The sequence below is a fragment of the Lepidochelys kempii genome, chromosome 3, assembly GCF_965140265.1.
Source record: "Lepidochelys kempii isolate rLepKem1 chromosome 3, rLepKem1.hap2, whole genome shotgun sequence".
In the NCBI taxonomy this organism is placed as follows: Eukaryota; Metazoa; Chordata; order Testudines; family Cheloniidae; genus Lepidochelys; species Lepidochelys kempii.
Window position 1 is genome coordinate 187,504,333 of NC_133258.1, and position 144,179 is coordinate 187,648,511.

General features: G+C 41.2%; 1 long non-coding RNA gene and 1 pseudogene across 1 annotated transcript; one reads left to right on the forward strand and one right to left on the reverse strand.

Annotated features, from left to right (window-relative positions):
• Positions 1 to 13,989: 13,989 nt before the first annotated feature.
• On the reverse strand, positions 13,990 to 99,639 carry LOC140908337 (uncharacterized). Its single transcript, XR_012157839.1, has 3 exons — positions 99,533 to 99,639; positions 83,907 to 83,991; positions 13,990 to 14,322 (listed from the first exon to the last, which is right to left on the reverse strand). It is a non-coding gene; the product is annotated as an uncharacterized lncRNA (long non-coding RNA).
• Positions 99,640 to 126,565: 26,926 nt separating this feature from the next.
• LOC140908847 (large ribosomal subunit protein bL21m pseudogene) lies at positions 126,566 to 141,615 on the forward strand (annotated as a pseudogene).
• The last annotated feature ends 2,564 nt before the right edge of the window (positions 141,616 to 144,179 follow it).

Consider the following 144,179-nt stretch of genomic DNA (forward strand, 5'->3'; position numbering starts at 1 on the left):
CTTTTTCTTTATAATAAAGTTCTGCTTTCAAGAACCTGATTGGGGTTTTTAGTGTCCTAAAAACCCCAGGGACTGGTCTGTGCTCACCTTGTTTACTCTCAAGCCTCCCCAGGAAAGGGGGTGAAGGGCTTTGGGGGATATTTTGGGGAAACAGGAACTCCAAGTGGTCCTTTTCCTAAATCTTTGTCTAACTCACTTGGTGGTGGCAGCGATACTGTTCCAAGGGCAAGGGAGAATTTGTGCCTTGGGGAAGTTTTTAGCCTAAGCTGGTAAAGATAAGCTTAGGGGGTCATTTCATGTGGGTCCCCACATCTGTACCCTAGAGTTCAGAGTGGGGAGGTAACCCTGACAGACTTTAATACTAAAAATTAATCTTATAGGACACAAAATACTAGCATTAAAAACTACACTTTACTGGTAATTAGAGATGGGGTAGAATCCATTGCTCTGTGGATTTCCCTTACCAGTATTGATAAGCAGATAAGTAATCTAATTTACATAATGCCCTAAAAATAGAACAGATTAGTGCCTGGTAGATTTGCAGCTGACCTGAAAATGAGTAGCAGAGAATGGAGCACAAGTATTATATCATCACCACTGTCAAAATATGCATTAAAATATTATGCTGTGCCACATTATTAATTATTAGGAAAACAAACAAATAAGTGTGTGTGAAAATATATACTCCTTTCTATAAAGGAGTTATCTGCATGCTATTTAAGATGTAGAAAGGAGTTCCATCATTGCAAAGGACCTACTGAAAGTTAGACATGTTTATTATTCCACCAATAGTGGTTATGAAATGCTAGTTTGAGCAGGAAAGGATTCTGCACGGTCTAAATAGAAATCAAACAACTTTAATCTATCATTATTGTAAAACAGAAAAGTAAACATAATGAATGCCCTACCCCTTCAAAGACCAAACTAGTTCTTCAGGGCTTCCCTGAGGAAAAGTCCAAAAGAAAGGAAGAAGATATAGCTCAGTTCAGCCAAATTTCTGAGAATGGAGGAGGGAAGACAAAGCCCCTTCTAAGCCCTTCTCATTTGTTGGTAGGTCAGTGATGGTGCTGAGGTGGAAAAATAATAATATGCATCCTACCCATTGACCACGTTTGGAACTACCTGAATTGTATTATTGTATGGAACACCCTCATTCAACTATTTTTACCATCATGTATTAGACATGTTAGGGCCAATTTCATCCTTCATTTAATCAGATGTGGGAGATAAATTTGACCCTTGGGCTCACATATGCAAGATTTCAAAGTCAGAGGACATGTAAAAATAGTGTGATGACCCATCTTAAATACATGTTAGAAGTCATACATCTCCATGTGTATTCCCCTTGACCTAAGGGCAAGCACAAAGAGTCAAAGCTGATGTTCAAATAGGTTTTCTTAAATGTAGTTATAAATGAAGAAAGCAGGAATCATTAAACATAAATAGAATGCACAATTATTCATATTAGTAAAAAAAGTATAAAGATTTATACATGTATCAGATACTGCCTAAAGATTCTCTGAACAATATATCTAATTTGACTCGTTCACTATGAATATAGACTTATTTGAATGAACAATAGTAAATGAAAGATCCTTTACCTAATGCATCATTTAGGTGTACTTTCCAAAAAATCTACTGCTAATATTTTACTAATATTGGCCATGTCAATGTAAAGACATAAACAAGAATATGGTGCGCAGCTTGGTATTATAATTATGTGCTATACATTACCAATTAAATGTCATAATAATGGAAATAGACTCTTAAAGGTTACATTGTGCCGATGGCTTTGTGAATGATCACTCCTATGTATATTATCTTTCCTATGCTGTAGAATGTGCTACTTTAATTTATTGTACATTCTCTTGGTCTCATTTTTGCACTGAGCCTCAGGAAAATACACTTATCCAAGCTGAAACCCACTTTCTAGTCCTGAACTGATCTCTAGATTTAGTAAGCCTGATCTGTGTAAAACAGTCCATTGGCATCAGCAGATTTATGCTGATTTACACCAGCTGAGGATCTATAGTAAATTGACCAGCTGTGGAGCATGAATTATGATAAAATGAATGGTTTCAGAGTAACATCCGTGTTAGTCTGTTACGGCAAAAAGAACAGCAGTACTTGTGGCACCTTAGAGACTAACAAATTTATTAGAGCATAAGCTTTCATGGGCAACAGATAATGTCACGGCAAACCTGGTGGCTGACCTTTGTGACTTTGTTCTCACCCACAACTATTTCACATTTGGGGACAATATATACCTTCAAGTCAGCGGCACTGCTATGAGTACTCACATGGCCCCACAGTATGCTAACATTTTTATGGCTGACTTAGAACAACGCTTCCTCAGCTCTTGTCCCCTAATGCCCCTACTCTACTTGCACTACATTGGTGACATCTTCATCATCTGGACCCATGGAAAAGAAGCCCTTGAGGAATTCCACCATGATTTCAACAATTTCCATCCTACCATCAACCTCACCCTAGACCAATCCACACAAGCGGTCCATTTCCTGGACACTACTGTGCTAATAAGCGATGGTCACATAAACACCACCCTATACCAGAAACCTACTGACCGCGATACTTACCTACATGCCTCCAGCTTCCATCCAGGACACACCACACGATCTATTGTCTCCAGCCAAGCTGTAAGATACAACCACAGTTGCTCCAATCCCTCAGACAGAGGCAAACACCTACAAGATCTCTATCAAGCATTCTTAAAACTACAATACCCACCTTCTGAAGTGAAAAAAACAGATTGACGGAGCCAGAAGAGTACCCAGAATTCACCTACTACACAACAGGCCCAACAAAGAAAATAACAGAACATCACTAGCTGTCACCTTCAGCCCCCAACTAAAACCTCTCCAGCGCATCATCAAAGATTTACAACCTAACCTGAAAAATGATCCCTCACTCTCACAGATCTTGGGAGACAGACCAGTCCTCGCTTACTGACAGCCCCCCAACCTGAAGGAAATACTCTCCAGCAACGACACACCAAAAACACTAACCCAAGAACCTATCCTTGCAACAAAGCCCAATGCCAACTCTGTCCACATATATATTCAAGTGACACCATCATAGGACCTAATCACATTAGCCATGCCATCAGGGGCTCGTTCACCTGCACATCTACCAGTGTGATATATGCCATCATGTGCCAGCAGTGGCCCTCTGCCATGTACATTGGCCAAACAGGACAGTCTTTATGCAAAAAAATAAATGGACACAAATCTGACATCAGGAATCATAACATTCAAAAACCGGTAGGAGAACACTTCAACCTCTCTGGCCACTCAGTAAAAGACTTAAGCGTGGCAATTTTGCAACAGAAAAGCTTCAAAAACAGATTCCAATGAGAAACTACTGAGCTTGAATTAATATGCAAACTAGATACCATTAACTTGGGTTTGAATAGAGACTGGGAATGGCTGGGTCATTACACATATTGAATCTATTTCCCTAAGTTAAGTATCCTCACATCTTCTTGTCAACTGTCTAAATGGGCCATCTTGATTATCACTACAAACATTTTTTTCTCCTGCTGATAATAGCTCATCTTAACTAATTAGCCTCTTATAGTTTGTATGGCAACTTCTACCTTCTGTGTGTGTGTGTGTCATATATATATTCTTACTATATGTTCCATTCTGTGCATCTGATGAAGTGGGCTGTAGCCCACGAAAGCTTATGCTCTAATAAATGTGTTAGTCTCTAAGGTGCCACAAGTACTCCTTTTTTTTTTTGATAAAATGAATGGGCAAGGAAGAGAACTGAGTGGCCAGGGAAAGATGCAAAAAAGATTAATGAAAGTGCCTAGTAGTAGAGCTGTGTGGTAGTTTAATAACACAATCTACAATCAGGTGAACAGCACTTGGTTTAATTTTTCATTACAAACCCAAAGCTCAGAGCAACTTTGCTAAGGTTCACAAACCTTGTATTCAGCTTATGATCTGGGTTGGAAAACGGTATATGAAACTTGGTGGTTTGCTAGGGTAATCGTAGCGGGTAGAAACTAAAATGGAAGAAGATTAAATTTCTGTAAAACAGAATTACAAAGAGATAGGAGATACTTGGAACAGCTTGCAAGGCACAAATGTGAGGAGCACAGAATTCAAAGCAACTGGAGAAGCCTGGAGTGGGTGAAGCTAAGGCATTCTCATGACACCTATGTCATTATATGTGTAAATAGTTCTTAATAATAGGGAAGAAGTTTCAAACTTCCCAAGGCTAGACCTTTGGCATGAAGGTATGCAGACAAATAGCAGGATTGTTTTCTTTTATAGAGGGTGAGTCTGAGCCCTAAATTTAGGTCAATATTGTGATTTATTGACATAACTGTGACCGTATAGATCATTGTTGCAACCAAGGTCCTATAGTTGCACCAAATCTTTACAAAGGAGGTCAAGTAAGGTGTCTATATAAAAGCTGTAATTTGCTTGTTATGATTATTCTGTCTGTATGCGTGTATCATTTTTGTATTTGAAGTTATGAATATTGAATATATGAATATTAATCTTCTTGTATCTCAGTGTGTTTAATTCTAAGTAGCCTCAATGAAGCATTTGGTCAGCTTCTTGAGAAAGGACTACTCTCAGTAAGTGCTCAATCAAGAAACACTTAGCTAACAATGGACTTTGGGAGATGCCAATCCACATCTGACCTTTCCTAGGAATGGTTAAACTAACATGTAAACAATGGCATCGGTTTGCAAAAAGCTGAATCATTCATGGACATGTGACTTGCCGAGGTGGCTACAAACTCCATCTTGTTGCTGTGATTTTTCACAGAAGAACCATGGGGTTTCTGCCCACAAGAGAGAGAATATAAAGGCCCTGGAAGCCCCTGCATTTTGTCTTCAGCTGGCTCAAGAGATGGCCTCTCCACCCCAAAGAGATGCCTGAAAGAAACTGGAACAAAGGACAGTAACTACTGGGATGTGAGTGATTGCTGGACCTAGGCCATAAACTACAATGTTGGTCTGAAAAGGATTGAGCCCAGACTAAGAAGGAGTCTAGTCTTTGAAAGAAGCTTATTGGGACATCTCTGAGGGTGAGATTTATCTGTATTCAGTTTCCTACTGTATTAGGCTTAGCCTGGCGTGTTTTATTTTATTTTGCTTGGTAACTTACTTTGTTTTGTCTGTTATTACTTGGGAGCACTTAAATCCTACTTTTTATACTTAATAAAATCACTTTTTGCTTATTAATTAACCCAGAGTAAGTAATGAATACCTAGGGAGCAAACAGCTATGCGGATCTCTCTATCAATGTTACAGAGGACGGACAATTTATGAGTTTACCCTGTGTAAGCTTTATATAGAGTACAATGGATTTATTTGGGGTTTGGATCCCACAGCGGGCAGGGTGTCTGGCTGCTAGAGACAGGAGCACTTGTTAAGCCGTTTTTAGTAAAATCTGCAGTTTTGGGGGTGTGGGTCAGACCCTAGGTCTGTGTTGCAGCAGATTAGCATATCTGGCTCATCAAGACAGGATTCTGGAGGCCCAAACTGGCACAGAAAATGGGCTCAGAGGTAGTCTCAGCACATCCAGTGACAGTCCCAAGGGGGGTCTCTGTGACCGAACCCATCACAGATATACTGACCTACTCTAAACCATATCATAGCTGCGGGCTAGTAAAACTATTATCACTAGCTTCCATATCTGTGGCATTGAGTGGGGATCTTGAAGAGCAGAGAAACAGAGGCAAAGATCTGGAACTTGAAGGGCTTACGGCAACCCTGTGTGAGGAAGGACTTAAGTAAAAACAACACCTCTTCAGGAGGTAAAGAAATTAAATGAGACTGGGGAAAAATGGAGTACATCAGCAGTGGTTATAGGAGACAAGGTAATATGTATATTAGCAAAAGGGTAGATAGATAACTGGGGCCATCTCTCCTGGTCCTCTTTTATATATGTCCATATTAGGGTAGTACTGGATTTCAGAACCTTAAAATGGTATTAGGAAATAATTATGCTTAAATGTCTAATCTGATCTGAGATCACCTAGAATGAGAGTGAAGAGAGGTCCAGAGATTAAACTAAATGACAAATTTCAACTTCATACTTAGTATTATTTAACCTGCAGCCTGAAGCCCAACTAAAATGGCTCCTTATTTTCATCAGTTCAGGGAAAGCAACAGAGGGCTAGTTACAAAGTGCTAACAAGTCATCCTCATAGAATTCCTCTCTTCCCACTGCTGTTCCCTTGACCTCCTGAGAAGTGTATAGAATCACAGACAAATGTTGAATAGGTAGTTCAAGAAAAGCAGACATGACCCTGGGTAGCATATGATGAGTCAGTTAAGAAGTCTAAGATCGTGTACCAATTAACACTACCACTGCCCTATGGATGCTTTTAAAGCAGTGGGAGGATGGGCTTGTAGTTGAAGCATTGGCTTAGAAGTCAGGAAATCTGGGTTCAATTCCCAAATCTACCTGGAATTTCTTATGTGACAATCTCTCTATGCCTAAGGTCTGTTAATGGGGTAATGGTGTTTCCCTAACTCACAGGGAGTGTTGTGAGAACAAATTCATTGATGTTTGTGAGTGGCTCAGATACTATGTTAATGAGGGCCATATAAATGTCTAGATATAGACAAATCTTCCTCAAATCTAAATATTTAAACAATTTAGAAGAGACCTTTCATCAAAATAGAAATGAAACATGTACCAATAGTATATATTTTTTTAGGATTGACCCAAATTAACCACCTGAGATTCCAGGGAGGGCATTTAATGTTAATATCCTTCAAACATGGATTTTAGTCCAAACTCTCTCTTTTATTTTAAGAGGGGCAATGAGGTTCTTAGCTTATGTATGAAGTTCCAATGAGCTGGCCATTTATCTCATCAGCACTATTCCTTTAATGGAAAAAAAGTTAATCGCTTTGAATTAGTTCAGGCCAATAAAATGTTTAACAAATGGGTTCCTTCAAGTCCAATTTAAACATACATCAATTTTCAGAAAGGCCATCATTAGTCAGTCACTCTGGTTTGTTCTAGCATTAACCAAATTACCTTCTCCATAGGCCACAGGGATAATTCCCAAACAGGCTTATAACTCCAGCTGGGTATCCATGTCAAAATGATTTCTCAAGGAGAACATCCCTCTCCTAGCCATGCTGCTTGATTTTAAGAAGAAAATACAGAATTATAATCTGTTCCAGTTGAACCTTCTCAGTTTCCACATTAACCCCTCCCTTGGTGTTTGTGCATGTGGAGTATAGAAACCCCATTACATTCATTCTTGTTCCTAGAATCAACAAATGCAATGACACCTATTTCATTTGTAAATTCCAGTCCAGGAAGCTTCAGTGAAACTCAAACTTTAAGATCCATTTGCCTCTTTGGTAACTTTAGATACCATTATTGATTTTTTTTTAAACAATACACTGCACAAAAGGCTGCCTGTTCCAAGAAATTCTAGGAACAAGAGCTAAGTGTCCCTATCTGACAAATGTCCTGCCTTTCAACTACAAAACAAGCTGAGTCTTGCATTATTCAATTAATGCACAAACATGACAAAGAACATACTTCAGTAATCTAGAAACAAAATAATTGTTCTTTTCTTTTATTATGCCATTATATATGCTGGATGATCATTTCAAGTACAATGCTTTGTTAATCAAAGATGAGGCAGTTTCCTTTCTCAAGGTCATTAAAGTTTAATGCATCCAACTGCTGAACAGGTAGCACTATCTCTTTGATGTTTTGCATTTTTTCCTTATATTTGACAATTCATCAGCCATTTGTTTATGTTGTTTCTCCCAGTAAGTCACTGAATAAGTTTCAAAGTAACTTAATATGTGTAACCATACACATGAAGAAATTCCTTGCATTATTAATTTTTTTTTAAAAAAAATCTCATTGACCAGTGATCTTCCTTTGATGGATATGTTAAATAAGGATCTTTTTACAGCTGCTGTTCAGAAGAGTTGTGAGCGCCTGAGTTTCTCAAGGATCATAAATACATTGTTATTAATTTGGTAAGCTTGTTACTCTGAGCTAATATGTACTTTAAACTCACTATTATACATACACAACTGGTCAGTAATATTCTTCCTCAATGGACAAAGCAGTTCAAAATACTCAAAAGCTTAGTTTAGAGAGACAGGATTTTCCTAGATTTGGAGGAGAAATCCCCTCTCTCCCTAACTCAAAACATGATTTAAAAATAAATCTAAGTGTGCATACCTCAAACTGTGCATTACTTACACCAAAGTGCAGTTCTACTTTGACAAGTGTTTATGTAAAAAAATGACAGGTTTCAGAGTAACAGCCGTGTTAGTCTGTATTCGCAAAAAGAAAAGGAGTACTTGTGGCACCTTAGAGACTAACCAATTTATTTGAGCATAAATAAACACTAGCACCCAATTTATCGGCCTGAGTGCCGAAAACCAAAAAGTGTATGGATACAGGGTATTTCCCAAAGGACATCACACTGCAATATACAAATCAACATTTCTAATTCCAGATTGCTTTCTGGACTTTCAGAATGAACCCTTTTCTTCTCTTCTGCTTTTCTTTGGAGAGTTTGGAGAATTCTCACAGGCATCACAATCAAAGCACTAAGCTAATAATGTTAGGTATATTTCCTTCCCCTTTTCCTGCACCTCAGTTTAGCTCTCTGTTAGGGTATAGACTAGAGTTTAATCTTCTCAGGTCTTTGATCTCTCTCCATATCATAAGAGTTAAATCTCTGAAAGAACAAAAGCGACACAATGTCTAAAAGCAAAAACATTACTAAATCTATCTGTGTGTATATAAAAACAAAACAGTTTATTTCTAGTCCATGAAATGATTGTGAATATTGTCAACAACAACTGTTGTAATACTTCTAGGCGTTTTCCTCACGTTTTAGTTCTGGTTACTACCACAAATTCAAAATATATGTATGCACATGCACATACATAAATTCTCTTAGGCCCTTCTCTTGGAAGGTTTTCCCTTCTTATCTGTGTAGAATGGTGCCCAAATCCTCTGACGGGCATGCCAGTGCCTTTAATTTGGGGAACGTGACAATCCCAGAGTCTCCTTAAAACTTCCATTTTGTCTCTGCAATGTCAGGTTGCAGTTTAAACAGCCTGCAGCAATTCTAGTCATCTCCTTCTTTCAGTGGGATGAGGGAGCCTGCAGTCTAAATCCAACATAACTGGTAAAGTCCCTGGATCACAACTGTTTACAGCAAATCCTTCTGATTCTTGCACTGCTCCCTTGAGTTTCCAGTTTGACGCCCACTCCTCCTATTTATAAACTTTCTCCCTCTCCTTGAGTTCCTATTGATTTCATTCTCAGAGAGTGACTGTGGCTTTCCTGCCAGGTAGCTTGCCCACAACAGAAATCACTTACATGGCTTCAAACAGCTAATGAGCATGCCTCGTGCCAATCACACCCAATTTCTGGATGGTTATGGTCCATCCAGCAGTAAGCCCACCCAACTCTGGCAATTCTGAAGGCACACAGTGCCCCACCCCCTGAGAAAAAGGTCTGAACCAGGCCAGAGAGGCTGTGCAGACCAGCAGCCAATCAGAGAAAGCCTGGGGAGAGCCAATAAGAGCAGAGACAGAGGCAGCCAATCAGGGCCAGGCTAGGTCCTATATAAAGTCTGCCTAGCAGAGGCGAAGGCAGTTATGTCCTGACTAGCAAGGGAGAAGGACTGGCTCCTGAGCTAAGGAGCAATACCTTGGACAGAGCAGTGTTGGGCAGGCTTGAGGCAGTAGAGCAGGACTTTGGCTCAGATACCTGCCGGGCTGTGGCTCTTGCTAAGAGGGGTCGAGAAGGTGCATGAGAGCTAAAAGGGAAGTGGCCCAGGGAAATAGGTAGGCAACAGGGGAGAGAAGAAGGGCAGAAGGAGGCTGATGCTAGAGGGTCCCTGAGTCCCAGAGTAGCGGGTGGGCCTGGGTCCCCCTGCCCATTCCCCCATTGTACTGGCCATGGAGGAGAGAGGCTGAGACAGACTGTGACCTGCCCCTGAGACAAAGGGCTAGGGTTGTGGTTAGCCACTGAGGCAGGGATAAATGGAAGAACTGCTGTTAACAATGCCCCATGCCACCCCTGGAAGGGGTTGAGACCAGAGTATCCTGCAGAAGTGGATGCAAGGTGTCCTACAGAGGATGCTGCTGAGCAGGGAGCAACGCAGGTCCCAGGACGGTGGAGCAGAGACAATGGGTGAGCTACCATGTGTCGAGGATGCCCCGCAGAGCTAATTCCTGGAGTGACCAGCGGGAGGTGCTGAGTCTTGGCCCTTTCACATGCCCCAAAAAAAAACAGGAAACTATGTATCCTACCCACTGTTTATTAGCTTATTTATACCACTACATACAATAGAAACTCAGAGTTATGAACAGCAGAGTTATAAACTGACCCATCAAACCACACACCTCATTTGGAACCGGAAGTATGCAATCAGGCAGCAGCAGAGACAAAAAAAAAAAAAAGCCAGTACAGTAGTGTGTTAAACATACCCTACTAAAAAAATAAAGGGTAAGTTTAATAAAAAAGATTTGACAAGGTAAGGAAACTATTTCTGTGCTTGTTTCATTTAAATGATGGTTAAAAGCAGCATTTTTCTTCTGCATAGTCAAGTTTCAAAGCTGTATTATGTCAGTGTTCAGCTGAAAACTTTTGAAACAACATTTTGTTCAGAGTTATGAATGTTTCAGAGATACGAACAACCTCCATTCCTATAACTTTGAAGTTCTACTTTACTGCAGTGAAAGAATATGGGTTATGCCAACCTTGAACTGCAAGGGCAGCAGATTCCTGGGTATGGCAGAAAATCCTCAGGGTGTCTGTATGCTGGAGGAACTCAAGAAATGACATGTGTTTTACTGTACCTGGCTATGATCCCAGCCTGTTCCCTGCCACTGCTCCCCTTTAGCTCAAGGGGGATTCCACAGTGCAGTGCCATGTCCACAAAAAGTTTGTATTTTGACAAGCAATACCTATGTAGACTGGGACAATATGGCCTTTTTAGAGAGATAAGGTTTGAGAGAATGATTGAGTTTTAGCACTGTGTTATATGTAACACTCTTTGCGGGAATTTAGCCTCTTAGTTGTGTATACAGATTCATCTTGGCATGTCAAGACTCACTATCATACAAGTTCCTAGGAAAAAAAGAAAGGAAAACACAAATGTGTTTTCCAAGTGCTTTAGTTCCTTCATATCTCCAATTTAAAATGCACAAAAGAAATATAGTGAATTTAAATCATAATCATTTAAATGTTAATATTGTTAACTCTTTCACTGCTCATGAAAGCATGCATCAAACAAGCCAAATACAAAACATGAATGAAGCCAGGTTGTGCCTGACTTTTGGTTGAAACAATGTGGAGGAGTAAATGCTAAGCATTTGTTTAGTTCTTCACATGGAATTTATGAGGAGAACTGAAAAGTCAGCCCTAGTTCAGCTGAATAGTCTGTGGACCTTTGCCCTGAAGAGCTTACAAGCTGAATAGACAAGACAGAGAAAGGCTAGGAGGGAGAAAAGAGGCACTGAGACATGCAATGTCTTGCCCAAGATCACAGAAGAGGTAAGTGGCAGAACAAAGCTTAGATCCCAGCTGAATTGTCTCCTAGCACAGTGCCCTTGCCACTAAATCAATCATTCACAGTGCCAGCCATGTTTGCCACAATCACTTGAAGGACACAATCGTTCACAGCTCCCATTCAGTGTTAGTTCATCTTCTTAATCAGTGATAACACTCACATACCAATGCCTGGGAACCCACAGGGAGTTGCCTTTTCAAAATCTTTATAAAACAGACCATAGGGTAACTCCTGATTTCCTGTAAAGCTGCTGTTTTACTTAATCCCTGATGGAGCAAGTGGTAGCGGTATAAGTGTCTAAAAAACACTTAATTTAGATTTAACAGGTCAGTTAAAATATCACTGGGCTCAAAAAGAACACTTACTGTAGTTTAATGAGTACATGGGGTACATCTAGCTGAGAAGTCTGCTAGCCACACAACATACTGCCCCCTTTTCAGAATTTGTTATCTTTAGGAACTGTATTTGGGTTTACCTTTGTGATTAAATTTGCAATATAAATTGCACTGGAACTTTGGATTTGTTACTTCCAAAGCAGGTGACTTGTACTCATTGTGATGGCTTAAGGCAAATAAGGCTGTAGGGGATCATGCAGCTGCAGGATATTGCCTCTCATTTACCAGTTTTATTTACTGTAGTTACCCCACAAAGGATTCATTTTAATCTCCAATGCAGCCCTGCAAGTCTTGCCAGTATCTTACCTGCCCCTCTCCACATTACTCTAATATTCCTCCCACCTGGCCATCTCCACTGTAATCTTCCATATAGTCTATTCCTGGATTTTTTTTTTTCATGCTTCTTAGTGCTTTCCAGTCTCTGCTTTTTAGTGCTGGTTACTAATTTTGGTCCCAATCCTGTGACTGCTCTGCACACAGAGCTTCTGCAGAATTAGCCCTGTTACTTCCCGTTGTGCTGGGCAAAGTAGGACTGGAGCAAAGCTTTTGTTAGCTGCTCAAACCAAATGACAAAAGCACTTTGTCCAGCTTTGTCTACAGCTTGGACACGCAGGAAAGAGAACAGGTGGAAAAATCAGAAAAGTTATTGTAATAGTATTATATTAATCTATTGTCAAATGACTCACAGTTTATCAGTAGTAACTGCCAGAAGAGTAGTATTCATTTGGAGCCAAATTCTGCCATCCTCACTCACACTGAGTAGTGCCCTACTTCACGAGGAGGCCCACCGATTATTATTCAATAGTTGTAAGGAAAGCAGAGCCTGGCTCTAACTATATAATCAGCCCCTTTGCTGGGACACTGCCTGGTGGAACACCTAAGAAGTGGTTTGCAAAAAGAAAAGGAGGACTTGTGGCACTTTAGAGACTAATCAATTTATTTGAGCATGAGCTTTCGTGCAGCTCACGAAAGCTTATGCTCAAATAAATTGATTAGTCTCTAAAGTGCCACAAGTCCTCCTTTTCTTTTTGCGAATACAGACTAACACGGCTGTTACTCTGAAAGAAGTGGTTGTGATTACTCTGAGATGTAACAGTTTGATAGACGCAGAATGCTATTTCACCGAACTGGCAAAATGAGCTAAGTAGGGCTCTGGAAGAGTCAGTGACCATGTTAACATGAACAACAACTTTGTACTCTCTGTTGTAGAGGGACTGAGGTTTTTATTACAGCACTCTCCTCTGCTAGTATAGAGGTACATTATTTAAGTGAGGTTTGTCAGTGGCTAGTTTGATGTTGCTCTGTTGTGAATGACATTTGTCTAGCTTGGTTTGTTCTGCAAATATTAGTATGGCAATTTGGGCATCACAGACTGCAACTTAGGGCACAATCCATAGGAAGCAGCAGTGTGTTGCTACCCCAGGGGCATTCAGGGAGGAATTGTGGCCCATGGACATTTTTCTCAATATGATGTCCTGAAAATCATCATTAGGATTTACCACAAACACCTCTGAATATCTTGTCTTAGATGACAAAAAGGGTCACATTTTCAAAAGTGCTCAGGACCCAATAGCTCCCTTTGTGATGCCTACCACCAATGTGTTGAATTCTTTGGACAATCTGGCCACTTATTTTGTTGCCTGAATAGAATCTGAGCTCTTAAATCTGGTTTAAATTGTGGACGCTGAGCACTTTTGAAAACTCAGGCCTTCCAGACTAATTTGCCAGTCACTTACGCTGGAGTAATTCCCCAGAAGACAATGACACTTTATACTGGTATAGAACTGGTATAAATGAGAGTGGAATCAGACCTCTCCCCCACCCCATTTCTGTGATTCAGTTTCCTTATCTGTAAAATGGGATTAACAGCACCTAACTCAGACAGGTATTGAGAAGCTATATGTGTTAATATATATTCAGCACTTTCAGGTGCTTAGATGGATAGCACCATGTGTGCACAGCAATCTTATGAATGTTGCTGTTTTGCACTAACATTTAATGCTTCCCCCTGCTTCTCCGATCTCTATTTTTGTTTTGTTTTCAAACAAATGATAATTGGATGAAACCTCAGGAAATAAAATGCTTGAGTAACCTTGGAGATGAAGATTCTTTATAATAGAGTACATTTATTTCCGGGGCTAGTACATGCAAACTAGCAGAAAATGGGGAAAAAAATAGTATGTCTACTAAATAATTGTTTCTTGCAGAAACAGGAACAATAAATATTTAATAAAAATGCAAATATAAAGCCATCTGAGGTGCAACTCCTGCTATAATTTTACAGTGAAAGACCAAGTGCAGCTGTGTTAATATTCTAAACTTACTTCAAGTACTAGTCCTTCCGCAATTCATTTCCCATCACCTAGAAAGGAGAGACAAAGATCAAACTGAATTATTTATGTTTTAGAATTCACTGGCATTCTGTATTCAGCACTCTGACAGAATATATACAGTTGCAGTGTATTGTTCTAGCTGATGTTTCTGAGCAATCTGTCACCCACACAATGGAACAATAGGATGAAGCTTACTTTTACTTTGCTTATCACTTTTCTTTCAGCTTATTCAAGTATGAACTTACTTCCATACAGGATTAGTTCAAGTGACTGAATCTGTGCGAGAACAAAGCCTGAAGGAAAGGAACAAAATCAGAATAAGGGGAATAACTGGTCTGATGCTTACTATCTGAGGAGCAACTGTTGAGGAGTTATGCTCAGAAATGTACAGAGGGACCTGAAGACCTTTAGTGGTATGTTTTTGGTGCTCTCTTTTTGGGTCAAATGAAGGTGTTTTCTGAAGAAATTAAATAGCAAAATCTACAAATGTGGTCACACCTGCAAGCAGCTAACTGAAATAATGTGTTATGTTACCTTTTTATTAATGAAAAACCATTTGTTGCTTAGTTTCTCTAGGCAGCTAAGTTAGAACAAGCTTGTATGTACAAATGGACTTAATTTGCATTGTACATGTGAAGGATGTTTTATCTTTCAGGGCACAGGTATTACCCTTATCATTTAGCAATGATGACTAACAGTTCTAAATGTGGGAGGCAGATCCAGAGCCATTAACTTACAATCAGAGCTCCTCATGAGGAATGCAGAATGATTTGCACACACACTTTCAGTCACCCAGTTTGAAACATTCAGGGCTAATTGTGTAAGATACTGAATAACTTCTTCAGCTGATCCTGCTGCCTGGGGAATGAAGGTGTGCAAAACATCAAGCATGGCACAATTCACATACAAAGCTGCTGCACTGTGCATTAAATTCAGGAAAGCCTGGAAACTCTGTTAAAGCTGAAACTCAAAAATGAGCTGCACCACATCTATGTCAAAATACTGTACTACATACAGCATTGCATGAAGTACAGTAAAGTTCTCAAAATATTATGTCATGACTAATACAGCATAGTAGCCTCTGTAATAAACTAGGCAGAAAGGGAAGGACTTGCTGTGAGAGCTTGAAGTCACTTAATCCCTCTGTGCCTCATTTTCCCCATCTGTTTAAAAAAAAAGATACTCACTTTTGTAAAACATGGGTGAGGCCCTCAGAAAGAAGGCAATATATAAATGCTTCATTATTGTCATTCCTATTTAGGCATTTCAGGTCAAATTCTCAGCTGGTGTAAATCAGCATAGTTCCACTGAAGTCAATGGACCTACCTTGATTTACATTAGCTAAGGATCTGGCCCTTGGAGTGCAAAACAGATACTTTTCAAAGAAGAACTAACCCCATGAAGAGTAGCTCTCTAAAAATTGCATTTTGTAGTTCATGTTCTCTCTCTGAGCTCTTCTAAAGAAAAGGATGATTTTGTAACTGCCACTTCTGCAAACTCAGCCTGACATCTGAAAGCAAAGCTGTGATATTTCTCGCTTATATGTTATTGCCAGCAACAAAGGCTGCATTTGAGACATAGTTAACTATTCTGTTGATCATGTGCAAGCCAGAAGAGACCCCAGCTCACTCTTCCAGAGCTGCATTGGCTCTGCAGGAATAAAAGAATAAATGATGGTAAAATCTTATTGGTGTCAACAATAATAATTACACATAAAAGATTACAATGAACAAATGAACATTCTTGTAGTGTGAGGTCATAGGCACAAGGAGCCTGCTTTAAGCAGCTGCTAAAGAACTCCCTAAGTGGGAAGTTCCCCTTTTATTAAGCTCCCTGCTGCAACACATCCTGGTCTTCTCTGGTAACTGTGGAGGACCAGGAGCTCTATAACCCCTCCACAGGGGTGTGTGTGTACACACAAACACACACATACACAAGTTCAACATAAACTAGAAATTCCATAAAACTGTTTACACTTCTGTCTCCTTATCCACTGAATTTAAATAGTCCTAGGCAGTATTTAAGAGATAAAGTATTTTGAGGGGGGTCTCATCAGTCTTCCAGACAGTGTTCTTACTACTGTTGAATTTCCCTGTGGAGAGGCTTCACTTCCTGACAGAGTACCCATAGGTCCTGGATCCTCTCTTCATTGTGTTGGGAAATGTTGAAGATGAAACTGATTCCTCCAGGAAAAAGTCCTTTTGGGTCTCCACTAGGTAGAATCTGAGAGTTTTCTGCCAAGTTCTGAATAGCTTCACATGTTTGGGAGATTTTGAGACAAAACTTTTTCCCTGGTCTCAATTCAGGCAGTGCTTTTGCTCTGTACCAAATATTGATTTTTTTAAAAAAACTCTTTTTTTTTTTAATTTTAGTATTCCGTTTTTGAAATTCCTTCAGGTCAGGCTGTGCTTCAAACTGTATTGGTGCCACAAGTAAAGGCATATTAGTTGTCTTCCCACCAGAAGAACTGCTGGAGATAAGCCAGATATAAGCAGTGCTTTATGAGTCCACAGGTTTTTGGAGAAGTCTTTTCAAAGACTTTACTGCTCACTCCACTTCCCCGTTCCTCTGGTAATGTGGACTACTAGTAAGATATCCAATATCAAAGTCCTGTACAAATGTTGGGAATGAGGTAAATTGAGGCCCATTACCAGATATGAGGACTTTAGCTGTGCACTGTTCTTATGTTGTAAATTTGTCTGACTACTCCTGCCACATTTGTCTTTTCTCTTTACTGTGTCAGTATTGTCTCACTATGTGGCTAAGTCACATTGCTGTTTCTTCATTGTTTCTTACATTCTCACTTTTGCTTCAGCTTTTGCTAGTATGAGATCTGGGTCTAACTGAAGTTGTGCTTATAAACTGGTGTTTCTCCAACCAACAACTATACTGTCTCATTAGTTCTTCTTCTTTTAATGATCTGCAACACTAAGAATTGCAGTAATGCAAGTCTCAGCTGTTCCCCTTTGTTCCTGGCACCTCCTATTAAATTTGGCTCTTTCATATATAATACTCTGTCTGCCTATGAAATAGGCATCACAAGTTTCTTTCACATTGGAATATTCATAACTGTACAACCATTCCTCCATTAGTGAAATTGCAAAGTAATAGGACTGGTCGATAGTACGTGATTATTTCGGAATTAGCCGAGTTAATTTGAAATAAAACTGATTCCGTCCACATGACCAAACTGTTTTTTTCAATGTAAAGGGCTCTTTAACCAGATTTCTGTACTCCACCTCAGCAAGTGGAATAGTGCTAAAATCGAGATTGCAGTTACAGGTACTGTGGACGCAATTCAACATTATTGGCCTCCGGGAGCTATCCCAGAATGCTCCCTTGTGACCACTCTGGACAACACTCTCAACTCCGATGCACTAGCCAGGTAGGCAGTAAAAGCCCCAGGAACTTTTGAATTTCATTTCCTGTTTGGTCACCATTATCACAGGTGACCATCAGCACAGGCGACCATGCAGAGTCCACCATCACAAGAGACCATGCAGTCCCGGATTCGCAGACAAGCTCCAGCATGGTTCAAACGGGAGGTACTGGATCTCATCGCATGTTGGGACACCTGCAAGGGGGGAGTTGCACGGAGCGAGGAAGATGAGTTATTGGAGGATGAAGAGGAGGACAGTGCACAGGCAGTAAGTGGGGAATCCATTTTTCCCTCAGCCAGGAACTAGTCTTAATGCTGGAGCCAATAACCTCCCCCCACTCCCAAGGTGGGCTCCTGGACCATGACCCTGGAGAAGGCACTTCTGGTGAGTGAGAGCCTGATCGGAGCCTCATGGTGGGGGGAAACCCAGCAGCGCTAGGCTGTTCGTGTTTAGTTTAAAGGGCTCATCCCTGCTCAGAGCCTCATCGGAGCCACGGGGTGGGGGGGCAGGGTGTTGTGTGAAGTGATCATCCCAGAGAGCCTGCAGGCCCTCCTTTTATACGGCAAACCCACCAGGGATCGCTTGCTATGGGAAAGGGGGCCCGGGCAGTTTGAAAGCATTGAAATGAATGCGGAAGAAGCAGAACCCCACGTGCCCCTAGGGCTTATCATGGCTGTCTGCAAGCTGAATTCTGTTGCCTGGCCACGTGTGATGGCTTACTCACATCAAAGTGGCAGGCACTTCAGTATAAGGCAAAATGTGACCTTGTACAGAAAGAACATGTGCTGCGTACTATGAATTGCCTGTTTCACTGAGAAAAAGTGTCCCCTTTGTTCTCTATCTTTTTAAAATATTACCCTCCCTTTTCCTCCTCCAGCAGGTGCAAATGTTTCAATGTGGCCCCTATCTACTCCATCCCAGAGATTGGTCCAGATTAGAAGGTGGAAAAAACAAACTCGGGATGACATGTTCGCCAAGCTCATGCAGTCCTCCAACAATGATAGGGCCAAGCTGAATGTGTGGAGGCAAACAATTGTGGAGTCCCATAAAGTGTTTAATGAATATGAAGAGAGGAGGGACGCATGCGATGAGAGCAGGCAGGATGCTATGGTCAAGCTCATGGGGGAGCAAACTGACATGCTCTGCTGTATGGTGGATCTAATGCGGGAAAGGCAGCAAGACCACAGACCGCCGCTGCAACCCCTGTATAACTGCCCTCCCTCCTCCCCAAGTTCTGTAGCGTCCTCACTCAGATGTCCAAGAACATGGGCGGGTGGAGGCTACGGGGACCCACACACCCAACCCCAGAGGATTGCACAAGCAGCAGAAAGCTAGCATATCCAAAATTTTTATTTGGTTTCTGGACTTGTCGTTCCACCCCCCGAACCCAATACCCTCCCCTTCCCCAGTCTACCTTCTAATTTCTCTCAATGTGTTGTGCAAAAAATAATAAAGAATGGTTTTTAAACAATTGTGAGTTCATTTCCTTTCATATATATATATGGGGCCAGTAACTTCAAGAGAAACAAACACAACTGTCACACCGTACCCTGGCCAGTCATGAAACTGGCTTTCAAAGCTTTTCTGATGCGCAGCACACCCTGCTGCGCTCTTCTAATCACCCTGTTGTCTGGCTGTGCGAAACTGGCAGCCAGGCAAGTTGCCTCAACCTCCCACCACACCATAAATGTCTTTTCCCCTTACTCTCACAGATATTATGGACCACACAACAAGCAGCAATTACAATTGGAATATTGGTTGTGCTGAGATCTAACAGAGTCAGTAAACTGCGCCAACACACTTTCCAACGTCCAAAAGCACATTCTACCATCATTCTGCACTTGCTCAGCCTATAGTTGAACTGCTCTTTACTACTGTCTAGGGTGCCTGTGTACCCCTTTGTGAGCCATGGCATTAAGGGGTGGGCTGGGTCCCTAAGGATGACTATAGGCATTTCAATACCCCCAACAATAATTTTCTGGTCTGGGAAGTTAGTCCCTTCCTGCAGCTTTTCAAACAGACCAGAGTTCCTGAAGATGTGAGCGTCATGCACCTTTCCCGGCCACCCCAAGTTGATGTCAGTGAAATGTCTCTTGTGATTCACCAGTGTTTGCAGCACCATGGAAAAGTACCCCTTGCAGTTTACGTACTGGCCGCCCCGGTGTTCTGGGGCCAAGATAGGGATATGTGTTCTATCTATTGCTTCGCCGCAGTTAAGGAACCCCAGCACTTTAAAGCCATCCACAATGGTCTGCACATTTCCCAAAGTCACTACCCTTGATGGCAGCTGGTCAATGATTGCATTGGCTACCTGCAGCACAGCAGCCCCCCACAGTAGATTTGCGCACTCCAAACTGATTCCCGACTGACCAGTAGCTGTCAGGCATTGCAAGCTTTCACAGGGCTATGGCCACTCACTTCTCATGTGTGAGGGCTGCTCTCATTTTGGTGTCTTTGCACTTCAGGGCAGGGGACGGCAAGTCACAAAATTCCATGAAAGTGGCCCTATGCATACGAAAGTTTTGCAGCCACTGGGAATCATCCCATACCCACAACATTATGCGGTCCAACCAGTCTGTGTTTGTTTCCTGGGCCCAGAATTGGTGTTCCATGGCATAAACCTGGCCCAATGCCACCATGATCTCCCAATCCCACATGCCGTGCTTCTAGGAACATCTGTGTCCATGTCCTCATCAGTATAGTAATTGTGCTGTTGTTGCTTCTTTGGCCGGTTTTGCAGGTACTGCACATACTGCTTGACAATGCACAAGATATTTACAATGGTCCAAACTGCAGCAGAGATCTGAGCGGGCTCCATGCTTGCCGCACTATGGCGCCTGCATGGGTAATCCTGGAAAAAGGGCGTGAAACATAGGAGACCGGAGTGGCAGTGGAAGAGGTGCTGTTTGGTTCATGGTAGCCGAAAAAAGGCGGGAAATGGTTGTCTACTGTAGCTTTCACGGAGGCGGGAGCCCAGGACAGACAACTTGGAGAAACTCGGGAGAGCGGGAGAGCAGAGTTGGCGGCAGAAGCTGTGCTGCTCAGTTCATGATGGCCGAGCAGAGTTGTCAGCAGAAGCGGTCGATGAGGAAGAGAAAGAGTAGATACTTATAGAGATTACATAGAAAGACGAGAGGAAATATGAGGTGGATTCATAGTACCAGGAGAGAAGCAGTGCACCGTCTGCTGAAAGCAGCATGGCGTCAGCATGCCAAAAAGGTGCGAAACGATTGTCTGCCGTAGCTTTCACAGAGGGAGGAGCGACTGATGACACACACCCAGAAACACCCACGAGAATGTTTTTGCCCCATCATGCACTGGGAGCTTAACTCAGAATTCCAATGGGTGGCGGGGACTACGGGAACTGTGGGATAGGTACTCACAGTGCACCGGTCTGACATTCGATGCTAGCCTCAGCGCTGTGGATGCACTCCGCCGAATTCACGTGCTTTAGTGGAGATACACAAGATCGAATGTATAAAATTGTTTCAAAAAATTCAAATAGAATAATTTCAAAATAATTTTGTACTGTAGATGTACCCAGACACGCAGAAGGTAGGACATGCCAGAATTAAGATTGCCTGTGCAACTTTACAACACCCCTGAGAGATTAAGGGATATTGTTATCCCCAGTTTACAGATGGGGAATTGAAGCACAGAATGTTTGAGGTCAAAAGTATCCACTCATTTTGGGTGCCTAATTTGAGATGCTTAGGGCCTGTTTTTTTTAAGTGTACTTAGCTTGATAGAGCACTTTATATGTCAAAGCACAGCTTCCTTTGACTTCAGTTGCAGTACTGTGAGTACTCTCCAAATGACATCCCAGAGCCTCCTTGCCCTGCCATTTCCAGTTCCCAGTTCATATAGAATCATAGAATATCAGGGTTGGAAGGGACTCCAGAAGGTCATCTAATCCAACCCCCTGCTTGAAGCAGGACCAATTCCCAGTTAAATCATCCCAGCCAGGGCTTTGTCAAGCCTGACCTTAAAAACCTCTAAGGAAGGAGATTCTACCACCTCCCTAGGTAACGCATTCCAGTGTTTCACCACCCTCTTAGTGAAAAAGTTTTTCCTAATATCCAATCTAAACCTCCCCCACTGCAACTTGAGACCATTACTCCTCGTTCTGTCATCTGCTATCATTGAGAACAGTCTAGAGCCATCCTCTTTGGAACCCCCTTTCAGGTAGTTGAAAGCAGCTATCAAATCCCCCCTCATTCTTCTCTTCTGCAGGCTGCAGTTCTCCCCACCCTCCAGCTCCTTGTATCAGTAAACCTAAGTTCTCCCCCTATACCCTGGCTTCTCATTAGATCTGTCTCTCCTCCACCCCCACCTCTTTCCTCCAGCCCCACTGATTCTCAGTTCCAGTCTACGTACCCAGCCAATCCCAGTAATTTTTCAATTTAATGAAATGATAGCACCAGAAGAGGTCAAATATTTGTATTTTATGCTTCCTCTATTAACTACACTGCTTGAATAGCCTGCATACTGAAGTTTAAATGGCATGTCAATTATACTAGGTAACTTCTCTTATATTTTCGACTCTATCACTCACTATTATACACACTCAAAAGTATTTTGTTTTCATTGATTTATTTTTAAACTTTCTTTTTCTATTCTGATTTGAAAACTCACATGGGGAAGTGATTTGTCATTGTTTGTCTCCCACATGGCCAATGTCTTCTGTTGTGAGACACATTTACTTAATATTAGAACAGGGTTGATTGATTCACAACCAATTATTTATTCAAAGGAACTTCTTCTTGTGTTTGCAACCAGATGACAAAATTCTCAGATCTATTTGTCATTCAAAATTATTCATGGGTTTCCTCAGTGACAGATACTTGCTCTACCGGATGCACTTTTCACAAGTTTTTGCTTTCAGAAAGCTTGAGCACTCAAACACTTCAAAATATGACAACTTAGGTGATGAGAGACATAGTATTGGACTGGTAATTTGTGACCAAGAGGGTAAAGAGACCCAGGAGGCAGTCAATCTGTCTAGAAATAGCAAATTATTATCAGGTACTCCTTGAGTCAACTGCTGAGCAACCTGTCTCCAGAGGAATGGAACAGAAAACTACAGGGGACATACCTGATAGGCATTCTTGCAAACAATCACCCTTGGTGACCCCATGCTAAGAAGAGCGGGCAGAGAATTCAGCAAGGGACACAAGGGCAACAGGACAGTGTGGTCTCGTGCCAGTATTTAGCCTAGATGGAGTTTGCCACCAGTTAACTTAACTAACTCTCAGTTCAAGAGGTGAAACCGTTAAGAGGTGCCCACGGACGGTGTGAGGCGTGTTGGCCTCCGGCGCACCGGGACCGGGTCTTCTTGGAATCGGGTTGCTTGGGAATGCAGCCCAAAGCTGGTGGTAGGACAGCATGGTGACTCCCTGGAGTAAAATATGAGGTGTATCCCAAAGATTGTATGGGATTCTGAATTCATCTGGCAACTCTTCACTGGTGAAGATACACCTTGGAATCAATGACATACATCACCTGGAATTACACAGATTATAGAAGACTAATTGGGAGAGGTACTATTCTTTACTAGACCAACTTTCTGGTTTACACAGAGCTCTTCTTCAGGTCTGGACCTGAAGATTATAGAAGGCTGCAGGGACTATGGAAAAGAGCTGAAGAATAGAGAAGTCCAAATGACATTTTTGAGATCCTTCTGGTCCCACATGTGAGAGAAGAGAGAAGGCAGAAAACGCTGGAGGTGAACCATTCACATTATGGTGTGAAGTTGAAGGGTTTAGTTTTGTGAAGCATGGAGCCACATTCTAGTGGCAGAGAGTGATTTATGAATGGGACATCTTATATTTCACAGGTAGGGGAACGGAGCTTCTTGGCCAGAAACTAGCTGAAGCAGCCAGAAGGATGTTAAACTAATAATACAAGAGCAGGTTGCTAAGAAGATAAATGTGGTTCAAACTCAAATTCAGGGTGTTGCAAACAAATTGAACCAACATGACACAGAATGTGAAGAGAATTTTTTTTCAATTCTTTATGTAACAATAATAGTACTCTGGAAAACAAGCAAGAGGAATTGGAAATCCTTATTGATGAGAAGGAATTTTATATAATTATATTACTCAAATGTGGTGGGATGATTCATTTGATTGAAATGTTTATAACTGGTTATAACCTATTCAGAAAGGATAGTTCAGATAAAAGAGACATGGGTAGTGGCACTCTATTTAACACACCTGTTTTAGAGAAGTGTGTCTCAATCTTTCCAGACTATTGTACCCCTTTCAGGAGCCTAATTTGTCTTCCATATCCCCAAGTTTCATCTCACTTAAAAACTACTTGCTTACAAAATCAGACATAAAATACAAAAGTGTCACAGCACATTATTACTGAAAAATTGCTTACTTTCTCATTTTTACCATATAATTATAAAATAAATTAATTGGAATATAAGTATTGTACTTACATTTTAGTGTATATTAAATAAAGCAGTATAAACAAGTCATTGTCTGTATGAAACTTTAGTTTCTCTAGTGTTTTTTATGTAGCCTGTTGTAAAACTAGGCAAATATCTAGATGAGTTGATTTACCTCCTGGAAAACTGCTGTGTACCCCCCAGGGTATGCCTACCCCCGCTTGAGTACCACTGTTTTTAGAGTATGGATCAATGTATTAACCAACAAAGTTCAGAAGGGGATACTGATGGGAGTTAGGAATATAATTAATGGAGTTTTCTCCCAGGTCAGACTAACAGAGTCCCTGGGGGGGTTTCACAGCATGGTGACAGATTACTTGTAGTGTAAATGGCAAATTCTCTGTAACTTGAAATCCTGATTTGAGGACTTCAGTAACTCAGCCAGATGTTATGGGCCTATTACAGAACTAGGTGGGTGAAGTTCTGTGGCCTGCAATGTGCAGGATGTCAGACTAGATGATCATGATGGTCCCTTCTGACCTTTAAGTCTATGAGTCTATATTGCCAGTCAGAATGGCTTTATAGAAAGCAGGTCTTGTCAAACAAACCTGATTTAATTTTTTGATGAGATTACAAGTTTGGTTGATAAAGATAACTGTACAATATGCACAGCATTCCAATTTTAAAAATAGCACTATACAATGTCAACAGATCACATATTAAATGGATTATCTCAAAAAGCAGTTATCAAAATGGAATCATCATTGAATGGGGATGTTTCGAAGTGGATTCTGCAGGGCCTGATACTAGATCTGATTTTATTCAACATTTTCATCAATGATCTGTAAGTAAATATAAAATCACTGCTGATAAAATTTGCAGATGACACAGAGTGGCAGAGTGGCAAATAGTGTTGAGGACAATCATTCAGAGTAATCTGGATCACTTAGTCAAATGGGCCCATTCAAACAAAATGCAGTCAAATGTCATGGAATTATAGAGTTTAAGGACAGAAGGGACCACCATATTATCCAGTCTGACCTCGGGCATATCATGGGCCACCAACACCACCTAGCACCTGCGCACTAAACCCAACAACTGAAATTAGACCAAAGTATTACAGCTGACGGGAGATTAGACTACTATGTGCCACAGGCAGAGAATAGGGGAGCTGAGGTGAACCAGTGCCTAAGGCTCACACGATGGCAGGGAAATGATTGACTGAGATATAACTAGATAATCCTAGAAAGTGATTTCTCCCACATGAGCATGTGATCAAAACCCAGCCAGCCAAGCGCCTGAGACAGGGAAGCTTGGTTCCACTTCAGAGCCCTGGTCCACCTGCCCAATGTCCCATCTCCAGTTATATACACCTAGATGCAGGTCATACTTACAGAATGGGGGACTGCATTCTGGAAAGCAGTGACTCTGAAAAGAATTTTAAGGGGCCCTAGTAGACAAATTTCAGAGTAACAGCCAATTTATTTGAGCATGAGCTTTCGTGAGCTACAGCTAAGTGAGCTGTAGCTCACGAAAGCTCATGCTCAAATAAATTGGTTAGTCTCTAAGGTGCCACAAGTACTCCTTTTCTTTTTGCGAATACAGACTAACACGGCTGTTACTCTGAAAAGAGTAACAGCCGTTACTCTGAAATAAATTGGTTAGTCTCTAAGGTGCCACAAGTACTCCTTTTCTTTTTGCTAGTAGACAAAGCAGCCCAACATAATCTCTCAGTGTGAAGAGTGGCAAAAAGAGCCAATGTAATCTTTGGCTGTACCAACAGGGAAGTAGTGAGTAGGAGTAAAGAAGAGATTTGACCTCTATATATAGCATTGGTGGGACTGATGCTAGACTACTGCATCCAACTCTGGTGTCCACATTTTAAAGAGGATTTTGAACAACTGGAGGGAATGGAGAAAAAAAGCCCCAAGAGTCTTGGGGTCTCTAAGCATTCTTGAGGTACACCCCCTCCTGAGAACGACCACCATATGGGTCAGCTGCATAGCCTCTGAAACCAGGGTTGACTCCTCAAACTCCTCAGATGCTCCCAGAATCCTGTGAAAGATATGAGCCTTCTGGGTTACAGTTTAACTCTCTCAGGGGACACATAGTACGTGTAGCACAGACACGTTGCACAGAGGTCTACAACACTGTGGCTGTATAACAACATGGGAATTACACAGATCCATAGAAAAATAATAAACTTTATAATAAAATAATAAAATAGTAAAAGCTCATCCTTCCCTTGAGGGGACCATGTGTTCAGGTGGGTAGATAGAGAGGGTTGCCTCCTCCTTCCACTGGCTTCTGAAGCAGTTTCTTTAATCTTAACAGAGATAAAAAGGTTAATCTCCTTCCCTTTATAACCTCCAGTCCCACTATCAGGTGACAAGTCATGCCTGACCAACCTGATTGAATTCTATGAGGAGATAACTGGCTCTGTGAATATGGGGAAAGCAGTGGACATGATATATCTTGACTTTAGCAAACCTTTGATACAGTCTCCCACAGTATTCTTTCCAGCAAGCTAAAAGAGTACGGATTGGATGAATGGACTATAAGGTGAATAGGAAGCTGGCTAGATTGTCGGGCTCAACAGGTAGTGATCAACGGCTCAATGTCTAGTTGGCAACCAGTATCAAGCAGAGTGCCCCAGGGGTCAGTCCCGGGGCCAGTTTTGTTCAACATCTTTATTAATGATCTGGACAGTGGGATAGATTTCACCATCAGCAAGTTGGCAGATGACACTAAGCTGGGGGGGGGGAGAGGTAGAGACGCTGGAGGGTAGGAATAGAGTCCAGAGTGACCTAGACAAATTGGAGGATTGGGCCAAAAGAAATCTGATGAGGTTCTACAAGGACAAGTGCAGAGTCCTGCACTTAGGATGGAAGAATCCCATGCACCACTACAGGCTGGGACCAACTGGCTAAGCGGCAGTTCTGCAGAAAAGGACCTGGGGATTACAGTGGATGAGAAGCTGGATATGAGTCAGTAGTGTGTCCTTATTGCCAAGAAGGCTCACGGCACATTGGGCTGTGTTAGTAGGAGCACTGCCAGCAGATAGAGGGAAGTGATTATTCCCCTCTATTCGGCACTGGTGAGGCCACATCTGGAGTACTGTGTCCAGTTTTCAGGCCCCCACTACAGAAAGGATGTGGACAAATTGGAGAGAGTCCAGTGGAGGGCAATGAAAATGATCAGGGGGCTGGGGCACATGACTCATAGAATAGAATATCAGGGTTGGAAGGGACCTCAGGAGGTCATCTAGTCCAACCCCCTGCTCAAAGCAGGACCAATCCCCCATAGTTACCCCAGATCCCTAAATGGCCCCCTCAAGGATTGAACTCACAACCCTGGGTTTAGCAGGCCAATGCTCAAACCAGTGAGCTATCCCTCCCACCCTCCTTATCCCTCCTTATGAGGAGAGGCCGAGGGAACTGGGCTTGTTTAGTCTGCGGAAGAGAAGCATGAGGGGGGATTTGATAGCAGCCTTCAAATACCTGAAGGGAGGTTCCAAAGGAGATGGAGCTTGGCTGTTCTCAGTGGTGCCATATGACAGAACAAGGAGCAATGGTCTCAAGTTGCAGTGGGGGAGGTCTAGGTTGGATATTAGGAAACACTATTTCACGAGGAGGGTGGTTAAGCACTGGAATGGGTTACCTAGGGAGGTGGTGGAATCTCCATCCTTAGAAGTTTTGAAGGCCCAGCTTGACAAAGCCCTGTCTGGGATGATTTAGTTGGGGTTGGTCCTGCTTTGAGCAGGGGGTTGGACTAGATGACCTCCTGAGGTCTCTTCAAACCCTAATCTTCTATGACTCCTGGATCAGTTCCCAAGGGGCTCCCAGAACCTTACCAGGTGACTTTGTTGCTAGTTGACCTGTCCCCTGATAAACCAGTTCTCCTGGCTGGGTTGGGAGCCAGTCTTTTGTCTAGTGCTATTGCATTTCAATTGTCAGGCACTTAAGTCAACAAAACCCTCTTTTTTTACCCCTTTGCCACCAGCCTTTGTATTTCTAGTTCAACATGGAGGTAACGGGACAAAGAAAGTAAAGAACCCTGTAACCAAAATGGATTCTGCAGTCTGGTAAGATACATACAGAGAGTTCATAATGTCACACAGAATTCATAAACTGTACATAGAGATTCCCCAAAACATCACACATTTGTGTTAGTAATTTTGATCTGAAATGCTCATAGGCTATGGTCTTAGGTAGACTCTAGCCCTACTGATTACTGGTCATAGTCCTTTCAGTCTGGAGTTAGTTATTTCCTTCTATGGGAAGCTTTCTGATATCACACTAACCTCGCCCCCTCCACACCCCCATCTTCTATAACTCAGTGTGATTTTTTTCTTCAGCTGTTTGACTAATCTTTTACCATAACAGTCAAGTGCTTATTGACTCACATTTGCTGCTGCCTGCAGCACTCTATCAACCTCTCTAATTTTCTTCCTATAAATTATAGGTTATAATAATATTAACCCAGTAACTGTATATTAACATTCATCTTATGTTCGTTCTATAGAATTCCAGTGCTGATCTGGGATCTGTTCTATTTCAGGTTGAGATTTTCAAAGGCACTATGTGTTGGCCTAACTCTTCTCCTACTGAAAATTACTTCACTGAGAGCAGAAGTAGGCCAATGCTGATCACTTTTGAATATCCCAACCCAAGTCCTTATCAACTTTGTTAGTTAAGGCCCGGGCTACACTGGGGAGAGGGGGATTTCAAACTAAGATATGCAACTTCAGCTACGCTATTCATGTAGCTGAAGTCAAAGTACCTTAGCTCGACTTACCTGGTCGTCCTCACAGCAGCGAGTCGACTGTGGCGGCTCCCCCGTTGACTCCGCTTACTCTTCCTACCGAGGTGGACTACAGGTGTCAATTTGGGGAATCAATTTATTGCGTCTAGATGAAACGCGATAAATCAATCCCCGATAGATCGATCACTACCCGCCGATCCAGGTAAGACAAAAACTACAAATCAGATGGATTTCCAAATATCCTGATTATTTGAACCCTGAGAATGAAAAAAGACCATTTGTAGAACAACCACCATTTATGTCACTGCTTATTTGGGATACATTTTTTTAAAAGTTCTAAGTGATTTAGGAGTCTAAGCCCCATTTTCAAAAGTGACTTAGGCAATTAGGGCCAGATTTTTAAAGGTAGTTAGTGGAATTTTCAAACACACCTAGGTGCCCAACTCTCATTGATTTCAATAGCAATTAAGCACCTAAGGACTTCAAAAAATCTGACTATGTGTCTATCTAATCAGAAGGTGCCAAGATACCTTGAAAAATATGGCCTCAGTATCTTTTGAAAATGGGGCTTAGGCGCTTTTGAAAATGTTTCTTCCCTCCTCCTCTTTAACCTACTGGGATGGTAAATAGTATATGTTCTATTATCTTAAATGCACCTTCAAGTGGTGATAATGCTACTTTACTTTTTATGTCACACAAATGGTGCATAACAAAAGGAACCAGCATAGCTGCCCCCTGAATGCTACACATCTCCTCCTCTTCTTCTTAAATCACATGTTCTTCCCTGGCATCTTATCCACTGCCTTCTGTTTTCTCTTTACCTTACATTCCCATCCACACCTCATTCATTTGCTTTCTTTTCTGCTTCCCTTTCCCTTTCCCTCCCCTCTGTAATGTCCCTTTCTTTTCCTTTTCTCAACATGCAACAGGAACAGTGGCAGAAGTTACTTTAGCAACAGTCCATGGGTGCAATTGCACACTCCAAAATGAGGCCTGGATTAAACAATGTGCTCTGGGTGCTTTTGGACAGGGGCCCCATGTCAGGTTTGGCCCATTCACCCCTCTGTCATTATGGAGGGGCAGTGGGGCCAAATTTGAGTGAGTGGTGCTGTGATTTGGTGCAAAGGGTCATTCAGGTTGGTGCCTGACATCAATTGCTCCCCGCACTATCACCTGCCTCAGGTGAGCCCAGATCACTGTTGTCACAACTGGCATCATTTGCCAGGCCTGAGGTGACCTACCAGGCCAAGAGCCCAGATACAGAAGCAGGGTTGGGGGTCAAAGATACTGTTTTCACTGGCAGCAGGACAGGAGCTTAAGAAGAGGTGGACTAGGAGTGCCTCCCCAGCTACACGGAGGGCTGAGCCTCCTCCCCCATCCTCATAGACAGGGCAGTGACACCACAGACCTGGGCTCTCTCTGGCCTCTCAGCCCTCCAGGTTGGGCAGTGACCCCAAAAGTCTGGGCCGCATCTGACCCTCCCATCCCATCACCTATTGAATCAGGATTCTACACTTGCCCTGGAGTGTCAGTCCAAACGGTAACCTCTTCCCTTTGTGAAGAGTAGGTTTAATGAATCAAAGGAATCACTGGAATAGATTAGTGATATCTAGAATATATCACGCTGCCAAATTTGGATGGTCTAGTATTTGAACTGTTAATCTAGTTCTATATTTTAAAAAAAAATCTGTTGTTTTCTTTAATGCTGCCAACTCTTGTGGATATTAATTAGTTAATGAAGATTGTCAGGCATTTGAATATTCATGGATTAAAATGTGATATGCAGACAAAGTAAATTATTGTTCTCTACCCCCAAATAGGACCATATACCGGATTAAGAGATAAAGAAATCCAACATTCTTTACCTACCAGCTCTGACTAGTTCCAAAACTGAAGACAACCAAACTACAGTGATTAGAAACTGAGCCCAAAGAGCCAAGGGAATGTGCAATGTCCTACCACTTGGAAGGCTAATGTTCAGCAGTAACTTCAGCAATCTCACTCTTCAGATCTGCTGGCTGGGAGCTTCTTTGCAGTGATGATCTGTGCCAACATGTCATATGCATACAGCTTTTGCTCCCCCCGCTTCCCCCCAGTGGGCTGGATACATATCAATACTGCATTTGCTGGGAGCTGGTACTATATACTGGAGATAGAAAATGGCAAAAGTCCTTTGAAAATATTTTAAGAGATTCTTTTATCCTACACATGTATGTAATTAGGGCTCCGTCTATAGGCTTGATGCTGATCACAAATATAGTACACACTCAAACACATTATGATATTACAAAACCTTTTGCTCAGCCCACAGTGATGCCTGCCTATTTATAGTAATAGAGAGCGGAAAAGGATACTAAACTGCCATTTGCATGTTCTCCCCTCCTGCTGATGTGTTGGCATTTAACAAAAGGTGCTGAATTTGTTCCACATCATGCTACATAACAGTGAAAGGTGATGTGTGGTGATCATAGTCCATACTAGAAAGGCTGATTAGAGTTTAAAGATTTTTGGAATGGAGAAATATATCTGACATTCCTTTTCTTTCTTCCCCTCTCCCTCCCCACCCCCCAAAGAGAAGGTGCATCGATGCAGAAAGGATTTGACTCTTTCTGAAGGTGACATTTAAGAAGAGAAATATTATACATGGCTCAAAGGCAACCCCAGGAGTCCACCATTCAGTAAAGGATCGTTGGTAAGTACAAACTGTACAGAAAAGAAAAATAGTGTTAAAGTGCAGGGGGGTGGAGGGTAGGATATTAGTGATGGGGTGACTTTAAGAGGTTCAGAAGTTCCTTTCATAGTTGCCCACACGTCTACAGGAACAACTAGCCCTGGATGCTAATCCAAAATCATTCCAAATGTTCCCCAAACTCTCTGGTCCGGTGAGTGAGTAGGAAAATCTCCCAGGAACAGTGACCTGAGTTTGGCAAGATTTCTAGGACTGCCAAGCTTCCTGGCCAAAGGGTGTTTCTCACAACAATATTTATGCTGCCTGTCCAAGCCAACAACAGGAGATGTGAGAAAATGTATTTGTTTTAACCAAAAGCTGATTTTTGAACAATAAAAAGAGTTAAGATCCACAAACCAAAGTTACAGAGTCAGTGGGAAGTTTCAATTCTTTTATCTAAACCAAAGGGCTCATGCCTAGAAAATTGTTCAGAACAAAAAAAAAAAAAAAAAGAAAAAAACAGTAGAAAACCTGAGAGCTGTAGCAGTAGCCAATAGATACTGTCTGCTGGCATGTCAAAGGCCTGTAGTGAGCCCAACCAGATCAGAAAGAAGTAATAAAAGTTAAAATGGGAGATCTGGGGTTCATCCCCAAGCAAATTGTGAAGTACTAGACCAGGTGCAACTGCCTGCACTTCTGAAGTTTTTGGACAAAGAAAAGAAAAAAGGAAAGAGAAGGCTACTTGTTATTTGGAATATTAGCATGAATTGCCTTTGGCAAATAAAATACTGTTGCTTCTTTTATTGATACTAGTGCTCCAATCTGACACTGGTATACTCTGGTAAGTGAATTCTGGGGCCTCCCAAGTTGGCTTTCCAGTGGGGGAGTAGTCAATGATGTGGAATCTGGTTATCTTGTCAATGTAATTTGCTTTACTGACACACATTCCAGTCCTGGAACAGGGATGATCACAAACAGCATGTAGGCAATCCCCTCACATACCAATGCTTGATTCTCAGAAAACTACTCTGGCCCCAAAAAAGACTCCAAACATAAATGATAAAGCATAATGCAAACTGTCTGCTATCTGTTACAGCTTCTCTCACACAACTACTGTAAAAACAATACAGCATGTCTTCAAATACTAACAACTTGCTCACATGCTAAGAAAAATAACTTTTAAGACTATGTGTAACAGGGCCATCTGGTGACTTCTACCATAACAATACTAATGAATGTGCACCAAAAATCCTGAGTTTCTGAAGCATTTGTGCAGTCCCCATCAGGCACAGAAAAAAAAGTAATAAAAGATTTTCTAAAAGCGGTTTCAGAGTGGGTTTTATATGTCTTGGTTTCAAACAGTGTAGTTTCTTCACTTTCCCACCCCCACTGAATGGCAATTAGGGGCTTCCATGACTATCACAGACCGGCGGGTCACCTTCATCCTACACCAACAGGTGCTATCTTCAACTTGATATTATTTATTCCCAAACTTTCTGTTACACAGGTAAAAACAAATTTAGAACATAGTGCACAAAAGCCTGGCCCCAATGAAGTCAATGGGAGTTTTACATTAACTCTAATGGAGGAGGGATTTCACCCATTAGGTATCTCTTGTTTTTTATTCTTCCTCTTTCTGTTTCTCCACTCAGCTTTCCTTCCTCTTAGCCTTCTCTTTTCTCTGTGTCCATTGTCCTGTTTTTCCTTTTTTTTTCATTTAAAATAAAATTATGTGAAATTATAGAATCACAATTTGAGATTGTCACGCACTCTGGTCCATTTTAGCTGCCCCCAAATTTTGAGGCACCACTATATGGCCTGGATGCTTCCTTTTCTACAGAGACTATAGTGAGAACTGCAGGGAATACTTTGCATCAAATTCCTAGCTTGGGCAAGCGATATCTAGCAAAGCTTTCAATAAAAAATAAGCACGAGGAATACGTGCAGCACCATGTGTAGGAATCTTCAAGGCTTGTGGGTCTCTTTTCTTACCGAAACAGAGTGAGTTGAGGAAAGCCTGAGACCTGTGTTGAAATATCAGTCTTTATATTCCATGTAGATACAGTTCACCCTTGGGAATAATGGGAGAAACAGTAGTTTTTCCATTGGTACTGTTGAGCAGCATCATTGTACCTCCTTCTTCTTCCTCCTCCTCCTCCACTAGGGAAACAGGAATTTGTGAGTGAAATTGGGTGATTGCTTGTCTAGATGCCTGTTTTATCCATCCCAGTGCAGATTTGTATGTGCAAATAAGTGCATACATAACATCTGTGGACCAGATCATGGCCCCTTTATCGCTCCTTTGTGTTGCTCTGGGGATAAAAAACAGGTCATACAACTACCCTATCTGTATGGAGGAATCCCTAAATTATGTAGCTAGCTCTACACCACAACCCTGAGCCTCACCCACCAAGATACATAGCTTATCACGGGCTTCTCCAGTAGATGGACCAGGTCTGGAGAGCTGCAGTGCTCCAGCAATTCCCTGCTGTGATAACACTCAGTTTGGGAGCCATTATCAGCCATCTTTCAGAGTAGCAGCCATGTTAGTCTGTATCCGCAAAAAGAAAAGGAGTACTTTTGGCACCTTAGAGACTAACAAATGTATTTGAGCACAAGCTTTTGAAGTGAGCTGTAGCTCACTAAAGCTTATGCTCAAATAAATTTGTTAGTCTCTAAGGTGCCACAAGTACTCCTTTTCTTATTATCAGCCATCATAAGTTATATGAACCCTGAGGCTGCTCTAATTTATCCTAGGGGCTAAATCACCCTTGACAACTCCAGGACATAATGGAGCATAAAGGTGGCATACAGTCTTTGTTACATTGGCCTAGTGCTATTTTCACATGGCATTAACTAGCTTCAGTTTAATACATGCCTAACTTCACTTCTGACTAAATAATGCTCTTTGGCTTCCTCTGGGCTATTTTCAATTATATAATTCTTTATCAGTATTAAAAATATGTAATTCTTCCTCCTTTTTTCCACAGTGATTAATACATTTCTTTAAAACACAAAAGGGGAAATACGGACACGTGTATGATGTTTTTTAAATGTCTCCATTACTATTTTTGATGATAAAGTGTAGTGAATCATTGTACAATGCTATTATAGTGCAACAGCAAGAAACTCCCTTCTTTAGTTCCTAGTTTTCAAAAGAACAACATTTAGTTACCTCTATCATAGTGATTTTTTTGTGTGTAAAACCTAAGAACAAATGTTCTTGATAATCAAGTTTTACAGCTCAAGCCAAGATGAGTATATATAATGGATATGTGGAATTATTTCTTTGCTGACACTGGAAAATATGTACATAAGCCACCTTGCATTCCTTGTACCATCTAAGAACAAGCACTATTATCCTTTGCCTCACACCAAATGATCTCATAAGTTAGACATTATGAGTCTAACATAGATCTAGTTCTCAATTATCGTGGGACAGCTGAATTTCTCAGTCTCATTAGCTCTAACAGTGGGAAGAACATAAAAAATGGAACACATTAGAGAGAGTGAAAAAAGTAATGTTATATATGTAACATCAATATTTTGAATGCCGATCTTGTTATAGATCAACGTCAGTGTAACTTGTAGAACTAGCCTCTTAAAATAAGTTGCTTTACTTATTCCTCATTCATTAGAGCTCAGTAGTTTGAACAGTTCGCTGCTCCTCTGGAGAAGATACCTTGGCAAAGCAGCAATCTAATTGTGTGAAAATGTTCTATTTCTGTAATGAGATTTAATCAGCATCAGTACATTTCTTATTCACCGAAAAGGCATTAGTCATGTCAAAGACATTAGGTATTAATATGGATACAATGTGTGTAATTCCATCAGAAATGCATTGTAATTTACCATTCATTATAATACAGGTAAAGGCTATCAGATGTCCATTCCAAATGAGCCTATATCTTCTAGAGGTTTCTAATTGACCCACAAACATTTGCTCTGTGCTTTACCTAAGAAGATTTAAATATGAGCACAAGCCTAGTTTTTTATCATTTTTGCACATTGCCACCACCTATGTATTTTTAACCAGCTATTTTCCATCCGCATGGGTCAATAAATATATCTACTCTTTTCTGCCATCATTCCTCCAAAGCTGAGCTGGACTAGAGCAAGCAATCTACAGTGGGTTTAGCAACAGGCTGACCACGATCTGCAATGATAAAGAACTTGCTAAGGCAAAAATGTTCAGATTTCAGTGGTTCATTGACTGTTCTGAAATTGTATGTTAAATGATCTCTGAGGATCTTAGTTATTTATTTGATGTAAGAACATGCTGTTCATGATCTTACGTGCTCCTGTTTCAGCTTTGTGCAGTTAAAGTTATCACATAGTTATCACTGAACTGCAGTGTGCCATATCCTGAGCTGATGTAGACCGATGTAGCTATATTGACTTCAACTGAGAATCTGGCTGTAGGGGAGAGACCTCAATATTGGTGCAAAAATCATTATTAATAAAGTTCTTATAATTTATTCTTACAGTTTTACATTAGTAAAAACTTCCCTGTGCCTTTTACTGGATTTTAAGTGAGTTATTATCATAAACATGAAGCTTGGAGAAGATGATAACTCAACTACTTATGTTTGTACTTGTTTATTTAATTAGGTTAAATGTTCAAGCTAATTAAGGAGATTCCTAGGAAATCTCTGCTTTCTGTCAGCCAGTGACAGGCATCAAGCATCAAGGGGGAGGATATCTCCATAGCCATAAAACCATATTTATTACCTCCATACAGACTCTGGAATGCAAAATAGCTTCTATTTTGCTTTAATAGACTATACTATTTTGAAAAAAATGTAAGAGTTATTGTGATTCGTGCTTTGTACAGAATATTTGACAGGAGTCTTTAATTTCACATTGTAAACGTATTGCAAATTGTAGGTTATAAATCTAGGAACTATTTGGTCAAAAAGGCAAACAAAACAAGAAGAGAGTCTTCTCAAAGAGCAAGACACCTTGTGAAAAACACCAGTTTGGTATAGAGATGACCTTTATCTCAAGAAAACAGACTTAGGTGATTTGTATTTTAGAAAGAGACCTAGTGGTATAAAAGAACATGACCAAGTTCATCATTCCGGATATTCCAAAGAAGCTTGATGTTGGTGATGTGTTATCAGAGCTATAAGTTAAGTCATAAAGTGGGTTTATTCACCCCTACTCTTTGTAAAAAGAAAAACCACTACTTTTAAACCCATGCAAAGAATTCTAGAGCCATTCTTACTGAAATTGATGTTTTTTATAAACGCTCTAAAGTTTTAATTCTCCAAAAGTTAAGAAAACTTATGTCTGGGAAATGTTTTACAGATGGTATTTGTTACTTCTAACTCATGTTTCCACTTAAAGGTGATAGCTTTTGTTGTCCCTTGAATGTTTAATGTGGTAAAAGTTTCTTTTGAGATGTATATTTGCAAATACATTGTATCTAAAGGCAAGCCTCCATATAATAATTGCCAGATATCATTGTTATCTGTATAGTAAGATGGTTTATGTACAAATATAGCAAGGTCATTTGATGCTATAACTGGTTACAAATGAAATATTTATATTAATTTGGGAATTAATTAGTTATCTGGCAATGCTTAAGCAACTCCCCACCAAACTGAGAAAGACAAGAAGAACCACTTTTCCAAGGACTAGTAAGAAGAAAGAACAATACCTTCGTAAGGGATCATTTAAGTTTGAAGACTTTCTTTAAAAATCATTTCAGTTTAAAGAAGACTATTCCAAGAGGTGAAAACTTGTACATCATAAATAGCAATGTTTGGACTCAAGAACTTCAACTCCTATTAAACCCTGATGAAACAAATGACATATTTCAGAAAATGAACTGAATAAAAGAGAATTAAAACTCTAACAAATATTTTCTTGTGATTTCTTATCACAAAGACAAAGAAAAAAGAAATATAACCACAAAGTTGAAGAACAAAAGTCCTACTGCTTATGTATTAGCAGATTGGTTATTCAGGAGCTGAAGATATTATCAAGACCATCCCATTAAGTTGTTGAGTCAATGAAAGGTGACAGGTTTCAGAGTAGCAGCCGTGTTAGTCTGTATCTGCAAAAAGAAAAGGAGTACTTGTGGCACCTTAGAGACTAACAAATTTATTTGAGCATAAGCTTTCGTGAGCTACAGCTCACTTCCTCAGATGCATTCAGTGGTTTAGCTTATGCTCAAATAAATTTGTTAGTCTCTAAGGTCCCACAAGTCCTCCTTTTTTTTTTGAAAGGTGACAGTGGCTGATATTAGAATCCAGCCAAGCCCCTGAAAGAGGTGCATCTTTCACCTTCAGTGAAACTATGGAGTTAGACGTATAAATTCCTCTGAACTGAGAGTTTCACTCTCATGTTCATTCTGACACACTGCTATACACACTTACTCCACTCTTACTCCTATACACTTTTACACTCACTCTCTTTATATACTCTTACGCTCTCAGCTCAGCCTGTTCATCTCAGCTCTACAAGCTAGCAAACAGCAGCAGCAACAAGATAGCTAGGAAGACCAAAGAAGCCACAACACAGCATCAAGAAGAAGCAAGCTTCCAGCTCAGCACTGTTTCTGAAACATGGCATCACTGGCTGATGCGATGGAGTTTGCAAAAGCACTACCTACCACAAGTTGAGATTTCCATTTCCTTGTAATAAATGTCATGGGATATTGAAATGTTGTAATTTAAGGTACTAACAGCTTCCCCTGTTTAACACCAGATTGTTCGGGGTATACAGCAGAACAACTGAAGCACTGCAGCTATGCCACTGAAATGCTGTTGTGTACACATTTACTACAGTAAGGGTTCCTTCCCCCTCCCCATCATTCTAGGAATTCCACCCCCTCTGTTAACCTAGCTGCATCTACAGTGGAGGAAATGTTGACCACAACATGAAATTTTTCACAGCCTTGAGTGATGTAGGTAGATCAACCTAAGTTTTAGGTGTAGATCAGGTCTTACGCTGTGTGTTCACAAAAATGAGACACAAGTTAAACTTTCTAAACAGACAGAAATAGTGGCATTTAATATTAATTCATTTGTCTGTTTGAGGACCACATTTTGAATGGCTTCTTTTCAGTAACTGGAAAAAAACATTCTTTGGTTTCATGGATCTAGCACATGGCTACACTGAAATTGGGAGGTGTGACTGCGGCATGTGTAGACTACCTGAGCTAGCTATGATTTAGCTAGATCAAATCTGGATCAAGTAACAATAGCAGTGAAAGCTCTGACAGCATGGATGGTAGCATCGGCTAGCCCTGCTCATTCAGGACCCTGTGCTGTTGCTCATGCTGTCACGGCTTTCGCTATTATTGTTACCTGAGCTATCTTTGATCTAGCTAGATTAAAGACAATTTGGGTATGTTTACAAGTGCTGCAATCATACCTCCTGATTGCAGTGTAGACATACCCTTAGTTCAGATCACTTACTTCTGTCCTTTTATAAACTGTGTATGTTATCCAGGATGAATCAAACAGAATTCACCTACCCTTAAACAAAACACTTTTGCCAATCTAAAGCTGTTTTAGTTGTCTTTGATAGACTAAGACAGGACTGACTACTGATTTTGGGAATAATATACTTATCTAGAAAAGAGTGTCCCTACCAGAGATGGATCCACTGTTAAAATGCAATCTCTGTGGCAATCTCTCCACAGAGGCGTGCAGAAGAAATTGCACCTGAAGTAACAATTGTTTACTACTAGTGTTTTGTTGTGTCTTTTTCCCTGCCCCCCATCCATTCTTTTCCTACCCTTGATAATAAAATAGGCATCGTTAATAGCTGCAAGTATTTTGCTGGTCTTTAATTGTGGTGTGCCCTAAAGCATGGAAAGAATCCCATGGGACTAAAAGAGTGGGAGACACATTCCTGAATTGGCAATAAAGAGAGATTTCAGAGTAGCAGCCGTGTTAGTCTGTATCCGCAAAAAGAAAAGGAGGACTTGTGGCACCTTAGAGACAAACCAATTTATTTGAGCATAAGCTTTCGTGAGCTACAGCTCACTTCATCGGATGCATTCAACGGAAAATACAGTGGGGAGATTTTATATACACAGAGAACATGAAACAATGGGTGTTACCATACACACTGTAACAAGAGTGATCAGGTAAGGTGAGCTATTACCAGCAGGAGAGCGGGGGGTGGGGGGGCAACCTTTTGTAGTGATAATCAAGGTGGGCCATTTCTAGCAGTTGACAAGAACGTCTGAGGAACAGCGGGGGGTGGGGGGAATAAACATGGGGAAATAGTTTTACTTTGTGTAATGACACATCCACTCCCAGTCTTTATTCAAGCCTAAGTTAATTGTGTCCAGTTTGCAAATTAATTCCAATTCAGCAGTCTCTCATTGGAGTCTGTTTTTGAAGTCTTTTTCTTGAAGAATTGCCACTTTTAGGTCTGTAATCAAGTGACCAAAGTGATTGAAGTGTTCTCCGACTGGTTTTTGAATGTTATAATTCTTGACATCTGATTAGAGAGACAGTTATTAAGATTTGGTGCCTGCTTCTTGTTTCTCTAGACTACAATTTTTTAGTAATTTTTTGGATAAAATTACCTGTCACTCAGAACTTTAACCCCCACCCCATTACCGCATGTGGGCCAATATCATTAAGTAGATAATGACACAGCTTTCTCTCATTTCCACAGCTACAGTAGCTTCTGGTGCCCCAAATGAAGCGAGATTCTGAATCCCTATTTGAAATCAAAATGGCAGAGATGTTACAACCAACCACATGCTTCAATCTAAATGTCAAAGACCAGATTCTTCCCACTTGCCTTTGAGTGGGCTCAAAAGTGGTTGAGAGTGTATAAGAAAACCCTCACATTAGCTCTCTCCCTGCTGTATTCTAGCATTTCAGTTACCACCAGTTAAGAACTGGTGAGTTATTACACATCATTGCCATTGGTGTCATTACAGAGTCAGTGAAGCAAGTAACCATTGGTAAATTATTGGCTATTGTTGAAAAATACCCCTCCAGAAAAATAAGAAAATACGATTTACAAATAAACCGGTTTTTTTTAGATGATCAGTGTCCCGACTTTCCTTTTATGATTCTTCTTGTACAAAGTCCATGATCATTCAGCTCTGCTAGTATTTAGAAAGAAAGCAACTTCTACTTATTTCAACCTGTCTATACCACAATAGGAATATATCCAAACTTGCTTGCCCTGATACAACTCAGAAGATTGAAAGGGTTGAACTTACCTAATTGAACAAATCATTTTACTTGAGGAAATAGCAATATTTCTGTGCCATAAATTTTAATAGTTACAAAAACTAGGCTTTGGCCCTCTAAGCTACGAGACAACTTCGAGTGATATGCAAGGTGATATAAGCTAGACTCCCTTCAAACTAACTTATACTAGGACCCCTCCAGCCCTACATTTCTATGTTTATTGTATGCAACCAGTGATTACATTGAGTGTAAAAAAATAATGATGAGGGAATTCCAATAAAGAAAAACAAAAATGATATTGAGTTATCACCTAGCATCATACAAACTCAAAGCATTATTGAAAAGGAGTACTTGTGGCACCTTAGAGACTAACAACTTTATTTGAGCATAAGCTTTCGTGTTCTACAGCTCACTACATCTGATGCATGCAGTAGAAAATACAGTGGGGAGATTTTATATACACAAAAAACATGAAACAATGGGTGTTACCATACACACTGTAAAAAGAGTGATCAGGTAAGGTGAGCTATTACCAGCAGAAGAGAAAAAAAACCTTTTGTAGTGATAATCAAGATGGGCCATTTCCAGCAGTTGACAAGAACGTGTGAGGAACAGTGTGTGTGTGTGTGGGTGGGGGGGGGGAATAGTTTTACTCTGTGTAATGACACATTCACTCCCAGTCTTTATTCAAGCCTAAGTTAATTGTGTCCAGTTTGCAACTTAATTCCAATTCAGCAGTCTCTCATTGGAGTCTGTTTCTGAAGTCTTTTTCTTGAAGAATTGCCACTTTTAGGTCTGTGATCGAGTGATCAAAGAGATTGAAGTGTTCTCCAACTGGTTTTTGAATGTTATAATTCTTGACGTCTGATTTGTGTCCATTTATTTTTTTATGTATAGACTGTCCGGTTTAGCCAATGTACATGGCAGAGGGGTATTGCTGGCACATGATGGCATATATCACATTGGTAGATGTGCAGGTGAACGAGCCTCTGATAGTGTGGCTGATGTGATTAGGCTCTATGATGGTGTCCCCTGAATAGATATGTGGACACAGTTGGCAATGGGCTTTGTTGCAAGGATAGGGTCCTGGGTTAGTGTTACCGGAAACCTACTGACTGCTATGCTTACCTACATGCCTCCAGCTTTCATCCAGACCAGACCACACCACATGATCCATTGTCTACAGCCAACTACGATAAAACCGCATTTGCTCCAAACCCTCAGACAGAGACAAACACCTACAAGATCTCTATCAAGCATTCTTACAACTACAATACCCACCTGCTGAAGTGAAGAAACAGATTGACAGAGCCAGAAGAGTACCCAGAAGTCACCTACTACAGGACAGGCCCAACAAAGAAAACAACAGAACACCACTAGCCATCACCTTCAGCCCCCAACTAAAACCTCTCCAGTGCATCATCAACGATCTACAACCTATCCTGAAGGACGACCCATCACTCTCACAGATCTTGGGAGACAGGCCAGTCCTTGCCTACAGACAGCCCCCCAACCTGAAGCAAATACTCTCCAGCAACCACACACCACACAACAAAAACACTAACCCAGGAACCTATCCTTGCAACAAAGCCTGATGCCAACTCTGCCCACATATCTATTCAGGGGACACCATCACAGGGCCTAATCACATCAGCCACATTATCAGAGGCTCATTCACCTGCACATCTACCAATGTGATATATGCCATCATGTGCCAGCAATACCCCTCTGCCATGTACATTGGCTAAACCGGACAGTCTATACATAAAAAAATAAATGGACACAGATGTCAAGAATTATAACATTCATAAACCAGTCGGAGAACACTTCAATCTCTCTGGTCACTCAATTACAGACCTAAAAGTCACAATTCTTCAACAAAAAAACTTCAGAAACAGATTCCAATGAGAGACTGCTGAATTGGAATTAAGTTGCAAACTGGACACAATTAACTTAGGCTTGAATAAAGACTGGGAGTGGATGTGTCATTACACAAAGTAAAACTATTTCCCCATGATTATCCCCTCCCCCCCCCCCCACACACACTGTTCCTCACACGTTCTTGTCAACTGCTGGAAATGACCCACCTTGATTATCACTACAAAAGGGGTTCTTTTTCCCCCCTCTCTCTGTCCTGCTGGTAATAGCTCACCTTACCTGATCACTCTCATTACAGTGTGTATGGTAACACCCATTGTTTCATGTTCTCTGTGTATATAAAATCTCCCCACTGTATTTTCCACTGAATGCATCCGATGAAGTGAGCTGCAGCTCATGAAAGCTTATGCTCAAATAAAGTTGTTAGTCTCTAAGGTGCCACAAGCACTCCTTTTCTTTTTGCGGATACAGACTAACACGGCTTCTACTCTGAAACAAAGCATTATTGGATATTCATACTTCATTATATAGTTTTCCAGTTGGGAAAAAAAGCTGTCATTTATTTTTATTTTTCATTCCACTACTACAAATATCAAACTCAACTGTAGAGTTCACAATAACTTTATTACTGCAAACATTCCACCAACATAAATATGAGCCAATGTTATAAACATGCCAGTCTCTTGAAACAAAAGATGATTATTATACAGTAAATGCTATGATTTACAATATCATTTGGGGTTATTCTTCTAGAATACTACACTGTAAAGCCAACTTACCCTGCTTAGCTTATGAGATGATAACTTCAGGTGGTGAAAATCACTATCTACAAAGGATAAAATTTTCAAAATTGACCAAGTGACTCAGGAGAATAAATCCCATTTTTAAAGGTGACTTAGACAGTTAGGCATCCCACAGACTTTCAGAAGGAGTTAGGTGCCTAATCTGCTTAATCACTTTTGAAAATTCCATTAGGCGCCTATCTACATCTTTAAGCACCTAAATATTTTTGTGAATCTGGCCCAGAGTGACCAGGAAAGGTTACCATCAAAAGGAGAAGGTAAAAGAAAATCCTGGGAAATTGTGTATAATTTTAAATGGTACACTTCCTACAGTCCAATCCCTTAGCAGTAGCAAGAACCTGCTCCATTAAAATCAAGGGGACTTTTGCCATTGCGTTTAATGGAAGTGGGATCTGGATCCAACTGAAGATCAGATAGGATTACAACAAAATTGAAGAATTTATTCTAAAATCTTATTCTTAACTTGGTGTCTGGAAATAAGAGGAAAGGTATATAATGAGTACTTTAGCTACTTAGCTTCTATTTTATGTTTGTTGTAGCCTTGTTGGTCCTAGTATATTAGATACACAAGTTGGGTGATGTAATATCTTTTATTGGCACAATTTCTGTTGGTGAGAGGGACAGTTATTGGAAGCATGGTCCAATAAAATCTATTACCTCCCCCACCTTGTTTCTCTATTTTATATTTCAGTTATCATTTTAATCCTTTCCTTTCCAACCTCCCTCCCACCCACTTTCTTTGGGACACATTACTTTGGTATACATCAAATTGATTAAAAGCTGGCTAATTGATAGGTGTCAAACCTATCTTTTCCAACCTATCCTATCCTATCCAACCTATCCTTTCCTTTCCAACCTCCCTCCTATCCATTCTCTTTGGCACAGATTACTTTGGCACACATTAAATTGATTAAAAGCTGGCTAATTGATAGGTCTCAAAATGTAATCATCATCATCGAGAGGGTGTGTTTCTAGTGTGGTCCCACAGGAAGTGGTTCTTGGCCCGATACTATTTAACCTTTTTATCAATGACATGGAAGAAAATATAAAATCATCACTGATAAAGCTTGCAGAAGACACAACAATTAGGGGAGTGGTAAATAATCAAGAAGACAGGTCACTAATACAAAGTGATCTGATCAGAGTGACCGCAACTGGAATAATGTCTCCAGTTCTGGTATCCACAATTCAAGATGGATGTTGAAAAATTGGGGAGAGTTCAGAGAAGATCCAAGAGAAGGATTAGAAAACTTTCCTAACACCAATAGACCTAAAGAGCTTAATCTATTTAGTTTAACAAAGAGAAGCTTAAGCAGTGACTTGATTACAGCCTATAAGTATCTACATGAGGAACAATATTTGATAATAAACTCCTCAATCTAGCAGTGAAAAGTATAACACAATCAATCCAATGGCTGGAAGTTGAAGCCTGAGAAATTCAGACAGGAAATTAGGCAGAATTTTTTAACAGTGATAGTAAGTCGTCATTGGAATAATTTACCAAGGGTTGTGGTCGATTCTCTATCACTGGCAATTTAAAAATCAAAATTGGATGTTTTTTTCTAAAAGATACAGTCTAGGAATTATTTTGAGGAAGTTCTATGGCCTGTGTTACATAAGAGGTCAGATTAGATTATCACAGTGGTCATTTCTTGATTTAGAATCTGTGAATCAATTAATCTCTCAAATTCTTCTACCTGTTCTCTGCAATAACCAGCTAATTAAAATGCAGAATAACCTAAAAGTCAGCAGATTACATTTTACCCTGTTATTTGGTGTTAACATTTGAATAAGTTCTTTTTTACAGGAAAAACCAGGAGAACAGCACAGAGCGTGAACAGAGCATTTTAAATAGGTTTTTCCATCACTGAAGGCTTTTTTTCACTACAGGGGTAAGTTGACCTAAGTCACGCTACTTCAGCTGGAATTGATATAGCTTAGGTCGATGTACCCCAGTGTCTTCACTGCGATGTGTCAATAGGAAATGCCCTCCAGTCAACTTCCCTTACTCTTCTCGGAGAGCTGGAGTACTGGGGTTGACCAGACAGCACTTTGACTTCAATTTAGCAAGACTTCACTAGACCTGTTAAATCGATCCCTGCTGCATCGATTGCAGCACCGTCAACCTCCCTATAGCAAAGGCCAGTCTTAAGTCTTCAAACCTGCAAATGAGCTCTGTATGGGCAGTTCCTGGCACTTGAATGATATCCCCCAGATTTCAGTGGGATTCCACAAGTGCACAAGGCCTGTCCACATGGAGTTAACTACAGGACTGGTGCCTTAAACTGTGACAAGGACTCAAAATACTCCCCTGCTGAAATTTTGGTTCTCATGGGATGCTACGTTAGTCTCTAAGGTGCCACAAGTCTTCCTTTTCTTTTTGCGAATACAGACTAACACGGCTGCTACTCTGAAACATGTCTTGAGTGTATCCAGAAATGAAACTCTATTGCTTTACAAGTTGCATGACAAACTATTACTAAAATGCTAAAAAGCCAGTGACACTTAACTAACAAGTGATCATTCCAGTGATTATATGTGTCACATCCTCAGCGATATTTTTTAAGGGAAGACAGGAAAACCCAAAAGATCTCCAAACCCTTTAAACTCCTCTGCCCTCTGTTTCTTTTCTTTACTTTAAATATTTTCTTTTTAAAAAAATATTCCTCTCCTATCTGAGCCATAGAGCCTTGGGAAATAGCCATTTTAGCAATAATATAGAAAGAGCTGGTCATTTTAAAGATAAGAATCTTAATAATGGGATTTGATATGTCAGAAGCCAAGATCCAATCTCTTGTAGGAAGTCAGGGAGGCAGGTATGGGAAATCATAAAATAAGATCTGGATAAGATTTGCTAATTGTTTTCTTTTTAAACTTTCTTTTCATTGAGTTTTCACAAGAATTAATAAACCTTGTAATGGGAGCAGCAACAGTGTTAAACCTTTCTAAGCTGTTTATTTTAGGTATTTCTAAGAAGCCTGCCACAGTGATATTTAAGTGCCAGACAACAACAATTAAATATGGCACTGAGCATGCTAAAAAGGCCAATATTATCACAGGTTTCAGAGTAACAGGCGTGTTAGTCTGTATTCGCAAAAAGAAAAGGAGTACTTGTGGCACCTTAGAGACTAACCAATTTATTTGAGCATGAGCTTTCGTGAGCTACAGCTCACTTCATCGGGTGCATACCGTGGAAACTGCAGCAGACTTTATATACACACAGAGAATATGAAACAATACCTCCTCCCACCCCACTGTCCTGCTGGTAATAGCTTATCTAAAGTGATCATCAAGTTGGGCCATTTCCAGCACAAATCCAGGTTTTCTCACCCTGCACCCCCCCACACAAATTCACTCTCCTGCTGGTGATAGCCCATCCAAAGTGACAACTCTCTACACAATGAGCATGATAATCAAGTTGGGCCATTTCCTGCACAAATCCAGGTTCTCTCACCCCCTCACCCCCCTCCCAAAAACCACACAATCACTCTCTGTTCCCAGGGTGTTATATGTTTTTTTTCTTCCCTTCTTCCTTTTTGCCTATTATTCCCCTGGCACCACCCCAGCTGTGGGTTGATTTGGGAGAGAGGAGTCGCAATGCATCAAGCAGCATGAAGAAATCCATGGATTCCCCTGCACAGAGTATTTCTTCAAGGTGATCTTGAAGAAACAGGCCGGTATTTCTATTTTGTCTATCTAAAGCATAAATGTCAGATTCTCCAAATTCATTGGTGAACCCCTAGCCATAACCTGAGTCCACCAGAAACTGGACTGAGGCTATGTATGAAATCCTCACCTGTGGCTGCTTTACACCATGTAAAATGGCCAGAGTAGCATAACAACTCTGTAAATGCCCTGGTTGCAGTCAGGGACAATTCCCACAGCACAGGCACTGCAGCAACAGCTTTAAGGCTAACTCCAGAGGACCCTGTTGCAAGCCCTGGCATAGGGGTGATCTGAGGTGGGGGGAAGCATGATGGATGTGGAGCATCAGGATGCAGTGCTGAGAAGATTCTGGGCAGTGTTTCAGCCCACAGGGCACCTCCAGGAGTCTGCCATAACTTGGACAGGCCCCTAGGGCTGCCTACATTACTCTGGATTGGAAGGTGCAAAGAGGGCTTAAAACCACCTTAGTTCCTCTGGGACATGAGTGTTGTGCCTCTTAGAAGTTCCACAGAGCATGTCACTCCATGAGTTTATACCAATAAGTCATTAGCCAGTTATTATATAGTTAAGGATGTTGAGTCACTGCAACACCTTGGATAGAATTGTAACTGGTAATGCAGAGATGAAAGGCACCTTCACATTTTCCACAGCCAGTCTCCTGAGCCATCCATACTCCAAATCTGAAGGTCTCCATATAATGTCAGTATGAGTTTATCCATGTAATCCACAGATGTTTGTTTTCTAAAGATGCTTACAACATAAGAAGCAAATCAACAAGTTCAAAATCGGACTGTGTTATGCTCCATGAGATCCTAAAGCACAAGTGCTTTTCAGCTAGATGACTTGATTCCTTTTGAGGCTACCAGAATATAATTCTATTTCTCAAGCAGACAGCTTACACCATAAAGTGATATTTATCATGTCAGAGTCCTCTATGGTTCTTTCTTAGAAACCGCTAATATATACTGGTTATCATACCATCTAATACATACTGGGTATCATATGCTAGGGGCCTGTTACAGTCACTGTAGCAAAGCCCTTTGCACAGGAGTAGCAAGGACTTTTTGATGATCTAACAAAATCACACTAGTGATACCTTCTGCCATCTCATAAAAATATTATATTGTGATCAGTATACACCACTGGATATAAAAACAAAATTAAATACTCAGATATTGAAAGATTGGGCTCAAGTATTTCCTTAGTAAAAGAGAATAATCATAAGAAAATGATAATTGTTTTTATCTTTCCTCACATTATCAGATTATGTAATGTTAATTACTGCTAAAATTTGGTTAGGACTTTTCTCAAGTACATGTGGATTGTACCTAAAGATAGAATTGCCCTAGAAGCAATAGAGAGCAACAAAACTTTTTTTATGGAAAAGAGATCTTCAGAATCTAAAGAATTGGACTCCTCTCTATTCTGCAAAATGTTGTACAAAGGCTCAGCAAACAGGCTTTCACAATATACATTTGTTCACACAGTCTAATTATAATCCAAGGAGATCAATTATAAAAAATATATTAGCACAATGAAAAGGAGTACTTGTGGCACCTTAGAGACTAACCAATTTATTTGATAAATTGATTAGTCTCTAAGGTGCCACAAGTACTCCTTTTCTTTTGCGAATACAGACTAACATTGCTGCTACTCTGAAACCCGTCATATTAGCACAATGTTATCTTACTCAAGTCAACTCCTACTATAGTTAATGGTGGTTGCTTGAGTTAGATATAGCTAAATCCATCCCTGGCATAACTCCACTGAAGTCAAATTCAACAGGGTGGAATTTAGACCCACGGACCTGATTCAGCTCCTATTAAAACCAAGAAAAAGATTATCACTGACTTCTCTTGTATGGTAGTTGGATCAGTCCCAGGGAAGGGATGACAGGATTGGTCCCTGAGGAATATTTGACCTATTTCTCCAATGGTAATATTAGTCAAAGCCTTAATATACTTTTAAGTTAAGGAAAGACTATTCATCAGCTCACACAAAGCTCTGTGAGCTTTGCATTTTGGAGACATTCACCTTTTACATGGCTGTATGAAATGTTAACCTTGTCAGTGATACAACAATGTAGATGGGCCAGATTGTGCCCTTAGCGAAATCCACATATTGGAGATCCTATCTCCTCACAGAAAAGAGGTGGGTTAGCCACCTCCACTGTCCCAGCCTCCTGACTCCTATTCCTCACAGCACATTTGCCACAGGCCTAGAGACCTGTAAGTGGGAAGTGAAGTAGGAACATTATTTTTGTTATGGGAGTTATGTACAAAAAAGATATAAATGTGTGTGTGTGTGTGTGAGAGAGAGAGAGAGAGTGCAATCTAGTGGCTCATAAGAATGTGTGCATTGTTCATAACTTTGCAGGACCAATAAAGTTGTTATTGTACACTGAAGCATCTTCCTAATTATACATCTCTTAACAGTTCCCCTCTGAACCCAAGAGAAACAGCAGCGGCTGCATTAAACTTTCCCAAGGAGCTCTCTCAATACAGGGAGGTGCCTTAAAGGAGATTCCTAATTGAGAGTCTATGACAGCGCTGGGTAGAGGTACAACGGAGCCAGAATTGATGCACAAACATCGTGTCACCACATGAATAGCCCTTAATGTATCCCCAAGATCTGCACATTGCTCTCAGTGGATCCATGAGGTTTCTTTCATGGGGAAAGCAAACCTCATCCCCATGATAAAGTGATTCACAAGAAATGCCTTGATTTTCATGGCATGTACATGTTTATCCCCCCGTACTGGGGTCCCTATGTGTCCCATTGTTTTTAACTGTTCTTTATTGCAGACAAAAGGACTCAGCAGGTCTGTTCACTGTCAGAAATACTATAATCCCTCCTCACTCAGGGAAGAAATCATCTGTCAGCCTTAAGTCTGTGGCTGCTTGTAATGAGTTTGGGCATCGAAGAGTTAAACAGTTCCTCAGCCCAGTTTCAGCTGGTTCCCTATAATTCAGATTGAATGACTGGCTGTCAGTCATTGCCTACATTGTTGAGAGGCAGACATTCAACAGTGAATCTGATTATTCCTGTGCTCTGAATACTACACTATTATACTCATACAGTTACATCCAAAGTTTTCCTACACTTATGCTGACAAAGATAAACACAGCGGTATCAAAAGAGTAAACTATTGTATTTGTGAGTGTTTAAATGCAGTTCTCAGCTCACTTTAATTTGGCAAAGTGCAATCAGTACCTTTATAGTAAGGCTGTTAAGAAATTAACCCACATTCACTCCCACAAACTCTGGACAGATAGCAAAGGTGTCTTTTATAGAAGTTATCCCCTTATAAAAAAACTGGAAGGGAGTATTTGAAAAAGAAACTGAAAAACTGGAGATGGATCTGGCTTTTTCCTAATCTATCTGTCAAAGGAAGAGTTCTGCTGCAGGGGTGGCCACCCGGTGGCTCTGGAGCCACAAGCGGCTCTTCAGAAGTTAATATGAGGCTCCTTGTACAGGCACAGACTCCAGGGCTGGAGCTACAGGCTCCAACTTTCCAATGTGCTGGGAGGTGTTCACTGCTCAACCCCTTGCTCTGCCACAGGCCCTGCCCCCACTCCACCCCTTTCCGTCCCCTCCCCGGAGACTGCCATGCTCTCGCTCCTCGCCCACTCTCCCAGAGCCTCCTGCACGCCATGAAACAGCTGATCGGGAGGTGCTAGGAGCAGGGATGGAGCTGATGGGGGGCTGCTGACATATTACTGTGGCTCTTTGGTAATGTACATTGGTACATTCTGGCTCCTTCTCAGGCTCAGGTTGGTCACCCCTGTTGTAGTGTTTAAAAACACAAAAGAAAAACCAAGAACAAGCTTAACCTATGTGATGGAACAGACTTGTGTATCCAGCTCTTCCCTGAGTACAAGGAAAGGAATTTGGTATAGTTAGGGTCACCAGATGTTCTGATTTTATAGGGAGAGTCCCGATTTTGGGGTCTTTTTCTTATATAGGCTCCTCTTACCCCCCCCCATCCCCTGTCCTGATTTTTCACATTTGCTGTTGTCACCCTAGATACAGTACACTTGATTTCTCTTACTGTAAGAATCAGTGGTTAAGAGCTGTAGTTTGATAGCTTCCACCAGATGACTAATTCTAATTACTGTGAGCATTTGAGGGAGAGTATTTTCTCACCCAGCTTCTCAAAGGCCCTTAACCTGCTCTTTTCGGAATCAATGGGAATGTTCCCATTTATTTCAGTGTGAGCAGGATAAATCACATAGGCCCTTCTGTGTACAAAAGTTTATTCACAAAAATACTCACTGTGGAAGAGCTGCCTCAATGACTTCATTAGGCCTAGTTGCAGGAGTAAAAATATTCAAAAACCTCCAAATAGGCTGGCTTAGCAATTTGTTTCATGTTTGTAGAAATTGTCCAGTTTTGAGAAAATACAAGCTATTTCAGTTTTCACTAGCAAAATACAATAATCTTTAATAAAATGAGGTCATTTCATTGAAAATCATAATTTTTCAGGTGAGAAAATAGAAAATCATTAACTCAACATTTCATTCAGACATAGATCAGTTCTTGTTTTGGAAGCAGCAAACAATCGGCTTTTTGTATAAACCAGTGCACAAGGGAAAAAAGGGCGGGGGGGGAAACCTGGATTTGTGCTGGAAATGGCCCAGCTTGATTATCATACACATTGTAAGGAGAGTGATCACTTTAGATAAGCTATTACCAGCAGGAGAGTGGGGTGGGGGGAGAGAAAACCTTTTGTAGTGGTAAACACCCATTTTTTCATGGTTTGTGTGTATAAAAAGATCTTCTGTACTTTCCACAATATGCATCCGATGAAGAGAGCTGTAGTTCAAGAAAGCTTATGCTCAGATAAATTGATTAGTCTCTAAGGTGCCACAAGTACTCCTCTTCTTTTTGCAAATACAGACTTACATGGCTGTTACTCTGAAACCTGTCATTATGCAAGGCACTGCATTTAGCCGTATGGAGTGGAAATCTATCAACTGCATGAAAAAACTTGTACAGATACAGACAGACATCATCTTCCTTTCCAAATGCAAACAGATGGACATCATACCAAAAGGACTGAAGGTAAAAAATCCATTACAATCTACATACCACACAGACTATGTTGACAGCTTGTGCCACACTCTCTCAAAGAAACTGCGGAATCACCTGATCAACATCCTCTACAGCAAACAGGGAAAGATAAAGAATGAGCTCTTAAAAATGGATACTCTCATAAAAAACCAACCTTCCACACAAACTTCCTCGTAGCTGGACTTTACTAAAACTAGACAAGCCATCTACAACACACACTTTGCTTCTCTACAAAAGAAAAAGGACACTAAACTTTCTAAACTACTACATGCCACAAGGAGCCACAGCAATGGTTCCCTCAACCCACCCAGCAATATTGTTAACCTATCCAAATATACTCTTAGCCCAGCAGAAGCAGCTGTCCTATCTCGGGGCCTCTCCTTCTGCCCCTCCACCCCCACGAACATGATACAGTTCTGTGGTGACCTAGAATCCTATTTTCGACATCTCCGACTCAAGGAATATTTCCAACACACCTCTGAACAACATACTAATCCACAGAGACCTCCCTACCAACACTACAAAAAGAAGGATTCTAGCTGGACTCCTCCTGAAGGTCGAAACAGCAGACTGGACTTCTACATAGAGTGCTTCAGCTGATGTGCGCGGGCTGAAATTGTGGAAAAGCAGCATCACTTGCCCCACAATCTCTGCCGTGCAGAACACAATGCCATCCACAGCCTCAGAAATAACTCTGACATCATAATCAAAAAGGCTGACAAAGGAGGTGCTGTTGTCATCATGAATAGGTTGGAATATGAACAAGAGGCTGCTTGGCAGCTCTCCAACACCACTTTCTACAAGCCATTACCCTCTGATCCCACTGAGAGTTACCAAAAGAAACTACAGCATTTGCTCAAGAAACTCCCTGAAAAAGCACAAGATCAAATCCGCGCAGACACACCCCTGGAACCCCAACCTGGGATATTCTATCTACTACCCAAGATCCATAAACCTGGAAATCCTGGGCGCCCCATCATCTCAGGCATTGTCACCCTGAGAGCAGGATTGTCTGGCTATGTAGACTCCCTCCTCAGGCCCTACACTACCAGCACTCCCAGCTACCTTCGAGACACCACTGACTTCCTGAGGAAACTACAATCCATCGGTGATCTTCCTGATAACACCATCCTGGCTTCTATGGATGTAGAAGCCCTCTACACCAACATTCCACACAAAGATGGACTACAAGCCATCAAGAACACTATCCCCGATAATGTCATGGCTAACCTGGTGGCTGAACTTTGTGACTTTGTCCTTACCCATAACTATTTTACATTTGGGGACAATGTATACCTTCAAATCAGTGGCACTGCTATGGGCACCCGCATAGCCCCACAGTATGCCAACATTTTTATGGCTGACTTAAAATAACGCTTCCTCAGCTCTCGTCCCCCAATGCCCCTACTCTACTTGCGCTATATTGATGACATCTTCATCTTCTGGACCCATGGAAAAGAAGCCCTTGAGGAATTCCACCATGATTTCAACAATTTCCATCCCACCATCAACCTCAGCCTGGTCCAGTCCACACAAGAGATCCACTTCCTGGACACTACAGTGCTAATAAACGATGGTCACATAAACACCACCCTATACCGGAAACCTACTGACCGCTATTCCTACTTACATGCCTCCAGCTTTCACCCTGACCACACCACAAGATCCATTGTCTACAGCCAACTCTACGATACAACCGCATTTGCTCCAACCCCTCAAACAGAGACAAACACCTACAAGATCTCTATCAAGCATTCTTACAACTACAATACCCACCTGCGGAAGTGAAGAAACAGATTGATAAAGCCAGAAGAGTTCCCAGAAGTCACCTACTACAGGACAGGCCTAACAAAGAAAATAACAGAACACCACTAGCCGTCACCTTCAGCCCCCAACTAAAACCCCTCCAACGCATTATTAAGGATCTACAACCTATCCTGAAGGATGACCCAACATTCTCACAAATCTTGGGAGACAGGCCAGTCCTTGCTTACAGACAGCTCCCCAACCTGAAGCAAATACTCACCAGCAACCACATACCACACAACAGAACCACTAACCCAGGAACCTATCCTTGCAACAAAGCCCGTTGCCAACTGTGCCCACATATCTATTCAGGGGACACCATCACAGGGCCTAATAACATCAGCCACACTATCAGAGGCTCGTTCACCTGCACATCCACCAATGTGATATATGCCATCATGTGCCAGCAATGCCCCTCTGTCATGTACATTGGTCAAACTGGACAGTCTCTACGTAAAAGAATAAATGGACACAAATCAGAAGTCAAGAATTATAACATTCATAAACCAGTCGGAGAACACTTCAATCTCTCTGGTCATGCGATTACAGACATGAAAGTTGCGATATTACAACAGAAAAACTTCAAAACCAGACTCCAGTGAGAGACTGTTGAATTGGAATTCATTTGCAAATTGGATACAATTAACTTAGGCTTGAATAGAGACTGGGAGTGGCTAAGTCATTATGCAAGGTAACCTATTTCGCCTTATTTTTTCCTACCCCCGCCCCCTTCTCAGACATTCTTGTTAAACCCTGGATTTGTGCTGGAAATGGCTCACCTTGATTATCATATACATTGTAAGGAGAGTGATCACTTTAGATAAGCTATTACCAACAGGAGAGTGGGTTTGTGTGTGTGAAAAAAAAAGAAGGGGGGGAGAAAACCTGGATTTGTGCTGGAAATGGCCCAGCTTGATTATCATACACATTGTAAGGAGAGTGATCACTTTAGATAAGCTATTACCAGCAGGAGAGTGGGGTGGTGGGAGAGAAAACGTTTTGTAGTGGTAAACACCCATTTTTTCATGGTTTGTGTGTATGAAAAGATCTTCTGTACTTCCCACAGTATGCATCCGATGAAGTGAGCTGTAGCTCACGAAAGCTTATGCTCAAATAAATTGGTTAGTCTCTAAGGTGCCACAAGTACTCCTTTTCCATTTCCTGAAAATGTCATGCTAAGGTCCAGAACTCAATTGTGACTTGTTTTATTAATTTTCCCAACCTCTCCATTCATTTGAATTATTTTCACACACCACCAGTTTGACAGACACATATTTCTAAAAAGTTTCAATAATGGAGAGAACACAAATTTGCCTGAATGTAGTTGAGGTCTATTTAAATCTTGTAAACTTTGAAGATCACAAGAGCAATTGAATGTGTGTGCAGTCTAAGTCTTTTTGATGATGCTTTTATTTTATTTTATTTCAAAAACAGCCCAGACATTTTTCCAAATTATCCACATTTTCTTGCACAGATACATCAGTAGTTATTTTTATTAATTACTATTATTTAATAGGTTTCAGAGTAGCAGCCGTGTTAGTCTGTATTCACAAAAGGAAAAGGGGTACTTGTTAGTCTCTAAGGTGCCACATTACAAGTACTCCTATTATTTAATAATGACTAGTTAATACTACTTAGCATTTTCCATTTTCATAGTGCCTTACAAAAATTAGCTAATGAATCCTTCATCCTTTCAGAAAGAACCTACAGTATCTTCTATCATTTCTTGAGCAGTAAGTGGCTTAGAATTTCTTTCATCACTAAGACAGGTTTCAGAGTAGCAACCGTGTTAGTCTGTATTTGCAAAAAGAAAAGGTGTACTTAGAGACTAACAAATTTATTTGAGCATAAGCTTGCATCTGATGAAGTGAGCTGTAGCTCACGAAAGCTTATGCTCAAATAAAGCTGTTAGTCTCTAAGGTGCCACAAGTACTCCTTTTCTTTTTGTTTCATCACTAACTGAGTTTTGAATTCTGAATGAGCTTCTCCAGTGAATCAATAAAAATGATGTTTGACCAATTTTACTTTAATCAGCATTTTCAGAAAATTATATACTTACTTGTATGCCTAATCCATGAAAGTAATTATAGTATCAAAGCAGATGACAGTTAAATTTGTAAATTGTTATATGTACATATAGATGCATGTACAATCACTGAAATTGTGGCCACAAATTAGGGATATTGGAGCATTTTTGCATGGAGCATTCTACATTAATTTTTCTGAAAATTTAGGACTCAATCCTGTTCCCACTGAACCTGATTGAGCGTTGTTACTGACATTTTTTTTTTTTGGATGGGATATACATAAACAAGTGCCATCAGCCCAATGAAGCAGGACAATATCAACTTTTTTCCTTTACTTTTTACCCTGTGCTGGTTTTCATCTTCTTGCGGATTTTGAAATTACTTATGCTATCCACCTGTAAGCTAATGCAAGGTTTTAAGCAGAACTACACAACAGTGGCATTTCTTACACCCTGTAAGATACTGAGAAAGAATAAACAGAGATGCTGGAGGTCAATAGAAAATTAAAAATAAAGGTAAATAATCTGGTGTTTGTTTGAGGGCACCATTTAGGCACTAGGATATTTCAGATCACATGGTTAACATAACAGAATTTATATAGCAAAAAAGACTCAAAAGTAATGAATACTACTTATCATTCAAATCCTATAATATTCCACTAGTACATTTCACAATACAGCAAAACAACAACATCTTTATGACAGAAGTAGGCATCATTAGTAGCCTAGATGTGAACCAGACAATGCATTCTCTCATGATTCACCCACAGTCACGTACAGTAGAATTTCAGTGTTACGAACTGACCGATCAACCACACACCACATTTGGAATCAGAAATATGCAATAAGGCTGCAGCAGAGACACAAAAAAAAGAGCAAATACAGTACAGTACCGTATTAAACGCAAACTACTAAAAAAATAAAGAGAATGTTTAAAAAACGATTTGACAAGGTAAGGAAACTGTTTCTGTGCTTGTTTCATTTAAATTAAGGTAGTTAAAAGAAGCATTTTTCTTCTATATAGTAAAGTTTCAAGTTGTAAACTTTTGAAAGAACAACCATAATGTTTTGTTCAGAGTTACGAACATTTCAGAGTTACAACAACCTCCATTCCCGAGGTGTTCATACCTCTGAGGTTCTACGGCAGCTCCTATGATGCACCACCCAGCTTGGCCAGAGGGAAATCCCAGTTGTGTCATGGGAGTTGGTACTCAAGTGAACCCAGCATATAGAAGAGAATGGGAATCCAAACTACAACTCGCTTAAGGCAGTCTGCCACAACAGGAAAACACATTTGAATGTTGAATTGACTCAATATGAAATATTTTGGTTCAATTCAAAGCAAATCAAAATATTTTGTTTAGATTTTCCCAATTTTTTGGTAACAGTGAATTTTTTCCATGGAAAATTTTGATTTTGTAGAAACTGCGTTTTTCATTGGAAAAACATTTGGATGGAAAATTCCCAACTGGCTCTACTACCTAGAGCCATTTAACACCCATAAGTGCTATCACAAGCATCTCTTGTTCTAATTACAGGTACAAGCTCTGGCACTCTCAAAATCCATTCTGTTGACAAATACTGGCTTTTTAAAGATGACCTCTGCAGTCTGCACCCAAAATACGGAATATAATTCCACTATGGTATGCACCCACCCCTCCAAGCTAGAAAACTCATTTTAAACCCTCTTTGAAAATTCTCTAGTGAAAGAACCAAAACATAGTCTCACTGCAAAGCCTTAAATCCCTTTTCTGTATTTGTACTTTGAAACTTCCGATTGGAATTAGCATTCTGATCATGTACATTTGTATTCACTGTTTAAAAGCTGTTGACTTGCATGACACAATACGGTCTTCATCTTGACATGCATGGATTACTCTGGATAGCCATGGGATAAAAGAGTCACTTTGGGTTTGTGAGTCACTGACTGGATATAATTAATGTATACTTGCATATTCACAGTGTAACCCAGTGAATGTCAGAGTGACAGGGTGACATTCTCATGTTGTGCCAACAGCATTTCCTGTGAAATTGTTGATGGCATCTCTGTGCGCCAGAAGTTACTTCTGCTATTGGAAAAGTGACAAAATAGCAAGCAACAAATCAGTATGCTTTGTTTCTAACTGCCACTTGATAGCATCTCACTAAATTCTTTTTGGCAATGTGCCCAGAAGATCTAGGGAAAAATTGTCCGAGTAGCAGATCTGTTGAAAGTTTCAGTATGTTCAAAATTTAATTTGTTAAAGATAAGAACAAAAGCTTTGTCTGGCATAGCTATTAGGATTTTTCTTGCTTTCTTAATTTCAGCTCTGGTTCTCCTGACCATATATGGCCACTAATAACCATATATAGCTAATATTCTTGGTATTTTGATCCATTACTATGCACATTCATTCAGATTGATTCCTTGCAAGCACGTTCTATTCTATCACTTTAGATTTGGGACCTGTACTTTTCGGGGGGGCGAGTTTGAGGGGCAGCTAAATTTTGTCTGCAGCAACAATCTGTATGTTTGGAGTTACATGTGAAACAAAGAATTAAGTTTATTTGCTTCAGAAGCCTTTGATTTAATTACCTTGATTTTTTTAAATTAAAAATAGCTTGACTACAGTATTTGTTTTAAAACAGCACATTGTATACAAAAAATCCATTACATTTTCCTAAAATTTCTTTTATGGCCAGATAAATACCAATACTTAGGTTATTCCATATGCAATCACATTGAAAGCACTACCAGAATAAGGTACCCAGCGTGAATAAAAGGTGGCAGAATCTGCCAGAGAATTGTTAGAATGAGCTTTTCTACTCCATCAGGTACAGATATATCATAGTGTGGGTTAAAAAACCCACACCGTTAGCCTATAGTTTCTAAGTAGCCAGTAGCAACATGCAGTATGTAATCTTAGTTTTCTGATTCAAATTCACGTAAACCATTTTTAAAAGAAACCAGATAGCAAGCATTTGATATCAAACATTCCCATTAGTCACCAATGAAGTATGGTTCTACTGTAAATGCAAACGTTTCTAACAAGGAGGCTGACAAGACAAACATAAGTCATTTTTTAAAAAGCTTTGTTTTACATCACACCACATACATCTCATGAATATTGCATTAATCTGGCCATACTATTTTATTTCCTTGATGCAGATGCTGCCAAACCAAGAGATGTTCTTGAGAAATCTCCTACCTTCCTCCTTTAGAGACCAATCAGATCATGGCAGGCTCCTTTGATATGCTTTCCTGCCATAGCATCGTGGGGTAATGGATGGAAGGACAAAAAATGACTAGATGTAGGCAATTAAAATGATTAGGGGCATGAAGAGATGTGTAAGAGGAGAATTGTAAAAGATTGGGACAGTTTAGTTTAGAGGGAACATGATAGAGGTCTAGCAAAGGTAAACTGAGTGCTCTCATTTACCCTTTTGTATGATAAAAGAACGAAGTGTCATTCAAAGAAATTGAAAGGTCAACTAATTTAAAACTGATAAAAGGAAATATTGCTTTACATGATGCATGTCTAACCTGCTAAAATCTTGTCAAGATTGGATTAGATATTAATGTGGATAATGAGACCAGCCACAGTTGTATTAGACAGGATTTTAGAAGAGTGAGTGAGAGATAAATCCTCATGCTTCAGGGCATAAACTAACCTACAATTGATAAAGATTAAGAAGAAACTTCCTCTATGAGCAGGTCACTGCTAATTTCCCATTGTGGGATTTATTTGAAGCATAAGATACTGACAGTTGTCAGACAAAATACTGGAGCCGAACTAATGTGATGTGGTGTAGTCAGCAGTTTCTATGTCCTGTCCCAGCCTCCATGGCCCTGTGCCCTCAATAACATATGAAGGGATGCATAGATCTGAGTGCGGGTGTTGAGGTGGCCTCTCCTTCTGTTTTTCCCAAAGCCATTATATGGAGCACAATAACAACAAGAGCAGGCAACATTTGTCATTCTTTGTGGTGCTGATGCTCTATTATGTCTTAAAAAATAGAAAGGGGATCTGTCACTGGCTACAGTATGGATGGAAGGGACACAGTAGGAGTAAAACACTATACAGAGGTAATAGCACTGATCATTTGATGTAAAGGTCAATGGAAATCTTATGTAAGAAGAGCAGGATTTGTCTGTAATACTCATCTTGTATGCTTGTTGCAAACATTTATATGTATAGTAGAGCCATATTTTATACGAGCTGGAAAATGCAATACAATTAAGAGTGTAGGGACCGATTCTGGGCAAAATGACACTGGTGTAAAACCACTGATATCAACAGAGTTCCTTTGGATTTACAGCAATATCAGTGACATCAGAATCTGGCTCTGAAGCTCCCTAATTTACCCTGTTGTGAGGAACTGTGGGAGTCACAGCATCACTGTTCTCCAGTTTGTTTATTAGAGCCATAACTAATGAAACTAAATACATGAGCTCACTATTTTCAATTAGGATCGTACACATTTATTTCGGTGATACAGGCATCCTTGCTTATTTAGCAGTAAAATTGGCTAAGAATACAAATCTTAGTCCCTACTGAAGGAAGAAATGTTCCACTCTCTTCTGTTCTTACCCCTACAATGCATGCAGCTATCAATACACTTCAAAAACCGGCTACTACATTCTCTAGGACATTCCCTCTCCCCATCCTCTTGCCTTCCTTGGAGCTACATATTTACAACGGTCTCTCTTAGATGTGTTTCAGAGTAGCAGCCGTGTTAGTCTGTATTCGCAAAAAGAAAAGGAGTACTTGTGGCACCTTGGCGACTAACCAATTTATTTGAGCATAAGCTTTCGTGAGCTACAGCTCACTTCATCGGATGCATTCAGTGGAAAATACAGTGGGGAGATTTATATACACAGAGAACATTGTTCTGAGATATTACTATATGTGATCTTATACATTTACCACAGATCCTGAGAACACATACTAAGGGCACAAGGGAGAAGTTAGTTTTCTCCAGATTGTCATAACTTTAACAGCATCATTTTTGTGCTTAAATTTATCTATTTAGTGTTTTCTAGGAGAAATTAGACTGATATTTTTCCTCTAAACATACAGTCAGCAGCCACATCTGGGTTCTGCTGTTCTGAATAGTACTTTGATGCAAGTTATAATATAAGCTACATAATGGAATTGGGAAATAAAACTGAAATGATAATTTGGCTTTAGGTAAATTTCACTCCAGCTGTGAAATTGTAAGTCAAATTAACTGTAGACTTTTGCTTTTAACTTTTATTTTACAAGAACAATTTAGTCACCAAGAAACATTGTATGGATTGTCATTGCTTATTTTTTTTTTCTTTTAGGAAAGTAGAATCATAGAATCATAGAATATCAGGGTTGGAAGGGACCTCAGGAGGTCATCTAGTCCAACCCCCTGCTCAAAAGCAGGACCCATCCCCAATTAAATCATCCCAGAAAGGGTTTTGTCAAGCCTGACCTTAAAAACTTCTAAGGAAGGAGATTCTACCACCTCCCTAGGCAACACATTCCAGTGTTTCACCACCCTCCTAGTGAAAAAGTTTTTCCTAATATCCAACCTAAACCTCCCCCACTGCAACTTGAGACCATTACTCCTTGTCCTGTCCTCTTCCACCACTGAGAATAGTCTAGAACCATCCTCTCTGGAACTACCTCTCAGGTAGTTGAAAGCAGCTATCAAAGTGGGTTTGAGTTTAAAGTAATTCAAATCGAGATCCTCTTATCTATCCCCAGAGTACACTAGTTCACAGAAATAGTTCCAACTATCACTTGGCATGAGTAAAGTGTGCAGGATTTGGCTCAGCAGAGGCACAGCATAGCCCATAGAGGTGTACTTTTCCCCACCCTGGCCCATCAATATGCCTCAGCCCTCTTCTGGAGATTCTGCCTCTAAAATCAAGTCTTACGTCCTCCCACCATCAGCCTTGCTACCACTGGTGGAGCTGTTCTAGTGGCAACAGTGACTAGTGTTGAAAAGCCACTAACATTTTTACCACTGTCATCTTACCCTGCTTGAGCAGGTATAGACAACACAGTGATATAAATGCAGAGTGCGATTAGCAAGTTTGTTCCACACAAGAATTCCTTCTGTTGCTATCACTGATGGTGCTGCACCATCAGCAGTGTAACAGCAGAACCTTTAAAAAAAATGCCAGTGTACCCCAAGCCTAAGGATGCGAATGTAATTCAGTCCCCATGCCCATTAGGGTCTTTCCCTGTGGCAGAGCTGCCAGAGTCTTTCCCCGTTGCAGGGAAAGACCATTGTGCTCTCATCAGAGACTGCCAATAAGAATGCCAACTTTGAGGCTGATTTTTGTGATCTGAAGCTCATCTGCAAATCTCACTTCATTCACATGCAGTACAGTAGACCACTCTATAGTAACCCGTTGGAAACAGTTTTGTTTACTACAGAACAGATCTCAATTTAGGCTGAGACCAGTGACCAAAAATTAAAAGGCTCCAAAACCCACTATCCTCCTCTGAGTTCAGAACTATCTTGAGTCTTATCTCTTTCTATATGCAAATTTGAACTTGCAGAATTACTGGTTTTCATGCATTAACTGTATCCATTTGCACCACTTGTGCCACTGGATCTTTTAATGTTTCTATATGACTTCCTCAGTTCCAATCTTACTATCACTGTACAATGGCAAATGCTACTGATAGTTTCCTACCATCTGTGAGGGCTTCAAGGATGGTTTTTCAATGTCAATAATTATGGACTGCAAGACACCTATCAGATCTGTTCTTGAAATGTCAATGAACATGACATGTCAATGTCATGAAATGTCAATGTCAATGCTCAATGAAGAGAATAACAGAAAAGACATTTTGTCAGTGCACTCAAGTATGAAGAAAATGTATATGGAAACACTTTGGTTAACTATATTACTAGAAAATCTTAAAGTACCATCCTGGAAACGGTTCTGTTTTAAAAATATGTATGTGTGGGACAATCACAGAGACTTGATATATTCTGTACTGTGTTCTTAACCAAAGAAACTGAAGTTGTTGAGCTCAGTATAATGTGACAATCTTACAGATCAAATATTGTTTCTTTTATAGCTTTGGTTATAATTTTGTTATATTAAATTCCAAATGACTTAATACTTTTTTCTCTGTTCCAATAACACTTTTTAGACTTTAAATGTGTGTCTGTAGGGAATATATCTGAGGCCCTGAAGTTCAGTTTGTGCATTTTAGTGTGATTGTGACGAATTGGATTTGTACACTGTGTTTCCATTATCATTAAAAGGGACTTTCTTGAGGAACTGATGAATGCATTAATTTTTTTCGGCATTATGTTTGGCTGTTAAACCATCTGCCAATCGCTCCCTTTACCAGTGTCGCTCTCTTTCCCCTCACTGGATCACCTCCTCTGTTCTTATTTTCCGGTTGTGGTTGACTGATGATAGTGTGATATATGCCCCACTGAGGTGGATAGTCTGGTTTCCTTTTTACCCAAAGTGTTCATAACGCTTTACCAGGCTTCTTCTATGCAGATGTTCATTCCCTTTTCCACATAAAATTGTTTATCTGAATTATTTACTCTTCCTGTTCCACATTTTATATATGTCAAAAAACACACAAAAAAGTGTGGATTTTTTTAAAGTATAAAATTGGTTTATTGGTCCTTCCACTCTGGTGTAATTCTACAGCAGGGAATGGGGTTATGGCAGGGGAGTGGAGAACTGGGCCCAACAACTGTAAAAGCTGTAAAAAAAACCCCAACCCTGCAGTGATATGAAGTCAATCAAGCATTCAACAAAACAAACTTGTGATGAAATTTGGCTTTTTTTTATTCATAATTCATTCATGAAGCAACTTCATTAGCTGTAAATGTATGCAATATTTGTAAGTACTTGCCAAATAGTTTGGATAAATGTCACTCATGAACTCTTCACGTCAAATACATGCTATGCATTTTCATTTTTTCTCTGTGATTGTCAGATAATAGAATTTCTGTTCCTTGGTTGCCTAACTACAACTTTTTAAACAGGAGAATAATAAACAATAAATTATGAATAGCAGATAAGAAATATGATTATGAAAACAGTACAAATTCATAAAACTTTGGAGATTTGCAAACAGGAGTATGCACTGAAACTCAAATATTTAACAATTTGTTCTGATCCCAATGAAGTCAATGAAAAGAGTTGGAGTGACTTCAATGGATTTTGGATCAGACCCATAATGCACAATCTAGGTTAAGCCTTGGCCCCATTGAAGTCAATACGAGTTTTGCCATTCACTTCACTGGAACCAGGATTTCACCCTGTGATTCCACAAATATTAGCAGATTGAATTTGAGATCATTCTCTAGTGTCTGCATGTGTCTGTTTTGTCATTGTTTGACCAGCTGTAGGCAATAGTAAAGAATACATGATAACTTGGAGTGGAAGTATATTTATGATTCTTTACTGCAAAACTTCATAGTACAAAAATTATATATGAAAAATGTTAGATAAAAATGATGGTAAAAGTAAAAGGTTGCAAAAGTACACAGGTGATTTTCTGTAATTGCTCTGTTCTAATTTAGAATATTAGGGGCAGGGGCAGTGTAATCACTAGGTGAACTAGGCAGCTGCCTAGAGCACCAAGATTTGCGGGCGCCAAAAAGGGATCTGGTGGGATGAGCGGCGACAAGCTCACAGGTGGGAGGCAGCGGGCTTGGGATCGCCCCCCCATGCTGATCGCTCTCCCCCTCCCTCTCCCCCTCCCAGCCCCATGCCCAGCCCCGGCTCCCCCGGACCCGAGGAGGTGAGGCGGGCAGCGGGAAGGGAGCACTGGGTGCCCAGGCTGTGGGGGCAGGGCGAGGGGAAAGGCTTGGGCTGCCAGGGAGGGGGCTCCATGTGCTGCCCCGGGGGCTCTGCCCCGTGAGGAGTAGACAGGGGCCTGCTGGTGCCGGGGGTACTGGGGGGGACCCTGTGTGCCAGGCTCTGGGGGGAGGGACGGTGTGGCGTGGCTGGCTGGGCTGGGGGGGGAGAAACCGGGGGAGGCTGTATGCCAAGCTCTGGAGTGGGGGAGCAGGGTCCCGTGGGCCAGCCAGACTGAGGCGTGGGCGAGCTGGGCCAGAGGGGGCTGCGTGCCACGCTCTGGAGATGGGAGCAGGACTCAGCCGTATGCCGGGCAGGGCTGGGGGGGAGGGGCGTGCTGTGTGCCGGAGGGGTGCTGTGTGCGGGGGGTGAGAAGGCAGGGGGTTTGCTGTGTGCCTAGCAGGGCTGATGGGGGGGTGGGAGAGGGAGGCGGAGAAGGCTTAAGGGGGTCTGTCTGTCTGTCTGGGTGCTGTGAAGGGGGGGCTGTGTGCCTGGCTGGGGGGTCTCTTTGTGTGCTTGGCTCAGCTTTGGGAAGGAGGTGCGGGACCAGCAGGCCAAGCCAGCCAGGGAGGGGGCTGTGGAGAGAGGCGGAGTGCGCTGGTCTGGGTTTTGGGGGGAGCATAAAAAGCTGCGTAAAGTGCACTTTGGACTACTACTGTACATGTTCACCAGGAGAATTTTAAAAAGACCAGGAACAAAGAAACAAGCAAATAACAGAAATAATTTTTTGCATGTCATCCTTCTTGTTGAAGCAGGCAAACCATTTCAATATGCCACCTTCATAGCAGCAAATTATGTTTTGATAAATCAATGAGATAATATGTTTATGGATGCATATGAATCAGGATTCAGAACCTTTAGCATTTTATTATGGGGAAAATAAATATAGTTGCCATATTCATCCATTAACAGTATAAGGTTGGCAAATTTGTAAACACAATTACCTAAGTTGCTCACTCAATGAGATAATGGACACCTATTCTATTAGTAAAAGTCTGGATGCAACATTTGTATGCAACACATGTGCACACATCGGAGCCCAATTTGCACATTTTCTACCATAGTTTGACACAATAGCTGTTTTCATCCCCACGTGCAATAAGGTGTGCTGCACGCACATTGTACAGGCAAACTTTTAACAACTTTTTAGCATTCATTTGAAAATCTTGCCCCAACTTGTATTTTCAAGTGGCTTTCAATTAAAGGAGGTTTTAATCAGTTTGATGCATCTCACCGATTCTGTCTGTTATATCTAATGCTCTCTGAATAGATACAGAATAGTAACTGCAACATATATTTATATTTGTGAACAACAATGTGTGCCTGGATGTAAGAGTCAGGATTAAAGAAGGAAACAACATGACTATGGTTGTTTCATTTTTTGAGAGGTTCCTTGAATAAGGAAGCTAACTAGCTGTTTCCTTACAGTGGGTGTCTTTAAAAATCCAACATTCACCAATCTTGGCCATACAGTGTAGTGCGAGATTGTGATAAGGATATGACTACATTTGGAGCAGTGTGTGTGATTCACAGCTCATGCAGGTTTCAGAGTAGCAGCTGTGTTAGTCTGTATCCGCAAAAAGAAAAGGAGGACTTGTGGCACCTTAGAGACTAACACATTTATTTGAGCATGAGCTTTCGTGAGCTACAGCTTGAAGTGAGCTGTAGCTCACGAAAGCTTATGCTCAAATAAATGTGTTAGTCTAAGTCTAAGGTGCCACAAGTCCTCCTTTTCTTTTTACAGCTCATGCAGATATACCCACAAAAGCTCTGCTTGAGCTACTGCCTAAAAATAGCTGTGTAACCACAGCGGTATGGCTGGCAGCTGGGCCTAGCTATCTGAGTACATGTCCAGGAGTTATACTTGGGATGGCTAGTGCACTTTGGCAAACTACTGTCAAGCTGAGCTCGTGCAGGTACATCTAACAAGCTGGGAATCACACCCTGGTTCCAAGTGTAGACATATCCTAATTCTTTCTAGGGGAATATTGTATGGCAGTACCTCAGCCATCATTCTGACCTACTTGATTTTTTAGTGGTGCCCACTGTTTCAGTCCAAATGTAACCCTCCTTTATTTTATTTTTGTAAAGAAAGTTTCAGATTTGATATTTTGATGACTCAGGCTAATAAACCTCGAACCAATCAGTTTCTCCCAGAATTAATGAGAGTATTCCCTGAATGGTACAAATAAACAGGATGAAACAGCATGGTCTGAGTGACACACTAACAATTCTGAATGGACCAATGCCAGATGACACCAGCTGATGATTTGGCCCCATGTATATGGCACTAATAAATTTTTTAAAAATGACTTACAGTACCTGGTGCACCCTAATGAAATGCATATTAGGCTTAGAGGAATTCCCTATAATTACATACTTAATTAAAGTTGTTGACTTCCACATAAGCCACTATGTAGTCTCCAGAGAGAGAGAGACCGACAGAGAGAGAGAGAGAGAGAGATATTCCCTTCATTCATAGGAACTGAAAGGATCTCCCTGAAGTAGTCTTAAGACAGGCAAGATAGGAGAGTATCAGGCAGTAACATGCTTATTGCATTTTTTTTAAATCTCCTATAGTTAATTAAATAGAAGTGTTAATCTATGACCAGCCACAGTGCTGACTGAAACAGTGCAACAGTCCTGCCCCATTATTGCTACAATAATTACAAAGCTGGGTGAAATATATAAAATAACGCAATGTTCCAAGTACTGTCACATGATGCTTTGCAACTTCCCTCTCTAAAATAGTTTGGGGAAATGGAACAATTGAGTTAGCTCCTGTCTTGGCCATTTTAATGCTCAAACAGAAATCATTTGCATAAACAAACGTAAATTTAATTAACTAATGACATTATTTAAGAGCTAGCTACTTTTTGAAAATGAGTGGCATTCCAGAAGTGAACTCAAGGAATCTTGAAATTATGAAAATTGTAACTAATCTGAGATAAAATAAGGTCTTGCCATCCCCCACACGCTATAGCCCCTCCAAGCTTCATGATGGACACATTGGTAGAAGTCAGATCCTTCTTGTCCAAAAGCCAAGGCCCTAACACTCAAGTTAAAGGGGAATCTCCACTAGGTACTGGTAGTATGAGGCCTATGACATACAGTTGAGCAATTCTGTAGAGGTCACTGGCACACATATACATTTCTTTTTCTAGTGTATTATGAACTGGTCAATGATATTTTACAGGAAATTTCTGATTTGACCGGAAGAAATAGTTATTTCCACAATGATTAAAAATAATATAGGATAATATAGGAGCCAAATTCAATGTTGCTGACAAAATCAAGAATGAAAAACATATAAACATATTGATGTTCTATTTGAGCTATTTTTTGAGCTGGTTAAAGATAGAAGTGGGCCAAAGCTGGAGAATTTGGGTTTGAACTCTACTAAGTTCAGGAGTGTTTGATTCAGGCAAATCTCTAATCCAAATACAAAAATGACCTTGTTTGTTTTTAAAATAATTCATGCTGTAGCTTTGAAAGTTCTACAGGTAGTTTAGAAAGTATTGACGTCAACCACAAAGAATAGTAATGTTAAGTGTAATCAGAGCTACCTAGAGTAGTAGATGTTTGAAATCTTTCTGTTTTGTAGATATGGTAAACAAATCCTGCTGGCTGACTTTTTCTAAGCATTCATATTATCAGTTCCCTCAGCATTAAGAAGCCACTCACAAAAGAGTGAAGAGAAAAGCAATCTGAATACTGACTGAGTTTTCCCCGGTTCTTAGCACCCTGATGGCACAGGGCACAATCTGATATTTAATTGCTATACAATATCATTGCTACAAAAGAAGAAGGATGCCACTGAATTATTCCTTTAATACAAGTGGTAGAGGCCTGTACTTTTGGGTCAGAAGGAGCCAGCTGTTCTTTCCCCATGTATAGCCCAAGGTAGGAGGGTTCTTACAAATTAGGGGATCATATAGAATGGAATTAGAGCTCCTGATGACCTTAGATCCCTGAGACAAGGGTCACCCCGGCTAAAATTGATCCTATCTCCCTCTCCTGGTTTGAGCTTTTACTGTGACCAGCTATTCCATTAAAGGAGAAAAAGAAAATGAAACACAAAATGAGTCTTGAAATTAATAGTGCTCAGCAAATAATTCATAATGAATCATTTACTCAATGAATGCAATCTTTTTTCTATTTTTGAAATATCCATCAGCAGATTCATGAACGTCACAATGTATTCATTATTTGAAATTCTTCAATTAAATATTTCACAAGGTTTATTTACTGTCTGGTTTGTATTTGAAATGTAACATTTAACATATATAAGGCTAGATTGTGCCTTGGTGTACATGTCTACACTGGATGAAGAACCCCCTTGCTTAAGGCCATGACTAATGCTACTATCTAGCCCTTACTTATTGTGAATTATAAAAATGTACTACTTCTACACGCTTGGCATATGTACAACTATTAATGCTATATACAGCAGCTAGGGCCAATGTACAACAAACTAATTCCCTCCAGATGCCCCTCTTCCCTCCAAATGTAGACTTCCTTACCCTTTTATGAAAAACCTGTGTGAGCCAGGTTTCTCTGGCTCTGTGTGAGCCAGGTTTCCAATCTCTTCTTGGATTGCCTACTCCAGACTTGGTTTTTAATATCCCTACTATAAAACCATTAAAATAGCTCTTTTGTTAGCAGGCCATGGGTAATTCCTCACAAAGAAATATGCTTACACTAAGATGTAAGACTATTACTGTATGCTTACACTAAGATGTAAGGCTATTAGTTGGTGTTGGTCCTGCTTTGAGGAGGGGATTGGACTAGATGATCTCCTGAGGTCTCTTCCAACCCTAATATTCTGTGATTCTATGGGTCTATGTCCATCCTCAAAAGAGACTAATATATGCGTATAGAAATTGTAAGGACTCCAAGATGCAACAGACTCATACGGTCAAGAGAAAGCATTCAGAAATTACATTAAAGGTAGGATTTTCTAAAGCACTCAGCATTGGTTTAATTCTGCCCCCATTTAAGTCAGTGAAAATTTTACCATTGATTTAAATGTGGGCAGAGTTAGGGCAATGCTGAGTGCTTTTTCAAACTCCCCCAGAAGTGTTATACAAGGCGATTGATCAGATATCTGGATATACCACAATGATAGCGATTGTTGATTCGTACCTGACTCTGTAAATACATACATATTCAGACTGTTCTAGTGCAAAGTACCAGGGAGTCATATCACAATGAACAGTAAACACAACACATGAGAGGCATTGCCCAGCAATCTTCTCCCACATTTCACAGCTTTCACACAGCTTTGAGAAGCACACCACACTGCATTCTGTCCAGTCAGCTACATCATCAAACCACACTTTCCACAGACATCCCCTCTCTCTGGCACCTGCCAAACTTGCTTCACCAATCTTCCTCTGCTCATTGGACCCTCATGTCCCACAATCTCAAGTTTTCTTTGTCTGATTGTCTTGATGATATCTGGTATCACTCCAGTTATGCTGTAAATTAGAGTGATTACGACCTTGTTAGTCATGTGTGAGGTATCGCTAACACGCAGCAATTGCTGGTAGCATTTTATTTCAAAGGCAAAAAACTTCCTAATGTTCTGTTTTCTTAATGTCAGTGTCTCACAAGCATATAGCAACATGCTGAAGACAAGAGACTTCATGGTCTCATTTCATGGTAATACCATTTACATTTCATGGTAATACCATTGCTTCTCCAAATACAGCCAAGTGTCACTACAACAACAGCCATAAGTCCGATTCTACGATAGATCTCTAAATGAAGTTTAGCATCTCTTGTAGTCATACTAACCAGTTATTTGATGTGTTCACTGCACGCCAATGCCTCAGATTTGAGTAGAAATATCTTCATTTTTTCAACACCTAGATATGAACATTATTTTTATCTTTCCATTTGATATCTTTAGATCAAATTTCTCTCCTTCCATTGCGACTCTTTCTAGCAATTTTTGCATCTCTTCTTAGGACAATCCAGTCAATCAATATCAGCAGCAAAGGTCAGGTGACTAATTTTTCCTCCACCAATGGGTACATACTCCTGAAGGTTTCCATCAATGACTCTTCTTAAAATTTCTTCAAGATAACAGTTGAAGAGGGTTGATGATAGCATACAGCCCTATCTTATACCTATCCCCAAGTCAAACCAACTACTTTGCTCAGGCCTCACAAACACCTATCACTGTCGCACTTCCATAGAGATTTTGTATCAGCCTTATTATGTTTTCACCAACTCCAACCAGATGCAGGATCATTTGTGCCATATGCTGTCAAACATCTTAGCAAAAGCCACAAAAACATGGACCACTTTTCCATCATTCTTCAGCTAGGAATTTCTCTGTCTTTGGCACAATTCTCTTCAGGATATGTAGCAGTATTTTGGTAGGGTATGCCAAAAATGAGATTATGTGGTAATTTCCACAAAAAGTAGAGTGCCCCTTTTTATGAACAGGAATGATTAGGGACTGTGTCCAACTCTTGGGCCATCTTTCAGAATCCCAAATGGCATTGACAAGCTTATGTTATGCTTGTATGAGTGTCTCACCACCACTTTTAATTAGTTCTGCTTCTATATTATCCACTCACGGGACTTCATTGTTTTTCAGTATCTATACTGCATCAGTGGAACTACTTGTGACATAAAGTACTATTCCACATGGCTTTGGAAGGCAGAATCTGGCCCTGAGATTTTTAGTCCTAGTCTGAATTTGCCTGCCTTTTTTGTTATTAAAAAAAAAAAAAAGACAGGAACTATATGTGTTATAATATTCTCATGCAGTAGGTGTTTCACTAGAGAATTGCACAATATTATCATAACCATTCACTTCTTTAAATTGCAGCTCTCTTTTCCTCTGCTCCATCTCCATAAATCATTTTTCTTTCTGCCAATGTGACAGTCATTGTATCAATTTTTCTAAAGCATTATCTGCTCTTTTCCCTGCCTCTCCACAGCAAAGCACTGTGTAATACTTGTCTGTAGGATGCTAATGCTATGCAAAAATTAATTGCATTGTAAAAACTCCTTGGACTCTCAATCTTCTCTCCTAGTGACTTTTGTCCTCATTTGGCAATTTAACTGATGCTTCACATAGTTCTTCCTTTTAAAGAGAATAGTAAGAAGTTATTCCCAAGGAGCATCTAAAAGCTTTTTTATTCTTTTGTTTTTGTAATTTTTTTCCTTCTATTTTTATAGCTTTTCCCAGTGCGTATTACTTTACAGCTGTCACCGTTGTACTTGCTTTGCTATGTATCAGCACAGTTACATAGCAGATTGAAATCCATCTATGTTTGATTGGTTATTTCCTCTGTGTCCTCTTCTTCTCCACAATTTAGTGTCATCAGTAATTTGAACTAGTTCACAGTTGTTTTCTTCTTTCAAGTCATTTATAGTGATTAAAACCAGCAGAGGTCCAAGTACCAATTCCAATGGGAAGCCAAGTAATATTTACGCAGCTGAACAGATGGTACTTATTTATTACTGAGGCGGTGAGGTTAGCTGGTAGCAGAATCAGATCTAGTTGGATGACTAGCAGAAAGAAAAAAGGGCCCAAATATTAGGCATGTATCACAGGCCTCCAGCAGAAGAGGAAAATCCTTGAGTTGGAACAATAATATGCAGGAGATTAGTTCAGATAAGATCTGTAAGCCTGAGTTACTGAATCTGCTCTCACTTACACCAGTGTAAGTCAGCAGAGTTGACCTTGTGAAACAAATAGCTTTAAGTCAGAGGCAAATCGAGTCCTGAATGCTTAGCTGAACTGTATTCAAAGTATAGCCTGATTCTGTGATTTGCTGAGTTTCTCCAACAAGGTGCTGACTTAACTGGCGTTGAGGGTGCCTCAGACCAAACAGGGAGCATGCAGGATCAGGTCCTGAATAGACACACAAACTGTCTAAATGGACAGACACATCATCCATAAGGAATTGTATCTCCAAGCCTTTTGATCTTTGCCCTTAGAGTATGTTTCTGGCCCTTTTACTGTTTCTTAGTCCTCCACCAATACTTCTAACATGTATATGTAACTATGCCGAGTTTCTGAGCATTGTTTTCATTATTACATATTTGCATAAACTCTAACTTCACCATCCCCTACCTTTGGCCCAAGTCTACTTCTGCTTTTCAGACAGTGTCGCTATTCTACCTGGTAATGGGAGATGGCAGAGCTTACCTAGGCTCAGGCTCCAATTTGGTGTATTTTATCTGAAGCAATTCATGCCAAACACAAAATGTGTTCTCACTTGGATATGGCTTATGAGTTTGCCGACGAAAGGACTCGTTCTTCTCTCATGCTTGTGTAAATCAGCGAGAACTTCACTCAAGTCAGGGGAGTTACGCCTCTGTAAGCAATGGCTGACATAGACTGAAACAATTGTAGGAGCTTTCTCCACACTAATGCAGGAGGAGGTGCAGTGTTGCTTTCCCAAGCCAGCGAGAGGGGACAGGCTTCCCGGTACTTGAGCGTAAATGAGATTTTAGTTAGGTTTTAAATGAAATCAGCACAGTTCATGGAGTTTAGTGACGTGATTCATGTTAATGACAATTGGAGTCAAGCTCCCCTCACCACTTTAACAATTTGCCACCACTGTTTTGATTCAAGAAAGATCAGCATCCAAAAGACAAGGTTTACAGACTCAGAGATGTGGACACATTTGCAAACGGTGTCACCCATTCTCTGTTTGAAGAGGTCTCTTGGATTTTCACCAGTAAGACAGACTCCTGGATGCTAAGGGTAATTAAGGAGCTGACGGTCTCCTCTCAAAAACTTTTGCTGTCCACATGCAGAGAATAACAAAACATGTTTCTCTCCATCGACCAGAATGGAAACGATGAGGTTCCCTTGAAGGCATCTCCATCTGTGAGGATCCGTGGGGGATGGGGGTGGGGAGAAGATCCAAGGATTTGGATAGCCAGTTCCTAGCTCTATAGTGGGCTGAAGTAAAATCCCAGATCCAAATGCCTCAGAATTTTGGGACAGTGAAGATCTAGACTCTGATGCTTGGGCCTATCTGTAGCAATAATGTTTATTTTCCCTGGTTTTACACTGGAGTCCTAGCCTGACAGAAGAGTTGTTGGTCTCCTGGCACAAAATTTTTGCCACCTTACTCCAATTTACTCCCCCCATAGATTTCAGTAGGGCTACTCATGGTTTAAGGTGCTATTCAGCATGAGTAAGGGCATCAGATCTGGCTACCAGTGAACATTTCAGTAGAACATTTATGAAACACAGAAATTCCTGATTTGCTCAGATATCCGCATGTGTTGTAAAAATGCTGACTCCAGTGTTCCACTCAGCTCCTATGGGGCATATAAATCTTTAAGCACCACAAAGGGCATTATTCTCACCAGTGTCAGAAAAGCTGAGGTTTTTCCTATTGACTTAACAGCATCTGCATTAAATTGCTGATTCCATATTTCCATAAGTGGCCTTTTAACATTTTTCTTCATCTTCTTTATTGTTTTAGCCAGGATACTTCTGTTTCTTCACTCTCTCCAAGAGCTGTTATTTTTTACAATTCCATCCTCAATACCAGGTTTTTTCTCCTTACATTTTTCACTCAGAAAGAGAAAAACATGCAAATTCAGTTTTTATTATGCATTTATTTGTATTCCAGTAGCACCTATCGGTTACAACTGAGATAGAAGCCCCATTGTACTAGGTGGTTACACACAATAGGAGACAGTCTGTGCTCTGCAGAGCTTACAGACAAGACAGACAAAGGGCATAAGAAAGGAAGTATGATTATTCTCCATTTTACAGATGGGGAACTGAGGCACACAGAAATTAAGTGACTTGCCTAAAGTTGCACAGGGAATCTCTGACAACCAAGCAATTGAATCCCGATCTCTGGAGTCCCAGTCCTGTGACCTCAAACAAAGAGATAACCATCAAATATTAAAATGTGTCATATTAGAATGCCACAGGGATCTTGCTTTTGGCTTATTATGTAAACTATATATCTACCTAAGGTACTTATATGGCCTTTTATGACAGTCTATCTGAGCACCTCACAATCTTTAATGCATTTACTTTCACAGCACTCCTATAAGGTAGGGCAGGCCTATTATTCCCATTTTACAGAGTGGGAACTGACACACGGAAAGACTGACAGACTTGCTTAAGGATACATACAAAGTCTGAGGCAAATCAGGGAATCGAACCCAGGTTTCCTGCGTCCCTACACATCTTATCTACCTTACTCTTTATATGCATTGGGCTTGTTCCAAAATCCATTGAAGAGCACGCCCACAGTGCACATTTATTTCCTGCAGTGAATTTCTTTACCTCGGGTACTCCATAACTTCATGTCACTTTATATTATATTTTCCCAGCTAAGCTATCAAATTGTTTAACATAAAACATGTAGATATTTGAATACCCAGTATTGATAAATGATAAGTGACATTAATGCTAACCACTAGTCTATTTTTAAAAATTATCACCAGTTCATTGAAAGGTATTTTGTGAGAGTGGCACAAAATCCTTTAAGAACCGGGTGAAAATTTCAATCTTTCTGCTAGAAGACTGCCTCAGTAAATTTGTTTGCAGTGGTAATCTTTTCAGCACTGCCATTAATAAAAACAAAAACAAAAAAATTAAAAATGTCACTTTCATACAACAGCAACGAATGTGGAGTTTTAATCACTTATTACAAGTTGAAGGTGATTTGAAAGTGAGACAGCTCAAAGTGGAGAATTTATCGTGTTTATGAATAGAAGGAAGAGGAAGGGAGAAATGCTACACTTTGCTAACACAGGTATTCCCTTTAGCATTTGCAATCTGTGGAATCCTCAAGACATCTGGAAAGTCAACCAATTTTTGAGCTCCTAAATCTAGCAAAAAGAAGAACTGAATGTAACAAAGACTGAATGCAAAGACATTCCAAAAAAAGAAAAAAAAGAAAGAAAGAAAATAGCCTTCTAGAGCTCCATTTACAAGCATTAGGGGATTCCCCCCCCCCCCCCAACTCCTATTATAACAAAGTGCTTTTTCATAGAACCACAAGCATGTTTCTGGGAAAACATGAAAGACTCATTCTGATTGACAATTATTTGAGATTCATTATCAGAAGTTTTCATAGTACATGGCAGTAGGTTTTTAAATAGCATCATAGACTCATGCTTAGTGACTCCAGGAAATAATCCAATTTGTTTTTCCAAATGGCTATATAGTAATTGGCCATGGAATATATTTCTTTTGTCAGTGGATGTCATAGTTCATCTCATTTATCCACTGGTTATGTTCCTGAGGTAAAAATATAAATATTGACATGCTGGAGATAGGATAGCTGTAAGTGCCAAATGGACAAAAGCTAATTGACATTAATAAAAACATCTGTGTCATCTTCCGAGTGTTGAGAGAGAGATTATAAAAAGAACAGAAACAAAACCACACACTCTTCTGCATCTACACTCCAGAAGAAAACATGCCCCTTCTAGCAGTGCATGTCCAAGGAGTCTCAGCAGGCAATGGACTCTCCCTGTAACTCTGGGCTAATCATACACACTAACCCTTTTCAGAGTAGCAGCCGCGTTAGTCTGTATCCGCAAAAAGAACAGGAGGACTTGTGGCACCTTAGAGACTAACAAATTTATTTGAGTGAGCTATAGCTCATGAAAGCTTATGCTCAAATAAATTTGTTAGTCTCTAAGTTGCCACAAGTACTCCTGTTCTTTTTACCCACACTTTTAAAATCCAGTGTAAACCTGGAAACAGTGTGATCAGATTTAAAAAGCATGCTGGGAAGTCTGTGAAGAAGCCCCACAGGTTTTTCACATCTGCCAAGTTTGACTTTTACAGTGAATTAATGTACAAATTGGTAAAAAAATATTTCTAGCAATTTCAGGCACGGGATCATGACAATTCCTGCTACACACACCTGACGATGGTGCTCTTTTCGCCAAACCAAAATTAGCTCTATAAATTCTCTTGACTTGTCTTGTACTGTTATTCTATTAAAAAGAATTGGATGTGTTCATTGGAATCAAAGATAAACTTACCTAAGCTCTGGCAAATTTTGTAAACTACATACAGCTAGAGACAGACCAAAACCAGAACTATTCATCTGAACCATCCCAACCTATGGATGGTTGTTCCCAATGGAATCAGGATCTGAACCGTATTTTGGCTTTGCAAAACAAACAAAAACAATCAATTTAGGCCAACAAAATTTAAAGACTCCAAACCATCCCCAAGTTACACTCATCTATGGATACAGGTAGATAGAGAGAGACTGCAAATTGAGAAAGGAAGATTTTAAACTTTCTATTGGCTTTTTAAAAAAATAATTTAAAAATTAAGTTCCATGTGAAAAGTGGGTGAAAAACTCTATGATATCAGACTAGTACTGTTTTATATCCACATTGCACAGGTGTAGATGACTACCTAAGGTATAAGGCTGTGGAGAATCGGGTCCTTAAAGTTCGCTACTGTTTCCACGCTCCCCACTGTATTTTCCACTGAATGCATCCGATGAAGTGAGCTGTAGCTCATGAAAGCTTATGCTCAAATAAATTTGTTAGTCTCTAAGGTGCCACAAGTCCTCCTTTTCTTTTTCCATGCTATGTATTTATTTCAGTCTAATCCTCTCACCTTTGTGTGTGTTGATAATGGTGTACATAGGATTTCAAAGCATTTCAGAGTTCAGACTAGGTCTGGCACAGAGAAATGTTTCATCGTAGAAGCTTTGATCACAAAAACATATGACGCTTCAGATGAAGCACTGCTACCAGATAAATAACTACAGTAATGTGAAAGCTGTATACACTACAGCAGATTTTGTAGTTTCATTACCTTTAATTTTTCCTGACTTCAACTTAGAAACGCAAGTTGGGGCAGTTTTGCCTTTTCAAATGTATGGCCGTAAGTGAAGCTCTGTGGTGGTCCTAAAACTGCAGAACCCAACTCATTATAGTATTTATATGCAACTAGTTGCCTTGAATTGGGAGAACTAGGAGCTAGCTTGTGACCAGGCAAACTACAATCAAGGGGTCAGGCTGTGTAATTAGTTATATTGAGACAGCGTGAGCAGGGAATGCTGTGAAACTTTCAGTTCTTCTTTCAACCTGGTTGTGTTCAATGATGGAAGTTTTTGGTGCAAGCTTGGAGAGTATGCCATTCCTCAGAGGATGTGTAGCAGCTCCTCCTTTTCTCTCTAAAAGTCCCTGGTTCAATCCCTGATGTGTCAGCCAAGATAATAGCCATCATGCTTGTAAGTTAAGGGAAAAGCAGTTTTCCTTTTAAGGCGAAATGGGAATCAGAACAAACACAAATAAGCTAAAACTAGTAGTCAGCAAGGAAATGATTGGCTCCATCTGGTCTGAAGTAGATGATGCAATGGGTACCTTGTAATCACAGGTATGAGAATGGGCTTTGGGAGAATAAAGAGCTGTATTCCATTTAACAGCAGTGCGTATAACATGGAACATACTCCACTCGGTTTTGTTGTTGTTGTTGTTAGGATGTTTCCTGTTCAAATGGTATTTACTACAGAATGCCACTCTCCTGGGAGGAGTACATATCAGCTCTGAAGTTGATCAGAAACTGGGGAAAGTATTTCAAAACAATGAACAGTTTTCCGTTTGTTTTTCCTAGCTTGTAAATGTCATCAACATTTCAAATTTTGAAAAATGTTGAACAGCTCTCTCCAAAGCTTAGTTACAAAGGAGCAAAAGACACATGGACATGTTCCAGATCTTATTGCAACCAAGGGTGGAACATCAGTGGATGCAGGGTTGAATCCTGTATGAATAAATCTTACATCCCCCTCTCTTTGAGAGCTCCTCTAGAGCTCTGTGGTTCAGGAGGTCTTTGTGGGAGGGAGGGTAAGTGTTCTGAGAAAAGGCACCTGGCCTCCCTTTGTTTGATATAGAAAGGTACCAACCTAGTCTCCCCCATTTCTCTGAACAACTTTAACAGGGCATATGATGCCTCTGTAGGCATTAATTAACTCTTATTAATTTAAAATCACCACTCTACTAGTAGCAGAGTGGATTACTCCCCTTGTGGGCTAGCCAGGTACTGTACTACAGCAGTTTATACACACACACACACGTGCACACACACCAGTCAAACCCCATATTTATGGATTGCAAACACAGTGTGCCAGCCCTACGATAACTCATGACTCTCCTTACCACCACTTTGCCCCCTTTTCTCAACAATTTTTTCATTTTTCAGCCAGCACCAGAGAGAAATGAGGTCTGGTGCATCTCCCCTGTGCCTTGCTGGTAATTCAGGCACTGGCAACAGTGTATCAATGCAAGTTCTTGAGTGCCCTAAGATTTCATTAGTCTCTTTCCCATTTTTGTTTAATTTTCAACCATTTGCTTGTTTTTAGCTTCATATGCCTTAGCCTTAAAATCTAATCCTGGGTGAAAAAGTAAATGAGAAAGCAGTGTCATTTACTTGGTATTAATTGCTTGGAGACTGACCATTTCCCATTATGATTTCTTAGCATGAAATGCACAGTACACCATGGCTGTATGTGTACATTTTCTCCAGTGTTCATTCAGCATAAATTACTACTTAGCCATGTGGTACTGCTCTAGTAAAAGCCATCATACCTTGTACCCTTCTATTGCCTTGTGAATCTGTTAGGTGAAACAAGCATGTGGACCCAATTAGAGCTTATTACAGTCCTAGTGTTTGGAGGATAATGCTGCCACTTGGCAGCACTTTAAATGATGAGGACAGAGTTGGAGAGTATTATAATTGGTTATAAAAAATTAAGGTGCACCATCTCTTAGGAAAGCATTTGCAACAGATACAGTAATGCAGGATGTAAGGTAGAGACAGCAAACAGAGAGGGAAAATGAATGGATAAGCAGTGTAATTTGTGAATATTTTACCATGTATTGCACAAACAGCTGCACTTATAGATGAGCATTGCTGTTAGTATGCATTAAGCTTGCTAGCAAATATATATTACAAATGATCTATTTACATAGCTTTTGATGGCTATTCAGATTTAAATATGGTTGTTAACCATACAGTCTGTCCAAGATTAATGTCCAAGGCTGGATTAAATGTAGGTGAAGGCTCATTTGTGTCCCTTAATTCTATTCAGTCTGAGTTTCGACACCATTTCAAAAGAATTTGGTTCCAAATGAGTAAGAAGTCCTATTCTATTAAAAGTTATCATTATTGTTCGGGGAAAAACTCATTTGTACCATTAAAAATGGAAGTATACTTTAAAAATAAATGTCACCTATCCTATATATTGTCATCATTGCTAAATAATGACTCAAAGAGACTTGTATTCAGTTTCCTAATATTCATGAGGTCTGATTTAATGAGATAATTAATTCAGAGGAGCATGATCCATGACTAGATTCTCATAGCCTGATACTATTTTTTTCCTTGTTCAAATGACACTGGAAATGAAGCGTTCATCATTTCAGCTTTGTCAATGGAGGAGCTTATATTAGGGCTTGATCCATTAATCCTGACTCAGACAAGTAGTTCCACTGACTTCAGGTAAGATGCTGACTTCAGTGAGAAAATGGACATTATAAATGAACCATTCAGATTCAAGCTTGCCAGCTACGGAGCTGGAATCAGGGGGCATATTCCAGTCAACACTTTCTAACACACATAGACTCAGTCACATTAGGTAAGTAGTTGACTTCAGTGTGAATATTCATGTGCTTAAGGATTGCAGAAACTGTCCTTTAGTTATCAATTTGTGCCCCAGTCCCACATACAGGTATCCTAGAGTGGACCCTTAAACACACATGAAGTCTCATTAGTGTATAGAATCATAGAAGATTAGGTTTGGAAGAGACCTCAGGAGGTCATCTAGTCCAACCCCCTGCTCAAAGCAGGACCAACCCCAACTAAATCATCCCAGACAGGGCTTTATCAAGCCGGGCCTTAAAAATCTCTAAGGATGGAGATTCCACCACCTCCCTAGGTAACGTATTCCAGTGCTTAACTACCCTCCTCATGAAATAGTGTTTCCTAATATCCAACCTAGACCTCCCCCACTGAAACTTTAGACCATTGCTCCTTGTTCTGTCATCTGCCACCACTGAGAACAGTCAAGCTCCATTCTCTGTTCACAGATTAGATTCTTAAATCTGATAAACTCTTTCAGAATTGTACCCTATAGAAATTAATACCACAACTAACTGACATTCATTCATACTGACTTCATTCAATGAAGTGATCTGTAGCTCACGAAAGCTTATGCTCAAATAAATTTGTTAGTTTCTAAAACAAGGGGGAGGGATAGCTCAGTGGTTTGAGCATTAGGCTGCTAAACCCAGGGTTGTAAGTTCAATCTGTGAAGGGGCCATTTAGGATCTGGGGCAAAAATTGGGGATTGGTCCTCCTTTGACAGGGGGTTGGACGAGATGACCTCCTGAGGTCCCTTCCAACCCTGATATTCTAAGTATTCCTTTTCTTTTTGCAAATACAGACTAACACAGCTGCTACTCTGAAACCTGTCATTTATGTTTTAGCCATTTACAAACTTTATATTAGGACTCCTCACAACAACCCTTTGAAATAGTTTAGTGAGTAGGCGTTATAGTTGACATTGCACTCAATTTCTGTGTTTTTGCACTGTGAGAACTGGGCAGTCAGTGAGAGTCATTATGGCTCAGAAAAATGTGTATGCTCTTCTGAATTGCTTGCTTGACTGAAAAGTTAGAGCAAAAATGTTTGATAGTCTAAAGACAACAGTGCTCTCTCATGTTTCATAACAAACTACTTTGCATTGTGAGGTTGTAAACTTTTCTTTAAAAAAAAAACAGAAGTAGTAAAATATGCTTCAGGGATTTTTCAAACAATTTCATGCTTTCTTACTAATTAGAAGCTTGATTTAGTGGCATTTAATTTCAGATAATTATTTCCACAATAGCAAAAAGTAGGCACCTGCAATGTTATATTTAAATAGAAGAATGCTGGTCAACTTAACTTCATGATGTCATGGAATCTAGTTAGCAGAAGTAGTCCTGGCATTTTTGATGTTCTATTCTTTTTCCAAATATAACTTAGTGACAGATTTGTTTGTTTATTTTTTTTTAAATAGCTCTTTGGAAACAAACAGACAACCCCCCACCTCTATTCTTGGAATTTTTCAGTGGTTCCAAAATTACCACCAGCGCCTCCCCTCCAATTTTTGGTGTAGGGTACTATGTTCTCCTGTGTATGTTATTCCACTTGATCTCTGCAAGGTTCTACTCAAAGTTTCTCTGGTATTCTTCCCTCCTGGATATGGGCAGCATTCCAGTGTTTGTCTCCAATGGAAGAAGCTCCAGGTTCTACCTGATTGGAGTCATGCTGCTAAGGACTTCCTTGTGTGTGGTGAGGAACTGGGGAGGAGTCATTACATGAGATGGAGGAAAAAGCCACACAGATTACTACAGAGTCAGAGTCAATCTGAACTGGAATCCAGAGTAGAGGGTGGGCCTGGTTCTGCTACCAGCCACTGAGGAAGTGGCACCATAGGGGCAGTGAATGGGAAGACTGCCTAAGATTGCTAGTAAGGAAGGACTTTGATAACCTGGAAAGGGGAAAAAACACATAGTGAGCTGGCTGAAGGGCTAAGTCATGAAGAGAGAACACAGTGAGTCTCACAGAGAGAGAGAGAGACACAGAGAGAGAGAGAGAGAGGCTAATCCTTAGAAAGGCCAGGAGGGACACCACCTACCATAAATGGACTCCATGCCAAGACCCCAACCATGAATGGGGCACCATTTTACTATACAAGACAGACAAAGGGTGGGAGGGATAGAGGCAGAGAGAGGGGAAGTGACTCACACAAAATACACAGCAGGTCACTGGCCAACAGAGGAAGCCCTATTCACTGGAGCATGCTGTCTCTCCATATGTCCATGATGTGATATGTGCTGAAATGTGTAATGGCAAAAACAACAGCCCTACTAATTGCATTTTATGAGCATTTTCTTAGGGCATTGTGGTTCACTACTCTGTCAGCAACTCCTATCAGTCCAGACAAACTCACTGTACCTAACACACTGGTGTCATGGTATTTATCTATAAAGATCACCTTGTAAGACATTAAATGAAAGTTGTTAATACACTCTGGTCATTTATCATTGTGAATTGTAGGTATTAAGCCCATATAAGAAATTATGGATAGTTACATGTCTTTAAAATCTGCAACCAAAGGGGGAAAACAGGTTTTTCTTCCAGACAGGAGGAAAGATAGATATCTCCCCAACTCTAATGTAAATTAAACATTGTGAAATCAACACAAAGGAGGTCCCATTTGCATATAATTCAACAGAAAAAGCCAGGTTGACTTAGGAATGTAAAATTAGCATGAACGAGCAAGATGACCTGGGATCAAAACAATGCATTTTGGAGAAATATAAGGTGAAGCAAAAAGGCATTTGGGGACCCTTTTCACTGAGGAACACTCCTGGCAGAGAAGACTGACTCATGGAAAATCTGGAGGCTGATATAACTGAAAATCAGCAAGCTCTGCAGAGGGTGAGAAAACTGTTTTAGCCAAAGGATTGTAGCATGTTATGTTTTAGTCACTAGAAATTGTGTTATACTTTTATTTAACTATTTCTGTATCTATTATCTTTGCTTAGTATCTCTTAAATCTCTGGACTTTATTAATAAACCTATTCTTGTTTAATATAGCAGCACTGAGATGAATTTATAATAAAAGCAAAGCGTGCTTCCCCTGCTAAGCCAACAGGTTGGTGTGTATCCTGTCTCAGTGGAGACTTGGTCATTTCTGTGAGTGCCCAGTGACAGGGACTGGATAGCACAAGGGAACACTTTTCAAGGGGGTTTGGGAACTGAAGTGCACCAGATGTTACAGACAAGGCAAAGTAAGGGCTGTCAGGGTCATAAGGCATTTGTTGGGCTAGCCAACAGACTGGAGTGTCAGGGAGCTGACACACAGATTAGCAGTATCAAATCTCTTTCTTGTTGAGGCAGAGAGGTAACAAGGTTACTCACAGTTATGGACACCCTGATAAAATGTCACAGGTATGTGGACACTTCAAGCTGGAGTTGTAAACTATAGCTGGAAGAGACATACCCACTCTAGCTCTGATCAAGCTAATGCATATCCTCCTATGGAACTGTGGTACAGTAAAACATGGGCTGTCCTTTTAAATGGAAAAGCTTCCCTAAGAGGTCCATACACAAGAGAAGCACTAAAGAACATAAGTATTTAGAAATTTGCTCACCGTTTGTAGCATATTCAGAGGAGGAAGGCTCCCCAGCCAGCAAGTCAGAATCTTTAGCCAGGTTCTTTGAATATTCAATCTGATCCTGAATAAATAATGTGCAATGTAAGGTGTTAATATTTTATTGTAACTTTGCCTTAATAAAAAGTTAATTTAAGAAAGCAGTGTAGCTGTGTGAGTGGCTGGATGGCCTAGCCACCCCAAGTACATACCCATCCAAGATGTTAGGTACAGAGTTAAGGTGGCTAGCTCTTCCCCCACTGCAGCTACATTCTATTTTTAGCATGCTAGATCAGTTGGAGCTAGTGTGGGTGTGTCTCCTTGAGCTGGAATGTAAACCTCCATCTCAAAGTGCAGACCTACCCTTAGGTGGAACAAGCAGTGGCGCATCTGACTGATTTCTCATGTTTGCTAGTTGTCTGCTAATTCGGTTGATCACTTAAGGCTTGGCCAGAAAAAGAAAGTTTCAGGAATTAACTTTTTTGGCCAAAGTGGCAGGGATTTGCACTTAGATGCAAGAGGCTGGTTTCAATTCTCACTGACAACTGATGGCTTCTACATGTATGTTGCTGTGGGTTTGTTACAGCTGCACATTTTATATTGTCAAATAGTTCTACAAATTCTGTATATCAGATCTGCAGCATCCTGGTGTTTCAATGTTATTTTACTGTTACCTGTGTTTTTTTATTCCCTGGTTTGCAGGGAAAATGAGAGCCTGTGGCAGATTACTTGTTCATAGTGTGTGCTTCTTCATTAAACCAGGTAATTGCAACTGGAAGTTGAAGCTAGACAAATTCAGACTGGAAATAAAGCATACATTTTTAACAGTGAGAGTAATTAATCACTGGCACAATCTACAAAGGGTCATGGTGGATTCTCTATCACTGACAATTTTTAAATCAAGACTAGGTGTTTTTCTAAAAGATCTGCTCCAAGAATTATTTTGGGGAATTTCTATGGTTTGTGTTGTACAGGTCAGCCTAGATGATCTCAACAGTGCCTTCCAGCCTTGGAATCTCTGGAAAAAAGAAAAAGAGGCAATGTTGTCTAGTGGACAGTGCAATGGACTGAGCAGCAGGAGACATTGGTTCTAGTTCTGGCTGTGTCATTAATTTGTATGATCTTGCAGAAAAATCACCTGTTTCCTCTTTGTCTCTCTTGTCAATTTGGGCAGACACTGTCTTACTCTGCATTTGTAAAGCACCTGGCACCGTAACGCACATAATAATGTCAGACTAAATAACTCCTGTCTTCTTTCCGTACAGAATCCTGGATGGTGTACTATGGAAAAAAATCTTCATTTAGAACCAAAAAAAACAACCCACAAGGAAATACAAGACTACATCCTATCACAGCATGCTCTGTTTCCTATAACTATGGATGAAACACAAGCTTTTTTAATCATTAAAATCCTCTTAGCTAAAAAGTGAATTTCCAGCTTGGGCACTAAATTTGTGACAAGTCGAAGGGCCACCCATATGAAAAAAAAAAAAAAAGCTATTCATAGGTCAGATTTTGTCACCCTTATGTACGTTGGATATTACCTTTCTCAGTGTTTAGTCCTACTGAAGTCAATGGGACTATTTGCAGAGTGAAGCACTACTGATTGTTAGTAAGGGTGCAGTGTCTGGCCCCCTTTTAATATGTATGTTATACTGGAATGGTTTCTGTTTAAAACATTCCTAATGAATGGATGTAAATTAAGACTGCTCAGGCTTATTATTGGTCTACTGTATGTGATTATTATAATATATGTATGTCATTTCCAGGGATCCTAGTTTTTCGTGATAAAAAACCCCCAAATTCTCCACAAAAATCTGTGTTTTTCTGAAATTAAAATGAAATGCAGAATTTTTGTTTCCCTAGCTACAATATATATAGGTATCAGTTGAACACAATGTTTTATTGATATTGTTACAATTTTTAAGCAAGATCGAAGCCTACCACTGCCATCAATCATTATAATAAATAGGACTGTTAAGCGACTAAAAAAAATTCATCGCAATTAATCACACTCTTAAACAATAATAGAATACCAATTATTTAAATATTTTTGGATGTTTTCTAGATTTTCAAATATATTGATTTCAGTTACAACATAGAATACAAAGTGTACAGTGGTCACTTTATATTTATTTTTTATTACAAGTATTTGCACTGTAAAAAAACAAAATAGTATTTTCCAATTCACCTAATACAAGTATTGTAGTGCAATCTCTTTGCCATGAAAGTTGAAATTACAAATGTATAATTATGTAAAAAAAACTGCATTCAAAAACAAAACAATATAAAATTTTAGAGCTGCAAGCCCACTCAGTCCTACTTCTTGTTCAGCCAATCGCTCAAACAAGTTTGTTTACATTTGCAGAAGATACTGCTGCCTGCTCCTTGTTTACAATATCACCTGAAAGTGAGAACAGGTGTTCTCATTGTTAGGGGGCTTATTCCTTCACCCACTTACTTCCCTGGTCCTTCTCGCATGAACAGAGAGCAACAATACCCGAAGTCCAAAGGTGCAAACAATTTGATGTCCCTGTTCCCATTCCTGCCCTTAGCCAAACATGATTCCAGTTTCCCCAGCCCCATTCCCTGTTCCCATTTCCCCTTTTAGCAAAACATGATTCCAATTTCCTTACCCCCATTCCCTGTTCCCATTTCCCCCACCCGCATGCCCACCCCCACCCCTCTACTTCCTGATTGACGGCAGACTATATAGTAAAACTTGAGTTCTGCTTTGCTATACCTTAACCAATCATGTTCCTGAAATTTAACTTACCAATCCTAACATACTGTAACATGATTATGTACCCATTTATATCCCACCACCTTAATTAGTTTACACCCAGGAAAATTAATTATACAGCAGACAGAAACAATCACAGAACCAGACAGAGATTATACAGACAAACAACAGCAAAGTGGGAACTATAATGACAAAACAATACAGAAGTGAGGATTTCACATCCCAGCTATTGATAAGTGAGTTCTTGCCAGACAGGATGCTATCAAACTAAGTTTTCTTTTACATTTTCTAGGCACTTCCCTTTCTCTGGAGGTAATAGGCACTATCAGGACAGGATTGTATTCCTAACAGCCGAATAGCACCTTATTTCAATGTGACTAGTTTGGAATGTGAGGATGTGACCGTTCGCTTCCCAGCTTATGGCTGCCTCTGCTGCTTAGCCAAAGGCCTGAGCCTAAGCACAGGGCCACAAACTGTCACAGTAAGAGAAGGCCCTTACACCGGCAGACATGATTTTGATTCTCTTTCTTTTGTACCTCTATAACTAGCCAAGTGATAAGAATACACCTAAATTCTTAGAGTATAGGCCTTTACAGACAGGCCTGAATATCTATATCCTAACACTCATGGCACTGTTGTAGCTGGCGTCCCAAGATATTTATGTGCCACATGCACTAAAGATTCATATGTCCCTTCATGCTTCAACCACCATTCCAGAGGACATGTGTCCATGCTGATAACAGGCTCTGCTCGATAACCATCCAAAGCAGTGCAGACTGATGCATGTTTATTTTCATTATCTGAGTCAGGTGCCACCAGCAGAAGGTTGATTTTCCTTTTTTGATGGTTCAGGTTCTGTAGTTTCCGCAACAAAGTGTTGCTCTTTTTAGACTTCTAAAAGCATGCTCCACACCTTGTCCCTCTCAGATTTTGGAAGGCACTTCAGATTCTTAAACCTTGGGTCGAGTAATGTAGCTATCTTTAGAAATCTCACATTGGTACCTTCTTTGCATTTTGCCAAATCTGCAGTGAAAGTGTTCTTAAAATGAACAACATGTGCTGGGTCATCATCCAAGACTGCTATAACACGAAATATATGGCAGAATATGGGTAAAACAGAGCAGGGGACATAGAATTCTCCCCCAGGGAGTTCAGTCACAAATTTAATTAACACATTATTTTCTTTAACAAGTGTCATCAGCATGGACGCATGTCCTCTGGAATGGTGGCCAAAGCATGAAGGGGCATACAAAAGTTTAGCATATCTGGTATATAAACACCTTGTAATACCAGCTACAAAAGTGCCATGCAAATGCCTGTTCTCACTTTCAGGTGACGTAAATAAAAAGAGGACAGCATTATCTCCTGTAAATGTAAAGAAACTTGTTTGTCTTAGTGATTGGCTGAACAAGAAGTAGGAGTGAGTGGACTTGTAGGCTCTGAAATTTTACATTGTTTTGTTTTTGAGTGAAGTTATGTAACAAAAAAATCTACATTTGTAAGTTGCACTTTTATGACAAAGAGATTGCACTACAAGAGGTGATTTGAAAAATACTGTTTCTTTTATCATTTTTACAGTGCAAATATTTGTAATGAAAATATGCACTTTGATTTCAATTATAACACAGAATACAGTATATATGAAAATGTAGAAAAACATCCAAAATGTTTAATACATTTCAATTGGTATTCTATTGTTTAACAGTGCGAGTTGATCATGTGAGTAATTGATCAGTAATTGACAGCCCTAATAATAAGATAGAATTCTAATTTGTATTTCTTACATATACCAAATTCTTCTGCCTGTATTCTATATTTTCAGAAAACTGATTTTTTTAAATGCACAAAAAATAAATTGAAAATTGCTTCTTTATTAACATTATTCACTTTGAGTTAGTACTAGTTATAGAGTTGCAGCATTCCAGCCACACTTTCATCTTTCAGACATTGGCATTGAGCACAGAAAAGAACCCCAAGTTTGCTGAAACTTCTTTCCATGTCAGCTAAATTTACAGTCAGTTGGAGAACTACTGCATGGTTTGCAACGTTGGGAACATGATCTTCAACAGCCATCCAGAAGTAAATGGGATCCTCATTGCTTCCAAACACATCTTTGCCAATCCTTAAATACACTGGCAAGTCCATGTTGCATTAATCAGACAGCTTTAATTGCTGTTTTACAGTTTCATAATCTGTATAAGCAGCACCAATTTGTTCAGGAGAAAATCAATTGTTGGTTGTTTATTTTTTAGGTTGTACTGTCTCAGTTTATCAGCAGTGCTTTGAGCAGCTGCAGATCCATTTGCATTATCAGTTGATGATGCAAGATGTTTCAGCCATGATTTTAAATCCAGGATAATGTGGTGCACTTTGTGTATTTGATGTTTTGGGGACTGTAAAATGTCCAGTACTATCACCAGGGATCTGCAGTTCTCTGCAATGTATTTCAGGTTAGCGTGCATGTCTTCTACCACTAATAGACTGGCTAGTTCCCAAAGAACATATATATTCCTTTGTTCCATTTGTTCATGCTCCACGAACCCATGGTACAACTAGTAGTACTGTACGTGGTACTTTACGCTATTGAACCATGTATTCCACCTGGTCACAACTGGTTTAGGTGGAAATGTTGGTGAATCAATGCTCTGTTCATTCAAGTATCTGAAAAACCATTCACAACAAGGTGGAGCTTTCACGAAAAGTGATTTCATCAAAGCATTCACTTGCTTAAAGGTATCTCTCCAAGTATTTCCTGCCAGAGAGATAATATGTGCATAGCAATGAATACATACTGTGATATACCGAGGCCAGTTAGGTACAGCAGAGTAATCGAAGGGAGATATACTGGCAGGGCAACAAAAATGATTAGGGGTCTGGAACACATGACTTGTGAGGAGAGGCTGAGGGAGCTGGGATTGTTTAGTCTGCAGAAGAGAAGAATAAGGGGGATTTGATAGCTGCTTTCAACTACCTGAAAGGGGGTTCCAAAGAGGATGGCTCTAGACTGTTCTCAATGGTAGCAGATGACAGAATGAGGAGTAATGGTCTCAAGTTGCAGTGGGGGAGGTTTAGATTGGATATCAGGAAAAACTTCTTCACTATCAGGGTGGTGAAACACTGGAATGCGTTACCTAGGGAGGTGGTAGAATCTCCTTCCTTAGAGGTTTTTAAGGTCAGGCTTGACAAAGCCCTGGCTGGGATGATTTAACTGGGAATTGGTCCTGCTTCTAGCAGGGGGTTGGACTAGATGACCTTCTGGGGTCCCTTCCAACCCTGATATTCTATGATTCTGTGGCCACTGGATGAACAGGTTTCTGTTCCCTGACTGGCCAGAGCAGGGGCTGCTCTAGGCTAGGGTGGGCACATGACTCCAATTAGCCTGCAAAGAGTCAGTTGAAGCCGTTAGGCTAATGAGAACACCTGACTCCAATTAACCTGCAAAGAGTCAGGCTGTTAAGCTCATGTGAACACCTGACTCTAATTAAGGCCCCTCTGATACTATAAAAGGGCTCACTCCAGTCAGGCTGAGGAAAGCCAGGGAGCCAAAGAAGAGGAAGTGTGGCTGAAGGGCTGGTTAATGAAGACACCCTCAAGCCACTGGAAATGGAGCCTGAAGGTAAGGGTGAAGAAGGTGTAGAGTGAGAGAAAAGTGGGAGAGCTGTAGGGAAGTGACCCAGGAAAACATAGCAATTCTGGCAGTGAAAGGTCAGCTGCTGCCATTAGGGTCCCTGGGCCAGAACCTGGAGTAGAGGGTGGGACTGGGTTCCCCACAACTTGCCACTACAGAAACTCTTCCTGGGAGGGGAAGACAGGCCCCTGTCAGAACAGGAGGCTAAACTGTTCTGGAATAAACCTATAGGGACAACAAACTGTGGGAGTTCTCTCACCAACCTCCTTGCTGGCTTATGATGAAAATGGCTCAGTAGGCTGTGACCCTTGTCTCTAGAGGGAGAAAGGCTATGTAAAAGGTCACAGTGAGCCTCTGAGGCTAGAGTAATCTGCCAGGAAGCATGGGACCCACTGAGACAAGGTTGGAGCTCTGCCACAGTACACAGTTTGACCACAGGTTGTAAAGCACATCATTCCAAGCTTTTGTCAGGTAGCTCGCAGTGTCAATTACAAATGCTAATATTGATCAAGTGAGATGCCACCACACAAGAAATCAAGGCTTGTGAAATGGTGGCATGATTAACTTTTCTGAAGTACATTGTCTTTACAAGCTGTGGTATGGTAATGTTAGCATGTTTAGGAGGCTCTATCTTGAGCACCTGAAATAAAAATATTGAAAACTGGTCTATTGTAGAAGTTGGTGGTTTCATCAGTGATCATGGCAATGGAGTTTCCTTTCATTAAGAAGGCACCACCTTTCTTCTTCAATTGATCTGACTTGGGAACAGCACCACGACCCTTAACAATTTTGGTCAAAAAATCTCTGACAACAGGTAAATCCATTTTATGCAGAGGAATATCTGCTTTTACACACACTCAAACAACATCTGGAGTGACAGTTTCACGCTGTTCTTTGGCAGTTTTAAAACACTGAAATGATCCAGTCATAGTGCATTGTTTCTTTACCATTGTCAATGGCCCTGCTGTTTCAGCCTCATGTTTTCATTTATTTTCGTTTGGTTTATGATTAGCAATTTCCATGTGTTCTACAATTGTCTGCCTTCAAACGTAATCTACAGCTTTGCTGCATACAGGACAGAACAGCACATTACCATCAATGTGAAATTCGTCCTTGCCAAACTCAATGACACTGTCTTTAGGGGTGATTTTTAAAATCTTCTGCATCTTTTCATAACTTTAATTACTCACGTCTGGAGGCTGAAGTAAAATTTGAGATGCATTAAAACACGAATCCCTGAATGACATTCAGTAACCTCTATGTGTTGCAAACTGTTTTTTGGAGTATGTTTAGCTATGTAATCTTAAAGCGCATTCAAAAATTGACCACAAGAGGGGGAGATTGTGCACACTGAATAAGTGACTGTGACGGGCTGTATTCCCCACACTCGCCCTGAGAGGGTAAATTAGGCCAGGCAGGTGTAATTAACCAGTTAAGCAGCAAGTAGGGGAGAGATGGAGGCTACTAATTAGAAGCAGGCTGAGCTGGGCAGGAAGAGGAGGAGCCTGTATAAAGCCCAAGAGCTGAGCACAGCAGGAGGTTACCCCCTGAGAGGAGGGAGCTGGAAGGCTGGTGCATCCCGAGTGGGTGGGAGCCAGATATATAAGAAGAAGCCCAGGGAAACAGCGGCAAAGGCAGCATGGGCGTTGGCTGGTTGTTATAGGGTCCCTAGATTGGAAACCAGAGGGCAGGCCTGGGTTCCCACACCAGCCACTGGATAGTGGCACAGGGCATTGGAGAAGTCAGACAGCTGATCCACAAGGACTGATCCCTCTGGAAGGGGAGGAAGTTAGTGACCTGGCTGGAGGGCCAAGCCAAAGACGACAAGCTGTATCTCCAAGAGAGGCTTCAGACTGAAGAACATGGGCAGAGAGACCTCTGAGGAGGGTGCAGCACCTGTCAGGGGTAATCCTCAGGACAGCCAGGAGGAGGCGCTACAAGTGGTGAGGGAACCTGGTCACAGTGACACTGGTACTTTCAGTAAAATTAAGTTAGTTTTTATTTATTTTCACAAAATGTAAAAATGCAAATTCTACTTTTTTTCCCCCCAGCAAATGAATATCTAGTATCCCTGGTGATTACTATATTTGATCAGTTGTATGTGATTACTGAGGCCTCAGTCCTAGAACCACTCTTCTCATGTGAGTCAAGTAACTCACCACCACACAAGTTTGCAGGATCAAGGCTTTACTGTATAACTCGGGGAAAAGACTGCGTTCCCCTCAGCAGCCAGATATCATGACCAGGGCATGGCGGTCAGAAGAGTCGTGATCAGAGACCAGGAACAGCACTGAAGGTAAAGTCAGCATCAGGAACCAGGAGTCAGATCCATCACTACAGCTGACAATGGAGTCCACCATGTTGCATAGACACCTCCTGGAACTCCACCTAGGCTTAAGTAGAGTGCCTGGACTAATCAAGGATCATGAAGGAAGCTGTCAGGGAAACCTTCTGAGGTGGTGGTTCTTGTGGTGGTGCTCTCCATAGAGTCTGTGATAATGGATGCAGCCCTATCACAGCTGCTGGGTAGTAGGGTATAGATATTGGCCATCCTGGAACCTGTATTGTAGTCCCTGCAGAAACTCATACCAGAGTAACAATGGTTTAAGGTACAAATCAGTGTATTTTCTTATCTATAAATAATTCAACATTTTCACCCTTCCTGTTTAGAAGCATTTAATAGGAAAATAGCAGATAGTTTTGTTTCCTTTTTCAGGTTAAAAATACAGCTTGTTCTGCCGCATCACTGAGATCCTTGCCTATTTTCCCCTCCATTTGTTTTCAAAAGACATTAGTGCTTTTCAAATGCTATCCCTGGCCTGCTTCTATAGTTATTTTGCTCCCAGGACATAAAAGACTGAGCTAGAAGGTGGCTGCATTTGTAGAAAGAGCAGCAAGAAAGGGGGACACACAAAGAACTACATGTATCTTATGTTTTACAGTTTTTCCTCTGTGCCACAACAGTCTTTGTTTGCTGGGAACACAGCAAAATCATAGCATTTGATTTTATTAAAGAATTACTTTTAAAGGTCACCCTCCCCGTCTGTTCAGTCATTGGACTCTCTGCTGAGACTGTCATTAAGTATGCCAAATGAGTGCCAGTTTTGCTGATGGGGAAATCTGTCCACTAGAAACTGAACAGAGATTACGAAGGCATTTCCCAAAGGCCAGTGAACAAACCAACATTAGATAACAAAGCAAAACATTTTTAAAAAAAATGTTATCTGACTGTCTTGGTGCAAACAAGCCAGCAGTTTGCAGAAAGGCACTTGTTATTCTCTACATCTCTAAGGCTACTTCACCCAATTATCTCAGGTGCTTCTTTCATCCAGTTACCAGTAAGTCAATTAACAATACTAATCAAATCAATTCTGAAAAACCTCATGACAATAAAATTAGTGAAAAATGCATCTACATTCAGCATTCAAAGAAAATCAACTATTTGTAAGGTTTGCTCCCACCATATAGAAACAAAGAAATATGCTCAAACTCCAAACCAATAAATAACCAACCAGAAAAAAACCCACAACCCACCCCCTCATCCCCCCGTTACTGGAAACTCAAAGGATCAGGGATCATAAAATCCATCCTATTAAGCAGGGGCATGTGTCCCACCAAAGATTTGTCTAACCCTGCAACCAAATCATTTATCATTCTTACTCTTTGAAGTTCCATTGCACGTACAGCCCTTAATAAAACTACAAAATGAAGGGAAAATTCTGCATTCTGCTCCTGCCATGTAGCTCTTTTGCCTTCACTATGAGCAGACTATAGCCCTAGGTAGATACGTACAACCTTACCTGTAGCAACAGTATACATGTATATACAGAAGCATACTATTTAATAGGTACACTATTACAATTGGTATGGTTAATGCTATCTGTAACTATTGGAGTAAAAATTGTATTGAGGGCAGAGTGGCTCAGGGAGAGATTGTATCTTAGAGAGAAACAAGCCTTCCTTAGGGAAGTGGTAACATATGCCTGGGTTTTCCAGACAATGTCATGCCTTCACATTTTTTATACTCACAAGTATATATTTTTATACTGATTCTGTAGTTTTCATTTTACTTTCAGATTCCATTTAGAATAGATATGGGGGAAAGCCATAAAAGAGAGAAAACAATCCTTTGAAATGAACGGAAAATACCAATTTTGATCAAAGCCTTTGATCAAAGGCTAAATAAACTGGGTTCTGTCACTACCAGCACATAGAAGTTTTAGTGATGTGGCTTATCTTATGACTGAACTCTCAAAAGCCTAAAATTCCACTGCAGCTAAATTAGTGTTTAACTGCTCATAAATCAATGGAGGGTTTTGAACACAAGGATTACAGAGATAGGGAGCTTCCAGCATAACAGAAGAAAATACACTCTCATGCCTCTGCATTGTGAGGGAATGCTTTAGGGAAACATCTTGGGCAGAAGTTACACAGAACGAATGAAAATGAGTACTAGGAGAACCCATTGGGCAAGAAAGCTCACCACAGTGTGAAAGGAAAAACAGATTCATGAGCTTAATTAAAGAGCCAAGAATTTGAAGAAGAAGAAGAGAGTAGTGGATCTGGAAGTCCAATTCCCATTTATTTTCATGGGAAACAACCATACAAATCCCTTGGGCACTGTTGAAAATTTCAGCCTAATAATATAATTATTTACTTTTAAACTTAAAGATTATATGAAGGGACAGACTTTGCTTGCCCCTTCTGTAGATGTGCAAAGGGAGGTTACAAGGGGAGTCCCTTCTCCCCAGTTTATGCAGCCTGCCCTTGGCCGTGTAGCAAAGAATTGAACTAAGCTGTCCCAGGTTCTAAGCTTGTGGCCTAACCACTAGAACATACTTCCCCTCTGAGCAAAGCATGACTTCTTACATGCTCCATGAGGCTGTGAGTTACACCCATTACAATCTGTGCCAATCTACACTGGACATCATTCAGTGTTAGCACAGTTTATAAAGCCCTTCACACAGAAGTTGAGATTAAGTATCTGAGCAATCATCTCTTTGTTTTATAAACTAATAAAATAGTAGGACTAAATAATATAAGAAATCTTGAGACATGCATTCTTATGAGACCCACACTGTAGTTTCTTTTTACCCGTGATTTACTGAAATTGAGGGATATGGGCATGTTATTGCTGGGGGAACACTCTTTCTTTCAGTGCTCCACCCTGTCTAGCAGGGCTTGTTTCTATTTAAAAAAATAAATAAAATGAACCTGACTCCCCATTGCATCACTCCATTTTTTATGCTGGGTTAATACCATTAATTTTAAACCACTTTTTAAAATATATGGTCAATATTGCTTGTTCTGTCATTAGATGTCTAAAGCTAAAGTCCTCATCCTGCCACCTACAACCATTTGGATTGTATGTCAAACATGTGTCATCCAAATTAACACTCTGAACATTAAATCTCACCCACTTTGGATAAAAATGCTACTTTTGTGACTCAGTATCATTTTACTAATAGGGTTAACCCAATTTAAAACAGGAGTAACCCAGTGGTGAATCACACCCAATAGCTGCTGAAGAACACTAAAAGGTTTTGCTGATCTGTTAAAGGCCCTGGCCTATGGGATGCAGCAGTTAAATAATGCAAATAAAAGACTTCACCATTCTATTGTGGGGATAACAAGACCAAAAAAACAGGTAGTCCCATTCATTGAAATCACTTAGTTGATTATGCAAGTGCTTAAAGCTAAACATGTGTGTGAGTGCTCTGCTGGATCAGGGCCTTAGCTTGTGGAGTCGGTACATAGACTAGTTCCAAAAATTATCTGTGATGTTGGCAGACCAGGTGCCAGCTCATGCCAAGGCTCCTTGCTTCACTGAACACTGATAAATGCATAGCTGGAAACCAGTCTGACTCAACTGTGTGTCAGCAGTGTTAAAATAGTTGTTAAGTTTATAAAAAAAGTGTTTAGACTTGATTAAATGCTTGTAGAATACTGCATATGTTGATCTCACTTATAACTACACCATGGGTTACAGATGTTATATTGAGTATTTGCATTGCAAACCTCTGTAACCGTGTAACTCAAACAGAAAAGAAACATTAATTAATGTTAAGTGCTCATCCTGCACAAAAGAAGGCCCACTGAAACCAAATGAGGCATTGTGAAACATCAAAGGACAGAGACTTTGTCGATTGCCCACACACACATACACACACACACACACCTCCATGAAGAGGAGACAGGTGCCAACACCTGCCCCATCAATTTGAACTCTGGGGGAATGGAATATTTTTGGGGCAATATTTTTAAGCATAAGCAAGGGATCCCCAAGCTGCTTAGTGTGGGTTAGCCCTAAAGGACATATAGAGCTGCATATATAGTGGCTACTATCACTTTTTGGATAGTAAGACTAACTCTTGTGTGCATATGTTTACCTGCTTTAGCCTTGTAAACAATGTGTTTCTTTTTCATAGTTAATAAATCTTTAGTTAGTATTATAGGATTAGCTACAAGCTTGGTCTTTGGTTTGAGCTCTGAGGAACAAGTGACCTGGGATAAGTGACTGGTCCTTTGGAACTGGGAGTAAGCTGAACATTGTGATTTTGTGTGTGAGGGACCATCTATCACAAAGGCAAACTTGCCTAGTTGGCAAGATAAACCAGCATACCCAAGGGAACTGTCTATGTCTCCATGGTAAGGCTGTTATAGTGCTTGAGGAGTTCACACTTGATATTTGGTTGATGAAATCTAAGTATGGAACCCAGAACCATTTGGGGGTTTGTGGCCTGTTTCTTAACAGTCTGCCCTGAGGTTGGCACTCACAGTCATGAGCCACTCCAGACAGCTTGACAGACATGCGTAGACTACTTAAAAAATCATCTGTACCACACCCTCCTGTTTCTTCCCGCCTTGTGTAGCCATTTAGGTACAAAGTGGGAGTAAAATGTTACTAAATCAGAATGGCAACATCTTACGCTCACTTGACAGAAGTGTAAATGACTACACAAAGTGCAAGCCAGTGGAGAATCAGGCTCTTCTTGTGTCTGTGTGCCACTGCTGATAACTCTCCAGGACTTTAGACCAGCTGTTTTCTTTGCTTAGGGACAGTTGACAAAATGTTATACTAGGGTCTCTAGTGCATCATTTTGATATATTTTTTCTTATGCTTCTATGGTCTTATCTCATTTACACCTCTTCCTTTATCATACGGTGCTGGTGCTCAATGCTGATGTAACTATCAGGCCAACCAATCATGTCCACAATATTAGATTGGATGCAGTGGTGAAAGTAGAATTCATTTCTTACCAATACGCTGCACCAGCTAAAGGGAGGGAGGGCACGTGACCTGTCCACGTGACCCCCCACGAGACTCCTCCTCACCCCGACCCCAGCCCGGGGCCCAGCACTCTCCTTCTCCTTTCCCCATCCCATATTACCTGGGTGGGCGCTCTGTCCTCCTCCCGCTGTGCCAGAGACTTCTGAACTGCAGGGCTCTCCGGAACTGCAGTGGCAAAATGAGCAGAACATGGGGCTGCAGACCCTGGACAGGACTCAGGAGACACAGCTGCAAGGAAGGGCTGGGGGCGGTACAGCCACACCAGAGGAGCTGTCGGTGTGGGGCCGCACCTCCTGTGTCTCTCCAGTGTGGAGTATGCGCTATAAATATCTTACTGGTACAGTGTACCAGACCGGAACAACCTACTTGCACCACTGATTGGATGAAAAACATCTGAGACATGATCCAAATGTTTTCATGATACCTTAGAGAGTACATTATTGATGAGAGAACAAGAGACATTTGAAAGTATAGAAAAAGCTTGAGAATCCCTGGCTTAGAAATATTGCCCTCTCCAAATTCCAAGCAGCATAGTGATAAAGACTATCTCCTGGAGATTATAAATCTATGTAGGTATATTTAAATTATATTTATACACATGGATATGCCTAACAATAACCATTTTCCAACTAAAAGCGCACAGTTAGCCCTATGTAAGTAACACCATATTTATTGCTTGTTACATGTAAGACATTTTATATTAAATTGGTATGGGAGAGAGAACTTTTTTTAGTCTTTCATGTTCATGTGGGGGGAATAAGAGGAAATTAACACTTCAGATATTTAATCTCAAAACCCAATGTTTAGTATGTCCTGTTTATAGATATTGTTGCCTTTTTTATCAAAATAGGGGCATTATCATATAACAGTAATTTCAGCTAATTTTCCAGAGAGCTGTCTGAATGGCCAACACTAGATCCGGAGCATTTTAAGAATGTCTTGATTTGGTTTCAAACACACAAAAATCTTTCTTAAAAATATTAAGGTAGTGCACTTGCAAAACACGCCCAAATCTCATTTTCCCCAGTGTATTAACTACTCTGTTTCCCATCCTTGGTTAGTTAATGCTGCCTACAACCCAAGGAAGCATTTCTTTATGTAAAAGGCTATGTTTGTAGGATAATGTAACAAATCCATGTACTGAAAATAGATACAATTACTAAATAAATCATACTCGCATGCTGAACCGGGACTAGAAGCCTTGTTTTCTGCTCTCTCAACTTTAGTCTTTATCAAAGGAAGACTCCTTTAACTCATGCTAGTAATAGTCTCCTTGCCCTCTGAGCCAGACGCTAGAAGGCATCATCATTCAGACTTCCAATGCCACTGTATTTTATTAGGAACCAATATTTTCCAGGAAAGGAATGAGTGAACCTAAGGTGGGGAAGAGGAGGACAAAGTTTGTGTTTCACGATAGTTCTTTCTGCAAAGTTTCTTTTCACTGAGTATTCAGGAAAGTAGAATAAACTTACTGCTTGTTCTACTACTGTGGAAAAAACAGAGTAAATATGATTAGCCTATGATGGGGAAAACAACATGTGATGCCTTCTTGACCCAATTTTAAGTTACTCTTCCAATATGAGTTTTCTGGGCTCAGACTCTCCAGATCCTGCTTTAAGACATTTGCATCAGGGGAAGATAAGATATGTTTGCCATTCCTTAAGAGATGGAATGTGTTAGAGAATGAGCAGGCTGACCCAGAGGCAGATTGAGTAAATGGGCTTCTTTATGGCGGTACTTGTTCCCCTCGACCCAATTATCGAGTAAGTACTGAGTTAATCACCTCACACACTCTTTTATCTAAGTTAATATGTAAATGCCTACATTTACTAAAACACCTCCAAAACTCTTATTTAGTAACATAACACCCATACAATGAATATTAATAGTCATATCCTGAATATAATTATCCCCGCCCCTGTTTACAGTTTACAGCATTAAGCATATTCTACAGACATTTTTACCTTGAAGATATATTTCTTTGCAGTAATTGCAGCCACAAATTCCCTTGATCAGCAGTCCACAAGGAAGGGAAGAAGGGGCCATGACCCTGAGCTCGTTTATGTAGCTGGGAAAGAAAGGGAGGGGAGATAACACTTCTTTACACAAAGCGTAACAATTAGACAGCCACATTCCTTATGCAACTGCAATGCTTATCAATCCTAACAAGCAGAAGAGAAGGGAGAGGGATGGCATTTTATCTATCAAGTTCAGAAATGGTTCCCCTGCGTCTACTCCTTAATGCCATGTCAGCACACCAGCGGTTTCCCAGGTCTCTACTTAACCCTTACATGTCCCAACAGAATGCAACATCAAAGTGCTCAAAAATCCTGCTGCATGAGTGTCCAAGAGCACAAAATGTTTCTTACTTTACATATGAAATGTTCAACAGCCTTTTCTAAAAGGGAGTAGGCACTGAGAGGCTGGGGAGCTGCTGGGGAGGCTGGGGAGCTACTGGAGACTCTCAGAAGATCTCTCAAATATCTACCACCTTGCATTAGGGAGAAGTTGGGATGGTTTCTAGTTTATGATAATTTATTCTTGCAGGAGATCACTAACAAAAATATTTCAGCAAAGATATTATTTTGCTTAAGAATGGACTAAATTGTACCAAATGCCAGGGTTCCCTCCCAGACTCAGGCCCTACTTCCCAGGAGAGTTTGTCCTTTATGAAATATCTTCACCCCAACTATCCTGCCCTTCTCTTCTCATTTACATAAGCTGAACACTAAACTATACTGTCAATAAACAATCTATTTTTCCATTAATAGAGTATAAACATTTTATAACAAAATGCAGTTTAAGATAAAGGGTTTGCCTCCTTAGTTGGTTATGGTTCTGATAAATTCAGCCCCCATCTAAAGAAAAATTCCTTAATACCTACCCTAGTCCCTGTCCCCTCCTCCCCTCCCCCTGCCAGTCTCTCTCACAGATACCCTCCACACATGCATGTACCTCTAGCAATATGAGGTTTCTATTATAGACCAAGGTCAATTACAGACATTCATCTTAAGGCTCTGTCTTTCATACATTAAGTAAATAAGTCTGACAACATTAGTATGAAATACAGTAGACAAGAAACTATATAGGATCACTGGGGTGACCATATGTCCCATTTTGACTAGAACAGTCCCTTTTTTAGGCCCTGTCTCGGCCATCCTGACTTTTTTGACAAAACTGGGCATTTGTCTCATTTTCTCTTGCAAGCTGATCTTCCGTTGGCAAGAGTAAACTGGTCAATGCACAGTTTTGCCAAAAACGTGGGGTGGGATCCCTGGCAGGGCATGGATGAACATGCAGAAGAGTGGAGGGGGTGAATCGCAATGCCAGCCCTGTGCTGGAGGGAGGACTAGGGAGAGCTGCTTAGGCCAGCTGGCCTGCCACACGTGCATGGAGGAGGGGCCTCAAGCAGCCCAGTGCACGGAGGGACAGTGCACTGGGCCGCCTGAAGAGCTCAAAGGACCAGCCCCATGCACAGGCAGGCAGTGGGGAGGCACGGACGAGCCCCACATGCAGGGAAGAAGAGAGCTGCAGGGGGAGGAGGTAATGGGCGGGTGGCATGGGGCTTGGGCCACCAGCCCCACATGGGCAGGTAGTGAGGGGGCTCAGAGAACCAGCCCTGCATGTAGGCAAGAGAGTGGCGGGGGAGAAGGTAGTGGGTGCGAGTTGGAGAGGGGGAGGGTGACCTCAGGCTGGCCCCACGTGGGCGGGAGGCAGGGAAGGCTCAGGTTGGCCCTGCGCCGGGGGTGTATATCTTGGGCCGGCCTGGGGTGTCCCATTTTCCCTTTGGGAAAATATGGTCACCCTAAGGATCACCTTACACCATAGAAAAGCAGCTACTTCTGTGTCCAACCAAAGAACTTATTTAACAGCACATAATAATGGTTTAGGATCAGGAACATACCATATCCAAGTGAAATTGTACCTAAGTGGTTAGGATTTATCCAGGATATCCTGGTTAACATCCCTTATCCTTAAAACCATAATCTCACTTTTGGTTACACCAGGTTAGGGCCTCACTTTTACATTTAATCTGAAAGAAGCCAACTTCAGCAGCACAGCACCGGAAGCATTATTTCAATACTGAACAACAGGAAAGAGGATCTCCTTCTGAATTACTCACGCAACTTCATGCAATGTTTGGGCATTCTTTAGAATACTCTTTCCCACTGCAGTAGTGACCAGTTTGAATCCTCCTCTGTTTATAAGATCACAGCACAAGGAAACACAACTGCAGGCTTCCTTCAAATAGATGGGAAATCAAAACTAAACATACTATGCTGTTTAGGAGTTATGGAACCAGAAATCAATAATTCACAAAGAGCTTGAATTTATGAAACTTGGATTATTTCAAAACAAGCCACATCACAAAGACAAGTTCAGCCCTATTGGTGACATATTGACAAGCTCCCCATTTGGCTTATACTTTGTAACAAATCCCTCGGGCAAGAAAGCCAAATCTCATTAGGCAGATTCTTCAAGGTGTCACTCTTATTTAAGATGGATGTCATTTGGCTAGTTATTATGCCTAATAAAAGTACTGTGCACATACTTGGAGCTTTGCTGCTTGATAAAGTCAAAGCAAGCTAGGTAAAGGGATTTTGACATAAGCATTCATTAAAATATAGCCTACTCTACTCTCAACTAAAATAGGGCAGGTTTTTTTTTTCTTCCTTTCATCATCTGCACCAAGAGCAATGTGCAGAAAGTATTCATAGCTGCAACAGTCCTTGAGAAAAAAATCGATACAGTAAATAATGCAATACTTTTCTGAATCAACAATTAAATTTAATACACTAAGAACAAAAGGTTACTTGATAAAGAAAGGTCATTTTTTTTATTGGAAGGCTGTATTATGGTGTTCTTGTCTAATAAAAGAAGGGAGGTCACATATAACTGCTGTAACAAGAGTAATAAAATATAGAACTTTACAAAATGCAAACAAAATCTGACCATGTACAAAATCTGTCATAATGTCCCACTAGAGCACAGCAGGGTTAGTCAGGTTCTTCTTCTCTGCAGAGAGTGTATGCTAGGGCTAGAGATAGCTGAAGTAACCTTCCAGAACAATTTAGTTGCCTTACAGAGAGGATACCTTCTCTTCATTTCCACCAGCAGATCTTCCTAGTGTCTAGCCAAGATACACGTACAGGGCACTACGGACTGCATTTGACATCAACTGTAGCTGGGCACTGGACAGCTTGGCTGCATACATTGATTTGAACTTTGAAACCTGATGACTGTCTCCCACCGACTATGGACATCCTGACCAGTCCCATGTATTATGAAAGCATTTGTAACACTGATTAAGCATTATGAATATGATAAAGTAGTTAATTATTCACCAATTGGTCCTTAAAGTGAGTGCCTTTTACTTTAAATAGGTCAAAGGATTTAGTACTCTATTTAGCAGAAGTGTCTGTTCATAATTTTGCTAAGACTATACTCAGAGGAGAATCTCCTCACCAATGAGAAAATGCTTAGAAGAAATTCACTTCTTCAGGAAGCAATTTCAGGGGAAAAAACATATGCAATTAAACCACCATATGGTTTTTCAGCTTCATGAGTGATAAGCAGCACAGGCAAACAAAGTGCAAGGGCATAAATATTAAACAGATACTGATTCTTTTGTTTTTATGCCACATAAATCAGGATTTGAAATCTACTAAAGAAGTTTAGGGTAATAAGACATATTGACATGAGCCATACAAAAAACAACAAACAAAAAAAAAGTGATGATAAAGTAATGCTAAGAGTTCCACTTCTATTCACAAAAACAAAAATGAAGGCTGCAATTTTGTCCTTAATTCAGCCTACTGTACAAAACTCATGCCTGTGTACACAGCCAGAACAAGGCCTATGAAGTATTTACCTGCCCTTTATGTGCTCAAAATAAGGTACCAAGCGTGACTTCAGTGGTACAATCAATTTTTTTACTGGTCCTCTACAAAGAGGTGAATTTCACCTTTGGGGATTTTTTTTTTTATAAGAAAACAGAGGTTTTCATAAGTTATCATTCAGATTTATGAACCTGATCGAAAGCATAACCCCATTTTTTCCATCATGCAACATAATGGTGACATTCTACCCTGGAAGAAATAGCAAATTTGTATTTATTTGCTGTAAATGGAAAGGAGTAGGTTTTTCCCCCCATGGCAAAACCAGCAAGCATCATTTTCAAAACTCCTCATTAGTGGTGTGGGTTGTTGGATTTTATTTTATTTTATTGCACTAGTGGTGTGATATTTTTCACATAACTATTTAGAATATTTTGAATCAAAAGGAACAATATAAAACCAAATGAATGGTTTCTAATATTCAGCAATTGGAAAAGTGTGCATTTTCTAATCCTCTCATCACTGAAGAATGAGCAAAATCCCTTCAGTGAATCTATGTTTCTTGAGAGAAAAACCAAGAATGAAAGATTTCATCCTCAAAGGTGAACATTCTGGAAGGCTCTTGTTGTATGAAAAAAGAGGGGGTTATATGACAACTGTCTTGCAGTCGTGTCCATGGTAATCTCTTTTGGGCAATTGCTATGATACTTTCTAGAGGTGGGCAAAAAGTCAACTGTTATTCTTTAATGTAGGCATATGATCAAAAAATCCAACTGAAATGGAGCTGCCTCCTGAGAAAATTCACAAGAAAAGGCAGAATTATACAGTATCAAAAAGGATTTTATCTAAATGAGCACAGAGTTTAGAGCATTTATATTTATCTGGATGGTGACTGTGACCATCTTTAAAAGATCAGTAACATTTTGTAAAAAAATCCCAAGCTTTATCTTGAACACAATGTACCATTTTCTCAGAATAGATGTAATATTTGCTTTGCCTGACAATCTTATAAAAGGGTAAGTTATACAAGACAAGACACACACACACACACACACACACAGAGAGATGGTTCAACTCTACATCCAAAAAGCCAGAGGATAGCTGAAATTGCTATTGTATTCTGACAGGTTTCAGAGTAGCAGCCATGTTAGTCTGTATCCGCAAAAAGAAAAGGAGTACACAAGTACTCCTTTTCTATTGTATTCTGTTACTGTTCTTACACAGCATTTGAATGCCTTCCAGAAGCAAAGGAAGTGCTGTGACTAGCATCTTTCCCATGTTTTTTTCTTTGTCTTTTCCTCTACCCCAGGGGAACCTGTGTGGTTTTTTTGAATTATATATTTACACTGTGCTATGTTTTTGAACAAAGAAGAGCACCTTTACTTGAAATGGAAGGTGGTAAAGTCTGGTTCTTAGTTCCTGTGACAGTTTGTTCCTCAGTCGTGGACCATCTCCCAGGAAAATTCTGTCTCCTGTATGGAGGCATTTACTTTTGGGGTAGAAAGTGTCATCGTGCCCAAGGAGTGGAATTGTAAACTGGGGTCTTCATTCTGGAGCTTTGGGCCCTAGTTTAGGTATCATGGGTCTTGGCCATTAAGCATATGAAGTGCTTTTGATGGTATATCTTATTTCACTCAAGAACCTGTATAAACTATGACTAGCAAAAAGTACTTTTTTGCCAGTCTAAGATGTATCTACACCAGGAGGGTTTCCCAGGATAAATATGCAGCCAAACCTTTTCTAGCTTAGAATAGGCTTCAGAGAGCTGCTCTTTGGTAATTATACTTTGGTGTCTGAGCTGAGGTTTCTGCAAGAGGATTGCCTATTTGTGGTTTGTGTGATCATCTCTTCTGCAGGAAACCAAAACTTGTGTCATTTTTGTAAATAAAGAAATTACACTAGAAAATATTCTGGGTCACCAATTTCTCCTGCAATGGAAACAGACCTACAAGGCCCCAAAGTTTGCTGTCACACTTTGGAAGAACAGAAATATTGACCACACCAGTGGTTCTCAAAGCTGGTCTGCCGCTTGTTCAGGGAAAGCCCCTGGCGGGCTGGGCCAATTTGTTTACCTGCCTCGTCCTCGGGTTTGGCCAATCGCGGCTCCCACTGGCCGCGGTTCGCCGCTCTGGGCCAATGGGGGCTGCGGGAAGCTGCGCAGGCCAAGGGATATGCTGGCCAAGGGAGTGGCGAACCGCGGCCAGTGGGAGCCGCGATCAGCCGAACCTGCAGGCCCAGCAGGTAAACAAACCGGCCTGGCGCGCCAGGGGCTTTCCCTGAACAAGCAGGGGACTGGCTTTGAGAACCACTGGACCACATGATAATGTCTAGCCAACCACAAGCCAGGAATTCTCTTGTCTGTAGCAATGATATTTACATCGTCTCAGAGGAGCATTTGTGAGGGTTAATTCATTTTTGCAAAGTACACTGGCTATATGAACCCAATTTTGAAAATTATCTCTAAATTTTGTGGGCACAATTCTAAATCTAGCTACCTGATCCCACCTGTCAAACACCTAAACATTAGCATTTCTGAATTTAGTCTGTTCCTGAATTGTTAGATTTTACAGTTTTCTAAAATCTATTCATTTTAATACAGTATTTCCTGAATAATTTCTATGAATAATTCTTGGTCTGTATGCTATTCATGAACATTTCTGTGAGCTTCAATTCAAACTTTGAGCTGTGTTTCTTAAGTATTGACTGGCCACTAAAGTCACACAATATTGTTTCTATCTGGATTGGATAAGCATAAGTGAGAGAATCAGATTTCTAACATGAACACTGATGTGAACAACTTCAAAATTCACTTGCCATACATAAATAATTTACAATACTTGGCTTTTTGGTATTTGCTGCTTTAATTAATATTTCTACTAGTAAACACTTTTACTAGAATATTCACAGAAAGTGAACACAAAAAAAGGACACAAAATATATGTGAAATGTACACATTATTTTATTTTTTGAGAATATTTACCAAATGATTGGGTTTTTTTTAGTATTTTTAAACTATTCACCCAGCTGTGATGGGCAGTTTCCTCCTTTTGAAAATTATTCCATGCAGGACTGCTATTTTGACGTTAACCTGGTTCTGCAAAATTATAAAATAGATCTAGGAGTTATTCCTCCATGGGTAGCTATCTAGCTTGACCTTATGCTATTCTTTACAAAGAATTAGTTTCCCTGTCTGTAAGTGCACCTTTTTTTTTACCTTCTGCTCCTCCCTATAATTCTCCCTCATTTATTTGTGCACTCATCAACTCAGAGCTGTGCAAAATTTTGCATCTTAAATTAAACCTGACAAATTTCCCCCTTTTCCTGACTTTCACTGCTCCAAACGTAGGGAAACATCTGTGTACGTTGCAGCAGGGAGAGAGAAGCAGCATGAGAATGGGAGGAAGATCACAAGTAAACCAGAAGAAGGGTAGGCACAAGTATAGCCTCTCTGAACACTCTCCTCATGACCACTTCAAAGGCAGAGGCAGCTGAGGTAGCATATAGAGTAAAATCCTAGCTCAATGGCAGGACTTCCATTTACTTTAGTGGGGCCATGATTTCACCCCTCATTTAAAAGTCAGAGCTTCAGACAAGAGGAAAAATAAGCAAGCTGTTCACCAACCTTCATCACCATAGCTACTGAAATAGCTGCACATCCTCTCAGGAATAGACAAGAAAATCCAAATGATGGAATAGCAGAATAATAAGTGTGGTCAGAGCTGCTCTGCTCTCAATCCAGTTAAAGACTGTGGATGAGATTCACCTCTATTCACCTGATTTGAGGGCTCAAGAGAGATTTCAGTAGCTCATGGTATTGGTTCTCTGCACAGAAATAGACCCTATTGGTTCATAATCTGCCAGTGTTAGTCTTTGTGCTCTCTCATTATAAAAATGCTCCATTATTGACTTTGCTCAGTTTCTGCAGGACAGAAGGGGGCAGAAGAGTCAGTTGTGGGTGCATGATCCACTGGACCTTGGGTAGAATAGAGCAGTCTGTTCATTCCATTCCACCCCCTCTGAACATCCCAGCGTCAACTTCTCTGACTGCACACCTGATGGAGACCTCCTATGTGGAGAAGCACCAGATGGGAAGATCCAGCCAGCTCCCAGCCCCCTTTCGTAGCCAGAGGGGCACAAAGCACATTGTAAAATCAGGCCCTATATATTTATGCCCAGGACATTTTTCCCACAGACAGAAAGTAACTTCATACAATTTGTATTTTCCTTAACAGAAAAGAGTGACTGGCTGCCTCTGTAAACTGCACCATTTATCTACAAGTGCCATATTCACAGCACTTCTCTCATTTCATCAAATGTGTATGAAATGCCGCAGTTTCCACAGAGGCCTTTGGTAACTGAACAAACAGAGTAAACCATATACTGTAATGCTGCAGAAATGTCTCAAGGGGGAGGGTTCTTGAGAAAAAACTTCAAAGCAAAGGGTGGGTCTGCTTGACTAAATGAAAGGTTGTGAGGTGATGCTGCAGAGGGTGCTCTGTCAGAGGCGTGCCCTCCGCTAGCCAACAATGGCCCAACAGGCCACAACTACATCCTTTCTTCAAGGGTCTCAGCAATTATTCCACTAGTGCATTTTAACATAGAAAGCATTCCTGCTGCCAGATTTATTTATTAATATTCCAAATAACTCTGCCCATAGTCCTAAAGCAGACCTTAATATCCCAATGTGATGTCCCCAGTCAATCCATTCTTCTCTCCCCCAGGTTCATCTAGTCCTCCATTTCCTTTTCCTGGGCACAGGCCCTCAGTGTTCCATTAAAATGAAAGTTAACCAAGATAATATCCTCCCATCCCAGGATAATTCCAGTCTTTTAATATTCCATATCGGCCTTACATGGGCTACTTTTTTTCAAAGTGTTTCAAGCAACTTCTCAGACACTCTTTTTGTGACTTCCATTCCACGGGGATCATTGGTTTCAGAGTAGCAGCCATGTTAGTCTGTATTCACAAAAAGAAAAGGAGTACTTGTGGCACCTTAGAGTCTAACACATTTATTTGAGCATAAGCTTTCATGAGCTACAGCTCACTTCATCGGATGCATTCCGATGAAGTGAGCTGTAGCTCACGAAAGCTTATGCTCAAATATATTTGTTAGTCTCTAAGGGGATCACTGTTGACCATGAATGCCTACCTCAGGGAAGACCATCAGAAAACAGGGCAGACACCCCAAACTGGTGGTGATGTGTTCTATAATTAGATTTCATTGAGCCAGTAACAAATGTGAGCGCCTGGATCATTATACCAGTCTTGTCATGGAGCCACAGACAGTCCCCTCAGATTCTCCAGTATGTCTAAATCCAGTTTGTCTGGGTAGCAAGTGATAAATGGTCACTTCCACCAAAGATCACATCACATTTAAGTTGTTCCCAGTCCCAAGAGACCAGTCACTTACCCCTGATTAAATGGTACTCTAGCTCTTACAGCAAAGACAACATTGGTAGCCAATTCTGCAGTAAACTAACTAGAGATTTATTAGCTAAGAAAAGGAAATGAGAGTTATTGAGAGGTAACTGCAGGTAAATATATATATACAGGTGAGTCACAGTCTAATTCCAAATGGTAGCAGTGATGTAATAAACTGACAGTTTCCCAAAAGTCTCCCAGGACAACCCAGAAACTCTGGGGATCTCTGTCTTCTTGTTCAGTTATTCTGCTCTGTTAGAATCCAAGCAGTCCAGAGATGAAGTATCTTTCCCTGAATCCATACTCATAGCTTCTTCTCACAGAAAACAAGCTGACAGGGCCACTACCCAGGTGGGCATTTCCCTTTGATGATGAAGAGCGAGGAATGCATTTTGAGTCTTTGACCTCCAATCACACACAATGGCCACTTGCTTTGAGGTTAGCACTTTTCTGTTAAAGTTCTTTATTTGCATTTCACAAGACTTCTTTCTTGTGTGATGGGTTATTTACTTACAGAGATATACACAATGTAAATGTTTGCTATTACATTATAGCAGGATACAGATAAGTGAAAACAATGCATGTAACATCCCATTAGTTTTCATGAAGTTTAAACACCAAATACACTCATCTACATTTAAAAATTACATTTATCTATACTAATACACAGGTGACTTGACCTGGGCCTTTGGCATGAGCTGGCACTGGTCTGCCAGCATCACAATCACTACAGGAGTTGACTCCCCTCCTGCCACTCTCTTCAGGGCTTTTCCCCAAAGCTCCCCTCCTAGCCCCTTTCTAAGACTGCCCTTCTGTGGCATTTGTCCCTTGCAGCTGCCTCTGTGCTACTCTCACCTTACCCTTAAGTCAGGTACCATCTAGTCCCTCATTTAGGGCCCATACCTTTCCAAGAGATGATTTCCTGCTGTTTTAAGATGTGATAGTGGGACTATTAAAGGGTGGGTAACATTTGAACACAGACACTCATAAGCCAAGGCTCAAAGATATAGCTGGGCCATATACCATCGACAGCTTTAAAAAACAAACAGCACCAGATTAAAGTTAACTGGCCCTTTCACAGCAAACAAGTATAAAAATGCAGTGTGGGGATATCATGTTCCTGGCTGTTTAAACCATTGAGCAAAGAAGCTGCCACATTAAGGATGAGCTGTAAGTGAGAGAGAGTCAATGCAAGATGGCCTGATAAAAATTAGTAACAGTAATCCTCTCACATTAAGGCATAGCTAAGTACATTCAACAGGTAATTTTCCATTAAAAAGGGCATATTCAAAGCAAAATTCTGAACCCAGATTTGATATCTCCAAATGTGAACCCTAAATAAGCAGGGATGCAAAAGTAAAGAGTTCATTGTCACACTCTGTGATAGGTAGTTATACAGTTCCTGTAGTACCTGAGTGCTTTACAGTCTTTAATTTATTGATCCTCATACCAGTGAGGAAGGGCAGTGCATAGAGAAATAGGGAGGCTAAGTGACTTATCCAAGGTTACACAGGAAGCCTGTAACTAAGCGGGGCCTGGAATCCAGGATTACCAAGTCAAGTGTTAGTGCCCTAAACATTGGACCATCTCCTGTCCATTTATCATCAGTTTGTTTTCTCAGGCTGAAGAATGACATCGCTCTGAAAATCCAGATGACAAGACAGTCCAAGCACTGAACGTGCAAGGGCAACAGGGCAATTGTTTATCATCTGCATGCCAATAGTCTTTTACTCCTTGTTTAGAATGATCTCTTAAGTGGCAACTGTGACATTTTGGGGTTCAACCCAGCTCAGTGAGGGGTTCTATCACCACCTTCCCTGTAACCCTGGGTGCCTGCTCTGTTGCTGTGGCTTACAGCCCAGATACCAGCAGACAAGCATGCAGGTCCCTGAGCATCTGTGTGCTGGGCAGCCCTGGTTCAGCACTCTGACCCCAGCAGCCTGCCTACAACACAACAGGCCCACCCTGGTCGCCACCAGCCTTGGTTACCACTTGCAGGTGACCCCAACACATTCCCAGTCCCAAATTTCCCCAAAACCATCTGCCCTGAAGCATCCATCCCTCTCCTGCAAGAGTCAGGGATGTAATAAGGTCCATTGTTCCTTTAAAGAGACAAAAGCACTGGTGTTAACAGTCACTTCAAATCAAACACAGCACTGGGTTGGTTCAGATTAAAAGTAAAACAACTTTATTAACAAGAAGAGAGATGTCAAGTAGTTCAAGTACAAGACAAATATGGTTACTAGCAAATAAAAGCAAAATACCCTTTCTAGTGGCTAAGACAACTAAAAAAGTTACAGTCTTAGATCAAGGTAAATTTCTTACCAGTCTTTCTTTTTTCCAGCCATGACTGATGTTCTCTCAGTCAGGACCTTCCACAGAAGTACAAAGTGCTGGTTTTCCTTGTCTTCATACATGAAAGGGGCCAAAGTGGCTCTCTGTTTCCCTTTATCTTTTTTCAGAGTTGACTATCTTGACTATCAAGTGGCAGGATGACCTTATGTTGTTCTTCCCTTCCTGTGGGCTTCCAATCCCCCTGATTATTTGTATAAAAATGGGGCTTTGATTACATAATGCTCAGTGAGTTATTAGTTTTCCAATGATATATTACATGTCACCTTTGGGGTATATATCATGATAACAGCGTGTTAGGTGTAGTGAGCATGTCAGGCCTGACAAGAGCTGCTGACAGAGTAGTGAACCAATGGTGGCACTCCTCTGTGCCACATCAACATACATATATTGACCAACATAGGGATTGGATAGAGCCCAGAGATATTCTGTAAATCAAATCCCTTGTTCATGACACAAAATTGTCAATCAACATCTACCTGTATTGAGTCCTATCTTCTAACTAGGACTTGATATACTGGAGGAGAGTTCTAGATGCACCAGCTCCCTTAGTTGCTGAAGCAACAAACAATTGCAGCCATAGCTGCTGAATAATCCAGAATGATCAAAACAGGTATCTGACCCTGATCTAAAACAGCAGCTAATTTTAACATGGATGGTCTTATCTCCAAAATGGAAACCAGAGTCCAGACTGGTACCATCTGATCTTATTGGTATCTAAGTGCACCTGGGACTGAAATATTCACCAACTGAACCATTCCACACAGAGGAGAGTTAAGACTTGATGGTAATTGGCTAGGGGTCCAGTGGCAAGAGAAGATTTCTTGAAGAGAGTTGCACCAGCATGACTGAGATGGTTGATATTCTCCTTTTGATAACGACACCAGAAACTATACTGATCACTGAAGTCCTTTTACTCTCTGAGAAACCCCCAGCAAATGACTGCATCTTGCTTAGTACCAAGAGAAGTTTGGTCACTTCTAGCAGAATAACAACTCATCCTCCTCTGTAAAGAGAAGTAAAAAGAAATAGCTGCTATCCATTTTCAGCTATAATATATTTAGTGTGGTCTGCTAAAGATTACACAGAAAAAGTAGAAGGTGTGTTTATCTTCCAGATCTAATCAATAAGCTTCAGCAATCCACTTCAAATTCTTGAAATGTGAAGTTCAAGTGCTGTTTTATTTGTATTTTATGTAGAAGGCTTCCAACACCTACTCAAAAATTCACCCACCAAAGAGCAAAACTCATTTCAACTGGTATTTATGGGTGCAATTACAATAGGCAGATTTATGCTACGGATCTATAGTGTCGAGGGACCACTATAGAGTCTGGCCTCTCCAAAAAAACCCACAAACTCACAAAATCACACAAACTCTCCCAGCTGACATCCACCTGGCACAGATGAGGGGTGTTACCTGTCAGGTAACCACTGCTCTAATCTACACCAGCTGGCAACTCAAGGGACTGTCTGCCAACTGAGAATTGCTGGAGTGCAGAAGTGCTCCGGTTACTCCCCCTCTCTATTACAGCTTGCCCTCCTTACCAGGGCTGGGCTGGTGGGGTGCCATGCAACCCACCTATGCTGGCTACAAACCAGCAGAGACCTTCTCATTACCAATGTTATTCTTATTTTGCCACATTCGGTCAGCATCCAACACTTTTGCACAGCCTGAGCAGCACAAAAGGGCCACCTTGGGGGATATAATCTGGGCCTATAGATGCGGAACTCTCCAAGTCCACATCCCTGAACAAATCAGCATGGCAAAGCCTCACACAGTAGCTGCACTGTCCAGGTAGACGATAGAGGAGACTGCGCTTGAGGCAGATGGAATCTCTCAGGGGCATGATCAGTGCACATGTAGCATGTGCCGCCTGTTCCATTCATTAGGGTGGAGCAGATTGTTTCACCTGGATGCTGGTCTCACTCCAGGGCTTCAATGGCACCACATTCCTATTTCATCCCTATCCCTTCCTGCCCCTTTTTCTCTGGTCTGCTCCCAAGGATGTTGGAGGAGCAAGAGGGAGCAGGCCCTGTGCTTTGAAGAATGCAAGAAACACAGGGACCGCTACTGCAAGATGCCCTTGCACACCCATTCAGCTAGAAATGGGGGAGTCTTGTGCTCCCTTTCATGGCCATGATGCATTTCACCTGTGTAAACTGACAATAGTCCCCATAGTCTAGCACCCAAAGTGTTTAACTGTGGATTTGATTTTTCACCTTAAACTCCTGAAATTGTTTTTTTCTCATTTTTATAAACCTGATTTAATTGAAAACGTAATCCCTAAAATACCACTCTTCCCTTTAAGTCATCCCTGTTTCTGTTACATCAGTACATTGATAAAAAGAGACCAAAATATTACAAGCCAATTATGTTTCTGTCAGAATGATGCAAACCCATTTTACTGCACATGCTGTACCAGATTAGTCTGTGATGTAACTCCACTGAAGTCAATGGAGTGACCCCATCATCAACGTGACGCAAGATCATTCAGTAAAAAAATGCAGTTGGCACCACTACAATGTTGACATGTATCATTTTCAAGTTACATTTACCTTGATATTTTCAGTATTTCCCCTTATAAGTGTAACCCTTCTGCCAGATGCCAATAGTAGCAACAAGGGCTAAGTTCAGTCATTTTTTTTAAATGAGTAAAACCATGACTCCCCACCCAGAGTCAGACTCCTACATTAGGATCTGAAAATTAAAATCTCTCATGTCACCTTTGCAGGTGTTTCTTCCCCACTTACAAGCACTCAAAATCCTTTAGGAACATGGGACCATTTATTTGGGGAAAGAGGGAAATCAGTGAAAAGAAACTTGGAAACCCTGTATATATATATCTGCATATAAGAAGTCTGAACAATCCCAATCAATACATCAGGAGTTTGGTCAACCCCTCATCCCAGAACACAAATATTCAACTTATGAGAAGTCCAGAACTCTAGATCACCATGCCCCACTCACCTAAAACCCAGTTCACTGTCTGTCTCAGTAGTTCTTCTCTGCTGCAGTCCTGCGAGAAGTGTTCTACTTCATCCTACTCTGATGAGCATCTACATGGTCCAGTTCAGTGTCTGAGGCAGCTCAGCACTGCTACCATGGGTCCAGGCAAGCCATAGCATGGAGCCAGCTCAACTTCTTCTGCCACTAATCCAGCCCAATTCAATCTCCAGGTGGGGAACCCAGAGTAGAGCAGAACTTTGAACAGAGTCACTGCCTGAAGTACTCCTCTTCAAGACAGAGCCTTTCCCCCTTTCTTATTTGCTGAGCCCAAGTTTTGTTATCCAACCAAAGTCAATTACTTAAAAAAGCCAGGGTGACCCCCTCACCCAGGTCTTCTCCTGTACAATTCCTATGCTGTTTCATGTGTACAGTAGTGATTATAATCTATTAGGACATTTACACATCAAAGCAAACAAATTCCAAACCAAAAACCTCAGCAGATGAATTTATGGGTAAGCAACACTGTAATTCATGCACATTAAACTGATCAGAGCAAAGAGGTGAGAGCTTGTAAGCAAGGTGGTCACCCCGCTGAGGCCCTGAAGGAGTTAAAACAGCCCTGGGAGAGGGCTGCCCTGGGGAGCCAACAGTAAAAGCAGCCTTGGAGAGGGCTGTGGCTGTGGGAAGAGGAGTGAGAACAGCTGGGGGAAGCTGAGTGAGTAGCTGACCACAGCTGTTGCCAGCTCAATCAGGGCCCAGCTGGCCCTTATAAGAGGACTGTGGGCCAGAAGTAGGAGTCTCACTCTAGTCCTGGAGTAGGAAGGGATAGCTGCCTGAGAAGATGGTAATTGAAGCAGAGCAATGCTGGGGAAGGGCAAAGGGAGCTCCAGCCTGGTAAACCTGCAGGCCTTGGTAGAGGCCCAGAAAAGGTACTGGGGCTGCAGAGGGGTGGCCCAGGGATAGGCAAAGGCAGCAGGTCCTAACCCATTGCCAATGATGAGCGGCCATTACACTGCAGTCTGCCCCGGTGAGTGAGGGTTAGATGATGACCCTCAGTTGCCACTGAGGCAAGGTGGGTTTAGAGGGTTGGGGGTTCCCCAGGGAGGGGAGACCTAGAGTGTGGGGGTGCTGCTGGGGCAGAGCCCTGAGGTAAAGGGGCACTGGGATCTGGGAGGGACACAGGGCTAGCAGCAGGCGAGATGCTGGCCTGCAGAGGGTGCTCCAAAGGCTGGAAAAAGCTAATTCCTGAGATGACCAGCTGGAGGTACCACACCAAAGAGTTGTTGCTCGCTACAGAGCTCCATCCCTCTAGGGTTCTCTTTGCTCATGGGCTTACATAAATATGGTGACTCCCCCGAGTCCTGTAGAACAGGTAATTACTATTATGTAGTAAGCAAGGAGGGCCAAACTAGCTCATCTTTTCTAAAATCAGTTGGTCTACACTGATTTACACCAGCCCAGGATCCTGACTTTTGGTCCAGTTGCTTCACCTTTATTCACAGTGAGTAGTATATTGCTACACAAGCAATTCCACTGAAATCAAATGGTACTATTCAGTGAGAGAAGGGGTAGCACAATTAGGTCCAACATGAAACTATAATGGAAAATATCATGCAGACATCAATAAAAATGAAGTATCTTTGATTTTCTGGTGTAGCCCCTTTTTTCCATAAACCCCTTATTAAGGACTCTTATTTATATATATATATATATATGTATATTCAAAGTCACACACTTTACAATCTGCTTCAAGAACAGCTATTGAGACTTCTTTGAAAAGTCCTGAAGCCTTTTTGCTTTGTGGAACTTCTGAAAGGGGGTGATAAAATCTTCAGATAGTGCTCCAGCTAAGGCTCCTTGTTGCTTCTCTTTGCCAGCTCAATTTTATCAGAGATTGAAGATGTAAGAATGGATCTGTTTGAAATCAAGATAAGCAATGGGGGGGAAGGAAACCATGATCCAAATTATCCTCATTCATAGAATCATAGAATATCAGGGTTGGAAGGGACCCCAGAAGGTCATCTAGTCCAACCCCCTGCTAGAAGCAGGACCAATTCCCAGTTAAATCATCCCAGCCAGGGCTTTGTCAAGCCTGACCTTAAAAACCTCTAAGGAAGGAGATTCTACCACCTCCCTAGGTAACGCATTCCAGTGTTTCACCACCCTCTTAGTGAAAAAGTTTTTCCTAATATCCAATCTAAACCTCCCCCACTGCAACTTGAGACCATTACTCCTCGTTCTGTCATCTGCTACCATTGAGAACAGTCTAGAGCCATCCTCTTTGGAACCCCCTTTCAGGTAGTTGAAAGCAGCTATCAAATCCCCCCTCATTCTTCTCTTCTGCAGGCTAAACAATCCCAGCTCCCTCAGCCTCTCCTCATAACTCATGTGTTCCAGTCCCCTAATCATTTTTGTTGCCCTTTGCTGGACTCTCTCCAATTTATCCACATCCTCCTTAAAGTGTGGGGCCCAAAACTGGACTTGCCTCTCCCTAAATTTGGTCAAGTTCAAAATTTATTCTGATGAACTCTGATGCAAGTCAATCTTTCCACATTTTTATGGAGGATCTGTTTTTTTACTGCTCTCACTTAATCAGCTCTTTTCAGAGCTGATAAACCACTAAGAATGCACGTACTGTACATACATTGCTTCTGTAGGTGGACAGTTTAGATACAAATGGGTGTCCCTCTTAGATTGCATTGACTAAATCTTTGATTTATATGCCCTTTAAAGGAAGGGATCATTTTGCTGATAGCATTAGGTGGCTCAGGCAGAAAATGAGAAATATAGAGACATAAATGTTTGCTCTGCTCCATAAGCAGATGACTACTAGAAAGGCAATAAAAAAATTGGAGTGGCTCATCTAGTTTTAAACAAACAAATCCCACGCCCCCAACCCAATACGAACTCTGACATCCATTCCCACAGCCTAACATGCCATGACTTCCAATTTGGTACTGAAAAAATGCTCAATTCTTGATATTAAAAAAAACATGAGCTGCATCATGGCTGTAAATACCTGAGGCTTTTACAGTTGTTTCTATTTTTGTGCCAAACAAGAATCTAAATATAAAGTATACACATATAATTATATATCAACCGAAATAGAAACTCTACCTGTAGTTCACAACAGTTTGCTGCTCTCCAGCTTTGCAAAGGCTGCTTTGCTCCCTCTATAGTTCCCTAATCCTCATAACTCTTTTTCCCAAAAATCTCATTTCTCATCTTGGACAGGTGATTTATAAGAATTGGATGAGGGGAGTGACCATCCTCAAAGCAGCAGTCCAGGAGGATGTAATTTAGGTAGCTACCTCAAAGGGGGAAGAATGAAGGAGACAACTTCCCCGTACAGGCAGATGCCAAAGCCTTTACAGAAGTCCCCAGTCAAGTACCTTCTCCAAGCACTAATTATGCTTGGTTCACTCCAGCTGAAACAGGTGCTGCAGCGTATGGATAAATACTGATTTGTTGACAGATCTGTCTTCTGTCGCAGGCATGGCAAGCCTGTTTTTCCTATACTTAGAATTAGCTAACCTGTTAGAGGTCTCAGGTGCTGAGGAGCACTAATAGTTAGAACAGGGGTGGGCAAACTGTGGCCCTCAAGCCACATCCAGCCCTCCCGATGATTTAATCTGACCCTCGAGCTCCCCCTGGGGAGCAGGGTCTGGGGCTTACCCTGCTCCCATGCTCCAACCAGGGAGCAGAATCATGGGCCGCGGCACGCAGACATGCTGCAGCTCCCAGAAGCAGCAGCGTGGCAGCCCCCGCAGTTCCCATAGTCCAAGAATTGTGGCCAATGGGAGCTGCAGGGGCAGCTCCTGCAGACAGGGCAGCACAGAGCTGCCAGGCCACACCTCTGCATAGGAGCTGGAGGGGGACATGCCGCTGCTTCTGGCAGCTGTTTGAGGTAAGCACCGCCCGGAGCCTGCATCCCTGAGCCCCTCACATGCTCCAAACCCTGCCCCAGCCCTGATCTCCCTCCGAACCCCTAGATCCCAGCCTGAAGCGCCCTCCTGCACTCCAAACCCCTCATTCCCAGCCCCACCCCAGAGCCTGTACTCCCAGTTGGAGCCCTCAACCATACATGCCCCAATCCCCTGCCCCAGCCCGGAGCCCCCTCCCACACTCTGAATCCCTCAGTCCCAGCCTGGAGCACCCTCCTACACCCCAAGGTCCTCATCCCCAGCGCCACTCCAGAGCCTGCACCTCCAACCAGAGCCCTCACCCCCTGGCAACCCAACCCCCGCCTCAGCTCAGAGCCCCCTCTGGCAACCTGAACTCCTCATTTCTGGCCCTACCCCAGAGTCCTCACCCCGTCCTGCACCCCAGCCCCAATTTTGTGAGCATTCATGGCCCACCACACAATTTCCATACCCAGATGTGCTCCTCAAGCCAAAGAGTTTGCCCACCCCTGAGTTAGCGCTAGCCAGGGGACAACCATTCTGTTTTGTGTCAGCATGTGAGGTTTGAATTTTTTTTTTTTTTTGTTCCTCCTTGGAATAAAAACCAAGACCTCAAGAAAGCTTTCAAAAAAAGAGTTGTGTTGAAATGCCCATTTTTGTACTGAAACCTGAGCTTTTCTATTTGGGAAGGAGCATGTTTACAAAGCTTGATGGCTTTGAGAGAACTGCTTTTGAGGGTTGGGAGCATCTGCTCTGCCTGATTCACAAGAGTTTTTCATCCCAGATTACTCTCAATGAGCCATAACAGGGACTTGAACCTAACCATCAGGCTATGCGTTGTGAGATAGTCCCTCTCTCGCTCTCAAAACAAAGAAAGATTTTGCTGGAACTAATGCATCTCCCCAAAATAGTCCAGCTTCAACAGAAGGATCATATTTGAACTAAATAAAATTTTATTGTAAATGGTCTGATTGGCTCTACAAGTAGCACTGGAAATGTCTGACTTGTCATTATCAGTCACTCACCCAGACTTTGGGCCAGAATCTCATGCCCTTACTCACTCCTTACCTGAGTGGTACTTTACTCCTCCAATAGTCCCATTGATTTCAGTGGCACTATTCATGCAGTGAATGGAAGTACTCCTCTATCTGCGTAAAGGAATGAGAGTCTGGTCCTTTATAATCAAGACACCTTACTAAAAATACCCAAACAGATTAATCACTAGTGTAACTCCATAAACTCTATTCTTACATAAGAATGAATGCTGATCATTAAGATGGGACAGGGAAAAGCAGCAGAACAGTTGCTTCACATATGAATTGGTATTTTCTGCAGAAAATAAGGTGATTTCTGCATTCTAACACTGCTAGGATTTTTCTGTTCAGAAAACTGTGGCCTGGTAGCTATAATAAATCCAGGCATGTTGACTATGAGGACTTGCTGTGGGTCCTGGACATTCCACAGTGCTAAGTCTCCATGTATGATCAGCATCACCATGAAGGTTAATGGCTCTCCTTTGGTCAAAGCTGACAGTTTCACCAAAATTAGGCATATAGAATAGACATACTCTGCATGGTTAACACATCTATTTTAGATATTTATAGCATGCCAATCACCATGGAATCCAAGCTCATTTTAGGAGTGAACTTGATTAATATCCATTATTTGTCAGTGAACAACATGTTCATTACACGGCAATCCTTTATCCTGAAACATGCGGTTCAAATATTGTTTGAGCTATCAACAGGAAACAGAATAGTTTATCATACAATGAGAATTATCATAAATACAATGAAGCCAACAAAACTTATATTGGCTTGGACTGGTAACCATACATCTCCACCTAACATCTGGCATCCTATCTTCCAACAAACTGATCAGCAAGGTACAGCAAATGCTGTGCTTGTCACTGTTCAGGGATATACAGAATGCTCTCTGCCACCATCTGTGTAGCACAATCTCCATCCAGTTGATAAAATCAGCAGCTCACAGTAGTAAACAAAATTGGAGAGAGCCTCTCCCACGATCATAAATGCCTACATAATTACCAGAACAGTTGAACGGCTACCTGACTTTAGGCTCCCACACTGCCACTGGAGGTAGTTGAGTAAGTTCAGGTGTGGCCTGATTTGTTGTGCCAAGGTCAACCATGCCTAGGATGTCCAGGACAGCCCACTGTCCTTTGGTGATGCTTTCGAGGATGCTGCACACGTGCTGGATGGTTGCTCTTTTTGTGCTGGGCTCCCCGGCGGTCTTCTCAAGCTAACTCAGAGCCCCTGGCCTGGATGACGACCATTTAACTGTTTTTAAAAAATGAAACAAAAACAAACAAAAAACCTGCCCACCTTTCCTTGCCCACAAAAAATCACTGTAATGAGAGAGAGAATGTTTCCTTTGAGCCCTATTTAATTGGAGTGATAATAACTAAGGCTTGACAGGTGGAGAGAGACAAATTTAATCCCAAATATTTTTTTAAAACTCTCTAAAATAGTGTTTGTATATAGTGTCATGGTATAAAGTTTTCATTGTCACTTATTTGGGGTGACCTGATTCCCCACAGAAAGCAACACATCCAACCCAAACTAATGATGATGAAACCTTTATGCTACCCCACAGCACCATGTAGTCTGTCAATGTTTATGTGAACAAGGTAGATAGGTTCCACAAAGAAGTTGACCAAGCAGTCAGTTTAGAGAAGGTGTCATAAGAGTTCTTTAGCCAACTTCTGCTTCTAGTTTACACCTTTGCAGCCCCATTAAAGTCAGGGGATTTCAAAGGTGTAACCAAAAGCAGAAGTTGGCTGCTTGAGGCTAACTATTTCTAATATGTTTTGTGATGATACAACAGTCAGAATGTTGGACTGCAATATACAGCATGTGGGTAATGAAGTTCTATACATTTTCTAGGAGTTTGGCACCAGAGACGACTAAAGGAAAGTGGAACACATATTGCCAAAAACAATCAAATTCATGTGGGAAATATTCCTAGTAAAAACTTCAACCGAATGTCTATTCTAACACTAACTGCATGATGAAATAATTGCGCATCTCTAAATTCTTTTTTACTGAGTTTGCTCTGACTTCAGCTTTCAAACTAGTAATATTCTACCTAAATATGTTTACTTAGTAGATGAATTATTAGCAAGGATAATTCTCCTAAAAGTGAACTAATTATTTTCAGTTATGTGCGTTCAACTTGCACTCATAAAATTAACATGAAAGTCTTCAATGTCATTATCATAGACACTTTTTTGGTATTCACAAAGAAATGTTCTTCACATTAGGCTTTCTGAACTTTGTATATGCTGTAAGAACTAAAACCACACTGTTTTATTAATGATAAATCCTGTGAAAGAAGGAGAAAATTGTTTATTTTTTAAATCCATCATGATCAGTCTTCTTCATACATCAACACATCTCTGAAAATACAGAGATGAGGTATTTTTGACAGAAAGGACAAACTGTCTCTTTGGCAAATGCCTGTGCAGGAAGTCAACCATTGGCAAAGTATTGTCAAGTACAGACATTCATTTCATCCATCAGCCAGCATCAATCAGCCCAAGCTAATCAGGTTTAAAAATAGGAAATGTAAAACTTTGGGTAAAAATGTTTAAAAAACCACCATTAACAATTACCATTCCAAGATGCCATTCACTTTTTTTCATGGCATACAATATATATCACTTACTCCAAATTGCATTAGCAGCAACTTAAATTCCATTCTTGCATCCATAAACTAACGAGAGTTAGAAAATGAAGTTCGAGGAGACAAACCCAGGGACAGCCTTAGGGAAAATGGCGAACATATATTTTGGCACCCTTGGCCCCTGCTTCCTCCCCATCCCCAATGCTGCTGGCACCCGTTGCCTCCCTGAGCTCCCTGAGAAATATTGTGAGTGCTTTTAATCCTAATTCTATGCACTTTTTTTTCTGCCTGTTTTCAGTAGCTGATTTTTACCATCTCACACTTCACCTCCAGTTCTATCCTCCCCACGTTTTTTGGAATATGGTTTTGGTTAATGGATGACTAAATACTTCTGCAACTATTATGAACTGCAGGAAATAGAAGTCGCTTGTCACATCTGGCATTATGCAAGTCTCTTTAATTGTTAAGAAGTGGTTGGTTGCCTAGGTAGTTACATTTATTTAAAGGTAAGTCAACTTTCTATAAAAAGTTGTGTAAAATGTACTGTCTATTACTTATCCATTAGCAATACATCTGCTGTGTGCATTTAAAATTATTTCTAATTTGTCATCACAGCTACCTGTACTTTAAATCAATTATTCTGTCATCTGCCATTGTTTCGGTTAATTAAAGTGACCCAGGGAAGATAGAACATCCATGAATATGTAATGGAACCCTGCTAATTCCTGAATAAGAATAACAAATGTAAAGTCATTACTCATCCACCAAAAGCAGGTATGAAATTCATTAACATAATCTTCCAACTATACAGCCTACAACCCAGCAATAACTTCTAGAACTATCTCTTAACTATCACGAATTGAGAGGTTTATATTTATTGTTCTCTTCCATGGTCAGACAGCTCTTTAGGATTATACATTTGGTACTATTAAATTAGCATACAGAATAGCATCTAGTGTTTACCGCAGTGCTTTGTCACGTCCATTAAACACAACTGGGTCAGATTCTCAGCTGGTGTAAATTGATCTCACTCCCTTGAAGTCAATGGAGTGTGGCTAATTACACCAGTTGAGTATCTGGTCCCTTGTGTTCATAACTTTCTAAGTTATTCCTCTTTTTGGACCTAATCTTTTTGCACTCAGCTCAAAGGGTAAAGTTTGAGCCAGATCGCATTAGTCATTTTAAGTTTTTGGGAAGGGGAATATTCTGTATGCATTATACACACCATAATTAAGGGGTTTTTTTTTTTTGGCTTTTCAACAAGTAACAAATGATTGAAGATTTTTTTTGTTCAGATTCCCCAAATGATTCATCCTCAGTGTGATTTAATTGCTGCTGTTGTAAGTATGAAATGAAATCAAGCAAATCAATCCACACAACCCACATAATATATAATATATGTGCAGCTGCAAATTCTAAGATTGCAGTAGTGCAATGTCCTACAACAGTATGGAGCTGTGAATAGTGTCCCATGCAACTATGGCTCTAATACATGGAACATGGAAAGAAGCCCAAGGCGATTGCCAGAGGAATCTTGGATGGAACTGGGAACTGCCAGAAACCTTTCCCATGACATCCGGTGGTATTAGCATAGTTCTTCATCCAGTTCTCTGGAGAGTTGAGAGGTGGCAGAACCTTCACTTGGCCTTCCTGAACTAGATGGGGAGCAAGTCCCAGATTTTCTACCCAGCTGGCCAGAGTGGGGGTTGTCAATGAGAACCAGCTTTTCCATGCTAGTTGTTAATGGGATAGTTGCAGTTTCATCTGCCTGCCTAAGATTTGTAGATCATGCCCATTACTACTGCGGCACCTACCTGCATAGAAAAAACTGACATAAAAATAAAGTGAAATTGACTTTCCTCCCAATTCTTTGTGCTGTTCACAGCTATTATTTAACAGCATACCACTTCTCTCTACCAGCTGAAGGATCTGTGCAGATCTGCTGCTCCAGTGTCCCAGACTGCATAGTGCAAATTGCAGTAGGAGACTTCAAAACAGCCAGCACAGCATACAGCAGCAGGACTTCAAGAGAAGTGAGAATCACACTTACAGTGGACAGCCTGGCAGCTGCTGAGGGTTACATTTAAAGACCTTTCATAAATGAGCAACCATGAACTTACATGTAATGACAGCATTCCACTGCGTTAGTACAAGAGCACCCTCCCATGGTGGTAATGATATTTTAGATGTTATACACCTCAAATGATCCATAATAAAGTTGTACCTAATGTAACTACCTCTTCCAATACCACTGCCACTGGGGAGGGTCCTGAAACTTCTTCTCAACTCCTCGCCTCCTTGTGAAAGGGAGATCTAGGGGCCCACTCTATCAAGCCTCATGCAACTACTTTCCTCGTACCCCGTTGGCCATTTCACCTTCTGCACTCCTTGCTTACTGTGCCTGTACTCTACACACCCCTCACTGGAGAGGTCTGAAGGGGTCAGTAATGTACTTCTATCTATCTGGGAGAATCTGAGTGGCTAGAGGATTTTTTTTCAGTAATCTTTGGAATGGTCATTGTCTGGCAGTGTCCTTCCCTCTCCCCACAGTCACGCCCTAGGCAAGGTCACTGCTTGTGTCCTCCTCCTAGCATATTTAGGGATCAAGAGCACCAGTGATGATTGCCAGAAAGTGCCAAGAAATTCTTCAGTATACTTTTGTCATTATAAAAATACTAAACAATTAATTGTCTTCTTACAGTTAACATGGAGATCACTTTGCTAATAATATACCTGGTCAATATTTTATCCAAAAGTTTTTTCCCTCTAAATATTGCCTTTTTTTAAAAAATGAAAATTTTAGTAAAAAACTGATTATTTTCCAAAATATTTCATTTAGAATAATTGTGACTTTATCAACTTTTTTATGGAAGTCATTACTGAAACTTACCAAAAAGAAAGAGAACAAAACAAGGAAACACCAACAGGTTTTGATAAATGAAAAATATTGTTAGTTTCCACAACAGTTTTGATACATATTTAAAAATAAGAGGGTCCATTTTGTACCATACAAAAGGGTCACAATGTGGAAATGTGGACATTTTCAAAAAATTTGTTCTTAAAGTTGCCAAGCAGCTTTACTAATAGGCCATTTTAGAAACTAGTGTGCTTACACGCCAGCTGTAGACTTTGATATTCTTATTTACTACTCATTGCCCTTTATCTGTTGATTGGGTAATGCTAACAATTATGATTCTTCAGATTTCCTAATTCACTTGGCTATACCTTAGTTAAAATTAGTTGCTACACAAATCTATTGTTCCTTACATTGATTTGAATTTTAGTTCTCTAAAAGATAGCTCAGTGAAGGCATTACTGAAGTGAGGATGTGGCTGTGATTTTCAAAATGACTAGTAAGATTGAGGTATCTCAACACTTTCTGAAACACAGTAAGTTACTCCATATGTCAAAAAGTTCTCAAAAATATTCTAACTGATTGAGAAAGAGTTACCTTTGCCACCAAGAAAAAAAGTCTTGGGAGCTTTTTGCACTGACAAGGCAAATTAGGCCCAATCCTGCAATTACCTAAGTGTGGACAGACCCAGGAGTGCAGCTGCACTGAGCGCACTGCAGAATCAACAAGATCTCACAGTAGAATATCAGATGAATAAATCAATTTGTTATATTCAGCAACAACTCATTTTGAATTTGCAACCAAATCAGTGCACCTCATCACACCTAGGCATTTAGGGATTTGGGGCAAAAATTTGGGATTGGTCCTGGACATGTCTACACTACAATTAGACATCACCATCTTGTCCATGCCAGCTGACTCAGGCTCAGGGGACTCAGGCTAAGGTGTTTAACTGAAGTGTAGAGTAAGGGCTCCAGCTGCAGGTTCATGCTGCTTTTGCTGTCTGTGGGTGCTGTTTCTTAGTAGTTGTAGTAGTATTGAGTTGTCGGCTTGAGCCCCATACCTCATTGTGCTAGGTGCTGTACAGACAATTAACAACAATGACAATACAAGACAAGAGACAACAGGTCGACACGGATGGTGGAGCACAAGGAAACAATAAAATAATATTACTCAACATGATACCATCCATCATGGGCATGGAGTGAGGCAGAGATCCTGTGGAAAAATAGTATGTGATCTTGTATTTACAGGCTGTACATAATGCACACTAATCAAGGTGAGGAATTACGGTTGCGTGGGCAAGTCTGATTCTTCCCAAATTTTGAGAGGTTGACTTTTCACCCTTAATGTTCTTAGAATCTAGGATTTTTAATGTAATATACATATATGTACACACGCTCATTTTCTTTAATGAGGCTTTATTTTATTTCATTTTGGTAAACTGCAGAGAAAGCAAAGTTTTGAATGGGACTCACAGGAGGAACTAGCACCAGAAGATTCAAAGCAGAAAAAACTGCATTCTAGTAATAGACATCAGGTAGTAAGCATTTTATGGATAGCTTGCAATATTACTTAGAATTTGTCCTTCAAGCCAGAAAGATTTTAAACATGTGGCTGTAGTGTTCTGTGCAATCCATTACTGTAACTGTTTCCAGCAAGATGGATCCTTTTTCTTCTGAAGAAAATAAAGCATCAAATAGCATGAGCTAGCAAGATTACAAGAGCAAATCTCAGAGTTGCTGATTATCTTTCTTCCTGCTTTACACTGGACAGAAGCCTTTGTATGCTAGTAATTCTAGTCTCTAAAATGAAACATCAGCTCCCCCTTCTGTGATTGTGGGGAATTGCATGTATTGGCTATCAAATACTTAGTTAGCTATTTCTTGGCTGACAGTGTTATGGGATGGAGTGAACTCTTGCACAAAATACCAAGCAAAAATGTTTCAATTGGCCATAATTATTTTATTGACTGTACTTATCTTATTATACTTGAAGGGACTGACTCTGGTCTTGCCTCACATGTGCGCAAATACGGAATGAATCCATTGACGTCTATCGGTTACCTAGGGAGGTAACCCATAGACGTCAATGGATTCATTCCGTATTTGGAATGAATTCTGTGGTGGAATCTCCATCCTTAGAGTTTTTAAGGCCCAGCTTGATTTAGTTGGTGATGATTTAGTTGGTGTTGGTCCTGCTTTGAGCAGGGGGTTGGACTAGATGACCTCCTGAGGTCCCTTCCAACCCAAAAGGACCAAGGGAAATTAAATAGGGCCAGGATGTGTCAATAGGGAGAAAAAATAAGATGGGGGGGCAGCAACAGGGAAGGGGAAAAGTGGAAGATGACTTAAACATCAGGGAAAGAAAGCATTAGTAGCATGTGGAAGATACAGATCTAGGAATCAGTCATAACTCCATAATTCAAAGTTTGTCTGATTTTAACATTATATGATTCTTTCAAGGGAATCTGGTCAAAACATAAAAATTTTAAGCTTCCCTCCCAGGTTTTACATTGTCAGCAAAACTCTGACAGAGTTATAGTTTTGTTACTCACAATTACCAGTCTGATCTATATTTATAACATGACCATTGTCTGCAACAGTGCTTATTAAATAGGTGTGCAACAACTGGAGTAATTGCAAAAGTGAAGGCTCATTAGTCAACTGTGACTAAATGGAGCTTTTTAATAGTAAAATACAATTAAAAGTGTACTTAAGATAAATACACTCACCCTGACTCAACTGCTTTCAAAGATTTTAAGGCCATAAGGGACCATTATGATGATCTAGCTTGAATTCCTGGCCAACACAGGCCATAGAATTTCACCAAATAATTTCTGAATAAAACCCAATAGTTTGTGATTAAGGTAGAGCATTAAAAAAAAAAGCAAGTATTTTTGAAGATTTCGCTATATGTGACGTACTCAGAGTCACACAGGAAGACTATGGCAAAGGTGAGGCTAAAATTCAGACCATCTGACTCCCACCCTGTTAACCACAGTCCCATCAAGCCTCTCCATTAAAGACTGCACAGAAAATGTGCTTCTACTCTATACAGATTGTTTAGCTTTTCCTTTGTATGCACCACTGAGAAGAATTCACGTTTGAAATGGAAAATATTTTTTAAATAGTATCCTTTCTGGGCATTGACTCCTTCTACAGACCATCTCCCACTAGCAGTGATGCAAGTGGTCTCCTGTTGTACCTTTTCACCTACAAGACAATACTTTTAAGCCAAAAGTTAACTCAGCAGATGCATAACTCCCCCGCTTGAGCTTTGTGAAATAAAAACTGAAATCTAAAAACATTATAGCTACAATAGAAAAGCTGTTGAAAGAAGTGGCCTTACAGAACGGAGGCTGAAACTTTGGGTTGCTTGTTTTCCTGAAGTGCTGAGTTTTGATTATTCCTCTGGGAATAAACAGACCCATCTATGTGTTTAAAAAAAAAAGATGTTTGAAGAAGATCCATGTCTTTATAACGTTTCACAGCTCAGCTTTGCTCCCAGGCACATGAGAAGGATAGAAGATTATGGGCTATGCGTTGCTGAGGAATGAGAAATGTATTAAGTTATTATATGATGCCTGCATGTGAAAGGACATGAGAATGTATACGTTAAGTACTTTGTAGTGTTATGTAGCCATGTTGGTCCCAAGATATTAGAGAGACAAGTTGGGTGAGGTAATATCTTTTATTAGACCACCCGCTGTTGGAGAAAGAGACAAGCTTTATATCTACACAAAACTCGTCTTCTGCCCAGTTCTGAAGAAGAGCTCTGTGTAGCTCGGAAACTTGTCTCTTTCTCCAGCAGAAGTTGATCCAATAAAAGATATGACCTCATGTTAAGTATTGTTAGGGTGTTCAGAACATGGGAATATTGCCTATTAATTGAATGATCACTATCTTGGCTTAGCCCAGTGGATGAGGCACTAGTCTGCAGCTCAGGAAATCTGGGCTCAAGTCCCAGCTCAGCCACAGACTTCCCATGTAACCTTTGGCAAGTCACTTAAGCTATTCTGTTGCCCCTCTGTGAAAGGGTGATAATACTTCTCTATCTCACGTGGTGAAGATGAAAATCCACTAGTGATTGTGGGCTCCTGAGATATAATAATTTGGAGAGCCATTTAAACACATTTTATACATGAAAATGCATATATATATATATATATATATATATATATGACATTAAATAAAGAATTCCTGTTTAAGTATAGAATACTCTTCATCTAACACACCTATTTAGTTGCTTAGATGATTTATGTTGGGGAAAATGATACATATGTAAGTTTTAAAAGGTTGGAGCCCTCAGAGTGTAATAGCTTTGAATTGCCTTATGATTTTTAATTTCCTTTCAGTCAGCTGGTGCACAACATTGCCATGTAGATATACACACCAGAGCGAAATGGAAATATGATTATCTTATTGTCATCATATTAGTTCAGTGGGGTGTGTGTGGTTTAATTTCAGTCATTTATTTGTGGTAGGGTTACAGATGCAGTAATTTTTAAAAAAGAAACATGTTCTGGCTCAAACAGGATAGGACCATTACCATAAAATGATTTGGCAATTTTCACAGCATTATGATATCACCACGCCAGAACTTAAATTCTCATAGAGTATCTCCTGGAGCCCTCTACACTCCCCTCTCCCCAAACATGCTATAAAAGCTCCAGGGGGGTTGAAAATATTTACCAGAGCTCCGCACCAGACAGCTTTGGATGAATTTAAGACCTGCATCACTCTCATGTAACTGCTCAATTTAGGACACCACTCCTATACCCTACCAAGGGATCAAAGCGTGACCCAATACATTTAGGCACTCCCACCCTTTCCCTTCAAGGGCTCAGGGTGTAAGGCATCTATCCTTACCCATGGAGCTCAGTAAGAAACCTGGTCAATTTAAGTACCTTCCCTTTCCATAGGGGCTCTACGGGTCTGCAGAACCTTTTCCCAGTGAAAAAGCCTTACACAGTTGTGCTCTAAACATCTGTTTATTAGCAACACACACAGAATATGTATACCAAGCAAATCTCTTATGCTCACCACTCCCAATATACAGACAAATTTCACCTGATGGCCAATCAGGATCCACGCATCTGGGGGTTCCTGCTATGCCTCTGCATGTCACAGTCATGCAGGGGGGTCAGAGTTCCAGCAGCTTGATGTTGAACTGCAGTCCAGGAATGTTTCCCAAAGAGCATTGTTTTTCATTTACATTATATAGGTAAAACTAGCTCCCTCCTTCAAATGTACTAAACCTATCACATTATCCATTATAACAAAAAATTTAATCAATTACACACTGTCACCTATGTGTCCTCCTTCCTGCCCAAGTTTTTTACATTTTATCTTTCATGTCCAAATTGTAACTTAGTTTTGACCTTCTGTTTGTGCAGATGATCAGCATAAAAACACTGGTTAGAGCTTATTTTACCATTTATTGAACCTCTCTCTGCATCCTCCATAATTTCATAGAATATCAGAGTTGGAAGGGACCTCAGGAGGTCATCTAGTCCCCAACCCCCTGCTCAAAGCAGGGCCAAGCCCCAATTTTTGCCCCAGATCCCTAAAAGGCCTCCTCACAATGCTGGGTTTAGCAGGCCAATGCTCAAACCACTGAGCTAACCCTCCCCCGTAAAAACAGTGCTCTAGGTGAGGCTTCAACTCACAACCTCAGCATGTCTCCACACAGCACTGCCCTATAAATACTATGCGCTAACCAATTGCGCTACTGGAGCACCCAAATTTCCCAGCGCCCAGGTGTTTCTGCTTTTCCACCATGGGGGTTATAACCTTTGTTAGGGACGTTCCTGAGGTGGGGGAGCTTTATCAGCAGCAGAACGTTCTTTTTTTCAGTTTTAGTGGTGAACACCCTGAGTTTCACCCGTGGCTGGTTTAACATGGAGTGGGAAGGGGTTCTCAGGTCTCAGACCTACACTCCTGTTAACCCAAAGCAAACTGAAATTCATATGATCTGAATCTCAAACTTGCCATATCATGAAAGGGATAGATCTGATTGCCCAACTGACATCTAAACTGGCAAATTTTGCACACATTTTCTACGTGCTTATATGGCCCTTAACACCATAATATCTGAGCCCCTAACAAACAGTAATGAATTTAATCTCACAGCACACTGTAATTGAGGGAAGTCTTATTAACATAGAATATCATAGAATATCAGGGTTGAAAGGGACCCCAGAAGGTCATCTAGTCCAACCCCCTGCTCGAAGCAGGACCAATTCCCAGTTAAATCATCCCAGCCAGGGCTTTGTCAAGCCTGACCTTAAAAACCTCTAAGGAAGGAGATTCTACCACCTCCCTAGGTAACGCATTCCAGTGTTTCACCACCCTCTTAGTGAAAAAGTTTTTCCTAATATCCAATCTAAACCTCCCCCACTGCAACTTGAGACCATTACTCCTCGTTCTGTCATCTGCTACCATTGAGAACAGTCTAGAGCCATCCTCTTTGGAACCCCCTTTCAGGTAGTTGAAAGCAGCTATCAAATCCCCCCTCATTCTTCTCTTCTGCAGGCTAAACAATCCCAGCTCCCTCAGCCTCTCCTCATAACTCATGTGTTCCAGACCCATAATCATTTTTGTTGCCCTTCGCTGGACTCTCTCCAATTTATCCACATCCTTCTTGAAGTGTGGGGCCCAAAACTGGACACAGTACTCCAGATGAGGCCTCACCAATGTCGAATAGAGGGGAATGATCATGTCCCTCTATCTGCTCGCTATGCCCCTACTTATACATCCCAAAATGCCATTGGCCTTCTTGGCAACAAGGGCACACTGCTGACTCATATCCAGCTTCTCGTCCACTGTCACCCCTAGGTCCTTTTCCGCAGAACTGCTGCCTAGCCATTCGGTCCCTAGTCTGTAGCTGTGCATTGGGTTCTTCCGTCCTAAGTGCAGGACCCTGCACTTATCCTTATTGAACCTCATCAGATTTCTTTTGGCCCAATCCTCCAATTTGTCTAGGTCCTTCTGTATCCTATCCCTCCCCTTCAGCGTATCTACCACTCCTTACCAACATCACCTTACCAAGGGGGGAACTAAGGCACTGAGTGACTTGCCCAAGTAAACATGGCAAGTTTACTTCCTGGCAAGTACAGCCAGGAATAGAACAGAGGAATCCTGAATCCCTATCCAGTGCCTTAAACACAAACACACCCTTATTCCCCCGTTCCCCAAAGACAGACACACAAACTGGCATTTGGGCATAAAAATGCGGAAGTTGTGTGCGTGCGTTTGTGCCTAGCAGCACCATGTCTGCATACAGGGCTCAGGTGAAGGAGGGAACCTGGTCAGTAATTTTGTGTTATATGTCTGAACTTCTATGTACTTGCTGCATGAATAAACGGCACTTCTGTTCCTGAGCACACCGATCACAGGAGGTGGGACTGCAGATGGGTTAGGGAACATGCCCAAATATCATCCTCTACAGATATGATTGGGCATTGTTAGCACACACAAAACAGATACTAAAAGAGATTCTAAAAAGGTGATGATTCATCTCTATATATTGGAATTAGGAACAAAATATATGTTGCCTACGAAGTGGCTTGGTTTGAGCTGCGGCCCTTTTAATTTGAGATGTGACTTGAAAATCAGCCAGTAACAGAGATATGTGACTGAAGTGAAAACAGGTCAAAGCATCTTCCTGTGAATCAGTCATACTTCGCTGAACATGTCCCTAAAGTGACAGAAATACATTTGCTGCATATCTGCTCCCATGCAAATGGGCAACAAAGGATTTTGTGCTCCAGAGGGTTTGATCTAGCAGCATAGCTCTTTCTAACATATTTCTGGACTATCTAGATATTTTATCAATATCAGTCTGTGTTTAGGTATACTTGAGCTGGTAAAATAATACAAAAAATGATTTAAGAGTGTTTCCAGCTGTAAGAGCCGTGAGTTAGTTTGCTGTCATTTGGGGGAACATGTTACCATTTTTCACATGTAATCAAATGACCACTTGGTATTGGTGAAAATGTTTGCAAAGCCAAAATGTTTCACCATCAACACAGGAAAGACCATCTCTGGAGCCTGACATTCAAAAAAATCCCATAGACTTCAATGGACAAAGACTGCAGGGTAGGACCTGTGAAAATTACATGATATTATCACTAATATTGTCATTTTTTATTCCCTCATTGTAACTGTTGAGCCTGGAGTAAAAATTTCTCAAGTCCCTGATTTAAAGCCCATTGATGTGAACAGAAAGACTTTTTTGATCAAGTTCTAAATGTCTTCATCTGTAGAATCCATTCAAACAATGGCACTAAGAATCTATCTGATGAGCTTCATGCCCATGCCTGAATTTTATCACTGTCAAATTTATTTTCAAGGGGAAGAAATAGCAAAACTAACATCAGAACACATTATTTTTATCAGTGTGAAGAAGGATTAGTTTTCTAAAATTTCTTTGCTTTGTTGTCAGCTCAATAAATCTTGTTATAAATGTTCAGGGCTATATTATTTGTAAGCCAGATCTCTCTCTCATGATTTGACCAAAAGTTTGGATGGGAAGTTAGCCTCATTCTTCATAAATAAAAGTTAATATCTCAGCTATAGTGTTTCTAAAGTACCCTCTTACAGTAGAATTTAGATGAGATCATGTTTATGCACTGTAGATCATTTGGGCTTTAGATTATAACATATTCTAGGAAAGAGGAATCCACCTAATGAAGAGAGGGAAGAGCATCTTCGCAGGCAGGCTTGCTAACCTAGTGAGGAGGGCTTTAAACTAGGTTCGCCGGGGGGGCGGTGACCTAAGCCCAGAGGTAAGTGGGGAGGTGGGATACCGGGAGGAAACACAAAGAGGATGGTGCAACTGGGGAGGCCTCCTGATTCATACTGAGAAAGTAGGGCAATAGGCTAGTTATCTTAGGTGCCTGTACACGAACCCAAGAAGCCGGGAAACAAGCAGGAAGAACTGGAAGTCCTGGAACAGTCAAGGAACTATGATGTGATTGGAATAACAGAGACTTGGGAGGGTAACTCACATGACTGGAGCACTGTCATGGATGGGTATAAACTGTTCAGGAAGGACAGGCAGGGAGAAAAGGTGGAGGAGTTGCACTGTATGTAAGAGAGCAGTATGATTGCTCAGAGCTCCAATAAGAAACTGGAGAAAAGCTAGTTGAGAGTCTTTGGGTTAAATGTAGAGGCGAGAGCAACAAGGGTGATGTCATGGTGGGCATGTGCTATAGACCACCAGACCAGGAGGATGAGGTAAATGAAGCTTTCTTCGGACAACTAACAGAAGTTTCTAGATCACAGGCCCTCGTTCTTATGGGGGACTTCAATCACCCTGACATCTTCTGGGAGAGCAATACAGCAGTGCACAGACAATCCAGGCAGTTTTTGGAGAGTGTTGGGGACAACTTCTTGGTGCAAATGCTGGAGGAACCAACTAGGGGCAATAGTCCTCTTCATCTGCTGCTCATCTACAGGGAAGAATTGGTAGGGGAAGTAGAAATGGGTGGCAACTTGGGCAGCAGTGACAATGAGATGGTCAAGTTCAGGATCCTGACAAAAGGAAGAAAGGAAAGCAGCAAAATATAGACCCTGGACTTCAGAAAAGCGCACTTTGACTCCCTTATGGAACTGTTGGGCAGGATCCCCTGGGAGGCTAATGTGAGGGGGAAAGGAGTCCAGGAGAGCTGGCTGTATTTTAAAGAAGCTTTATTGAGGGTGCAGGAACAAACCATCCCGATGTGCAGAAAGAATAGAAAATATGGCAGATAACCAGCTTAGCTTAACAGAGAAATCTTCAGTGAGCTGAAACACAAAAAGGAAGCTTACAAGAAGAGGAAACTTGGACAGATGGCTAGGGAGGAGTATAAAAATATTGCTCTAGCATGCAGGGGTGTAATCATAGAATCATACAATAGAATCATTGAATATCAGGGTTGGAAGGGCCCTCAGGAGGTCATCTAGTCCAACCCCCTGCTTAAAGCAGGACCAATCCCCAACTAAATCACCCCAGCCAGGGCTTTGTCAAGCCTGACCTTAAAAACCTCTAAAGAAGGAGATTCCACCACCTCCCTACATAACCCATTCCAGTGCTTCACCACCCTCCTAGTGAAAAAGTTTTTCCTCATATCCAACCTAAACCTCCCACACTGCAACTTGAGACTATTACTCCTTATTCTATCATCTGGTACCACTGAGAACAGTTTAGATCCATCCTCTTTGGAACCCCCTTTCCGGTAGTTGAAAGCAGCTGGGAAGGCCAAAGTACAATTGGAGTTGCAGCTAGCAAGGGATGTGAAGGGTAACAAGAAGAGTTTCTACAGGTATGTTAGCAAGAAGAAGAAGGTCAGAGAAAGCATGGGACCCTTAATGAATGGGGGAGGCAACCTAGTGACAGATGATGTGGAAAGAGCTGAAGTACTCAATGCTTTTTTTGCCTCGGTCTTCACAGACAGTCAGCTCCCAGACTGTTGCACTGGGCAGCACAGTAAGGAGGAGGAAGTAAGCAGCCCTCAGTGGTGAAAGAACAGGTTAAGGACTATTTAGAAAAGCTGGACATGCACAAGTCCATGGGTCTGGATCTAATGTATCTGAGGGTGCTGAGGGAGTTGGCTGATGTGATTGCAGAGCCATTGGTCATTATTTTTGAAAACTTGTGGCAATCGGAGGAGGTCCTGGATCATTGGGAAAAAGACAAATATAGTGCCCATCTTTTAAAAAGGGAAGAAGGAGAATCCTCACCTCAATCCCTGGAAAAATCATGGAGTAGGTCTTCAAGGAATCCATTTTGAAGGACTTGGAGGAGAAGAAGATGATCAGGAACAGTCAACATGGATTCACCAAGGGCAAGTCACAGCTGACCAACCTGATTCCCTTCTATGATGAGATAACTGACTCTGGGGATATGGAGAAAGCAGTGGACATGACATATCTGGACTTTAGCAAAGCTTTTGATACGGTCTCCCCCAGTATTCTTGCCAGCAAGTTAAAGAAGTATGGATTGGATGAATGGACTATTAGGTGAATGGAAAGCTGGCTAGATCGTTGGGCTCAACAGGTAGTGATCAACGACTCAATGTCTAGATGGCAGCCGTCATCAAGCGGAGTGCCCTGGGGTTGGTCCTGGGGCCGGTTTTGTTCAACATCTTCATTAATGATCTGGATGATGCAATGGATTGCCCCGTCAGCAAGTTCGCAGATGACACTAAGCTGGGGGGAGAGGTAGATATGCTGGTGGGTAGGGATAGGGTCCAGAGTGACCTAGACAAACTGGAGGATTGGGCTAAAAGAAATCTGGATATGAGTCAACAGTGTGCCTTTGTTGCCCTTGTTGCCAAGAAGGCTAACGGCATATTGGGCTGCATTAGTAGGAGCAAAAAGAAAAGGAGTACTTGTGGCACCTTAGAGACTAACAAATTTATTTGAGCATAAGCTTTCATGAGCTACAGCTTGCAAATACAGACTAACACGGCTGCTACTCTGAAACTGTCATTTAGTAGGAGTGTTGCCAGCAGATTGAGGGAAGTGAATATTCCCTTGTATTTGGCACTAGTGAGGCCACATCTGGAGTATTGCATCCAGTTTTGGGGCCCCCAATACAGGAAGGATGTGGACAAATTGGAGAGAGTCCCACAGAGGGCAATGAAAATAATTAGGGGGTTGGGGCCTTGACTTATGAGGAGAGGCTGAGGGAACGGGGCTTATTTAGTCTGCAGAAGTTAAGAGTAAGGGGGGATTTGATAGCATCCTTCAACTACCTGAAGGGGGGTTCCAAAGAGCATGGAGCTAGGCTGTTCTCAGTGGTGGCAGATGACAGAACAAGGAGCAATAGTCTCAAGTTGCAGTGTGGGAGGTCTAGGTTGGATATTAGGAAATACTATTTCACTAGGAGGATGGTGAAGCATTGGAATGGGTTACCTAGGGAGGTGGTGGAATCTCCTTCCTTAGAGGTTTTTAAGGCCTGGTTTGACAAAGCCCTAGTTGGGATGATTTAGTTGGGGTTGGTCCTGCTTTGAGCAGGGGGTTGGACTAAATGACCTCTTGAGGTCTCTTCTAACCCTAATCTTCTATGATTCTATGATATTAGATACCTGTTCAGTTGTGAACATGGAGTTAGGGCTTGAATATTAGGTGTAGGAAGAAAAGACATTGATGAGGAAGGTTCAATTGGAACTCGAAGAGTGGAATGGAAAAATGTGATGAGAGATTAATAATGTCATGGTGCTAGTTATAAAAAAAGCCACTCTGATCAGTGCAGCTTTCTGAACATTAAATTCTCATGGTAAGAAACTCCTCTCACTACATATAAATTTTCAGGTGTCTTTGAATGTAACATTTGTGATTCTCCTATTAGCAACAGCTCTATAATTCTAAACATGGCATCAGTTGTACCACCAGCAGTATAGGAACCAAACCTCAATTTGTTTCCATCCTGGTCTTACAATCAAAAATACTAATCACTTGCTTTAATAGTTAAGAAAATGTGTAATGTTTAAACAGTAAGGGTTAAAGGCAATGGGCTTGGATTTAACTAAATGACTCCAATTAACATCATAGAATTATAGAATATCAGGGTTGGAAGGGACCTCAGGAGGTCATCTAGTCCAACTCCCTGCTCAAAGCAGGACCGATCCCCAATTAAATCATCCCAGCCAGAGCTTTGTCAAGCCTGACCTTAAAAACCTCTAAGGAAGGAGATTCTACCACCTCCCTAGGTAATGCATTCCAGTGTTTCACCACCCTCCTAGTGAAAAAAGTTTTTCCTAATATCCAACCTAAACCTCCCCACACTGCAACTTGAGACCATTACTCCTTGTTCTGTCATCTGCTACCACTGACAACAGTCTAGAGCCATCCTCTTTGGAACCCCCTTTCAGGTAGTTGAAAGCAGCTATCAAATCCCCCCTCATTCTTCTCTTCTGTAGACTAAACATCCCCAGTTCCCTCAGCCTCTCCTCATAACTCATGTGTTCCAGTCCCCTAATCATTTGTGTTGCCCTCCGCTGGACTCTTTCCAATTTTTCGACATCCTTCTTGTAGTGTGGGGCCCCAAACTGGACACAATACTCCAGATAAGGCCTCACCAGTGTTGAATAGAGGGGAATGATCACGTCCCTCTATCTGCTGGCAATGCCCCTACTTATACAACCCAAAATGCCATTGGCCTTCTTGGCAACTAGGGCACACTGTTGACTCATATCCAGTTTCTCGTCCACTGTAACTCCTAGGTCCTTTTCTGCAGAACTGCTGCCGAGCCATTCGGTCCCTACTCTGTAGCGGTGCATTGGATTCTTACATCCTAAGTGCAGGACTCTGCCCTTGTCCTTGTTGAACCTCATCAGATTTCTTTTGGCCCAATCCTCTAATTTGTCTAGGTCCCTCTGTATCCTATCCTTACCCTCCAGCGTATCTACCTCTCCTCCCAATTTAGTGTCATCTGCAAACTTGCTGAGGGTGCAATCCATGCATTCCTTCAGATCATTAATGAAGATATTGAACAAAACCAGCCCCAGGACTGACCCTTGGGGCACTCCACTTGATACTGGCTGCCAACTAGACATGGAGCCATTGATCACTACCCGTTGAGCCCGACAATCTAGCCAACTTTTTATCGACCTTATAGCCCATTCGTCCAGCCCATACTTCTTTAACTTGCTGGCAGCAGAGCTGTGTGTCTAAGCCCCCCATGCACTTGAAAATGTATCCCTAAAGCTCTTTTCTGATGATTAACCCAGTAATACCATCCAAAGGAAACTAGCTAATGATCCATGATATTGGGTTTCTCTGCTGCTGGTGCCACAGTTAATATTTCTTTTTAGCAATATACCTGCCAGCAACTAGCAGCTCAGTAAGTTAGCATACATGATAAATTCGGGTCTCATTCTGCTCCCAGGGTCCTCCAGCATTCTTCGCAGGTAGCCACAATTCTTTCATGATTGAAATTACCTGATCAATCCATTTCATAGACATCCTGCTGGTTCTTTCTGAGGGGGGAGGGGATATTTTTTCAAATGCAGTCGCACCATATACATAGCTCTTCAATCTCTGTGTGAGTACTGCATGTCAAACAGTTAGCAAAATCAAATTTATCTGAAACCTATTGGCATAACTCTCTGATGATCTGTTACAATATGGTTGTTACTGTGCTCCACCTTGTGGATCCTCAGAATTTTGTGGTACCAATGGGCGTAGAACAGGAGTGGGCAAAATTTTTGGCCTGAGGGCCACACCTGGGTATGGAAATTGTATGGCAGGCCATGAATGCTCACAAAATTGGAGGGCTGGTGTGTGGGAGGGGGTGAGGGCTCCACCTAGGGGTGCAGGCTCTGAGGTGGGGTTGGGATGAGGGGTTTCGGGTGCGGAAGGGTCCTTCAGGCTGGAATCCGAGGGATTTGGAGGGCTGGAGGGGGATCAGGCCTGGGGCGTGGGAGGGGTTGAGGGCTCCAGCTGGGGGTGTAGTCTCTGGGGTGGGGCTGGGGATGAGGGATTTGGAGTGCAGGAGGGGGCTCTGGGCTCGGACTGAGGGGTTCGGAGGGCAGGAGTGGGATCAGGGCTGGGGCAGAGGGTTGGAGCATGTGGGGGGAAGGGTCAAGGATGCAGGCTATGGGAGGCGCTTACCTCAAGCAGCTTCTGGAAGCAGTGGCATGTCCCCCCTCTGGCTCCTAGGCAGAGACATGGCCAGACAGCTCAGTGCACTGCCCTGTCTGCAGGCGCCACCCTTGCAGCTCCCATTGGCCACAGTTCCTGGGCAATGGGAGCTGCAGGGGCCATGCTTGGAAATCTTAGTCCACCCATATAGTGTAATCACATGCAGTCAGAACCTGTGATGAAGTTCCATACAACTCCTGACCATCTCAATAGGGACGCATGCTGGCAGGTTGTGGAAACATTATAAGGAATGTGAAAGTTCACTGGACTCCGCAAGCACATGGTCATTTCAGAATCCCTTCTCATGTATTATTGTTACCATACAGAATAGGAATTATTGCCAGATCTCCTTATGCACACAGCTATAGGGTGCCCCTGGCCTACAGGAAGCCCCACTGCTCTGCTTCACCCTGCCCCAAGAAACTGTGAGATGGAAGGAAAAGAGCAGCAAAGATGAGGTCTCCATGTCTGCCTACAGATGCCTCACTGAAGCAGCCACCTTGGAAGCTAGAGGACCTTGTCTTCAAAGGGCTAGGAGGACTAGCCAATCAGATAGGATTGCCAACTGTCTAATCACACAAACCCAAACACCCTTTCCCTGCCCCCTGCCCTGCCCCTGCCCTGAGGCCCTGCTCCTTCCCCAGGGCCCTGTCCCTGCCCCGCCCCTTCTCTGAGGCCTCACCCTGCTCATTCCATCCCCCCTCCCTCCGTTGGTCACTCTCCCCCACCCTCATTCACTGTCACTGCGCTGAGGCAAGGGGTTGGGGTGCGGGAGGGGGTGTGGCTCTGGGCTGGGGCTAAGGGGTTCAGAGTGTCGGAGGGGGCTTCAGGCTGAGCCTGGGGGAAGGGTTTGGAGTGCAGGAGGGGGTGCAGGATACAGGCTCCAGGAGGGGACTCAGGGCTGGGGCAGGGGATTGGGGTGCAGGAGGAGGTGGGGGGGTGCAGGCTCTGGGAGGGAGTTTGGGTGCTGGAGGGGGCTCAGGGCAGGGGGTTGGGCTGTGGGAAGGGGTGAGGGGTGCAGGCTCTGGCTGGGCAGCACTTACCTCAGACAGCTTGCGATTGGTGGCACAGCAGGGTAAAATCAGACTCCCTGCTTGCCCTGGCCCCACTCTGTTCCTGGAAGTGGCCGGCATGTCACTGCAAACCTTGGGGAGGACCAGGGGTCTCTGAGCACTGCCCATACCCTGAGTACCAACTCCATAGCTCCCATTGGCCAGGAACTGCAGCCAATGCCTGCTGCGGGAGCAAAGCCTGTCTTAGCCCCACTGTGCACCAACTGGGAGCCACTGGAGGTAAGCAGGGCAGGGGGCTCCACACACTGCCCCCTCCATGCACTGCTCCCAGAAGCGGCCAGCATGTCTTTGTGGCTCCCGGGGGGGAAGTAGGGTGTTCCGCACGCTGCCCCTGCCTTCAGGCACCACTCCCGCAGCTCCCATTGTCCGCAGTTCCCAGCTAATGGGAGTTGCAGAGTCGGCGCTTAGGGTATAGGCAGTGTACAGAGACCCCTGCCCCCCCAGAGGCCGCAGGGATGTGCCGTCCACTTCCAGGAGCAGCATAGGGCCTGGGCAGGCAGGGAGCCTGAATTAACCCTGCTGCTCCACTGGACTTTTAGTAGCCTAAAATCTTCTGGTTTAGCTTTAGTAGCCTCCGGGAGATAGAGCCTGATTCCGGGAGAATCCTGGCAAAACTGGGACAGTTGGCAACCCTACAATCAGAGCCCAGCAGGCTCAGATGAAAGGAGCTGCCTTGCTTTAGGAGTTCAATTCCTGGCTGGGCCCAAAGAAGTGGCCTTACAATCAGACAGAATTCATGGCTAGCTTAATTTATGTGGCTGGGAGTGCAAAGAGAGATGGACCTGAGGCTCTGGCCCTGAGGGAGAGGGTTATTGAAGTTAGGGGCTAATTTTGGCACAAGAACAAATGGATATAAACTGTCCATCAACAGTTTGAAGCGAGAGAACTCAAAGCACTTCACTACAGCAAGGAATTATTGCCAAAACATCATTGTCCTCACCTCCGTGGCCTGAAGTCAAACTGCCAGATCCAATAGAAGAGGCAAAGTACCATGCAGAGGTCATGCAAAAGGTGAATGAGATGATTGCCACTGGGCAGTATGGAAGGTTCTTTGCTGTGGTTCACTTTGCCAGTAAGCAGTGGAAGGGAACCAGCAAAGATTTGATTTTAATGGAAAACGTGCTGCCAGCTGAATGTGGAGACCGAATCCAACTGGAGAAGGCTTTGCTGGTTGGTGCCGATGACTTCACGCTAATTGGAAAGCCATTTCTGGGGAAAGATCTTGTCCATGTGGAAGCCACAGTTAACGAAAAAACAGAATCTTGGCCAAGAATTAACATGAGATTTTGGAAAAGGCACAATTATCAAAGGAAGAAAATTATCATGCAGCCACAAACGATCCTCTGGATAAACACCATAGAAATTGCTCCCTGCTTGTCATGATCGATTGTTGGTCTAGTAGGTCTTGATTTATTTTTATTGCTTTAGGAAGTATGGAAATAAAGAACTCTTGTCATTGGGGAAAAAAAAACAAGTTTAGGCTTGAAATTAGGCAAAGATTTCTAACCATCAGAGGAGTGACATTCTGGAACAGCCACGGGAAGCAGTGGGGACAAAAAAATTAATTTGTATCGAGACTGAGCTGGACATGTTTATGAAGAAGATAGCAGGATAAGATTGCCTACAATGACATATGGCCTATCTGCAACCAATATGTCCAACAGCTGGAGATGGAACACTAGATGAGAAGGCCTCTGAGTTACTACAGAGAATTCTTTTCCAGGTGTCTGGCTGTAGGGTCTCACCCACATGCTCAAGTGTTAACTGATCACCGTATTTGGGGGTCAGGAAGGTTTATTCTCCCAGGTCAGATTGTCAGAGGCGATGAAGGTTTTTCACTTTCCTCTGCAGCATGGGGTATGAGTGCTTGATTGAACTAGAGTAAATGGAGATTTGAGGACTTCAGTAACTCAGACAGAACTTATAGGCCTATTACAGGAGAGTATGGGTGAGGTTCCATGGCCTGCAATCATGATGGTCCCTTCTGGCCTTAAAGTCTATGAGACAGGGCTGGAGATAAAGGGAGCCATGATGAAGAGTTCTAGGGAAATAGCAGAAAAGGATTGAAGTTGAGTGGTATGTGGCCATAGGATCCCTGTGTTGGAACCTGGAGTAGTGGGCGGGCGCAGGTTCCTCTAACAGCCACAAGTAAAGAAGTTTAAACCCCACAAAGGGGACAGGGCTTAGCTGGGAGCCCAAACAAAGGGCTGAGTTTGAAGGGCCCAGATCCAGTGCTTAAGACTCTAGTCTTTAATACCCTTGAAGGACTTTGTGACTCTGCTGAATGGGCAAGCTGCTGCAGACCAGCCATGGTTGACCAGCAGCCTGCAGCGGGTACCAAGGATGAAAAAAGGACTGCAATACCACACTATCTTGTAGGATGGGGGAAGGGATAGCTCAGTGGTTTAGGCATTGGCCTGTTAAATCCAGGGTTGTGAGTTCAATCCTTGAGGGGGCCATTTAGGCATCTGGGCCAAAAATTGGGGATTGGTCCTGCTTTGAGCAGGGGGTTGGACTAGATAACCTCCTAAGGTCTCTTCCAACCCTGATATTCTATAATTTGAAGAAGATGTGAGTACCCCTTTATACACAAACAAATAAGCCAGCCATACAAAAAAAATATTAAAACACAGAAGAAAAAAGAATTTTAAATGCAAACTAAAATCTTTTATTTTTAAAAGGATTTACCATAAATTATAGTTCTGTAAATATAGTACAGTGCTCCAAATATAGAGAAAATACATTCATTGAAAACTTTCTAAAATGACTGTCATAAATATAAAGGGAAGGGTAAACCCCTTTGAAATCCCTCCTGGCCAGGGGAAAGCTCCTCTCACCTGTAAAGGGTTAAGAAGCTAAAGGTAAACTCGCTGGCACCTGACCAAAATGACCAATGAGGAGACAAGATACTTTCAAAAGCTGGGAGGAGGGAGAGAAACAAAGGGTCTGTGTGTCTGTCTATATGCTGGTTTCTGCCGGGGATAGACCAGGAATGGAGTCTTAGAACTTTTAGTAAGTAAACTAGCTAGGTATGTGTTAGATTATGATTTCTTTAAATGGCTGAGAAAAGAATTGTTCTGAATAGAATAACTATTTCTGTCTGTGTATCTTTTTTGTAACTTAAGGTTTTGCCTAGAGGGGTTCTCTATGTTTTTTAATCTAATTACCCTGTAAGATATCTACCATCCTGATTTTACAGGGGGGATTTCTTTATTTCTATTTACTTCTATTTTTATTAAAAGTCTTCTTGTAAGAAACTGAATGCTTTTTCATTGTTCTCAGATCCAAGGGTTTGGGTCTGTGGTCACCTATGCAAATTGGTGAGGCTTTTTATCCAACATTTCCCAGGAAAGGGGGGGTGCAAGTGTTGGGAGGATTGTTCATTGTTCTTAAGATCCAAGGGTCTGGGTCTGTGGTCACCTAGGCAAATTGGTGAGGCTTTTTACCAAACCTTGTCCAGGAAGTGGGGTGCAAGGTTTTGGGAAGTATTTTGTGGGGAAAGACGCGTCCAAACAGCTCTTCCCCAAGAACCAGTATTAGTTTGGTGGTGGTAGCGGCCAATCCAAGGACGACGGGTGGAATATTTTGTACCTTGGGGAAGTTTTGACCTAAGCTGGTAAAGATAAGCTTAGGAGGTTTTTCATGCAGGTCCCCACATCTGTACCCTAGAGTTCAGAGTGGGGGAGGAACCTTGACAATGACTGTCAAAATTTAAATTCTAGACCTCATACAAGGGGATGAGCATGTAGAATTTAATGTTTAATTTTTTTAGCTGAGATTGGATCTGTTTAGACATTATTCAGACTGCTTTGACATAAAGTTGAACTGCATGTCTAAAGGTATTTTCATTTCTGAAACTTAACATGAAATCCCTGAAGTTCATCAATCAAGCTCTTGGTCTCCTAGACTTTGTACAAATACCACGTGCTGTCACATCTTTCTTGAAA